Source organism: Pelobates fuscus, chromosome 6 (genome assembly GCF_036172605.1).
Source record: "Pelobates fuscus isolate aPelFus1 chromosome 6, aPelFus1.pri, whole genome shotgun sequence".
Taxonomy (NCBI): domain Eukaryota; kingdom Metazoa; phylum Chordata; class Amphibia; order Anura; family Pelobatidae; genus Pelobates; species Pelobates fuscus.
In genome coordinates, this window is record NC_086322.1 from 150077362 (window position 1) to 150221540 (window position 144179).

Below are 144179 nucleotides of genomic sequence, written 5' to 3' on the forward strand. Positions count from 1 at the left end.
GCTCAGGAACAAGTCATTAGTAAATCCACAGCAGAGTTTCCAGCAGGTAAAAAGGTTCAGCGAAATCCCCACAGCACTCCCAATAACTGGACGACACACAGTTTCAGGAGTAGAACTGACAATCGTTTATTCCAAGGTTTCTTATAAAGCCTGCTCCCATGCAAGGGAGGGAACTACAGTAATTATGACAGTAACCAATACCATTCTTGTTACCTCCCACACATCTCCTCCCCTCAGAGTGAGTCATAATCCCCTTAAGTTGTACAGTACTTTACCCCAAACTTGGATGTACCCCTAAACCATCACATATCCTTAATATCAGGGTACCGCTAGGTAGCCCTGATCTGGGTGAATATAATATCCAAAATTCACCCAGATCGGACCAGGGGTTCGGTAGTTACAGGCAGGGGAAGTTTGACCGACCGCACACGAGTTGGTATCCGAAAAGGGTTCCACGAGAATGGGCCCTGCGGTCGGTCTCCGTTCGGCAGTTAAAACAGGCATTTATAATTGCCATCCACATTTACATTCACCTAGATAGTGATTCCCTCATTCGGTACTTTATTACTACCGAATGGGGATTCGTTATGTTTCTCCGTTCGGCAGTTACGGAGCTCTGGAGGTCTCAGCGGTGTTTGGTTGTTTGAGTGTCCGATTGGAGTTCCAGGCACTCGACGACCAAACACCGCTGGGATTTTCATGCGTAAGATGGCCGCCGCCACGTGTACGCATGCCGAATGGCGGCCACCCAGATACAATGCTAATGAGCCGGTTAACTTGCGGTTGGAAGGAATGTGAACTTTAATAGCCGGCACACTTCTCTCTGGGGTGGTCCCTCCGTTCGGTAGTTTCCATAAGTATATAGTACGGATGGAAACTACCGAATACCATACAATTCACATAATACACACACGAATAGCAATTTCAACATAGGGAAAACATATACAAACATAGTCACACAGGCATTTTGCAGGACAGGCTCACTGCATTCCGCTACACTGCTCCCCCTTGCCCACAAGCCGGCATACACAGTCTGATCCCACACGGATCGGCTTGGGGATGACCGGGGTGCTCACGGATCATTTCTCCAGATCAGTTTGTCGCGACAACCCGTCGGTGTTTCCATTTTGCTTACCCGGGCGGTATTGAATGTTAAAGTCAAAAGGCTGCAGCGCCAAACTCCAGCGCAGCAGCCTGGCATTGTCCCCAGCCACCCGGTTCAGCCAGACTAACGGGTTGTGATCCGTGAGCAGCGAAAAAGCCTGTCCGTACAAGTAGGGTTGCAATTTCTTCAAGGCCCACACCACAGCCAGGCATTCCTTCTCGATGGCGGCGTAGCTTACTTCCCGGGGTAAAAGTTTGCGACTGATGTAAGCCACGGGATGTTCTCCGCCATCGGCCCCGACTTGGCTCAATACTGCCCCCAATCCAAACATAGAAGCGTCTGTGTGAACAAGAAAACGTTTAGTTGGATTGGGAGCGGCCAAGACAGGGGCATTAACAAGTGCATCTTTCAAGTGTTGGAATGCCTGCTCACACTCCGGGGTCCAGGTTACTTGGCGGGGAAGGTTTTTACGTGTCAGGTCCGTGAGGGGTTTGGCCAGGGCACTATAATTGGGGACAAATTTCCGGTAATACCCTTCTGTCCCTAGGAAGGCTAACACCTGGGTTTTAGTTGTCGGGGTAGGCCACTGTGATACTGCCTCTACTTTGGCGGGTTCCGGCTTCTGCTTACCACAGCCCACTCTGTGGCCCAGGTACTGTACCTCGGCCATCCCAATACTACATTTAGCTGGTTTTAGGGTCAAACCAGCCTCCCGGATCCTGTCTAGAACCGCTCCTATATGGGCCAAGTGTTCCTGCCAGGTATCGCTAAATATGGCAATATCATCGAGATATGCGCAGGTATAGTCTTGGAACCCATCTAGGAGGCGGTCCACCATCCGCTGGAAGGTAGCCGGCGCGTTTTTCATCCCAAACGGCATGACCTTAAATTGGTACAGGCCGAATGGGGTGACAAAGGCGGACTTAGGGATGGCTTCCGGGGCTAAGGGAATCTGCCAATACCCTTTGCACAGATCAATCGTGGTAAGGTATTGTCCCCTGGCCATCCGGTCTAGTAATTCATCGATCCTAGGCATCGGGTATGCGTCGGATACGGTCTTCTCATTCAGTCTCCTGTAGTCCACGCAAAAGCGGGTCGTGCCGTCCCGCTTTGGTACGAGGACCACTGGAGATGCCCAGGGACTATCTGAGGGCTCAATCACTCCTAACTGTATCATCTCCTCAATCTCTTTGCGCATATTCTCCCGGACCGCTTCAGGGATGCGGTATGGGGTCTGGCGCATGGGAAGTTGACCGGGGGTGTCTACTCGGTGGGTGGCCAGAGGGGTGTATCCAGGTACATTAGAAAAGGTCTCCTGCTTTTCCTGCAGGAGTTGTTGTACCTCGATACGCTCCTGTGGGCTCAACCGATCCCCCAATACAACTGCTCCTAAATCCCCAGCCAGCTGTCCATCTTCTAACAGATCGGGGAGGGGTAGGCTGTCGCTCTCTTCAGAGGTGGGGGCGCAGATAGCTGTCACCTCCTCTGAACGCTCCTGGTAAGGTTTCAGCATGTTCACATGGATCATGCGTCGCCCCCCATTCCCTGCGCAGTGGCCAATTATATACGTGGTGTCACATCGTTGTTCTACCACTTTATAAGGGCCTTGCCAGGCGGCCTGTAGCTTATCGTGTCGGACAGGTTTTAAAATTAAAACTTTCTGTCCGACCTGAAAGCTGCGGTCCCTGGCGCCCCTATCGTACCAGGTGCGCTGACGCGTCTGAGCTGCCTGTAGGTTTTCCTTTACCGTCTTGGTGAGTGCTTCCAGGCGATCTCGGAGGGCCAACACATATGGTACAATAGGGGTACCGTCCACGCTACGGTCTCCCTCCCAGTGCTCTCTAATCAAGTCTAGGGGTCCCCTTACCCTCCTCCCAAACAGCAGTTCAAAGGGGGAAAATCCTGTAGATTCCTGCGGCACCTCCCTGTAAGCAAACAGTAAGTGCGGCAGGAATTTTTCCCAGTCTCGGTGAGTCTCGGCGAAGGTTCGGAGCATCTGTTTTAAGGTGCCATTGAACCGTTCGCAGAGCCCATTAGTCTGGGGGTGGTACGGAGCACTAATTATAGGCTTAATTTTGCAGAACTTCCAGAGTTGTTGGGTAACCTCTGCCGTGAACTGAGTGCCCTGATCCGAGATGATCTCCCTGGGTAACCCCATCCGGGAGAAAATCTGCATCAGCGCCTCAGCCACCGTCTCTGCATGTATATTTGTTAAAGCTACCGCCTCGGGGTAGCGAGTGGCATAGTCCACTACGGTCAGGATGTACCGTTTGCCCGAGGGGCTAGGTTTCCGGAAGGGGCCTACAATATCTACGGCAACCCTATGAAAGGGTTCTTCAATTATGGGTAGGGGGTGCAGCCTCGCCTTACGCTTATCCCCCCTCTTTCCCACCCTCTGGCACGTGTCGCAGGTATTACAGTACCTGCGTACCTCCTGGCTAATCCCTGGCCAGAAGAAACTTTGGGTCAATCGATATCTGGTACGGCTGACCCCCAAATGTCCGGATAGCGGAATATCGTGCGCTATCCGGAGTAATTCGGTTCGGTACCTCTGAGGTACCACCAGCTGCCTTGTAGCAATGGGGTCTGACCCATCTATCTGTTTACTTGTTTCCCGGTACAATAGCTGTCTGTCCCATACAAATCTTTCCCCCTCTGCCCCCGGTTGGATAGAGGTGACCTTGTCTCGGTATACCTGTAAGGTAGGGTCAGTGATTACCTCGGCTACAAACTCGTCAGGAGGGGCCCAAGGGATACAGTCTAGGGAAGGGGAGGAATTTCTTACCTGGACCTCCGGCAGTGCGTTGTTTTGTTGGGTGCGGGCCTGTTGCCTGGTGACTACTGGGTGTGCTTCTTCAGTAGTTTGTGGTTCAAATGCGGAGGTGAGTTTGCCCAGATCATTCCCCAGGACCACCTCAGCAGGTAATTGCGGCATTAGTCCCACTTCCACATTCCCGAACCCCGCACCCCAATGCAAATGTACCCTGGCTGTGTCTAGCCGATACACGGCTCCCCCTGCAACCCTGACAGCCACAGTCTTATTCAGCTTGGCCTTGTCCGAAACCAAATGGCTTTGCACCAGGGTGATAGTGGCTCCCGAGTCTCGGAGCCCCTGCATAGGCTTCCCTTCCAGATATACGGTCTGCCTATGGTGCTGGCGGTTATCCGCATGTGCCTGTAAGGGGTTGGCCTCATGCAGCACTTCCCACTGTTCCACAGTCGTGACTGGAACGGCAGAGCTGTAGGGAAGTGGTACCTCGTCCTGGTAATGATGTGCTGCTGCTCTTGGTGGTGGTGGTGGAGGCCCTGGTCGGATCCAGGTGTTGCGTTCCCTGGACTGCGGACAATCTCGCTGGTAATGTCCCCACCTCTGGCATCGGTGGCATTGCACAGAAGCAGGTGTGCGGTATCTCTGCTGCGCTGCTGCTGGTGCTGGTGGAGGAAGGGGTCTTGGTGGGGGTTGAGGGTTAGGAGAAAATGAATTTACCCCTAGTGGCCGCATGGCCGGTTTGGTACCCACTGCCTTGGTTTGTCTGCGAGCATCCATAAAGTCATCTGCCTTTTTGGCAGCCTCGGTGAGGGTGGTGGGGTTACGATCCCTCACCCATTCCTGTAGTTCTGAGGATATACCCTCATAAAACTGCTCCAACAGCAGCATTTGTAACAAGTCCTCCATGGACCTCGCTTTACTCGACTGCATCCACCCAAGAGCTGCCCTTTCTAGTCGGCAAGCCCACTCTGCATGTGAATCTTTGTCCACCTTTTTCAATTCCCTGAAACGTCTCCGGTATGCCTCTGCTGTTATTGCATACCGGGCCAGGATAATCTCTTTCACCCGGTTATAGTTCCTAATTTCCACATCTGGTACAGTGCGGTAGGCTTCCGCTGCCCTTCCTGACAGCCGTCCTGCTAATATGGGTACCCACTCTTCCCTTGGTATGTTATGCAGTGTACACAGTCTCTCAAAGTCCTGGAGGAAGGCATCTATATCCTCCTCTGCTTCCACATACGTTTTAAAAGCTTGATAGGGAATTTTGGGCTTACCCTCTTGTGCCACAGCTCCTGCTGTACTTCTTTCTGGTGTTTGTGGTCTCCTATTTCTCTTCACAAACTCCTGCACCTCTGTCATGGTTTTAGAGATGATCTCTGTGGGTGGGTTTTCCCCATAAAAGGCCAGTCTGTATTGTAACTGCCTTTGGAACTCCTCCTGTTCTGTTTCAGGTCTTTGTTCCGTGGCCTGGACCTCCTCTGCTCTGTATTCTGCCATTACTTCGGTGATAAGCGTTGCTTTGGATTTGCTGCTGGCAGAAACACCTTTCGCTTCCAGAAGGTCTTTCAATGTGGTTCTTTTTAGCGTAGAAAGGTCAATCTCCATTAATCCTTGTTCCTCTGTGAGTCTGGATCCCAGCGCTGCCAACCAATGTAGCGGAGAGCTGATTTCTCGCAGCTATTCTCCACTTTAGATCCAAGGGAGGCTCAGGAACAAGTCATTAGTAAATCCACAGCAGAGTTTCCAGCAGGTAAAAAGGTTCAGCGAAATCCCCACAGCACTCCCAATAACTGGACGACACACAGTTTCAGGAGTAGAACTGACAATCGTTTATTCCAAGGTTTCTTATAAAGCCTGCTCCCATGCAAGGGAGGGAACTACAGTAATTATGACAGTAACCAATACCATTCTTGTTACCTCCCACACATCTCCTCCCCTCAGAGTGAGTCATAATCCCCTTAAGTTGTACAGTACTTTACCCCAAACTTGGATGTACCCCTAAACCATCACATATCCTTAATATCAGGGTACCGCTAGGTAGCCCTGATCTGGGTGAATATAATATCCAAAATTCACCCAGATCGGACCAGGGGTTCGGTAGTTACAGGCAGGGGAAGTTTGACCGACCGCACACGAGTTGGTATCCGAAAAGGGTTCCACGAGAATGGGCCCTGCGGTCGGTCTCCGTTCGGCAGTTAAAACAGGCATTTATAATTGCCATCCACATTTACATTCACCTAGATAGTGATTCCCTCATTCGGTACTTTATTACTACCGAATGGGGATTCGTTATGTTTCTCCGTTCGGCAGTTACGGAGCTCTGGAGGTCTCAGCGGTGTTTGGTTGTTTGAGTGTCCGATTGGAGTTCCAGGCACTCGACGACCAAACACCGCTGGGATTTTCATGCGTAAGATGGCCGCCGCCACGTGTACGCATGCCGAATGGCGGCCACCCAGATACAATGCTAATGAGCCGGTTAACTTGCGGTTGGAAGGAATGTGAACTTTAATAGCCGGCACACTTCTCTCTGGGGTGGTCCCTCCGTTCGGTAGTTTCCATAAGTATATAGTACGGATGGAAACTACCGAATACCATACAATTCACATAATACACACACGAATAGCAATTTCAACATAGGGAAAACATATACAAACATAGTCACACAGGCATTTTGCAGGACAGGCTCACTGCATTCCGCTACAGAGGGAGCCATGTTTCCACTGTATATAGTGTAACATGGCTCCCCTCTATATACAGAGTAACATGGCTCCCCTCTATATACAGTGTAAACATGGCTCCTCTCTATATACAGAGTAACATGGCTCCCCTCTATACAGGGGCGTACCTGGAGCATTTGGCACCCGGGGCGAATCCTTTATTTGGCACCCCCCTCCCCAACTTTGAAATGTAAAAAACAGCTGCAATTTTTTTTTAAATGTATGTTTATGCAGTGTGTGTATAGTGTGTAAAGTGTGTGTATATTGTGTGTATAGTGAGTGTGTATAGTGTGTACAGTGTGTGTATATTGTGTGTATATTGTGTGTATAGTGAGTGTGTATAGTGTGTGCAGTGTGTGTATAGAGTGTGTATAGTGTGTGTATGCAGTGTGTGTAGTGTGTGTGTATAGTGTGTGCATAGTGTATGCAGTGTGTGCATAGTGTGTACAGTGTGTGTGTATATTGTGTGTATAGTGTGTGTAGTGTGTGTATAATGTGTGCAGTGTGTGTATAGTTAGTGCAGTGTGTGTATAGTGTATGCAGTGTGTGCAGTGTGTATGCAGTGTGTGTAGAGTGTGTATAGTGTATGCAGTGTGTGTATAGTGTGTGTATAGAGTGTGCAGTGTGTGTATAGTGTGTGCAGTGTGTGTATAGTGTGTGCAGTGTGTATGCAGTGTGTGTAGTGTGTGTGTGTAGTGTATGCAGTGTGTGTATAGTGTGTGTATAGAGTGTGCAGTGTGTGTATAGTGTGTGCAGTGTGTGTATAGTGTGTGCAGTGTGTATGCAGTGTGTGTAGTGTGTGTGTGTAGTGTGTGTGTGCATAGTGTGTACAGTGTGTGTATATATTGTGTGTATAGTGTGTGTAGTGTGTGTATAGTGTGTGCAGTGTGTGTATAGTGTGTATGCAGTGTGTGTATAGTGTGTATGCAGTGTGTGTATAGTGTATGCAGTGTGTGTATAGTGAGTGCAGTGTGTGTATAGTTAGTGCAGTGTGTGTATAGTGTATGCAGTGTGTGCAGTGTGTATGCAGTGTGTGTAGAGTGTGTATAGTGTGTGCAGTGTGTGTATAGTGTGTGTATAGAGTGTGCAGTGTGTGTATAGTGTGTGCAGTGTGTATAGTGTGTGCAGTGTGTATAGTGTGTGCAGTGTGTATGCAGTGTGTGTAGTGTGTGTGTGCATAGTGTGTACAGTGTGTGTATAGTGTGTACAGTGTGTGTGTATATTGTGTGTATAGTGTGTGTATAGTGTGTATAGTGTGTGCAGTGTGTGTATAGTGTGTATGCAGTGTGTGCAGTGTGTATGCAGTGTGTGTAGAGTGTGTATAGTGTATGCAGTGTGTGTATAGTGTGTGTATAGAGTGTGCAGTGTGTGTATAGTGTGTGCAGTGTGTGTATAGTGTGTGCAGTGTGTATGCAGTGTGTGTAGTGTGTGTGTGTAGTGTGTGTGTGCATAGTGTGTACAGTGTGTGTATATATTGTGTGTATAGTGTGTGTAGTGTGTGTATAGTGTGTGCAGTGTGTGTATAGTGTGTATGCAGTGTGTGTATAGTGTGTATGCAGTGTGTGTATAGTGTATGCAGTGTGTGTATAGTGAGTGCAGTGTGTGTATAGTTAGTGCAGTGTGTGTATAGTGTATGCAGTGTGTGCAGTGTGTATGCAGTGTGTGTAGAGTGTGTATAGTGTGTGCAGTGTGTGTATAGTGTGTGTATAGAGTGTGCAGTGTGTGTATAGTGTGTGCAGTGTGTATAGTGTGTGCAGTGTGTATAGTGTGTGCAGTGTGTATGCAGTGTGTGTAGTGTGTGTGTGCATAGTGTGTACAGTGTGTGTATAGTGTGTACAGTGTGTGTGTATATTGTGTGTATAGTGTGTGTATAGTGTGTATAGTGTGTGCAGTGTGTGTATAGTGTGTATGCAGTGTGTGTGTAGTGTGTATGCAGTGTGTGTATAGTGTATGCAGTGTGTATAGTGTATGCAGTGTGTGTATAGTGTGTATGCAGTGTGTGTATAGTGTATGCAGTGTGTGTATAGTGTGTGCAGTGTGTGTATAGTGTGTGCAGTGTGTGTATAGTTAGTGCAGTGTGTGCATAGTGTATGCAGTGTGTGCAGTGTGTATGCAGTGTGTGCAGAGTGTGTATAGTGTATGCAGTGTGTGTATAGTGTGTGTATAGAGTGTGCAGTGTGTGTATAGTGTGTGCAGTGTGTATATTGTGTGCAGTGTGTATGCAGTGTGTGTAGTGTGTGTGCATAGTGTGTACAGTGTGTGTATAGTGTGTACAGTGTGTGTATAGTGTGTGTATATTGTGTGTAGTGTGTGTATAGTGTGTGCAGTGTGTGTATAGTGTGTATGCAGTGTGTGTCCCCAAGCCCCTAGTCACACAACCAAATAAAAAAGCCCCTACCTACCCCCCTCACCTTAAAAAAATAGTGAAGGGGGAATAAAATTACTACCCTGTAAAGTAAAATTCAACTTACTATTCAACGTCTTCTTCTTCTAAAATCTTCATTTTTTTAGCCCCAAAAAAGGCCAAATAAAAAGCCATCATACCCGTCGAACTTAAAAATAAAATAAAAAACCCGAGCACAAAAAAAAATTAATCCATCTTCACCCATGGAGGGCTCTGTGTCAGTGTTTATCAGGGATCCTTAGGATAGGTGTCAATCCATATCTGCCAAGTGACCCTATGTAGGGGGAACAGTCCCTATTCTGCTCTGTGTCAGTGTCTGGAGGGAGTATCTGCAGTAACACAGAGTGTCTGGGGGGAGTATCTGCAGTAACACAGGGTGTCTGGAAGGAGTATCTGCAGTAACACAGAGTGTCTGGGGGTAGTATCTACTTGTAACATTTATATGCACTAAAAAAAAAAAAAAATAATAAATTGAAAAAAAAATAATAAATTGAAAAAATAAATAAAAAATGGTTGCAGCTTCCGAATTAATCTAAAATGGATGCTGTCCAGTAGGTGGGAGGGTCTGCTAGGGAGGGTGTGCTGCTGATTGGCTGTAATGTGTCTGCTGACTGTGAGGTACAGGGTCAAAGTTTACTCAATGATGACGAATAGGGGGTGGACCGAACACCGCATGTGTTCACCCGCGGTGGCGGACGCGAACATGCTATGTTCGCCGGGAACTATTCGCCGGCGAACAGTTCGGTACATCACTATATATATATATCTATCTATATATAAAATACGAATAACCGCAAATATATATAATTACATAAATGATTACATAAATATACACGTAGAATTTAAATACATATATATGTATATATATATATTAAAATTCTACGTGTATATTTAAGTAATCTTTTAACATAATTATGTGATTGAATTAATTAAAATTTGATTGACGTGCCTGACAACACAGGCAGAAAGTGCAGAGAATTTAATTCGCAAGCACTATATTTAAACCTGTAACTTTCCAAGACAACATAAAACCTGTACATGGGGGTACTGTTTTACTCGGGAGACTTCGCTGAACACAAATATTATTGTTTCAAAATGATAAATTGTATTACAACGATGATATGTTCAGTAAAAGTGAAGTTTTTTGCATTTTTCACACACAAATGGCACTTTTACTGACGATATTATTGTTGTAATATGTTTTACTGTTTTCCCCCATGTACAGGTTTTATGGTGTTTTGGAAAGTTAGAGAGTCAAATATAAGGCTTGCATTTCATTTTTTTCACATTGAAATTTGCCAGTATGGTAATGTTGCCTTTGAGACTGTATGGTAGCCCAGGAATGAGAATTACCCCCATGATTGCATACCATTTGCAAAAGTAGACAACCCAAGGTATTGCAAATTGGGTATGTCCAGTCATTTTTAGTAGCCACTTAGTCACAAAAACTGGCCAAAAATTAGTTTTTTGCTATTTTCACACAAAAACAAATATGAACGCTAACTTTCGCCAGTATTTGTGACTAAGTGGCTACTAAAAAAGACTGGACATACCCCACTTGCAATACCTTGGGTTGTGTACTTTTGCTAATGGTATGCCATCATAAGGGTAATTCTCATTACTGGGCTACCACATGGTGTCAAAGGAAACATTACTAATCTGGCAAAATTTAAGTTAAAACAAATTAGCGTTTATATTTAGTTTTTTGTATTTTTCACACATAAACTGCCATTTCACAAATGATATTATCAGTATAATACATTTTACTGCTCTAAAACACTCTTATTTAATGTCTCACGAGTACAACAGTACCCCTCAAGTACAGGTTTTATGGTGATTTGGAAAGTTACAGGGTCAAACATAAGATTTGCCAATTTCTGTTTTTATAAATTGCTATGTTGCCCTTGAGACAGTATGGCAGCCCAGAAATGAAAATTAACCCCACCATGACATACCATTTGAAAAAGTAGACAACTCAGGGGGTATGTTCAGTCTTTTGTAGTACCTCTTAGTCATAAACGTTTGCCAAAGTTGGCATTCATATATGTTTTTTGCACTTCTTTACATAACAACTGCACGTTTCACTGGTGATTTCATTGTCGTGATAAGTTTTACTGTTTTAAACACTCATATTTGTGTTCAGTGAAGTCTCCCAAGTATAACAATACCCCCCATGTACAGGTTGTATGGTGTTTTGGAAAGTTACAGGGTCAATATATGGCAATATATGGCAGTATGGCAGCCCAGAAATGAAAATTAACCCCACCATGACATACCATTTGAAAAAGTAGACAGCCCAGGGGGTATGTTCAGTCTTTTGTAGTACCTCTTAGTCATAAACGTTTGCCAAAGTTAGCGTTCATATATGTTTTTTGCACTTCTTTACATAACAACTGCACGTTTCACGGGTGATTTCATTGTCGTGATAAGTTTTACTGTTTTAAACACTCATATTTGTGTTCAGCGAAGTCTCCCAAGTATAACAATACCCCCCATGTACAGGTTGTATGGTGTTTTGGAAAGTTACAGGGTCAATATAGGGCTTGCCCAATTCAGTTTGCCAGATTGGTTTGCTGGGTCTATGTTACATAGAAGCATAGAATGTGACAGCAGATAAGAATCATTTGGCCCATCTAGTTTGCCCGATTTTCTAAATACTTTCATTAGTCCCTGACTTTATCTTATAGTTAGGATAGCCTTATGCCTATCCCACGCATGCTTAAACTCCTTTACTGTGTTAACCTCCACCACTTTGGCTGGAAGGCTATTCCATGCATCCACTACCTTCTCAGTAAAGTAATACTTCCTGATCCTATTTTTTAAACCTTTTACCCTCTAATTTAAGACTATGTCCTCTTGTTGTGGTAGTTTTTCTTCTTTTAAATATAGTCTCATCCCTTACTGTGTTGATTCCCTTTATGTATTTAAATGTTTCTATCATATCCCCACTGTCTCGTCTTTCCTCCAAGCTAAACATGTTAAGTTCCTTCAACCTTCCTTTGCAAGTTTTATCCTGCAATCCATGAACCAGTTTAGTAGCCCTTCTCTGAACTCTCTCTAAATTATCAATATTCCAAGTGAGGTCTCCCCAATGTTCTGTACAATGGCATGAGCACTTCCTTCTTTCTACTGCTAATACCTCTCCCTATACAACAAAGCATTCTACTAGGCATTTCCTGCTGCTCTGTTATATTGTCTGCCTAAGTGTAAGTCATCAGAAATAATCACCCCTAAATCCCTTTCCTCAGATGTTGAGGTTAGGACTCTATCAAATATTCTGTACTCTGTCCTAGGGTTTTTACGTCCAAGATGCATTATCTTGCACTTATCCACATTAAATGTTAGTTGCCACAACTCTGACCATTTTTCTAGTTTACCTAAATCATTTGACATTTTGCCTTATCCCTCCTGGAACATCAACCCTGTTACATATCTTAGTATCATCAGCAAAAAGACATACCTTACCATCAAGACCTTCTGCAATATCACTGATAAAAATATTAAAGAGAATGGGTCGAAGTACAGATCCCTGAGGTACCCCACTGGTGACAAGCCCAAGCTTCAAATATACTCAATTGACTACAACCCTCTGTTGCCTGTCACTCAGCCACTGCCTTACCCATTCAATTATATTGGAATCCAAACTTAACGCCTTAAGGACCGGACTGTTTTTGCGATGTTGTACATTTGTGACGAGGCCTCTTTTTACACTTTTGTGGTGTTTGTATTTAGCTGTAATTTTCCACTCTCTCATTTACTGTTCCCATACAAATGATATATTGGGTTTTTTTCAGGACAACAATGGCTTTCTTTACATACCATTATTTATATAATCTCATGTAATTGTATTTAAAAAAAATAAAAAAATGATGAAAAATTTAAAAAAATACATGTTTTTTTACTTTTGCTTGAAAAATCTTTTACTCATCTACAAAAGCGAATGAAAAAAAACTGCTAAATAGATTCAAAATTTGAAATACCCAGTGTTTACCTGCTTTTTTTTGCAAGTTATAGGGCTATAGGATACTGCGGTTTCAAAACACATTTTTTTTTTTAAATTTACAAATAGTGACATTGTAACACTATTATCGGTCATTGCAGTTTATTGATAAGCCTTCTATGTGCAACAGTGTCAAAGGCCTTACTGAAATCTAGGTAACCAATGTCTACTGCACCACCCTGATCTATTATTTTAGTTACCCAATCAAAAAAATCAATAAGATTAGTTTGGCATGATCTCCCTGAAGTAAACCCATGTTGTCTCTGACCTTGAAATCCATGTGATTTTAGATGTTCAACAATCCTATGCTTTAACATACCGTATATACTCGTGTATAAGTCGATCTCATGTATAAGTCGAGTGCAGTTTTGTGACCAACAATTGTGAAATATGCTATGCCTCGTGGATAAGTCAAGGGTAAAACTTGGGGCTATGAAATTCTGTGATTTTTATAATTATATACACACACACACTCATACAAACACACACTCTGCATTATAAACACACACACACTCATACAAACACACACACACTCTGCATTATATAAACACTGTGTGTTTGTGTGAATGCAGAGTGTGTGTTTGTATGAGTGTGTGTGTGTGTATATAATGCAGAGTGTGTGTGTAGTGTGTGGGGAGGGCATTTTTATTATTTTTAATTCTTTTATTTAAATATTCGAATTTTTTATTTTAATATTATAATTATTTTTAATTTTAATATTTTTTTATTACATTTTTTTTTTATTATTCACATTTTTTTTTTGGTCCCTGGTGGTCCAGTGGTGTGTACTGTGCAGGAGGGGGGCTGGCAGGAAGCGTTTACTTATCTTTCCTGCAGCTCCTGTCAGCTCCCTTCTCCTGCGTTCTGGTCAGCTCCCCTGTAAGTCTCGCGGTCTGCGTGCCGCGTTGCCACGGTAACCCGTGGCAATGCTCTGACGCCGCGGCTCTTGCGAGATTTACAAGGGAGCTGACCAGAACGCAGGAGAAGGGAGCTGCAAGAAAGGTAAGTAAACGCTTCCTGCCAGCCCCCAACAGGACCGCCGGGCTTGTAATGAGCCCGGCGGTCCTGGTCTGTATTATGGCAATGTAAGTTGCCATAATACAGACATTGACTCAAGTATAAGTCGAGTGGGGGTTTTTCAGCACAAAAAATGTGCGGAAAAACTAGACTTATACTCGAGTATATATGGTAGTTTCCATTACTTTCCCAAAAACTGAGTTAAGGCTTACTGGCCTATAATTGCCCGACTCCTCCCTACTACCTTTCTTGTGAATGGGCACAACATTCGCTAACTTCCAATCTTCTGGGACTACGCCTGTTAACAATCATTAGTCAAATAAATTAATGTTTTTGCTAGTACACCACTAAGCTCTTTTAATAACTTGGGTGTATCCCATCAGGTCCCATTGACTTATTTGTCTTTACTTTTGAAATCATACAATGAAATCATATTTGTGCATTATATATGTATGATATATTTTAAAATGCTCTAATTATTTTATAATATATTATACATTTTTAATATATGTATAATATATTTATTATATATATTTATATATTTTTTTTTACTTTTTAGCAGCCTGGGGGACTGCCTGACAGCTCAGACAGTCCACCTGCTGGCAGCTCTATAGACTCCTAATGCGGCCATGTGATTATGGTGATCACATGGCCCTGGAGGGCCGGGGTGGCCGGAGCTGCTGCAGGGGGACTGCTGGGGTCTCCATCAGCTCCCCCCACCGTGAAATCCGCGTATCGCCAATCCACATAAGTCCAGGGCTCTTATTTGAAGCAAACGTGCTAGGTACGTCAGCGGTCCTGAACTACCGTTTTTTTGTCGGATGTACCTAGTACTTCCATAGTCATTTAGGGGATTTATGTATTTATAAAATCACTCTAAATGTAATTTGATTTAAATATATATGTATATTTAAACCGCTTTATATATACCGCTTTATATATATATGTAAATTTAAACCGCTTTATAATTTTTTTTAATTTAGTTTTAATTTTTTTATTTTCATTTATTTTTTTTCATTTTTTCAATTTATTTATTTATTTTATATATATATATATATATATATATATAATGCTAATTTTATATATATATATATATATATATATATATAAAATTAACGTAATTCTAAGTGTATTTTAATATTACTATATATATATAATTAATATTAAAATACACTTTTAATAATGGTGTATGTGTCATATGTATATATGTATATACGATCTAAGTACTTTTTATGTACTTTATAAACTTTTATTTAACTTTCACTAACTTTTTTAAAAAAAATTTCAGGCACTAGGGGGCCTTCCTGAAAGCCCAGGCAAGCCCCCTCCAGGCACTGCACAAGCCAGCTATTCCGGCCATGTGATCGCGAGGACCGGATCGGGCAGTGGGGGTTTGTCTGAGCTCCCAGGCAGACTCTGGGGTCGCCATCGCTGGCGGGGAATCACCAGTGATTAGGTATGTGGCTATTTACTAAATGAAGTACCAGGTACGTCCGTGGTCGTTATCAACCGTTTTTGGCAGACGTACCTGGTACGTCATTGGTCGTGAAGGCTTTAAATCTGAAATTCACTTTGAATTTTCAGTGAATTCTTACTTTAGTATATAACCATGTTAATCCTGTAGAATTTTCAAATAGAATTTTTTTTTTTTTTTTAAATTGCAGTATTGTTAAATCAGTAAACGACTATGAATAAAACTTTAAATGCAAGGAGATCTGTAAATCAAAACATCTATTTAATAGACTAAACTAGTATCACATATGGTAAATGCAAAACTAAAGTGGGTGAGTTCATCATTTATACTTAAAAGTGCAATTACCCCATGTTTAACTCATTTATCATACTCAGAATCATAATAAGGCATATATAGCTTATCATTCATACTCAAAACCCCAAACAAGGTGTGTATAGCACAGATGATTATTGTGAGATAGTTTTTTTGGAATCAAATGCATCAATACTTCACTATTATGGAAATTGCTATAAGTGAAGAGATTACACGTATAATAGATATAGTTATAGCTTTTTGTATTAGCCAGAACCAAGCATCAAACACCTCTTAATTAAACACAAAGACAGCAGGGTAAAGTACCGAACACATCCCAAGTAGAAAGAGAATATGGGAATCATTGAATCCTCCAAATAGATTGCAGACTGTACATAACAACTAAGCATTACACATAGTTCAACTAACCCATGAGCGGCAGGTGGGGCCCCTAAATTACAGTAAGGGGGGGGACCTATTTCCTCTCCCACAGCCCCCATCCATGAGTGGCAGGTGGGGGTCCTAAATTACAATAAGGGGGGGACCTATTGTCCTCCCTCCCGGCCCCCACCCATGAGCGGCGGGTGGGGGTCCTAAATGAAAATGGGGGGGTAGTGGACCTATTGTCCTCCCCACCCATGGGTGGCGACTGGGGGCTAACTGTAACCGCCCCAGATGACTAGGGGTCCCCAAGAGCCTAGTCACCCACCCCACCAAAAAAAAAAATCCTACCTACCCCCCTCACTTTAAAAATAGTGAGCGGGGAACAATAAAACTAAATACCTGTGAATAAAGCAAACTTACCGTTGCGGCTCCCGGCCCGCCACATGGCACAGCCATGCCCGACCGGCATGGCCTCGCCGACATTGCGAGCTTACCTGCTCGTTGGCGAGCCAGGAGCCACTCCTCTGCGTCTTCTGGGCGTCGCGCCCAAATCAAAGAAGGCGCTGACCACGTGGTCGCTTCCATCTCAAGCTCTGCCCCTCAAATTTATACAGATGTGCGCATGATCAACGCACGCGCACGTTCTGAGGTCAGAGGTCCCCCTCTGACCAATCAGAGCCCAGAGAGGGATATTTAAATCCCGAATTCAATCCAGTTCCTTGCCCTGTTGTGGTTTCTGGTTCCTGGTTCCCTAGAGTGCGTTTATTCTTGTGAATCTGATTTCCTGGTTTACTGACCTTTGGATAAACTGTACGTTTCACCACCATTAAGGAAAAAGGTACTTGGTTTATTCCATGATAATTTGACAGCAGGTCATCCTGGAGTCAATAAAACTCTCTCTGCTATCTCCAGGAGGTTCTGGTGGCCTACACTTAGGAACGACATCAAAGATTATGTAGGGGCATGTCAAATATGTGCCGTTTCTAAAGCCTCCCACAAATCACCTCCTGGGTTGTTACAACCACTGCCTATACCTAATGCTCCATGGACCCATTTAGCCATGGATTTCATGGTGGATCTGCCCAGCTCAAACGGATTTAACACAACCCTTATGGTCATAGATAGATTCTCAAAAATGGCACATTTTGTACCTCTTAAAAAATTACCATCTGCTCAAGATCTTGTACAAATATTCTTGAAAGAGATCTTTCGGTTACATGGAGTGCCTAAAAACATAGTATGTGACAGAGGTACCCAATTTATTTCTAGGTTCTTGCATGCCTTTTGTAAGCAATTGGGTATAGAACTTTCATTTTCCTCAGCATATCACCCTCAGACTAATAGCGCAGCAGAGAGGGCCATTCAGTCTTTGGCATCGATTAAACAACGTAAATAAGATTCTAATCAGTCTAACTGGTATGAACTCTTACCCATGGATGAGTTTGCCAGAAATAATGCGACTCATGAATCCTCTAATCGTAGTCCATTTTTTGTAAATCAGGGTTATCACCCCACTGTTTTCCCTTCTGAATTTTCAGACACGGATATTCCTGCCTTGAACACTCGTTTGGATTCTATTCATGACACTTGGGATTCCGTTCATACAGCACTACAGAAGGCATCAAAACGTGCTAAAATCCAAGCTGACAAGAGACGGGGTGCCAATCCTGTCTATCAACCAGGAGACAAGGTGTGGTTAGCCACACGTCATATCAAACTTAAGGTTCCTTCCATGAAATTTGCCCCTCGGTACATAGGTCCTTTTCGGGTCCTCCGCCGTATCAATCCTGTGACTTATTCCTCGGCACTTCTTGCTCACATGAGAATTGCCAATTCATTTCATGTATCCTTGCTCATGATGCAATCGATACACTAGAGTGGCTGCTCCTCCTCCGCCCTTGGTAGAGGGTGATCAGGAGGAGTACGAAGTTAGTTCAATATTGGACTCCAAAATCTCCAGGGGTATTTTGTCTTATCTAGTTGACTGGAAAGAATATGGTCCAGAGGAACGTTGTTGGGTTCCTGCTGACTGGGTTCATGCGCCCCGTCTTGTCCGGTCGTTTCACAACCGCTTCCCTCATAAGCCGGCTCCTTCCCGCCCGGTGAGCGGTATTCGAGTGGGGGGTACTATTGCGGCTCCCGGGCCGCCGCATGGTGCAGCCGTGCCCGACCGGCACGGCCTCGCCGACATTGCGAGCTTACCTGCTCGTTGGCGAGCCGGGAACCGCTCCTCTGCGTCTCCTTTCGGGGCGTCGCGCCCAAATCAAAGATAGCGCTGACCACGTGGTCGCGTCCATCACAAGCTCCGCCCCTCAAATTTATACGGACGTGCGCGTGACGTCACGACGTCAACGCACGCACACGTTCTGACCAATCAGAGCCCAGAGAGGGATATTTAAATCCCTAATTCACTCCAGTTCCTTGCACTGTTGTGGTTTCCTGTTCCTGGTTCCCTAGAGTGCGTTTATCCTTGTGAATCTGATTTCCTGGTATACTGATCTTGGCTTTTCCCTGGTTATTCCGAATTCTGGTTCCCCTGACTTGGCTTGTTTAAATGGTATTGGTGTATTTCTGGCTTCCTTGACCTCGGCTTTCCCTTTGACCATTCTCTGTCTCTAGCGTTTTAGTCCGGCCATTCTAAGGTCCGGTTTATGCTCTGTCCTTTTATTTCCTTTCTTTTTATATGTATATGTTTACATAGTTTCTGCGTGTTGGACCACACTAGCAGTCATGACACTTACCATTTGATGTCTTCTTTTTTCTAAAAGAAAAGGCCCAGAAAAGGCCAAATCAAAATCCATAATACCCATTGAACTTTGAAAATAAAATAAAAACCAGAGCGCCAAAAAAAAATCCAGACGGTAAAAAAGTCATCCATCTTCACCCATGGAGGGCACAGCGCAGACTGAGCTCTGCAGGGTGGGGAAAGGCTTTCTTCCCACGCCCTGCAGTTAGTCTCAAAGCGCTCTGATTGGTTGGTTTCAGCCATTAGAAACTGTTCTCATTCTGTTAGGACGAAATTCTATAGTTTCGACGGTGTGAAAGGACGTTCGGGAATACTGACAGGAAGCATCGCAAGATCACGGAGGAAAGGTAAAAATTGTGGGAAAATTTCTCTGACAACAGGAAATATACACACTTTGCTCCTCCGCTGGTCAGAGATGGTCAGGCGTAGGAAACCTCCATAAGACAAAAAAGTACCTAGAGCAGATAGGAAGAAATGAAGAACAGATCCTGACAGAGGGAGAGAAGAGGAATCCATTGGGGAACGGTAAGTTCGGCATGACAGTGCTGCTTTAATGAAAGCTCTGAAAGAGGCTGGCATTGACACTGTATTAGCTGTAGATTGTGCTGTGTTTGTGTGTCATGCACTTAAATAGTCATGAAATCATGCATTTCAGTACACTAATGTTTGACATTCTTTCTCATATAACATATATATAGTCAGAGCCTGTACAGATACGAATTTACTTTATATTTAAAAGAGCACTATAACATTAATAGAAACCTTTATAACTAATACTGTAGTTCCCAGTCCCTAGTTAAAGGTACCCCAGTGTCTGTGCAATAAAAATGAAAACATTTAAAGTTTTACTGACCTTTTTCCAGGCTCTCTCAGCACTGCTCACATTTCTGCTTCCTCCAACATCATCAAGGAGGCATGGTCTCCACCAGTGATGGCCCAATCCAATGCTCCTAATTCAGAACCCTCCTTGGTGACCTGATGGGAAAGCATTGCATTCAGTGTTTGCCTATAAGCTTCTGCGTCACGTGACCGAGTTTTACTTGGTCAGTGCTGAGAAAGCCCTTCTAATTGCTGTCAGGAAGACAGCCGATGGAGGTGGATTTAACCCTGCAATATAAACATGGCAGTTTTCTTTACATTGCAGGATAAAGGACAGGGACCCTGTACCCAAACCACTTAATTGAGATGAAGAGGTATGGATGACTTTAGTGGCCCTTTAATAACACAACCAAATAATAGCATACATAAATGGGTTCCAACTTCGTGTTTCCAAAAATATGAAAGCAATGCCTTTACTACTGTGTTATCTGCCTGTTGCTGGTTTAAGGCTTGCAGTCAGAATGACAAGAAAAAAAAAAACACATATAATTTAATTTCAAGAAAAGCAATACTTCCCAAACAGTTATAATATTGTGGTAAGAGATGTGGTCATGCAGTCTCCACAAAATGCTAAAATAACTCAACAAGCTTCACGCCAGTCCACATTTATCTTGAGTAACACAGTGCAATCCTAAACTTTAGACCGTGAGCATAGCTATTATTCAGTATACAGGGATACACATCATGAGTTAACATGCTAACATGGTATACATTAGTACTTGCATTTCAAATACATTTTCTGTCTATACAGATGCCTTCAATTCAAATATACAGTGTGATAACATTTATTTTCTTGCCAATAAGTAGCAAATAAAATATTCTGTATCATACAATGATCTAATAATTGTGGCATGGGTGATAACACATATGTAAAGTGGCGTGAAAAACACCATAACCACTAAAGATCATTGTAGTAGTTATGGTGGAAAAAGCCTTTGGCTGCCATTCCTTTTGGTTTGTGTCCATAAAAATGTGCTTAATGGCATTTACTGTCCTGACAGGAAAAGTTGTGCTGAGCAACATTACTGTCCTGACAGGAAAAGTTGTGCCGAGCAACATTACTGTCCTGACAGGAAAAGTTGTGCCGAGCAACATTACTGTCCTTACAGGAAAAGTTGTGCCGGGCAACATTACTGTCCTGGCAGGAAAAGTTGTGCCGAGCAGCAATCAAATCTACAGGAGGGTTTGTGCTGAGCAGCAATTATGCAAATGGTAACCTGGTAATTGACTAAGGGATCAAAAGCCGGTTACAGCCAATTGGATCCACAAGAGGGGTATTTACGCACAGTTTTCCTCTTGCTCAGTGCCCTGTCGTGGTTTCATGCCTATGGTTATCAGAGAGTGCTTTCCTGATCTTTGTTTTGACTTCCCTGATATCTGGTATCCTTGAATTTTGGCTTTCCCTCATCTTTGTGTCTGATTCTGTGTCCCTGACCTCGGCAAGTATTTTGACTATTCTTGGAGACGTTAAGTCCGGCCATTCTGAGGTCCGGTTATACGTTATCCTTAGTCCTAGGTGTGACACAGTACTGCATGCTGGATCAACTTGTAATCCTGACAGTGTAGAATAGAATAGGATGGTCCATGGATTTTGAAAAACTATCTATCATTAGGTGTGACGAGCCACACGACCCACAGCCAAAAAAAAAAATGCTCTCCCCGGTGCTACCCACGTGGAGATAGCCACCGGAGAGAGACATGAGCCCCCTGGAGCTATGAGTCGGCTTCACCCCGTGCCGGCCAATAGAAGAAGGGCTACCATTCCAACTGGTTTTGCGCCCTTTCTCCCGTTTGGCCAGCGAGACACCTCCCCTACCCGAGCGCTGATTGGTGCATCTCGATTGGGAGCCGGAGCACACCAGGTGGATGTAGGCATTATGAAAGATCTGCCTGCTGAAGTCCTGCTAGGAAATGATCTTAGACCCCAGACGTCCGCCTTTGCCAGACAAGCACCCGCAGAGGCCCACCCTGTTACTACCAGACTCTAGGCACGGACGGCCAAGACTGATTCGCACATGCAGGCACCCTAGGTAAGATACTCAGACCCTATCCAGACTATAGCAGAACCTCCGTTAGCCTTGGACAACCCCGAGGAGTTTGGGAGGGAAGTAGTGACTGACCAGACCCTTGACAGGTACGGAGCCCAAACTGTGACTAGTCAGGGAGGCCTAGAGGGGTAGTAACCCATCCTGGAGAGGGTATACTCCAACATTAGGATTAGCAGTGTAAAATTTTGAAAATTCACGCCACATGAATGCCATAAAAGTTGCATAAACAATATATACAAATTGAAACACTCTGCATTTACTATACACAGACACTGCGTCTAATACACACACTACATCCACTACAGACACTGCATCCACTACACACAAACACTACATCACTGTACACATACTACATCCACTACTTAAACACACTCTGCGTTCACTATACACACTGCATCCGCTACACAAACACACACTCTGCATTCACTGCACAAACAGTATCTAATACACACAAACACTACATCCATTACCAGGGCCGCCATCAGGGGGTGACAACCATAACGGTTGTCCAGAGCCCGGCGGCCCTGGGGGGCCCGGCCGTCCGGGCCCCACGTGGAGCGGCAAAACTGCCGCAGGTGCATCTGCACCAGGGCCCATCAGGTGGCCCAAGCATTTAGGGCCACCCGATGGGCCCCATATCTTCAGGGGCCCGGTCAGCGCTGCAGCCGGGTAATTGCGCGACCGGGCCCCTTTAAAAAAAAATAAAAATGCGGCTACACCGCAAGGGCTGCTTGGAGGAAGTGACGGCCGGTCACTTCCTCCCAGCTTACTGCGCGCGGGAGGAGACCGGAGGGAGAGGAAAAAGGACAGGAGAGAGGAGAGGCATCCGCTCACTCCCATCATCCCCAGCCACCCTCCTGCAACTTAAAGGTAAGAGGAGGGTGGCTGATAAATGAGGTGTGTGTGTGTGTATGTGTCTGTGTCTGCATATATGTATGTATGTCTGTGTGTATGTAAGTATGTCTGTGTGTGTGTGTGTGTGTCTGTCTGTGTGTATGTATGTCTGTATGTGTGTGTATGTCTGTCAGTATGTATGTCTGTGTGTATGTCAGTATGTATCTGTGTGTGTATGTCAGTATGTGTGTGTATGTATGTCTGTGTGTATGTCAGTATGTATATCTGTGTGTATGTCAGTATGTATGTCTGTGTGTATTTCAGTATGTATATCTGTGTGTATGTCAGTATGAATATCTGTGTGTATGTCAGTATGTATGTCTGTGTGTATGTCAGTATGTGTGTGTATGTATGCCTGTGTGTATGTCTGTGTATGTATGTCTGTGTATGTATGTCTGTGTATGTATGTCTGTGTGTATGTATGTTTGTGTATGTATGTCTGTGTGTAAGTCTGTGTGTATGTGTGTCTGTATGTATGTATGTGTGTATGTGTATGTATGTCAGTGTGTGTGTCTGTGTGTATGTCAGTATGTCTGTGTGTATATGTATGTCTGTGTGTATGTGTATGTATGTCAGTGTGTATGTATGTCTGTGTGTATGTATGTATATATCTGTCAGTATGCATGTATGTCTGTGAGTGTGTATGTCAGTATGTCTGTATGTATCTGTGTATGTATATATCTATCTGTGTGTGTGTGTGTGTATGTCTATATGTATACATGTATATCAGTATGTATGTGTATGTATGCCATTATGTATGTATGTCTGTTTGTATATCTGTATGTCAGTTTGAATGTATGTCTGTTTGTCAGTATGTATTTATGTATGTATGTATGTATGTGTGTCTGTCAGTATGTGAGTATGTATGTACGTCAGTGTGTGTGTCTATATGTGTGTGTGTCTGTTAGTATGTGTGTATCTTTCTGTGTCTGTGTCCTTTTGTGTCTGTGTGTGTGTATTCCTGTGGGCGGGATTTGGAGGTGGGGCTTGGAGGCGGGCACACGGGGGCCCAGACCTTGAGCTGTGTTAGGGGCCCCACAATTTCTGATGGCAGCCCTGTCCATTACACATATTCTAATTCACTTCCACTATACACACCACATTCAGTCCTGCATCATTGTCAGCGAACTAGGTAGGGCGTGGGCAGGCCCGGCGGGGAGGGAAGAGGAGGGGGCCCAGACCTTGTGCTTTGTCAGGGGCCCCAAAATTTCTGATGGCGGCCCTGCCTCGGGGTGTCTACATTTCAAATATATACACTTTCATGGCAATAGATAAAACTGGGGTGCGTGATAAGCCTCAAGCTAAAGATAGGCTTATTGGAAGAAATAACATAAATTTTACTTACCGTAAATTTCTTTTTCCTGAAGATTAGAGGCAGTGCTTATACCACAGGGATTTCTAATCTGGAGGGAAAAAACAGGCAGGCAAATCTCCAAACATTTAAACCCTCCCCCAATTACCTCCTTTCCAATAAGTAGCAGCTCCTCCTGAACATACCCAGAAAATACATAAGCCAAATAGCTGCAAAATTACTGAGTTTATTAGAAAAAGGGGCGGGAATTGTAGCACTGCCTCTAATCTTCAGGAAAAAGAAATTTACGGTAAGTAAAATTTATGATTTTCCCTTCAGATTAGAGGCAGTGCTTATACCACAGGGATATAATAAAGCAGATCCTGAGGGCGGGTTTCATTTCACTACTGCTTGAAGCACCTTGCGCCCAAAAGCTGCATCCTCCGAGGCCAGTATGTCCAACTTGTAGTGTCTTGAGAACGTATGGAGAGAGGACCAAGTAGCTGCTGAACAAATCTGAGAAGGAGAAGCAGCTGCTCGCAGAGCCCAGGACGTAGAAACAGCTCTAGTAGAATGGGCCTTTATAGGGCCTGCAATTTCCGTGCCACTCTTGGAATAAGCCAACAGAATACAATCCTTCAGCCATCTAGCCAGTGAACTCTTCGAAACCTTCATACCTTTTCTTGTGCCCTTGAACAAGACAAAAAGACTGTTATCCTTCCGGAAGGATTCCGTAGCTTTTAGATATTGCAAAAGACATCTCTTTACGTCTAGGCAGTGAAATTTACTTTCCAAGGCATTAGACGGATTCTGACAAAAAGTTGGCAACACAACTTCTTGGTTGACATTCGAAACAGATAAAACTTTAGGGATGAATGAAGGATCGAGCTTTAGAACCACCTTGTCCTGATGAAAAACCAAAAAAGGAAAATTCGCCCGAAGAGCTTGGATCTCACACACTCTTTTAGCTGATGTAATAGCCACCAAAAAAACGTTTTTTAACGAAATAATCTTCAGGGAAGCTTCCTCCAATGGTTCAAAGGGTGGCTCACAAAGCGCGGAAAGGACCAAGTTTAGATCCCAGGGAGGACAGGTTTCCCTAACATAGGGCACCAAACGTGTCAGAGCTCTGAAGAACCTTGAAATCAGAATATCTGAGGCTAAGCATCTGAGGGAGAAGAAACTGATAGCAGAAACTTGTAATTTCAATGAAGCAGGTTTAAGACCTTTTGCAAATCCCATCTGAAGGAAACTTAGAATCTTCTGGATGGACGCGGAAACAGGGTTGACTTTAAACCTACAACACCACTGACAAAATATCTTCCAAATCCTAGCGTAGATCCTCGAAGTAGATTCCTTGTTAGTTGCCAACAAAATTTTTATAACTTCAGGATCCAGACCTTTACTCTCTAAAATCTGGAGTTCAGAAACCAGGCCGTCAATTGGAATCTCCGAAGGGTCGGAAGAGGCACCATGGCGTCCTCTAGTATTTCTTCCGATAGAGGAAAGTTCCAAAAGGTGGCCCCTGGAAAGTTCAGAAGAACCGAGAACCAACTTCTTCTTGGCCACCAGGGAAGGATTAGGATAATCCTTATATTTTCCAGCTTTTTTTTTTTTAAGTATTCTGGGAATAAGAACTACTGGCGGGAAGATATATGCCAGGTTGAACTTCCATGGTACTGACAGGGCATCTATGATATCTGGCTTGTCTGCTGGATTTAGGGATGCAAAACGTCTTGTCTTCCTGTTTATTCTGGAGGCCATCAGGTCTATCTCCGGAACACCGAAGCGGTCTGTAATGAGCTTGAAAATTCTGCATGACAGGGACCAATCTGTTTGTTTCAAATGATGCCGGCTCAGGGCATCTGCCACCACATTGAATTTTCCTAAAATGTGAACTGCTGAGATCGACATAAGGTGAACTTCTGACCACAGCATGATCTTTGAACAAAGACTTTCTAATTTTGTTGATCTTGTACCTCCCTGTTTGTTCAAATATGCCACTGTCGTTCGATTGTCCGAACGAATCTGAATATGTTGATCTTTGATGAGAAACTGAAATGCCAAGAGCGCCATCCATACGGCCTTTAATTCCCTGAAGTTTGAGGAATTTCTCATATCCTTCTCTTGCCAACACCCATGCTTCTTTATGTCTCCCAAATGGGCCCCCCAGCCTAGAGCAGAGGCGTCTGTTGTTATTATAGTGAAGGACTTCATCCGGAATGAAAGACCTGCGTGCAGGAATCGAGAAGAGGTCCACCAATGCAGACTTCTCCAAGTTAGATTGTTGAACCTCATAAGCCCCTCTAGGCCGAGTTCCTGTCGATTCCAGACTTTCAGAATGTTTCTCTGTAGAGGTCTCATTCTGGCTTTTGCCCAACCGACTGCCGGGATTGAGGCTGTAAACAGACCCAGTAAGCACATGGCTTCTCTGATCGAAAACACACCTTTTTCTCTGAGGTTCCGGATTAAACGCTTGATCTTTAGTTTCTTCTCTTCTGGCAGGAATAACTTCATAGCGATAGAATCCAAAATTAGACCCAAGAACTGAATCCTTTGAACTGGCACTAGTTCCGATTTGTTGAAATTTATTAGCCAGCCATGATTTTCCAGCGTTTTTATAGCTGTCCCCAGGTCTAACTGTAGCTGATCTTGAGACTCTGCAATCAACAGCCAGTCGTCCAAATAAGGAATGACAGAGATGCCCATACCTCTTAGAAAAGCTGAGACGACTACTAGAAGCTTTGTGAATACCCTGGGCTCTGATGACAGGCCGAAAGGCAGTGCTCTGAATTGGTAATGTCTGGTTACCGATTGGAAGCACACAGCAAACCTTAGAAGACTTTTGCTGGATTCTGCTATGGGTACATGAAGATAGGCATCTTTTAAATCCAGGGACGCAAACCAACTTTTTGGATGAATAAGCAGAGTAGCTGATTTTACTGTTTCCATGAGGAATTTCTTTTTGATAATCCACCTGTTTACGGCTTTTAGGTCTAAAATGGGTCTGAACGAGCCATCTGGTTTTGGCACCAAGAAAAGTCTTGAATAGGTGCCTTGATGTCTTTCCTTTAGAGGAACTTCTTCCACCATTCTTTTTTGTAACAGACTTGATACTTCTCGCATCAGAGAGAGTTCCATATCTAGAGAATGAACCTCGGAACATAGAAACATTTTCTTTGGGGTTTGTGATAATTCTAGAGCGTATCCATCCTTTATCACTGCGAGGACCCAGCGATCTGATGTTGTCTTTTTCCAGTGATCTAGGAAGTGACTCAACCTTCCTCCCACAGGCCTGGCGTCATAATTTTTTATTTCTCTTGTCTGTAAATCTTTCCTTCTTCCTATAATCAAAGGCTCTTTTATGTTGACCCCTGAAATAGGTTCTACGAAAGGAACTTCTAAATGAGGGAAGCGTCTCCGATTTCCGGCTTTGAAACTGCTTCCTATGTGACTCCGGTAAAGCTTTTCTTCCTTCCTTCATCTGTTTTAACAGCTCATCCAATTTCGAGCCGAACAGCCTTCCTGGTTCAAAAGCTAGTTCACACAGTGAATTTTTAGATGCCGCATCTGCTGACCAATTTCTAAGCCAAAGCGCTCTTCTGGCGACTGTTGAAATACCCATATTCTTGGCCGATAATTTCAGGCTTTCTGCAGAGGCATCTACTAAAAAATCAGCTGCCATCTTGATATTTTTTAATAGTTTTACCGGATCTTCCTTTGCTTCTCCCGTATAGACCTTTTCTAGCTCTTCCAACCAAAGTTTTTGGGCCTTGGCAACGGATGCCCCCGCAATCAAAGCTTTAGCTTGGGCTGCTGAAGAGATAAACAACTTTTTTAAGGAGGAGTCCATGCGTTTTTCCATGACATCCTTCAGCCCGCTTGAGTCCCCAATCGGTAATGTAGTCTTCTTTCCTATTTGAGCAATAGGAACGTCCACTACAGGGACTGTATCCAGCTTACAGTCTTGTTCCGCTTCTATGGAAAAGAGAGTTTTAAAATGTTTAGAAATAAACGGCTTGTGACTCGGGAATTTCCATTCTTTTAAAATCAACTCCTTAACCTGTGGGTGAAAAGGAAACATTTTGGACTTTTTCCCTGTTTCCTCAATTTCAAAAATGCACTGCACTTCTTTAATCAATTTCCCAATGGCTTCTTCTGGGAATGCAAATTCCTCATCTGATGAGTCACTACCGGAATTTTCGCCATAATCAGAACCACTAGTTCCTGAACTAGTATCGGAAACTTCCCAAGATCTCAGTCTTTTCTTAGCATGTTTTACAATCTGTGAATCCTGGGCAACCGAAGCCTGGACTGACTGCAATGCTGCCGACTGCATATCCACAAATGTTTGCTGCATACTCTGTTGCAACCAGCTGAGAAATGTGGACATTTCTGTTCTTTTTGCTTCCTCTGAAGCTTCTTTTGAACACAATGAGCAAAGTTTCTTTTTACAACCATCTGGCATAGGTTGGCCACACACAGAGCACATTAAATGCTTGGCTTTAGATGTACATTTCCCCTTCTCAGCAACTTTATCCAGATTTTCAGGATTAGACATACTGGGAACAGAAAACAAGAAAGGGAAAATAATCAAAATTTTCTCCTTAAAGATTCAGGCTAAAACCATTTAAAATAAAAACTTAATCAGTCTTACCTTAAATGGCCTGAGAGTGTGTTGGAGGGCAGGTGAGAAACACACTTTGCAACCGTTCTGAGAGCTCCTGGCAAACAGAGGTTGCTGCTGGTAATTGCTCCTTTTAAGTCCTGTAAGCCAAACCAAAACGCCAAGTTCAAATTTGGCGCCTGAATCAAGGTTCGCATTGCGCATGTGCATAGCGCTCTGCGACTCCCTGGTGGAACGCAACGCAACCTGTGCGTGCGTTCCACCGACAGGACCTCCCAGCCGACGCACGCCTGCGTCCTTCGTCAGACCGGCACCTGGCACGGCAAGAGACGGCATAAGAAAAAGGCAGGGACCACGCCGTCCGGCGTGTGAAACGCTACTTACCCGGACATAAAGGAAGCAGAGCCTCCCGAGCCTCAGCCCTTCTCACCTGCTTCCTGGAGAACCTCCTGTCTAACCTCCCCTGCCGAAGGCAGGCAAAGAACTGGGTATGTTCAGGAGGAGCTGCTACTTATTGGAAAGGAGGTAATTAGGGGAGGGTTTAAATGTTTGGAGATTTGCCTGCCTGTTTTTTCCCTCCAGATTAGAAATCCCTGTGGTATAAGCACTGCCTCTAATCTGAAGGGAAAACTCTCAATTTCAATTCAAATGACAAGTCATACAATTGTAACTGAACCTTCCCAAAATTCTGGCAAACCTATGCATGGGGGGCATGGGTGTACTAAGGAGGCCTTGCAGAAAACAACCTGGAGTGTTTTCTTACAGTAACCAACAACAGGCTCTCCTAAATCACAGTCAAAAAGCAATGTGTGTACAAAGTAGCTTGTAACATACTGATAACTCACTGCAGCACTCTCAGCTAGCAACCTGGACAGCCCTGCCCAGCTATGACACGCATACCCACCTGAGCATACCTGACTTAGGTCCCACGCTACATCCAAACCTAGTGGTGCCTTAGTTCCCACTGTGGGTCATACCCCGACACCAAGCATACAGGCACTTAAAGCTATACAGATGCAACCTCCCTTACCATATCAGTGTCAAAGCGCTATAGAAGGGGCGAGAGAGGGCTAACTAGGCCCCAAAAATTTAAAACCGGGTAGTCCTCACCCACGAGTAACAACTGTTATTGAGCGTAATGGTTTATGTCTTGAAATGCGAGTATAACACGTGATATTGTTTTATTGTGCTGTACCCACAAAAAGAATATAAAAAAAAGCAATGTGTGTAAAAATGAAAATTTAAAAATTACCACCACACATTTTCCCCATTTTTTTGACTTAAACGATTGCATCAAAACACTCCATATATAATACCGTGGGGTGTCAACTTTTCAAATATATGCACACTCATGGCAAGAAAATAAATTGGGATATGTAAAAGGGCCCCCAAAAAGAAGATAGCCAAGCAAGATATGTCAAATTTGAAAAACACATGTCAGAAGTTTGGCACCCACCAAACAACCCAACAAACCTACGCATAGGTGGTATCACTGTACTCAGGAGATGTTGCTGAACACATATTGGGGTGTTTTTTGGCAGTAACACCTAACAGGAGCTGAGAATCCATGCCTAAAGTAGAATGGTGGTAGAATTAGTGAATGGAAAGTGTTAAAATACCACCATTTGAAATACCCTAGGGTGTGTCTACTTTTTCAAAAATATATGGTTTGATGGGGTAAATTACATTGGCCAGCTTAAATAAATGTCCCAAATGGGACATGGGTGCATGATGACCAGCTGTGAAAATTTCAAGTTGGAAAACTGGAATGCGCACCCTCCAAATAAGGTCTTTTAGCCTCCAGAGAACCCGTTACACCTGTACATGGCTGGTATCACTGTACACAGGATATGTTGCTGAACACATAGTGAGCTGTTCTTTGGCAGTAACCCTTAAAGTTCTCAGTACATGTGTTCTTAATTTGCTATGTGTGTCAAAAAAATCACCAATTATTATTTTTGTTTACATTTGGCATAGATTGGTGGTAAAATGGTTCCCTGAAAAGAGTCAAAATATCCCAAGTTTAATACCTTAGGTTGTCTTCTTGTAAAAAATACATACATGTAAAGGGGTATTCAGGGATTCCTGACATATCACTGTTACAATGTAACGTGTTAATTTAAAAAAAAAAAAAAAAAGCAAAGTGCTTCTTGTACTTATAGCCCTATAACTTCCAAAAAAAAGTTAAGAACATGTTAACATTGGGTATTTCGAAAATTTGGAAACTTTTAAATTAATCATGGGTATTTTTTTGGCAGTTGTAGACGCGCAACAGATTTTGGGGGTCAAAGTTAGAAAAAGTGTTTTAAAAAAAAAAATAAATAAATAAATCATATTTTATAATTTTTTTTAATAGTAAATTATACCGTATATGATGAAAATAATGGTATCTTTAGAAAGACCATTTAATGGAGAGAAAAACAGTATATGTGTGGGTACAGTAAATGAGTAATAATTTCCTTCAGTAAACACTTTTTTCTCTGAGAAAGAGCAGTGTTTACATTACAGCCCAGGGACACCTCCACTGGCCACTTCTCAGATGGCTACTTATTATTTTGTGTTAACATTCACATTAGGTGGTGGATTCAAGGATACTTCGTGCTGGTCTCCATGTGTGACTTTTACATGCTACAATTAAGTTATTAGGACTGAATTGTATATTAATTCCAAACTCTCCGTGACTGCAGAATAGCACTCTGGAGTAGCATGAGTAAAAGCCCAGCAGCTTCATTAAATTTGTTTTTTCAACCAGAAAAAATTCCTAATTGTGGGTGTGAAAACTGAAAATGTGCACATATTCTGCCTTGTCCTAAAATATAGAGGTCTGACTATAGAGGATTATGTTTTTTGTGGTTCTGGAGTAGAAGCTGCTTTTCAGGTCGTTGGGCCTAATAACTTGATATATTAGGCCTGAAGAAGGGACTAAGTGGACTTGAAAGTCAGTAAAAGTATCACACTTACTACTATTAACATATATTTCCTTGTCTAAAACGGCTTCGCTATTAACCAGAAGAAAAATACCTCCTATAAGTAGATGTTCGTCATTAAACACACTGTGCATGTTATTCTAATATATTACTAAAGGGTTTTTGAAAATGAAGAAAAATGAGATCAAATGAAAAGCAAATATATTTATTATGCACTTTCATATACATGAGTTCTTTGCTGAATATAATACAAGGAATAAAATAAAAAATTTACAATGTGTAATTCAATTTACATTGTCTATTTACAATCAAAAAACAAAATAAAAAAAAATGGTTATAAATGAAATATTTCCATTGAGGATGTTATGTTTTCAGCAAAATTTATTTGCATAGCAGAGTAAATGATTTAAACAGGAAAAGGTTACAAATAAACGAGACATCTTAAATACTGTAGTGTGGATCAATATTAAGAACAGTCAATAAGGAGAAACTGCAATGATTACCAATCATGCATTAGTGATACAGCATTTTCAGAGCTGCTATATCAACCGTTTCTTCCTGCATAGACATCTTCCTTAGCATTTTTTGGAGAGGCTAGTGGTTTTACCAAAGACAAATTGCATTTAGGGAGAAACACTCAAACTTTTTTTCCCCAGTTAAAGAAAAAAAAAAAATATATATATATATATATAACTCACTTAGTGACATGCAGAGGAACGGTTTAGAAACAAAAAAAAATAAATATATTTTTATAATTGTTTTCCAATCCAAATATATTTGTATTACCAGTAAGCGAAGACATTTGAAAAAAAAAAATTAAATTAAAAATTACAATTTGCGGTCCTTTGTGATATCGGAAAGGCATTGTATCCAAAAGACACAAGGTGCATAAAGCAGAAATTAAAAAAAAATATTTAAAAACAAATATACTCCCATAAAAACAAAAGGATCAGCCAAAAATAAAAGCTTTTAGGGAATTAAAGGAAAAAAAAATATATAGTGACAATATCATACAGCAAAATATACCGTACTCATTGTGTAACATTAGGACTGAAGCCATTCGCATTCTTAAGGCTTTTGTTTAAGAACTTGTTATATGTATCCCACAGGGACAAGGAACGCAAAACGTTTTGCTAACTTTATACATTTCCTCTGCAGAGGCTGCATCATTACTACTCTAGTGCTTCGCATGGAAAATAAATATATGCTATTAACATTGCTACAACAAAACTTAGGAACCACAGTCATTTAATTTGTAAGTCATACACATGTACATGTCCACTTTTGACACAACAGGCAGACTATACACTTTTTCCTCTAACTTGACAAAAGACAACAGATTACAAAACTTTATTTAAATAAGCAGTGAGAACGTTAACACCAAATACATAACACTGAGCTTTTCAGTGAGGGATAAATATGATTTGTAAAATTGTTTTTTGCAAAGTTGAGCATAATACATTTAACTCTACAGCAAAAAATGAAAAGTATAATAAGAAAATAAACTGCTGATCTGAGTGTGTACTGTGCAGATAAAGGCATTGCAAATAAGACTTCAATAGTATAATATATGTAAATACTGGGGGGGGGGGGGGGGCATGGGATTTTTTTGTGTCACTTATATTGATGATATATGACACTGCTGTAATTTTTAAAATACTGTCAAGGTTGAACAGATTACAAAAGTTGTGAACATTTTAGCCACTTGGTCATTAAAGGGAAACTGTGGTATATTTGGCATTTATTTTGTTTGTTTAGTATGCATATAATATATAAAGAAATATACTTGCTGCTATATATTTCTCTTTTGCAGGTTTTTCCATGGATATGAGCAAATTTATCTGATTTTCACAAAAGCCACGAACTGGAATCTTTCACCCAATCCATGATCTGCTATAGCATTCTATGGGAAAACAGTTCATGTCCTTTAGTTATTTTTTTCCCCCCAAATGAAAGATTCCACTTGTTGCTGTATAAGTGGCAGTAACATTTTATCTAGGTAAGATTTACAGCAGGGATGTCAAACATCAAATCAAGATGTCTCACTGACTGGGGTTATAGACCAGGTCAGAGGTTCTTAACCATTTTTGACAGTAAACCAAAATGTGTACAAGGCACTAGCCTTGCAACGCAATCTTCAACTGCAATTAGCTCATAGACATTGACTACAAAGAAATGTTTTTGGGTCTACTTTGGGTACAGTAAACCATGCTATGTAGGTCAAGTGCCAGGGGCCCAGGGAATACAATGTGCCCGTTAAAACCGTTGGGAGCCCATCAAAAGGCATGAGGACCACGTTTTGATCTGACCCAGGAATTAAAAAACAATGCACCACAGATTAGATCTATGATGTATTTTTAAGGCAAAACAACTAAACATTGCAGAAGCAACAGGTACATTATTAACCAATAACTTTACTATTAAAAGCATCCCTAGTGCCTGGATTTTTACATAAACCGATAGAAATAAGAAAAGGAAAATATGTCAAATTCACTGCAAAGGCATTTATATGCGTGATTCTGAGTCGGAGTTAAATCTGAGTGTAGAACTAGTGTTTCTGGAGGGGGAGGGGGGGGGGGGGGGGGGGGGGGCTGCCTGCAGTCACAAAGTGCATTTCTGTGCACAGTACATTTTAAGCACACATGTTTAACAAAGTAGCCTACAACTAGGCACATTAAAGCAATTTTCAAGTCAGTTTTCCTTTAGAAGTTTCCAAATACATGTTTTCTTTGAAGATCTAAATTATTTATGCTTTTGCGATGATGGATGACATTTTTCAGTATATTATATTTTTGTGCTTCTTAAACCTGTAGAGTTTAAAAGGAAAACAAAACAAAAAACTTGTATTAGCAGCAAGTACTTGTTTCACATATAAGTATACTTACTATAATAAACAAATACATTATTTTCATCTTGCCAAATTGCTTTATTTTAGTCCTACTCAGTACATATTTTTAACTGTTTCACTTTGCTAAGAAAGTATGTTCTTGGGAGGGACAGTCCATACTTTTGACACAAATCTCTCGGTCCCTCTTTCCTAGTAAGCTCCATAGTCTTGGTGTGTCCGAGTGTATAATAAATGTGTTTAGAAATGTGTAAGCAAGATACATTGTTCTTATTCTAAATTACATTCTAATTGCAGAAATTGTTATTAGTAAGTAACCTAACATTTTGCAGAACAGCCCCGCCACATCCCTACCCACATCCCAAAAATTAAAGTGACCCTTTTTGTCTGTTTGAAATGTTGGGAGGTATGCCAATATGTTAATTCAGGAACACATTTTCCCCCACAAGACAACGGATTGTAGAGAATTGAGAAATTAATTGAAAACAGAGTAATTGAGAAATTCATTGAAAACAGAGTAATTGAGAAATATTTCACATTTTGATATTCTGGTCTTCATTTTGGAATTTAGTTTTCAACTCACCACAATTCACTGTTAAGTGAATAATCTGAATTGTGTGTATCAGACTCAAACTACTGTTTAAAAAAAAATCAAAAAAAAAAATCTGAAAAATGTGCCATAAATACACACTTTCCTGTACTTTATCTTCATAATTAGCAAACAAGAACAAAAACATAAAAAGTAGTTTATACTATAGATACTGAAAACAAGTGTTCAGGCAAATTAAATGTATCACTATTAATTCAAACTGTGCTTTGGCTGCCCTAAACTGAGGCGTGGAGGGTGCCTCGATTGTTCTCAATATCCACCCCAATTCATTATTTTGTGTATTTATTTATTTATTTTTAGACTCTCAGCACTTGGATTTTACTCAAACAAGTTTTAACTTCTCATGTTTGTCCATTTCTTCTAAATTGCAAATCATGCTATGATTTTATGTTTCATAGTTTATAGTTCCATTCCAAACCGTTTAGCATTAATTACCTTCATCACAATAAGCAAAACCCAAATTCTGTAACCGGAGCATAACAAAACTATCAAGTTTCCAAAAAGCTGCAGTACCGTTTGATAGTAAAATATACTACTATACAGTGTTAGGAAAATAAAGATTCAATAAAATACTTACCAGTTATAGTGGGGTTTCCTTTTTGTAGTTAAAGCTAGGGTCAGATCCTTCAATTTGAAGTTTCAATGACTGTTTAAGGCCTAACTCTGTTTCTGTTGAAGGGTAGCCTTCCAAGACATCCTGATGTCCGCGGCCTTGCACTGCACGTGGCACAGAAACTCTACCAAGAAAAACTTGGTTTCCTTGAAGGTGATAATTAGGATTTGTCATTATGCCATTTCTTTTCTTCTGTTCGGCACTTTGTTGTTGAATCAGAAATTGTTGTTGAGAGCGGCCAACCTCTTGTTGCACAGATGGGATTTGTATTTTAGATGCAGTGTCAACTGGGACCTGTTTTAGTGGTACATTCACCCCAGTTACAGGACTTGGCACATGTACTCTTTTGTCAAACTGAGTCATTTCATACTCCAATACTTTAGGCTGAGAACAACTATTCGGTTTTGTTTTCTTTCCTACAGAGCCTGATTTGTTTGAGGTTTCTCCTTTACCTCCTTTATTTGACTTTGTGGATTTTAAACTAGGTTTAACTTGGCTCCATTCAAATTCACTTGTTGGTGAATTATTTTGTCCCAAAGAATGTGTTGTAGAAGTAGGAGAAACTACAGACTGTCTGCTTCTACTACGTGGTAACGAGTGCTGCTGAATTTGTTCGGTAAAAGAAAGGCAATGGAAACTATCGATAGGCACGGTTTGAGCTGTTGCTGTAGAAGACGTTGTGCGAAGTGAAGAATTTTTTGAACTCTTCAAGGAATTATTTGATAGTGATGACTTGTGTCGATCCACTGTCGAATCTGGAGATTCTGAAGGAGAGCTAAAAGCATGTGAAGGTCCATTACACATGCCACGCATTGTAGGATGCACATCACCACCACCTGTACTAGATGAACTGTTAGATTTAATTGTTAAAGACTGTACTTTTGTCGAGGATGGATTTAAGGCCTTTTGCTCCATGGTATGAACAGGGGATGGATTGCATCCATTTAGTGTTGTGGCTCCATATTTGTCAAGGAGTTTGATTATTTGAGTGTGTCCATTTTTTGCTGCTACTCTCATAGCGGTTCGTCCAAATTGATCAGCATGATTTGGATCTGCTCCATGCTCCAACAAAACTTGGACAACATCTGTGTGACCTTCCTGTGCTGCAATACACAGTGCAGTAGCACCTTGGTTACAAGTATGGTCAACAAGTGCTCCTTGGTCGATTAACAGTTGTACCACTTTTACATGACCTTGCCAAGCAGCGGACTGTAAGGCAGATCGCTTCTCATTGTCTGATGCATTGACATCGGCTCGATATGATATAAGAGATTGAACCATCTCCAAATGTCCCTGCCAGCAGGAAACATGGAGAGCAGTTCTTCCTTCGGTATCACTAGCTTCTACGTTTGCACCATTTTCTAAAAAATATTCAGCCATTGTGAGCTGGTTTTCCAGTGACAATATATAAAGGGTTGGTCGTCCATCAGCATCCTTAGCATTAATGTCTGCACCATTAGTAAAAAGCAATTCAACTATGTCTCTGTGTCCTTCCAAAGATGCAACACGAACAGCATTTCGACCATCATAACCCTTTTGATCAACTACAGATTTATTCTCCAACAATATTTGTACACAATCATAGTGTCCTTCTTGTGCAGCCAGTATTAAAGGTATACGTCCATCATTATCAATTTCATTTGTTCTAGCACCTTGTTCAATTAATGCTGCACATATTAATCGGTGTCCCTCAAAAGAGGCCATGTGCAGAGGAGTCCATCCAGCATCATCCCGGTGATTTTCATCTAAGCCTCTGTCAAGAAGGGTTCGCACAACTTCAACATTCCCTTGGGCTGAGGCTATACTAAGAACTGTTCTGCCTTCACTATCAATGCTATCAACAGCTGCACCCCAAAAAAGAAGTGTATTTACAACTGATGCATGTCCCATAGATGCTGCAGCAAGCAGAGGGGTACGTCCATTATTATCAGTATGATCCACATCAGCACCACCTTCTAAAAGCAGATCGACTACATCTACATGTCCTTCATATGCAGCAACAAGTAGAGGAGTCATTACATCCTTATCACAGTGATCTACTTCCGCACCCCTTTCAATGAGAAGGCTAACTACAGATGCGTGTCCCTTGCTTGCAGGTACACAAAGTGCTGCAACTGATAAAGCTGTTCTTCCATCCACATCTTCATGGTTAACTTCAGCACCATGACATAAAAGATGCTCTACAATTTCTCTATGCCCCATGTATGCAGCTGCAATCAAAGCAGTTCTTCCTTCATTGTCAGCTTTATTGACTTCTGCTCCATGTTGTAGCAAATTCAGCACTATATCTTCATGCCCTCCCCATGCTGCAGCTCTTAGAGCTGTTCGACTATCTGCATCTGCACAATCCACTTTCGCACCCGCATACAAAAGAGCAGATACTACTTCAGTGTGCCCACCCCACGCTGCAGATCTTAAGGCTGTCCACCCATCATGATCACAATGATTTATATTTGTACCACACCCAATTAAGCAATTCACCACCTTTACGTGTCCTTGGCGAGCAGCTAGAGTAAGTGCAGTCTGTCCATTGGTATCTTCTATTTCAAGATCAGACCCTCTTGACACAAGCAAATTGGTAACATCAAGATTGCCACTGTAAGCGGCATTTGCCAATAAAGTTCTTCCATTGGAATCACATTGATTAACTGATGCTCCATTATCCAGCAATGTGCGAATTGAATCTTCCCTTTCTAAAGCTTGTCGTACAATGCAACATGTTCTATCATCTTCACTATCGACATGAGCACCCGCTTTTACTAGCAGTTGTAGCACCTCTTGCTCCTTTGGTATTACAGTACACAATGAGTCTTTGACACATGTTCCATTCCAGATCATCCACAAGGCTAGTTCCGAATTTGTTAGTTGCAAATTTGAATGTATTAAATGTAAAGCAAACTCCTGTACTTCAACTGGGGTCAGCTCCTTTGCCCGACAGGTATGACTCATTGCAAGCATTCGATGGCCCTCAGCTGCATTACATAGATATTTTTGAGTGCAATGTTTCACATCAAGCAACCATTCAGCAAAACTATAATGGAATAACATTTTTGTATTCCCAGACCCTTCAACTAGGACTTTTGATAGGACATCCAATTTCCGCTGGAAATCTTCCATTGTTAATGACATATTTTTTGTCCAAACTGCATGGAAAAGTTCAATGGTTGTTAGAGGCCTACAAGCGGCAAGAATAACATTTAATATTGGCTGGACTTTTGCAAACTGCTTTCTAACAAAAAGTCTTTGACAAAGCCAGAGGTATAAGCCATTTAAAGTTCCAGGAATATCACGGATCTCTCGAAGCATGATGAAGTTTTCCACGACTCCATCTAAAACACGCTCCAAGTAGAGAAAGCACCCACTGCTTTTGATGTGGAGTTGGTTTAACATCTCTGCAGTCTCCTTTGTCAAGTGTTGTCTCAACGCTTCTTCTTGGTCCAAGCGATGAAGAATATATTGCTGCACATCTTTTACTATGTAAGCCTTGCGTAGATCATCCAAACTTATTTTTCGAAAACCTGTAAATGAAAGAATAAAATTATAACTATTTGTGCACATAAATAATATATTGCATGGCAATTAAATACATTAGAGTGTTATCTTTTTCAGATACTGCATTGAAATACGAAGACTCAATATCCACACTTCACATCTTTTTTTAAACAAAGGAAACAAATTTTGACAGCAGATAAAATCCAATCTACTTCAGGTTTTGTCCTCCAGAAAATGTCATTTGTACTTTGGTAAACCATTCAGATATTTGTAAGTTTTTATCATGTCACCTTTCTCTGCTCTAAGCAATTCATATTTTGTTTTTTTCTTCAGTTTACAGATTTGTTAATACAGACAGTGCGCTATTCTAGTAACCCTTTTCTTAACTTTTTTTGTATGACAAGTTCTTTAGAATTGGACACCAATATTACAGGTGACCTTATATAAGATGTAGGCATATAGTATTCTGCTTCAAGCCATTTAGCACCAATTTAATATTTTATTGAAAACCCAACTAGAGTGAGGTTTTACAAGTTATATATAATATACTTCTCAACATAGAAGGGGTGTGAATGTAGGACTGGGACAGGTCAGAAACACCATGGGTATAATTGGTGATGTCATAGCTGAAGGGACAGACTGAAGAACAGATTGGTTCTGTTCAATAAAGGGTTCACTCAATGCTGCTCATGTGCATGGATCTGTTGAAGATCTTTGTCATTGGTTAGGTGCCCTGAACGTAGTGTGCACAGAGTGAGTGCATCATATGAGGCTTTTATGCTGCACTTTCGTGGAATTAGCCTCCAGTGTTCCAAGAAGTGGCACACCAGAGACTACAGAAAATGCCCCTGAAATTGGGACTGCCCCGCCAAATGCGGTTGGGAGGTATGTTATGAGGTGGTATCTGTACTTCTATTGCTTTGTAGATTCCTCTCCATATACTCAAGTGTCAATGTTTCACTTCTTTTCTAATACAATGTGTGGTCTGCATATGCCTGGACTAAGAGGCATTGTGATGTCATTTGCTATATTTTAATATCCATAAAAAATTATTTCTAACAGTTTAATTTCCAGATAAATGTAGGTTTCCCTTTGAATCAACTTTTGTATGAAAATTAAAAGTTGAGTGTTGAAAACATACATTTAAACACCACCTGCACCACTACAAATGTTGATACATAACCCTCTCTTCATTCAGACAAAGGCATTTCAACTTCAGCCTTGTTAAAGGTCTACTTTTCATGTGTGATGAGATCACGTTCTGATGGTAATTATGCACCTGGCATGAAAGGAATGCTATAGGTATGCATCATTGCTATTTATTTAACAGTCACTTTTACGCTGGACAATAAAGAAAAGCAGCATGCACCTGTTGATTATAGAAGAGCACTGTCTAATCATGGCCTTCAGCTGTTGGACTACATTCCCCATAATTCCCTGCCAAATACTGAGTATTATAATCTTATAAGAGGTGGAGGGCCAATAACTAGTGGAGAGCTATTCAAATTACGCTGACAAAACTTTAAAATATAAAATGATAAATGCTTATGTATTAGACTCAGGGTTTAAATTTTCATGTACTAGTCGGGCTTAAGACGGTATTTGCTACACATACATACAGAACTAAGCATTTAATTTAATGCAAAGCATGACTGCAGCATTTTACTGGGTGTAAACACAGGTGTTTATTTGAATGGAGGGTCTGTATGTATAAATACAGGTGCGTGTTTGTGTGCAAAGGCATATTTGTAGGAAGGATCATGGTGCGTGAGAATGTGTGCTTCAGTGTGAGAATCCTGGGATATATTTGTTACCTTCCCATATCCAGGCATACCTTCGGCACTCCAAATGTTTTGGACTACACCTCCAATGATGCTTTGCCAGCATTATGGGTGTAAGAGCATTATGGGGGGAATGAAGTCCAAAACATCTGGAGCGTCGAAGGTTGCCTATCCCTGCTTGACTAGTCTATCCATCTCTATCTCAATTACGGTTCACATCTTGGAATGTCATACACCTCTCAACCCACATATGTCAATAGCCCATTATGATTGTTCTACAGACAAAGGCTCTAGTCCTTGAGCATCCCTAAACAAGAAAGCCTTCATTGGCATCCTTTCCAACTGATAGAAGCATAATATAAGCAGGTGCAGGTACAATTTAAGCCAACTTGCAGGAACTCACTTCCCAATTACCCATGGCAAGTGGGCTGGTGAAAATGGATACAAACAGTGCAGACAAACTGATTTAAAATTGCATTAAAGGCCTAAGTGCCAGTACAATTTTTTGCCATGATTATTTAGAATTTATTATTTATCTCTAACACTATCCTTACAACAAACACAATACACTCACTCGTTCACAGAAAAAGCTCCCAGAATGTAATAGCTTTTCTAAAAACACCTAACCTAGGCAAAAATAATGGGTATTTAGTTACAATATATGATCATACATTGCATAAGCCTGCCACAACGTCAATGTACCCCATTTAATACGGTTCCTCACAATAGGTTAGTCTTCAAACTAAAAGAAATTGGTCTAAATGAATATTCTTGTTCTTGGGTAGAACATTGGCTTAAGGATAGAGTACGAGTTGTCATTAATGGTACATTTTCAGGCTGGACAAAAGTGGTAAGTGGTGTCCCTCAGGGTTCTGTTTTGAGACCGCTTCTATTTAACATATTTATAAATGATCTTGAAATAGGCATTGAAAGCCATGTATAAGTATTTGCAGATGACACAAAGCTTTGTAAAGTAATAAAATGTGAGCAGGATATTGCTTTGCTGCAGATGGATTTGGATAGATTGGGGGACTGGGCACTAAAATGGCAGATTAAATTTAATGCAGAGAAATGCAAAGTTATGCACTTTGGGGTAAAGAATGCACAAGCAACTTACACCCTAAATGGTAGTGAACTAGGGATAACCACACACGAGAAGGATTTGGGAATTGTTATAGACAATAAATTAGGCAGCAGTATGCACTGTCAATCTGCAGTTGCTAAGGCCATTAAGGTGTTGTCATGTATAAATAGGGGCATAAATTCTCCGGATGAAAATATAATTTTGCCTCTTTATAAATCGCTGGTAAGACCACACCTTGAATATGCTGTGCAATTTTGGGCACCTGTTCTAAAGAAAGATGATATGGCACTAGAAAAAGTGCAGAGACAAGCTACAAAATAGATAAAAGTTATGGAGCATTTTAGTTACGAAAGGTTAAAAAAAATTAAATCTCTTTAGTAGTTTGGCAAAACGGCGCCTGAGAGGGTATATGATAACATTATACAAATATATTCGGGGCCAGTACAAACCTTTATCCGGAAATCTATTCATAAATAGGGTTATACATAGGACACGAGGTCACACAATTAGGCTGGAAGAAAGGAGATTTTATCTAAGGCAAAGAAAAGGTTTTTCTTACTGTAAGAGCAATAAGGTTATGGAATTCTCTGCCTGAAGAGGTGGTTTTGTCCATACAGATGTTTAAACTACAATTGGATAAATACTTGCAAAAAAAATAACAGAGGGATATAATTTCTAATTAGTGGGGTAATAGCTGCTTGATCCAAGGAGACATCTGACTGCTATGTTGGGGTCAAGAAGGAATTTTTTCCTAGATTGTTGCAAAATTGGAAGCACTACAGACTATTTTTTTTTTTGCCTTCTTTTGGATCAACAGCAAAAACATATGTGAGGAAGGCTGAACTTGATGGACGCAAGTCTCTTTTCAGCTATGTAACTTTGTAACACAGCACCCCTGCCCTCCCCTCCCCCCCCCCACACACACAGCACCAACTCCACACCCTCACTCTCAAACACATACACTGCACCCGTCAATCCAGTACACGTGTGTGTATTCAGCAGTCTGTATGTGTGTGTATTCAGCAGTCTGTATGTTTGTGTGTATGTATTTAGCGGTCTGTGTGTATGTATTGCATTTGTTGGAGATACTAATAAATATAAGCTTAATTTTATCTATCTATATCATTATTTAAAATTTGTATCATTGAACGCTCTGTTGTGTTCTTATAAAACAAAAGATGTTAAAGGGAATGTCCAGTGCCAGGAAAACAATCAGTTTTCCTGGCACTGCAGGATTCATCTCCCTCCCACCCCCCAATCCCCAGTTGCTGAAGGGGTGAAAACCCCTTCAGTGACTTACCTGAAGCAGCGACATGTCCCACGTCGCTGCCTGCTCCTCCCCCGCCGCTCCACCTTCTACCTACGTCGGCCGGTGGGCGAGACTGATCCCGCCCACCGGCCGAGGAGACCTAATGCGCATGCGCGGCAATGCCGCACATTAGCGCACCCCATAGGAAAGCATTGAAAACGATTTTCAATGTTTTCCTATGGGGAATTGAGCGACGCTTTAGGTCCTCACACAATGAACCTGTGCTATAGAGCAGGAAGTTCCCTCTAGTAGCTGTCTAGTAGACAGCCACTAGGGGAGGACTTAACCCTGCAAGGTAATTATTGCAGTTTATAAAAAACTGCAATAATTACACTTGCAGGGTTAAGGGTAGTGGGAGTTGGCACCCAGACCACTCCAATGGGCAGAAGTGGTCTGGGTGCCTACAGTGTCCCTTTAATAACTTTGGACAACTGTACGAGTTGTTTTTTCTAAACTTAAACTAATTGCCGTGTTGGCACTTTAAGGAAAAAAAAAAAAAAAAAAAAAGGTTCGCCATCACTGTCCTAGGACTATCTGCAGAGCAAGGTCAAATAGGGCCCTTGAATGAGGCACCTGTATACTATACTTATGTGTAATATTAAGCAACAAAAGGGGCCCCCATACTGCACCATGTTGACACTATGCATCATTGTTTTTAGTGCAGTGTGGCATCACTCACCGCCCATGACAAGATTTCAAAAGAGGATATGCGCATCGGCATTCTCACACCAAACCAACTTGAAAATAGTGCAAATTGTGTAATTTCACGTCAAATATACAAATGCAGGTTGCTTCATGTTTTGAATTTCTGAAAACCAAGTAGTGATATTTCTCTAAGCATAATATGGCTGCACAAGGTGTCTTTGGAAAGCAGTTTACCTGGCCTTTATCCAGTATATTTGAAGTTCTCTGATCTTTCTCGATATGTCTAAAGTTGTGTAAATCTGACTAAACTAACCTTTCCTTTTTTTTCAATTTTAAAAACTTTACTTATTCACTCCAAGAGGTACAAGTGCTGTAGGGCTGAGAATATGGTGAAATTGGAATCAATGTAAATTATTATTCAATATAATTTAGTTAATATAAGTATTAAATCTAATATTTTAGTAATGCCAAGAACTTGTTTAAGTTAACGATTTTGCAGGTGAAACATGTTCTGACTAATTTCTGCAGTGATACTGTTCATTCACCCTGTAGCAGTTATGAGCTCCAATGGTAAGTACTGAAGATGATCTCTTGATTCCTGCAAACAATGTCCTTTGTTGACAGCTTGAGTGAAGTTTATGGGCTGTCAGGGTATTTATATCGGCAGACATTTTGTGCTATGATAGAAATACAAAGTGTATATTCTGAAGTCATTGCTAAACAGACCAGACTCCATTTTGTATCTCAAGTTAACAAAGAGACACAAAAATTTCTATCCTTTCTCTTTGACTGACTGCTTTGCCCAAGCTGAATGGAATGTGTATATAAGCAACAAAGAGATAAGACATTGAGAACGGGGAATGGACAGACTGTATAAATTCTATTCCCAGACTTAGGTGACAGAGGATTAAATAATTAAATTTTACTTTCCATACCAACAGATTCTCATTGTATTTTGAGTTCATCTATAGTGTTATAAGCTGTCATATTAGGAATTATAGCAGAATTTGCAGACGCATAGTCTGGACAAAACTGAGAAAAACTGTGTGATCTGACAAGTGAATATAAAATTATGGCTACATAAAGATAACGTAAATGACATCAAAAATAGCCACCAGGAAAAGTTAACTCTTTCCTGGATAGGTATGTCTAGTGGAACAATACTGCCATCTAGAGTCTGAATATTAAATTGGTTACCTAGAAGGGAACCACACCCCACATTTGTGATTGGCTATCACCTAAGGAATTTTTCCCTTTAAAAAGTTAAGACAAGGGAAGAGAGAGAGTCAAAAAAAATTCAAAGATTGAAGAGAGACACATTACGACACTCTGGGGATTCAGAGAGATCCAGGCAGAATCGGGCGACCAGAGTAACCAAGAAACTCTCACACTCCATGCAGAGAAAGAGATCTATGACATTTAGCTACCTGAGGATATCTGATGAGAAAATATCTACATAACTGGTAAATATACAGGCATTTAATTAATTAATTTAAATTAATAGCATGATATATGACTGGATAAATCATGTTTGATTTCATATTTAGAAATCTTAATTATTAAAGAATATATATATGGTTATAGCATCCTATCTGCAGCTAGGATCAATATAATCATTAATGTATTTGTGGGATTAATATCACGTTAGCATATCATGACCATTTATCCAGCTGTATTGATTGGCTCTAAAATAAGATAAAATATCTATTTAGGCAAATTAATTAAAATATCAGCTTATGTAACATGTAGATTTCTCATTGGATGGATCAAGGAGTGATTACTGACTATTTAAATATTATTTTTATTTAATATTACATAGGAGTAAATCTTAACTACTTAGGAGGTCTAACCAGCATTGAAAGGGTTACTTCTGCCAGAAAGTTTTACTGCAGCTCTAAGGAATGCTCTGTCTCCTTAAAACTTTGTTTCCTTAGCTGTAAAGAAAGGGTCGTAAATCAGTCTTGACAGCTAATGGAGTCTATGCTGTACTAACCAGGAAGTAAATTGCCTATTGTATTGCATATTGTTTTTATACTGCATATTAATTATTATTGCCATATTGTATTACATATTCATGTTATACTCGAATTCCATTGATTATTATCATGCATGTTACTCATCATTATTATTTAAATTGTTAAGAAATAAATATCTATTTTTATAACAATTTGTGATTTTTAATTACCGGTATATGGTTATACATTTCATTTAACACGATAACGATTAAGGATCTGAGAATTGAAATCGTGGGCAATTCTCTCTGTTTACAAACTATTATCCCATAAATATCCCCACAGGGCTATTTAGGTGGAAGAATTTTCTGACACTTTTAGCTCAACACAACAACTTCAAATTATGAGGCCACCATTTGTTGGCTATACACAACACGTCATTGTTTAACTTTGGTAGAACAGGTGACAGGTGGTGACAGGTGGTGACAGGTGGTGAGCACTATTTTGAAATATTTGAATTGGAACTTTTGACAATCTTGAAGACTAGGAACATGTATGTGAAACATAAGAGATTGAAGGATTTGAAATCAACAAAGTAAAATATAAACAATAGTTATCAACCTTGCTTAACCCCTTAATGACCAAACTTCTGGAATAAAATGGAATCATGACATGTCACACATGTCATGTGTCCTTAAGGGGTTAAAGAATTCATGGAGACATTGTTAGAAACTCTTAAGGACCAAAAACTTCATCATGACATCAAAAAACAATTCACCATTCCACATCTGGTGAGACTGCAAGGACATGTGCCCTTTATGGACTTGGGTTCATGGTCTGGTTTTCATCCACTATGTGGAACCAGAGCAACAAATCCCAAGCATTCTAGCCGTTTAATTTATCTAGATTTATAACCGCATATAAGCCTAATGCGGTGGTTCCCAATGAATTATTCCATGGAACGCTTTGACATAGTATACCAACCATCATGGAACACCCGAAAAATGTTTTGCGCTGTAGCACAAACCTTTTAATGAGCAGAGTGTAATGTTTTTCTTTTTTGGCATTTTTTTCTTATACCTTGTGTAATTGTTGACATTTGTAGTCGTATGTCTGCAGTTGAATCAAGTTAGCATTTTATTGCAGAGTTAAGGGAGAATCCAGTTTCACACAAGTATGTGATGGTGAATGGCAACACAACTTTGATAGCCAGCTGCAACAACTCCAGGTATTGTTTGCTTAAATTGCCCCAAAAAGCAATAAGAAATTTTTTTTTGAAATTTTTGGGTTAGTTGACGGTCAGATGTTATATTGCTCAGATTCTCAAAATCTACATTGCAAAACTGTCTGGTTTGTCTTGTATGAATGCATTTCAAAGTCAGCGATTTAAAAGACGTGTAAATTGCAAAGATGACCTACAATTTCATTGTGAATTTCATTTTCAAGTTGAATTTCTGTTTCTTCAAGAAAATCCTTAAGTGTTGGAAAAGAGTTCAAATTACTGTGCTCCACATCTGAGGTCCAAAGCTGCAACTTACAAGACAGTGAAAATATTTTATCCCTCGTATTAAAAATATTACTTTTTTTTCCCCTGGAGTGATATACATAATTCATTTAATTTGTGTAATATGTCTGCAACATATGCTATTATGAATAACTACAAAATGCTTGTTAATCGATCGGATAATCCAAATGTATGTTCCTGGAAACATGCAAATAACTCTTGACGCAATTCAGCATTCTAACAGGAACTTTCCCTAGTGATAGACTACACTCCTCGAACTGCAAAAGCAGAGAAGCGTGGTGACTACCGATGTAATTTGAAATAATCGCGACTGTAAAGAATTCCTTTTTATGAAATTAATAATCTGGACTGCTTCATCTAGCTTGGTGCGGGTTTATTTTTGCTACATTTTTGGTTTGTGTCACAGTGCCTGCCACTTTTCCAACCATTGCTTTGGCACCATCACTGCCCACATCTAATATGTCCCAATTGATACTGTGTTCATAACTTTCTGGATACAGTTAAAAAGATGTTCTCACCAGTGGTATGCATTTGTAAAGTTTCACAAAGAAGCAAGTCTTCTTCAATCTGTTTGTCAAAATTATATCTTACAAAAACTAGAAACATTAAAAGCCCTGGAACATTTGTAAACTTGTCCAATTGCAGTGAGTACCCATTACACTGATGAAGCTGAGAAATGTGTTCTGTCTGGAAGTCATCAGCAAGATTACAAATATGACGCAAAACAGTGTTGCCGGAAAGTGTCAAAGCTTTAATTTTTGCACACAATTTCTCCCTAAAATACATGATCTGATTTTATTAGTGTACTGTATATGCTTCTCTGGCAAGTGCCATGCAATAACTTACTCTGTAATAAGTCGCTGTGGCTTAATTTGTAAAAAAAAGTTTTGTTCATAACTTGTTTAGTCTTCAGATATTCCTGAAGCAGTAAAATAAGCATTAACATAAACAGTATATTTAACTTTGCACTCTGCATGTTTTTGTCCAAAATAACTAATTTAGCAGGTGCTAACAAACTGTTTGGCAATATTTTCTTCCAAAGTAAGCATTGAGCTTCAGGACAATCTTCAATTCTGGCATTTGTGAATTCGAATGACAAGTAGCTGTCATCATATTTTCGTCTTCTAAGAAGATTGGATAGCATTGTGTGCTTTTCTTTTTTTCTTCGACTTGTCACTTGTCTCTGCTATTTGAGAAACAGTAGATTCAACTATTTTGTACCTGTGTTCTTGATTTCTTGAATCTTCTTTCACAGTTTCTATAACTGCGATACAATTAGAAGTAGTAACAATATTTATCTTGTAAGTTTATACCTTTAACCAGCTGTCCAAATTCACGGTTGTTCGTTGGTAAAAAAAAACAACAAAAAAAAAAACCACTTTTCTAACTTAGAAAAATACAAATTTCACTAACCAACTACAGAGTAAGTCTGAAATAGTAGATGGCGGGTGAGAATAAGAATGCTCTCGCTCTGTGTTTTTCAATTTCTGGGAACAGGGAGGACCGGTGGTTAGGCTGGATGTGGCAAAATAGGGTTTCCTCAGGTTTCCTCAGGTAACCTCAGGTTTCTGCGGCACACTAACAGAGAATATTGCGTATTACCCGCTAGACCAGCGTTTCCCATACTAGAATAATTCTGGAATTAAAATATTCAGTTTATTCCATGCCATAAACAATATAAACTACATTGTTCATGACTACCCTGCCATTCATATATATGCATGAGTATTATTTATTTATTTTATATTTACATCTTGCTTGAAGGGTACAATTTCACTCTGTGTTTTTTACACTTTGTGGTTGGTGTTATTTCATGGACAGCACTATGTTCTCATTTAAGCCATATTAGGATACAGTATTTAAATGATGTATCCAATATGCCTCGCAACAGTGTTTTAGATCTGTTTCCTCCACGGGGTAAAGGGGGGGACATTATCAATGGCAATGAATTGTAATGATGGGAGACTATGTCCCATCATCAGAAAGTGCTTGGCGACTGGTTTGTCAGTCATTTCATCGCGGTATGCAGTGTTGATGGTAGAACAATGTCCTCGAATACGGTTTCCAAGCGTCAAGTCGGTCTTGCCAACATATGCTAATCCACATGGGCAGGTAATTAAATAGATAACATGATCTGTTGTGCAGGTTTTATGTTGCTTAGTAGGATACCTCTTGCCACTATGTGGGTGCACAAAGGTATTCCCCCCAATCATATGGCTGCATATATATATATTTCATATGGAATGACCCAGTTATACTACTGGGCAGCAGCTGCTTCCGTTAATTCAGTCTGTTCTCCTGATATACAGATAAGCCAGGAGAGAGGGAGTATTTTTTTTTCCAGCATCTCTCCTGGAATATCCCTAAAGGGATAGAGGCTGAATTAAGGACTGTAACTGCAAATAAGCAGCTGCTGCCTCGGACTGCAACCTCTAAAATCTCAGGCAGATCCGGACATGTATCTCTTTGGCAGTCCTAAGGAAACCTAGCCCTCCCCCCCCCCCCCCCCCCCAAAAAAAAAAAAAACATATAAAAGAAACATCAAGAACACAAATAAAATCGTAAAACCTATGGAAAATTCAGACCTCATCATATTTCCAAAATGCCAAGAGGAAGTTTTCTCATAAAAACCACTTGGTTTTGGGGCTTAAAATTTGGTTCATTTAAAAAAGGATGGTAATGGAGGACCTATATCAGGTTGTTGCAATAGGAGGAGGTAATTCAAATATTTAATACATTAGTCTTGCAAGGTCTATAATTGCTCAGGTTTTTGGATAATTATCAATTTGTGGTTTGATAGATCTAGTTTGAGAAACAACTGATCATGTTTATTGATCACGGCATCACTTGAGAAACTTATGGCAAACAGAGGGTTAATGTAAATCACTAACACCTATTATAACTCATGTTTGCCCTAGTCATAATCTCATAATCATGTCTGTCACTGGAGCACAGAAGACAGGTGATTGCTAATTCAATAACTTGGAAGTTAGTTAGAGATAAGATGTTACATCAGGGCTTGACAAAGGGTTTAAAGGGACACTATAGTCACCAGATCAACTACAGCTTAATGCAGTTGTTCTGGTGAGTAGAATAGCTCCCTTCAGGCATTTTCATGTAAACACTGCCTTTTCAAAGAAAAGGCAGTGTTTACATTACCCCTAGGGACACCTCCAAGTGGCCACTCCTCAGATGGCCACTGGAGGGACTTCCTGGCTCAGAGCTGCACAGTAGGCAGCCCTGCTGTTCAGCGTCCCCACGCTCTGCATGGGGACGCTGAATTTTACTCAAAGCGATGCACTGATTCAATGCATCTCTATGAGGATGTCCTGAATGGCCAAAACGGCCTATGGGAAAGCATTGGATTGGCTCAAAATTGGCCATTTTGATGATGTCACAAAGGGGGCAGAGGGGGGTGGCAAGCCACCTAAATGGTGGGTTAAACACTATAGGGTCAAGAATACATGTTTGTGTTCCTGACCCTACAGTGATCCTTTAATCTAGGAGCAAGCTAAAAAAGTTAGGAGACAGTTAAAAAAATACACACAAAAAAATATAACAAAACTATTTTCGGACAAAAATAATATTTTTAAAGGACACTATGGTCATCGGAACCACTACAGCTTAATGTAGTGGTTCCTAGCATGTCCCTGCAGGCTTTTCAATGTAAACACTGCTTTTCAGTATTTACATTGCTGCCTAGTATCGCCTCTAGAGACAGTTACTCAGATGACCACTAGAGGTGCTTCCTAATCCAGTGCTGCGCAGTATGCAGCACCTGCGTTTAGCGTCTCCACACTATGCATGAATGTTCCCCATAGAGATGCATTGATCCAATGTATCTCTACAGGGAGATGCATATTTACTCAGCACGGCTTTTTGTCGTGGATGCACAATAGCCTCACAAAGTTTTCCTATGGGAAAGCATTTAATTGGCTGAGATCATCAAGATTGATTATCTCAGCCATTGAGGCGGAGCGAGTTGCGTTAAGACTGGCACGGCGTGAGAAAAAAAGTGAGTAAAAATACCTTGCCTAAGCGATCGAAGGGGGGCAGTTAATCAAAACAGACACGGATACTGACACAATTACATATATTTTCTCATACACTCACAAATTATTATTTTAATTTTTTTTTTTATTTAAGTCCACTCAGTTTCCCTACCTTTAGGAGAGCTAGAGTGGATCCTTTCCCTGGGGCCCAGTGTGGGTGCTATCATCTTCAAACTCTTCTTGCTTTGCTCCCTCGTGCCCTGTTCAGTGATGCCGGGGCTGGAGAAATGTCATATTCCGGATCCCAGCATCACAGCAGGGCATGCAAGGGAGCAAAGCAAGACTATTACAGCTCCCTCACCATCCAGTGAATCCAAGAAAACTGCATATCAGAAATCAAATAAAAAAAATATGGGGGAACTGTTAGCCTATAATAGCCAGTCTGTGTAACTCTTAGTTATTTTATTGCCTACCAGTAGGCGGTGTACATCATATTTTACTCTTTCTTGTTTCAGTGCAAGATAGGTGTGTAGTAACCACTGTTTCCATATCCCACACAATTGTGCTTTGAGTTTTTCCAGAAATGGCTGATGTATTCAACCAGAAAACAAGTTCTATAAAAGTAGTCTATTTGAGGACACATGTCTACATGGATATACTAATCAGGAAACTCTGCAGCCAGTTCCCTCAACTTATAAAAACAAAACCATCCTGTGTTTGAAGCAGATAGATAATGTAGTCAAACAATTTCACAGGTACAGCTCTACTAAGTAGGAGTTGGTCCGGGTAACTAGGAAAAATACTTTGTGGAAATAGTTTTGTGATTAATAGCCAGACGTTCGTGGTAATCTAAAATTCAGTTGTAATACCTGGGCATGTCGTAAAACGGAAGTTTTAATCTTCAGCTCATTGAATAAAAACGTCAGGAAACGTAGAATGAATAAGTGGATACACGTAAAAACATTCAAAGTAAGAATGCCTAACACCTGTACTACATGGGTATTATCTTATCAGGGACTACAATTAGGTCTTTAACATTTGCGTTGTTACTGTACTTTGTCTTACTTTCTCTTAACACGTCTTTTTGGAGACCTTGCACCTTTAAGAGTTATCTAATGCCAAGTTAACAGCTGTTTCTTATTAGTATAGAGTCCTTTGTCTAAGCTTTCTTGGAATAAGCAGGACATTAATCATTAGGAGCATTCCATTTAAACTAACCCTTTCCTCTTTCATTTCACTTAAAGAATAAACTAAAGCTCATCTCAAACAAAGGAAACCACTGCGAAGGAATAAAGAGGCACTACTCAGAAACCACATCTGGGGCAATACCAGGGACAAATATGACTATTTTGTTAAAGTAGCAAAATTCTCCAAAATACTTCTAGTATAAGTAGCTTATATGGACTCATCATTTAGCATAATAAAAAAAATAAAATAAAAACATTGACAATAGACACTTTCAGATAAATGTATACCTGATCTGTACTTTGCACCAGCAAAACCTCCAAATGTAAACATTATATGTACCTGGATATTGTTCTTTAAAAAAAAAAAAAAAAAAAAAAAAAAAGAAATCCTGTATGAAATTGTTGCATAACAGACTGGTTAACATGCTGCAGACATTCACACTAATTTCTAGAGGTAATATTTCTTCTTTGCAGACGTGTGGCACAGTAGTACCACAAACCTACCCAACTTGTAAAGGAAGTACATTGCTGCGACAATGGACAAGTCAATGGTGCTCCCCTCGTCATAAGATTAATGCCAGTGACATTACTAGCAGTTTGGCAATGCACGCAATATCGCAGCCAACCAGGTACACAGACACATACATATGTTATTATTTATATAGCGCCAACAAATTCTGCAGCGCTCTACAGTGAGTGGACGAACAAACCTGTAGTTGTAACCAGACAAGTTGGACACACAGGAACAGAGAGGTTGAGGGCCCTGCTCAATGAGCTTACATGCTAGAAGGAGTGGGGTAAAGTGACACAAAAGGTAAGGATAGTATTAGACTAATGACAGTTGCAAGAAAGAAATCATAATAAGAGACAGGTGCTAGGGAGAATAGATAAACTTAACTTTTATTATTACTAGTAAACTACTTATATACACACACACAAATTAGCATACAATAATAAACTCTTTCACAAAATTTGAAACATAAAAAGACCCTTTTGCTTTTCTAATTCACATGCATATGCATAGAAGGAAAAATGCTTGCCTGTACATTTGTAAGATTTCCACTGGTCCCCCTAAGAATCAGGGCATCAGAGGAATAACTAGGAGCAGGATATAGGGCTTCCACGTGAGTTCCAAATGCATGTTAAACACAGTGAATGTAAGAAAATCATTGATCTATTCACCTGCCAGCCATTTGCATAAAACAAACTAATAAGAAAATATATAGCAGTGATTATTAAACTGGACTATCACCAAGTTCAGTTCACAACGGCAAACTGACTTGAAAAATTATCACATATATCAATACCTTTGGAGTTTGTATAAATATACACCACAATGCATCAAAAAGAAAACGGACAGTCCCTCTCTAAATAACGCTGCAGTAGTTGTCTAACTCAGACACATGAATCTTCCACTTTACTAAAAGCTGAAGTCAATAGCCAGTGTGGCAGGATCCTAACATAGAACTGTCAGGAGAGGTCAAAGACTTTAGCATATAAATAACGAAGGGATCATTTACAATTAAAAATAAAAAAATAAAAACAGGGAGAAAAAAAAAAATAGAACACAAAAGGAATATTGTGAAATAATAAAAATGTAATTAAAATAATGGGGACAAATTTGACTTTTATGATATAAAATATATGATACACTGCATTTATCAACGTTTATTTATAAAGCTTCATATTAACAGACATATGTACAGATTACCGTATTTTTCGCTCCATAAAACGCACTTTTTTTCCCCTCAAAAGTGAGGGGAAATGTCTGTGCGTCTTATGGAGCGAATATGAAGTTTTACTTACCTGTCTTGTAGCGTTTCTCGGCAGCACAGGGAGCACCGCGGTACTGGAACTTGAATTTCATGTTCCGGTTTCCGGCGGGACTGAAAGGAAGTGCGCACACTGAGCTGAGTGCGCACTTCCTTTCAGTCCCGCCGGAAACCGGAACATGAAATTCAAGTTCCAGTACCGCGGTGCGCCCTGTGCTGCCGAGAAACGCTACAAGACAGGTAAGGAATTATGGGACAAGGGGAGGGGGACAGTATGGGAGAGAAGAGAAGACTATGGGGAGGGGAGGGGAGGGGAGGGGGGATGAAGACTATGGGGAGGGGAGGGGAGGGGAGGGGGGATGAAGACTATGGGGAGGGGAGGGGAGTGGGGATGAAGACTATGGGGAGGGGAGGGGGGATGAAGACTATGGGGAGGGGAGGGGGGATGAAGACTATGGGGAGGGGAGGGGGGATGAAGACTATGGGGAGGGGAGGGGGGATGAAGACTATGGGGAGGGGAGGGGGGATGAAGACTATGGGGAGGGGAGGGGGGATGAAGACTATGGGGAGGGGAGGGGGGATGAAGACTATGGGGAGGGGAGGGGGGATGAAGACTATGGGGAGGGGAGGGGGATGAAGACTATGGGGAGGGGAGGGGGATGAAGACTATGGGGAGGGGAGGGGGATGAAGACTATGGGGAGGGGGTGGGAGAAGACTATGGGAGGGGGGACACTATGGGACAGGGGAGAAAAAAAATATTCTGAACAAACTGTCCCATAGTAAGAAACACTATGGGACAGTTTGTTCAGAATATATTGTTTTCTGGGTTTCTTCCTCTAAAAACTAGGTGCGTCTTATGGTGAGGTGCGTCTTATGGAGCGAAAAATACGGTATATTAAAATAGTAAATATCTGTACATGCTATAAAAGGTTATTAAAAAAAAAGTACAAGGTCTATCCTAACTACTAAGGGTAATTCACTAAAATCCAGATTTTGAAAATGAATTTCAAATAGGAAAGCAAAGGTTAATATAGATAATCTGGAAAAATTCTCCAAATCGCCTATTGTCACAGATTTGACTATTTTGCTTGTGTTTTGACATTCATGAAAATATTTCTTCTGAGAGTACTTCAGACATCTTGGAAAATATTTTAACATAGGATATGATGCAAAGTATTGCTCATCAGAGATTTGCTAGAGCTTTAAAATGAACATTGTATGTTAAATTACTGAAAGCTTGTTTGAAGCAGTTCTCGCTCAATATGATCATTTATATTGAGTCATGGTTGGATTTGTACAGATCACGATCATCTGAACATACCAAACATTCTTTTTCTAGCAAGTAACCTGAGAACTATTTTAGCAAGTTAGAAGTAGGCATGAGTCTTTGATAATGTTGTTGGAGTGTTTAAAATGTAAAAATAGAAATATGTATAACATAAGCTCCACCCAAATCCTATATCATCTAACAGGCATCATTACATAATCTGCAAGGAATTCTCTTTGAATTTAGTGATATAATAGACTATCAGGAAGAAAGAGTGAGAATTTACTAAATTGTGAATCATATATTATGGGTAAATAATGTCACTGCAGCGTTCTGGATACCAACTAGATCAAAGGTCCAATGGTTTATGAACACCTCCAAAAGCTCCAGGAACAAAAAATAAACTCTTAAAATTGTACAATATAATGTATAGGTTAGTGTGAGTATTAGGGCTACTTTAATTGCAGTACAGTACAACACAAAGATATACGTGTCCGGTTTGACCAAACCTTATATGAATGAAACTTCCAGGCAATAGCTTGCTATACATTCACACATACAGTGTTATACCTGGTAGCGTTACTTACTTACACACAACTTACAGGATAGCCAGCTCATAGAGAAGCATTTGATTGAACCATTTCACCGGCCCAGAAAGCAAGGGCAAGCTCTGAGCTGGTAAGGGGATTTTTATACAGAATTGACATTAGGCAGCCAGGAAAAAAGTTTAGGCCTGCATAAGTCATGTGTGCTGGGGGTGGAACTAGCCCCACACGCAAAAGTGGTGAAAGAACCGCCTAAACAACATGATCAGTTCAGGAAGTAAATTGGTCTGGGTGCCTAATGGTGTCGTTTTAAGAGTATAATAAATGCTGCCCATGTTTATGGACTACGAATTTGTTTACTGTAATCATGCACTCTCATGCATCTCAAATAAATCATATCTGAGCTACAGTAAATGTTTAACACGGTTATGTATGCCTGTTTAAAAGCATGTCACAGATTACTATGCCCAATACATTCAACACATACACGGTTATTCATTGAAGAGAGCATCCAAAGTGAATTTTAAATTTCAGGCCAGAGTAGCCAAACAAAGCATAGCTGGCATAGTGGATTTTTCCAGTTCTGCTATTGTGACCTTAAATTTGAATTCTCACTTTTATGAATAACCCTAATAGAAGTGACAGGTGTGCTTAAACGTAATGAGCACCTATCAGCTTACAGTAAAAACAGACCTATTAATGATATAAAGATGATGGTGTTAAAAAAAGAGAGAAAAAAAAAAAACAACAATAATCTGTGGTAAAAAAAATTCTAGACTGGCAGTCAATCCCACAGTGCCACAAACATAGCTGCCAAGCATTAGGACAGCTGTGCCCAAACAGGATCAAAGGTTACTAGAGCAAAACGAAATGACACATGTGACACAGTACATATGGAAAAGCAAAGTGGTTGTTTTTTCTGCAATATGACTCAAATTGACTCCTTATGTTACCGGTTGTTTGTTTATCCTAAATATATTAAAAACACAAAATGTAAATACACTTGCAGATCTGCTTTAAATATGTAAATTAATAGTATTGTAAAAATTGTATATCATATGCACCAAAGAATCTGAACATATTAACACTGAAAGCTACTATTGCTATACTAATCTAAAAAAATATGCCTAACCGCTACTGACTTAAGAATAGTTTCTGTATACATATAACAAGTCCGTGTCCAATGATTTGGGGCTTCTGTTTCCAGTTTAGTCTGTCTGGAAACATCCAGATTTTCCAATTACAAAATGGTAACCCTAGCAATGGAACATCCATCCACATGACTAAAACTGAACTAATGTGAGGTTTGATGCTTTTTAAGATCCAGAATTATTTATCAGTAGAGAAACTTAAGGAACTCTTGAGCTAAACACGTTTTCAACAGTCAGAAATGGGAACTCGAAAGCCTGTTCTGGGAAAACACAAATGTATACGAGTTCTGAAATTAGACCAGGATTCCACTTCTGGTCTTTTAAGAGGTCTAAGGGACATCCTTACGAGCAGAACATTTTACAAGGTTGAATCCTTCAATATTATCCACTTTAAAGGGTCTGTTATGCAAGCTGTAAAAGGGTACCCAGAAAATCAATCAGAAGTTAAGAGTAGTTGATTGTTTCCTCTGAAATGTAAGATAGTCAAAGTAAATCTTTACAGAAGTTTCACAAAATAACAACTGAATATTTCCCACCATTAATATCTTTATCTCTTTCTAAAGTTAATGGTGCACATATAAACTCTCCTACTCATCCTAGCACTTTCATTCTCTCACATAATCAGCATTGTGACCTTTGGCCACTGAAGAGAGTAACCAGCAAAGACAGCCCCAGGCTCTTTACAAAACAGCAAAAAGGATCTTTCATTGCAATCTGGTAACGCTTTGTTAAAGAACATACTTGACATAGCTCTGCAGAACCTATAAATTATCTGCTTTATTTCCAACGGACCATTTCACACTTTGCATAATATCCATAAATGAATAATGTTCCTGGAATACAAAATACAACCTTCCTAAAATGCACATTGAAGGTTTTTTTCCCCTTTCCTTTCTTTTAAAAAAAAAAGCCTGATTCAGTAGAGGCGTGTAAGTTACTGCAAACGGTCAGATCGTATACAATGGACAAGCTTTTAAAGGAAATTTAAAAAAACTGAAATCAATTTAAATACATGGATATGGTCTAGGATTCTCTAACTCAACCATTACATCTAAACTACTGGGGTTCTTCTGCTTTTTCAAGCAGTATTTCAATACTATTTTTTTTTTTATTTTTTTTGCATTTAGCAGAAATGTATTCCTATTAGGAGTACTTTACTGGAGATTATTTCACTTGATTTCTTTCCGTTAATGCATTTTTACTCAACTTCCCTATCCCTTTAACTTCATTCTAGGGATCGACCGATATTGATTTTTTAGAGCCGATACCGATACCGATAATCTGTGAACTTTCACACCGATAGCCGATAACTTGCCGATATTCTGTACATTTACCATTTTGAAAAAATAAACTATTTCTAACGGTAAATGCACAAAATATACATGCCACATGTAGTGGATGAAGTGTATTTAGACAGGGGAGCTGTGTGTGTAGTGGATGCAGTGTGTATTTGTGTAGTGTGTATATATAGTGAATGCAGAGTGTGTGTTTGTGAAGTGTGTATAGTGAATGCAGAGTGTGTGTTTGTGAAGTGTGTATAGTGAATGCAGAGTGTGTGTTTGTGTAGTGTGTATAGTGAATGCAGTGTGTGTGTAGTGTGGGTAAAGTGAATGCAGTGTGTGTGTGTGTTTGTGTAGTGTGTGTATGTAATGCAGTGTGTGTTTGTGTAGTGTATGTAATGCAGTGTGTGTGTGTTTGTGTAGTGTGTATGTATGTAATGCAGTGTGTGTGTGTGTGTGTGTTTGTGTAGTGTTTATGTATGTAATGCAGTGTGTGTGTGTGTTTGTGTAGTGTGTATGTATGTAATGCAGTGTGTGTAGTGTGTTTGTGTAGTGTGTATGTATGTAATGCAGTGTGTGTAGTGTGTGTTTGTGTAGTGTGTGTGCATGTATGTAATTCAGTGTGTGTAGTGTGTGTTTGTGTAGTGTGTGTGTGTAGTGTGTATGTATGTAATGTGTGTTTGTGTAGTGATGTAATTTGTGTAAAATGGGGGGGGGTGTTTATGTTAATTATTTTTTTTATTTTATATTTAAATTGTTTTCTTTTTTGTTTCTTTTAGTCCCCCCTCCCTGCTTCTTACCAGGGAGGGGGTTATAGTATTCCCTGGTGGTCCGGTGGTTTGTTAAGTCCTGGGGGGGCTGGCAGCAAGCGCTGACTTACCTCCCAACAGCTTCTCCAGCTCCCCAGTGTAAATCTCGCGGCCCTTAGTGCCGCGCGGAGCGTTGCCATGGAAACCCGTGGCAACGCTCTGCCGCCGCGGGTCTCGCGAGATTTAGACATGGAGCTGCAGAAGCTGCTGGGAGGTAAGTCAGCGCTTGCTGCCGGCCCCCCCAGGACCGCCAGGCTTGTAATGAGCCTGGCGGTCCTAGGAGGTATTATCGGCAATATCGGTAGCTATATTGGCCGATACCAATATTGCCGAAAATACCGAATATCGGCCGATAATATCGGTAAAACCGATAATCGGTCGATCCCTACTTCATTCCTTACTATTTTCGTCACAAACTCAAAAAGCTGCAAAAAAACAAACACTGTACCAGTGGTAAGTTGGCTCCTGGTGGTAACACTACTGTGTACAGACGTGATAAATGGACACAATATTTTCTACAGCAGAAAGCAAGACTTCGACCTCTTTACGTACCTGTAAACATTTTAGTGACCGTTCGACTTTGTTTGCGAGCTGAACAGATGAGGAGTAGCCATGGAGGAAAAAACTCATGATGACTTGCCAAAAGGTCAGCTATTGTCCCCGATAGGCCAGAGGGCCGGTGTTCCCCTTCAGCAACATTGCAGCCTTCATCCACTGAATCAACAACCAAGAGGAGACTTTGGGAAGGTGACTTCATAGCCAAAAGAGGAAGAAGAACACACCTATTAGAAGGAAAAAAGGGATACCTATAAACACCCCAAAGCAAGTGTTACTGTATGCAGAACATCACATCCTAATTTTTTTTATATATAGAAGCACCTGGGCAAGGGAACTTGTTGAAATTAATGTTTTAATAAATAATGGCTACTTTTGAATTCCATAACACATTCAGACAAACAAGGAAAGCACGAATATAGAAACAAGGCTGCAAAAAACATACAGTCAGCAGCCGGCTAAATTCACTAGATTGCATAGATGCCTCTAGCTTTACACAGTGAAAGAGGCAGGTAATGGCAGTTTGGCTTTTCTGATGATGCACTGCACTTAAAATACTCAAGATCAGCAGGAAATGTTTTATTCTATTAAAAATTGTCAAATTGATTTTCAAAAAAATAAAATAAAATAAAAAAAGAAACGCCACAATGGCAATGTTAATACAGTCACTTTACCAGTAGTTGCTAGTGTTTGGCATTATCCGATCAAATGTTTCTCAAAGAGAAGCATTAAGGACAAATCTCCAGTCCAAATACAGGTATATACATAGTAAAAAATAAATAAATGATATATACATTCTCTGAAACATTTTTAAAACAAAAGGCTGCAAGGACACTGTGTTAGCACCATAATATCTTTAGCAATATGAAGTGATCCTTCAAATGGACACCATAATCACCAGAACCACTACAGACATCTATAGCCTGTTCCTGTGTAAGTACTGTGCAGCACCCTGCATGGAGGCGCTGACCGTTCCACATATACATTGATTCAATGCATCTCTATTAGGAGATGCTGGCTATTTGCCACACATGCACAATAGCATCACAAGGCTTTCCAATAGCAAAGCATTGGATCAGCTGAGAACATCAAGATTGATGATCCCAGCCACAGACGCAGGGCCTAGTGTGGCCAACCATAGCGAGACAGGTGCACTGTCCACTTATGTTTCCCACTGTCTCTGTCCCTTCAAACATCATGAACTGAACAAAATCAGATACAGACTGTGCATTTACAAATTAGAATTGACCTCAGAAAAAACATTTAAAGCAACACTGTCACCGCCTTTACAAAATCAATATTTTATAAAAAGATATAATCTTATACTCATATTGACTGCGTTGCAATTTGACACCGAGTGGAGCGGCCGCCGTCAAGCTTGTAATTCTCCCGGCTGCAGGGAAATCAAGCTCTTTCTGTGTAGGATCCCATGGTCTTGCTGGATCCTCCACATAACTCAAAGCTGTATTCTCGCGTATGCACGAGAGTAAAGCACTGAAGCGCCAGATGCTGAAGGAGAGCAGATGGCATACCCTCTTTAAAAAACCCTCTCTACACCCTATGACATACCCTCTTTAAAAAAAAAAACTCCATAGAAATTACTAAATCAAACCACAATCTTGCACTAAGTTTTTGTTTAGCTGCATTTGTAATTGTTTGACAAACAACCTAATCAATTATTGTCTTACCTTTATATTAAAATGACCACTATAGGCACCCAGACCACTTCAGCTTAATGGTCCATCTAGGTCTCATTGACAGCCGCTAGAGGCGCTTCCGCACTTCTCACTGTGATTTTCACAGTGCAGGGGTGGGGGCCAGGGGGGAGGACAGTAGGTCCCCCCCCTTTGTTTTATTAGGGCCCCCACCCACCGCACAGGGGTGGGGGCCGGGGGGGAGGACAATAGGTCCCCCCCCTTATTGTTTTATTAGGGCCCCCACCCACCGCTCAGGGGTGGGGGCCAGTAGCCCCCCCCCATCTTTAACCCCCGCGCGGGGGGGGGGGTGTATTAGGTTTTTTTTTTTTTTTTAGTGAGCAGCCTGCTCACTGCTTACTAGACATGCCCCTACTCGCGGTATAGCGAGTAGGGGCATATTATTTACTAATACTAAGTAATCTTTACTTAGTATTAGTAAAGTTGGCTGAAAGACCAGTTTAGGTCTTTCAGCCTTTTAGTAGATAGCTCCCTGATACCGTGGGAATTAGGGAGTTATCTACTAAGCTGCTGCAAAATGCAGCCGTGGCAATGAATAGGATCGGAGTTTCATTCATTAGAATGAAATTCCGATACAAACAAAGTACCGAATTGCATCCTAACATGAATGGAGAAACAGTGCTCATTCTGTTAAGATGCAATTCGGCAGTTTTGCCGGCGTTCTGTCTAAGTGACAGGACGATCGGCAATACTGACAGGAAGCATTGTGGGAACAGGGAGTAAAGCTAGGGATCATGGGAAAATTGTTCTGACCAGCGGAAATGAAGCACACTTTGCTCCTCCGCTGGTCTGAGCTGGTCAAGCGGAGGAATCCTCCATAAGACAAAGAGTCCCTACTTTGTCTTATGATTTTAAAGAAAACTAAAGAAGACAGGAAGAAAAGAAGAACAGATCCTGAGAGAGGGGGAGAAGAGGAAGAGATTGAGGAAAGGTAAGTTCGGCATGACAGTGCCGCTTTAATGTAAATTACATCTGATTGAAAGTGAAACTAGTTTTTTTTTTTTCATGCAGGCTTTCTCAGAGTAAGGGGAGGTGTGGCAAGGGCTGCATAAACATAAACAGAAACAAAGTGATTTAACTCCTAAATGGCAGTGAATTGAGCAGTGAGACTGCAGGGGAATGATCTATACACTAAAACTGCTTCATTAAACTAAAGTTGTTTAGGTGACTATAGTGTTCTTTTAAAGTCAGGAGCGGCTGTTCTGTCAAGTCAGGGATTTGAGAAATGTCTTATTTATTAGACCAGGGGTAGGCAACCTTTCAGTAGCACTGTGCCGAAATAAGATTGTGAAGTCCCATAGCATGCTGGTCCTATTTTTTTTTTTAAATTAAGGCGTGTATGTTGCCGTATTCTGCTTGTGTTACTTATACTGATGTTGCTTTTTATCATTGTATTTGTGAGTATATGAGCTATTATAATTTAAATTAAATTAAACAACTAAATCAAAATGGATGTCTACACTCCTTAGGTCAGGGGTAGACAACCTTCAGCACTCCAAATGCATGTACAGCAGCTCCCATAATGTGCCTTTAGTGCTAAAAAGCTGGCAAAGCATCAGGGAAGATGTAATCCACAACATTGGGATTTTAATATTTTCTGAACCCTTTAGTTTTTGTGACTAAATGGCCCTGTTCTGTTGAGCGTTACAAAGCAATCATTAATGGTTGCATATTGACTTGCCCCTCCCCAGTAAAGTCAAGAGATGAACTATTGTGTAATAAGGTGCAATCGATTTGTTTAAAACAAATCCAGCAATAGGTGTTAGCTAGTTGCCTTTGGTATATTAAAAAGATACAAGATGAATCAGTAAAAATTTGGAGTGTAATATGTATACTCATAATGTTTTTTTTTACAAAAAAAGTATTAGTTATCACAATTATTTACTAAATTGAATTCAAAGTTAATTTCAAATGTTAAGCCAAAACTGATAAATTATAAAAATGTTATTCTGGTGTGCAAAAAAAGTATACCTGGAGTAAATACACACAAGTACTCGTAATGGGTGGCCAATGATCGGTTGAGCAAATCAGCTATGCATATCACCAGCTTCCAAGACAAACCTTCCTGATATGGACCATTAGAGGAAGAAATAGAGGGGGCAAAGACGACAAACCTTGGCAGATTATCTTCAGAGTTAAAATATAAAAAAAAACTGTTTAACCACCTAAAGATAAAATGTTATTGGGGGAGTGTTGCTATAAGTACGGTGCAATATTCTGCTACAAAATTTCAGGACTGCTTTAATTAACAGTGTGACGGACCGCCTGCCACCTCGACCGGGGGCCTCCGTCAATCGTTGCTACTAGTGCTCACCGAGGACTCCAAGCACTCCACCAGACACCATCAGCACTGTAGCTCCCTGGCCGCCGTAGTTTGGCTGGGGGTCTCGCCATCCCTTCCCACCCTGGACTAAACTCCTGGATCTAGCTCCCAGTGGGAAGGACTCTCCTTCAAGAGAGTAGCTGTGAAGTTCTTATAAGAGCTAGTAATATAGCATGTATAGCAGGTCCCTACAAACACGAGACAAGGCTCTATGTTGAGAGTAACGCAGGACTCCATTTTAATGGTGCCACACTGGCCTTTTTTATGACAGTCCCCATGCAAGGGGTACGCACACATGGACCTTGTTGGGTAGAGGGACACAAACTTACAAACCAATAACAGAGTTACAATGCATGACACTCCCACATACAATAAGCCTTTCCCTTTACTTAGAAGATAATTGAGTCAAGCACTATACTAAACTCAATAATCTCCAAACACAAAAAAACACACATTTTTACAAACCCCCCCCAAAATACCTTAAAACACATAAAATCCCCATAAACATTACATCCCCTGATAGCCCTGTTCTGGGTGACCAACATATCCAAAAATCACCCAGATCAGTTCAAGGGTTCTGAAATCTTATGGACGTCATAGGTTTTACCGACCGCAGGCATGGTCCCATAGCTGAAAATAGTTCCATAGAATTGTGGCTAAGTGCCGCTGGAGGACCAACTGGGAACCGCAAAGTTTTCATACCGAAAATAGTTCCAGGGCATTCGTGGCTAAGTCCCCCTGAAGTCTATTCGCAGTTTTGGTCCATGTGAACAAGGTGGCCACCACCACGTCTTCGAATTACATTTTGAATGACTTCAGGAGTTCGAAGTGCTGCTTCGAAAGTTTGAATTGTTCCTGTTACAAGTCCCAACAGGCACAAATAGCATTTTCAAATAGGGTTTAACACAGGGGCCATAGTCACAGGGTAAGAGGCTGGCAAGTATGCCCCTCCAAGAACCCGTGATGAGGTCCAGTTCGTCACAAACAGCACTAAGCACATTCAGATTATTGCAAAGTGTGTTCAACATTCTGAAAAGTACACCATTCCTCCATGAGGAAACTTTTTTTTTTCTCTCAATGGGTAATGATAGAACAAGTCAATCTAAGCACCAAAAGAACTTTAGCTTAATGAAGCAGAATTTGGTATATAGATCATGCTTCTGTCCTCTTATTGCTTACTTCTCTGCCATTTAAAGGCTAAATCACTTTGTTTATGCAGCTCCTGTGTGTGATTAAAGTTCAATTAACAAAGCAGGAGATAAAAATGTTTCTAAAGTAAACACCATGTGTGGTGAAAATTAAACCTTTTTTAATGGATACTGCATGAGTCACAGCCAGGGCAGGTGTTGCTAGCATTGCAATAACAGTAATTGAACTCCTAAAAGGCAAAACAAATTAGCAGTATGACTACCAGGGAATAATCTCTACACCAAAATGGCTTTAGGACGTCCTGAAAAGTTAAGAATCCAAGTAAGAGGTAAACATCTAGGACCAAACAACCACTCAACCACCAAGTGGCTTGGCATACAAGCTCACAGAATTATCTGCTACTTCTGGAAGCAATATTAGCACAAAAACGATTTGTTGGCATATTCAAGAAACTGATTTCAAAGACAATACAGCTTTATGAAGCTTAAAACCTGGACCAGCAGAAAATGTTCTCCTGGGTGATGAATCACTATATGGATGATCAACAGATGGTATATGAGTAATAAAAGGTCTTTGCGATTTTCACAGAGAGGTATCAATGATACCTCACAAAGTGAAAAGATTCCAACTTCATGCTAATAGATTAGAGACGGCCCTTTCATGTTATGGTATGACAATGTTTCTTCCTGGACTGATGCCCATACTGAAATTGCAGGGAAATGGTATAGAGGAATCTGACCCAAACCCAGCCCGCTCTGAACTGGAACACTGTACCTGGCCTTGTTGCCATATCAAAACCTGACATTACTAATGTTCAGAGTTGAAAGGAAGCCAATCCAGCATTGTTCCAACATTTAGTGGAAGGTCTTGATGATGAATGGAGGTTGATAGGTAAGTAACAAAAACAACTTCATTTTAACAGCCTTGAGAATGGAATGGGATTCTTGACAAGCAGGCTCCAACATAAACAAATGAAGGAATCAATTTATTTATCAATCGACTTGGGCTGTTGATTACTTCTCCACATTAAGAGAAGAGTATATTTAAAGTCGAACACAGCCCGAGAGTACAACATTGACGTGGACTCCTGACAGATGATGAGCCAGGAGCTGAAGAGGATCCACAATTTGAAGACAGTGGTGGCCATAACGGACAGCTTAAAGTAAATGAAACTTACCTGCTCCTGCCCTGCCAGGCCACTGCACTGCAAATGGCAATGTCACCATTGAGGTTATTTGCTAAATATCCTCAACCACATACAGTGACAAAGCCTATTTAAGAACATGGCTATTAAGGCAAGCAAAACTTTGGAGCCAGACTCCTCCAGTTCTAACTGGTCCTGAATAACCTCCAGCAAGATTTGCATTATCTTTATTTGGTCTGGAACTGCAGGCACCAAATAAAACAGGACATTATTAGATAAAACATGTATCTAACTCGTAGAAATGTATGTCTTTCAAGGCCACCCATCTATTAAGAGCCCTTAACTCTTCTTTCAATCCAGTTTTAGACACAAGACAAGGAATTTTTATTCTAGTTTAATACCAGACTTGCTAAAAGTTGAAACATTGATAAGAAAAGCTACACCAGTTTTACTTTAAAACAAAGCAATTTGCAGTGATGGTTACTGCAACTTTGATATTGGTATTGGTGAACGCAGAACAATATAATCTAAAGCAATGGTCAGCGACCATTTGCACATGAGGGCCAAATGCAATATCTGTAAATGTATGAAGTGCCACATTCATCTACATAGTTAATAATTAAGTGAACACTAGATCGCTCTATAGCTTGGTTTACTTGTGAATAATTGCCATGTTTAGGGATGCCAAATTAGAGAGCTATCTACTAAACAACTGAACAATCAAAATGTAAAAAGGTGCTTTCCTAATTCTGATCTTTCAGATTTTTTTGAAGAAAGCATCTTATTAATTTGGCATCCTCATTATTATTATTATTATATTATTTATAGAGCGCCGTCAAATTCCTCAGCGCTTTACAATGGGTGGACGAACAGACACGTAGTTGTAACCAGACAAGTTGGACACACAGGAACAGAGGGCCCTGCTCAATGAGCTTACATGCTAGAGGGAGTGGGGTAAAATGACACAAAAGGTAAGGATAGTATTAGACTAGTGACAGTTGCAGAAGAGGAATCAGTTGGGAGCTCATGTGGGATTGCCATATTAAAAGATACCAAATAAGGGAGCTATATACGAAACACTTACACATTATCACACGTTTTACTTTTAGGAGATCCACACTGCCTCCCTACCTGTGCCTGTTAGAGCTGGAGTGAATCCTCTCCCTATGTCCACTGTGCATTTACTGCACAGCTCACGGCTGCATTATGTAGTGATGTCGATGCAATATCATTACCCTGCTGCCAGCAAATTACAGGGCATGAGAGGGAGCTGTGCAGGATGAGCAAAGTAAGTGCATAGCTCCCTTGTCGCCCATTCACCTCCCACAAGTGTATTTGAGAGGAGTAGGTACCGGTCATGCAGGTAGGCAGGTGCTGCATTAGGCTTGAGCTTATTTTTTTCATGTGAATTTGCGGGCCTTATATAGGTTGCAGACAGTTGATCTAAATAACGTGCAATGGCTTTCAGTTATATATTGCAACACATTTGTGAAAACATTTTTTTAAGTATCCTTTGGAATATTAGAAGGACAGTCGATAGACAAGATTTCATCAGAATTTTTTTTTTTTCCCCAATCATAGAGTCCATACAACTGCATCAGTAGTAAGCTCTGCCACCTTTTCTTTTCAACAGCAGTGAGTGAAAGCAGATTTCAAACCTAATCCATTAAGTTGATCCTTTTTCACATCTGCTGCAGTGTTCAGAAACAAGATGTGAGTCTCTAATAGCCGGGTGTGTAAAAGAACAAATAAAAAGTGACAGCGTGAGAAGCTGTCGCCGACCACTGACATTACAGCTATACATATGCATTTTACACGCACTACATATATGCATCCATTGGACAACCCCTACAATCCTGTGTATGGTTTACAGTACTCAAGGCAGATACACTTGTATTTTATTATCCCTACTTGTCTGTATTAAGCCACTGTAAAACAGGTGTGGATTTCTAATGCCCCTATTTCCCAGGAACAATTTGTATTGGAATCATTTATCGCTTTAAATTTTTTAAAAATTTTTTTTAAATAAATGAAAAGTTTAAACAGGAATGACTGAGTTACAGACTCTATGAAAACCAAATTTGCTTTGGAATTAACCCCTTAAGGACCAAACTTCTAGAAAAAAAAAGGGAATCATGACATGTCACACATAGCATGTGTCCTTAAGGGAACAAATGAAGAACAAGGAGCACTGCCTGTAGTGTATATATGGATATATATCGTTATATAAAATAAGAAATGAAAATAAAAAATATATTTATTGGTGAACAAGATACAAGGTGATTACTTCATACATCTACTCCTAAGCCTTCTGTATAGATGCATACAGGGGCCTACAGAGATACTATGCAGAAATAAAAGGTTTAAAAAGGACAGTTGACAGCACCTAGATCACAGCTGTTCTCAGATTTTACACTATCTCCGCCGTTACAGTTAAAAGTACTCTTGGCAGTTAGTCCTACTGCACAATTTGTAACTGTAAACAGGGTATAGGAGACTGGAAACGTCTGAGTTTGGCTCAGATCTTACACTGTCTCCACCGTTATAGTAAGTGGTACACTTGGCGGTCTGTCCTGCTGCACAACATCTGTAACCACAAACTAGGTGCAAGAGACTTAAGTCGTCTGAGTGGGGTCTCTATCATTGAGGCAAATAGTATCTTGATATAGTTTTCAAAGAAAAAAGGTATCAACTGTAATCGAAATTACCCCGGGAGACCCGTGCTGTCTGAATGCTGTCTTAGAGTTAAAAACTGCAAGCTGTAGTAATAGTGCGTTCGATTCCTGCAATAGACTCTACTTCAGGTGCTAGATAGTTAATTACCCCAAATAAAATGTAGAGAAAAGACAGAGAAAAAGAAGATATATCTCTGTGCCTTCAAGGGCACCTATCAGATAGGAGAGCTAACTGCAGGAAAAGGAGAGGTACAGAAGGAGAGAGGTATTTAAATAAATCACGGTAGATGAATAGTAAATACTAACTGTGCCTTCAAGGGCACCTTCCTTTCAAGTCACTAGCTAGCTTGCGTTAGAATAACTAGAATCTCCACACATTAAAGTATATGTGTAGAATGGTAGTGTATAGCCACAATAGGTGTCAGTGGCTATAACCTAGGTGTCCCTCCCGATACACCTAAATGAATATCGTCGAAGATCGTAATAATCTAAAGTATTGATTGCTGGTGCAGAGGGTATAATTCTTAGGAGAGACCAGAAAAAACCCCGACGCGCGTTTCGCCGGTAAGGCGGCTTTTCAAGGGGGACGAGATCGTGTACCAGTGGGCTATTAAATAGGGCGCCCAAACCTATTAATTGACATCACGAGAACGTCGACGTCATCAATCAGGTCTGACGGGAGACGGTGGCCTGGAAGGGTCAAATCCCTCCGTCCAAATTGTGTTTACGTTGTATTTCACAGAGAGTGAAAAATATACTGTATCTGATTCACAGATACATAATGATGAAGAGCAGGTAAAAACCTATTGCATGTATAATGCTCGATCGGTAGATTTTGCTCCCTTGCATGATAGGGTAATATTAAATCACCTGTAGGATTCTATATATTTCGTAAAGGATGGGACGTAAGGGACTTAAAACTAATCCTCATTTTTTATTATTCACAAGTTGTGATGATAGCCAGATATACGGCTGTTGTATCGGTAATTTGGCTAGACCCCACCTATATGTAGTGGTAGATAGTATCCCGTTTGGGCACATCATATAGGATCCATGTATGCATGTACCTATACTAGGGGGTCATTTGTACTGTGAGAAGGGGCTTGATTCATACCTTCATTTAATACAGTATTTACAAGTGACGATGTCTCCAAGCCGATGCCTTTTTGCATCGGTAAATAGCTAGTTGCCATCTATGAGTGGTAATAGAGAGTATCTCGTTTGAACACATAATATATCAACTACTTGTATCATATACGATCCGTGTGTGCACATGAGTGTGTTGGAAGATCATTCATCATAGAAAATCCAATACTGATGATACAGTCAACAGCCCGTTAAGACGTTTTCCATCTTCTCAAGGGGTCGGGAAGATGTCAGGTGTTGTTGTACTGATCAATACCATATTTACATGTGGAGAGTACCATGTGCATATTACCATTATTTAAAGCTCACATATAGGAGAATTAGTGGCATACAAGCTGTATATTAATGCATAATTCGACGTTCTCGGTTGGTAGTCATTTCTGCAAAAGTCTTGCAATTATAGGAAATTGTGATGTTCACAGGATCATGAAGATAATTGGTAAGATACTAAATTTATATTTAGATATAGCTGGATAATCAATTAGTAATGATCTAAAGAGGTGCCAGTCATAATGGCTGAGAGAGTTATATGAATTGTGATATAGCTCTGAAGGTATGGAAATTAGAGAATGATTAATGTATGAAAGGTGTATAGTTGAACTCCTCGTTAAGTCCCTGAGGGGCGAGGGTTCTAAAGGAGTATATCCATTTAGATTCTTTCTGGAGTAATTGTTGGTTAAAATTCCCTTTCCTAGGGTTAGGGATCAGTTTTTCAATGGCCTGGAATTTCAGATTGTCAGTATTCCTAGTATAGGTACATGCATACATGGATCCTATATGATGTGCCCAAACGGGATACTATCTACCACTACATATAGGTGGGGTCTAGCCAAATTACCGATACAACAGCCGTATATCTGGCTATCATCACAACTTGTGAATAATAAAAAATGAGGATTAGTTTTAAGTCCCTTACGTCCCATCCTTTACGAAATATATAGAATCCTACAGGTGATTTAATATTACCCTATCATGCAAGGGAGCAAAATCTACCGATCGAGCATTATACATGCAATAGGTTTTTACCTGCTCTTCATCATTATGTATCTGTGAATCAGATACAGTATATTTTTCACTCTCTGTGAAATACAACGTAAACACAATTTGGACGGAGGGATTTGACCCTTCCAGGCCACCGTCTCCCGTCAGACCTGATTGATGACGTCGACGTTCTCGTGATGTCAATTAATAGGTTTGGGCGCCCTATTTAATAGCCCACTGGTACACGATCTCGTCCCCCTTGAAAAGCCGCCTTACCGGCGAAACGCGCGTCGGGGTTTTTTCTGGTCTCTCCTAAGAATTATACCCTCTGCACCAGCAATCAATACTTTAGATTATTACGATCTTCGACGATATTCATTTAGGTGTATCGGGAGGGACACCTAGGTTATAGCCACTGACACCTATTGTGGCTATACACTACCATTCTACACATATACTTTAATGTGTGGAGATTCTAGTTATTCTAACGCAAGCTAGCTAGTGACTTGAAAGGAAGGTGCCCTTGAAGGCACAGTTAGTATTTACTATTCATCTACCGTGATTTATTTAAATACCTCTCTCCTTCTGTACCTCTCCTTTTCCTGCAGTTAGCTCTCCTATCTGATAGGTGCCCTTGAAGGCACAGAGATATATCTTCTTTTTCTCTGTCTTTTCTCTACATTTTATTTGGGGTAATTAACTATCTAGCACCTGAAGTAGAGTCTATTGCAGGAATCGAACGCACTATTACTACAGCTTGCAGTTTTTAACTCTAAGACAGCATTCAGACAGCACGGGTCTCCCGGGGTAATTTCGATTACAGTTGATACCTTTTTTCTTTGAAAACTATATCAAGATACTATTTGCCTCAATGATAGAGACCCCACTCAGACGACTTAAGTCTCTTGCACCTAGTTTGTGGTTACAGATGTTGTGCAGCAGGACAGACCGCCAAGTGTACCACTTACTATAACGGTGGAGACAGTGTAAGATCTGAGCCAAACTCAGACGTTTCCAGTCTCCTATACCCTGTTTACAGTTACAAATTGTGCAGTAGGACTAACTGCCAAGAGTACTTTTAACTGTAACGGCGGAGATAGTGTAAAATCTGAGAACAGCTGTGATCTAGGTGCTGTCAACTGTCCTTTTTAAACCTTTTATTTCTGCATAGTATCTCTGTAGGCCCCTGTATGCATCTATACAGAAGGCTTAGGAGTAGATGTATGAAGTAATCACCTTGTATCTTGTTCACCAATAAATATATTTTTTATTTTCATTTCTTATTTTATATAACGATATATATCCATATATACACTACAGGCAGTGCTCCTTGTTCTTCATTTGTTCACTAACTTTCACGTAGGGTTAACCCCTTCACTGCCTCGATACCTTTACACCAGGCTTTCATTTCATGTAAACTTCTCAACCCCAGGTTTCAATACCTAGTTAATAGCCACCACTAAAGTGCCTGTTTTCAATGACTGACCTCCTGGACAAATTGTCAGATCCTGTCATAAATCTAGATGAGATTCAGAACGTTTTCTCAATAAATCCCCTGACGAATTGTGTTAACAACACTGACATTAATAATGCCTTTTTCGAAATACAGAAGCTATACCAACAACATATTAGGAGCTTCTGGGAATTGACGAGTCTTAATCAATATATCCAACAAAAGCTGGTCCCCAGGGGCCTCCGACCTGACATTCTCCTCCCAGATAAAATTCAAACTGAAGAGCAACAAAACGAATGGAATTCCATACTATTGGATTGCTCTGCTAGATTAATGACCTTTTTGGTCAAACTAGAAACGATACACTTAGAGGAAACAAAGACAAATCTGCAAAATGAGATTGTACAAATTAAAAAGTTTAAAACGGATAATCTCTTTGCCCCAATGGAAACAAAGCTCCAAAAGAATATAGAACATTTCAGACAAAACTTGAGGATAAAGAAACACACTAAATTCCAAAGAGACTATAACGATTTTAAACAAGGTGAAATATTCCGAAAAAAACGTAAAACAAGGAGAAATAACAACAGCCAGGGAGGGTCTACATCCGGAGATACAGATTGGTCAGACTCTGACACAAGCTCCTCTAGGTCCCGACTAAAACCATATAGTAAAAGTGCACGTAACAACGACCCAGTCCCAAGTCACTCACCAAACAGGGGTATCCTCAAGGGCACTGACAAATCAGTGGCCTTTCTTGATGCCCCCATCTCTTCGGATAGCACTAACTCTACCGTCACTAAGACTTTTTTAGGTCAGGATCCCCCTCGGGAACAGAGGGGACGCCTAAGGGACAGGGACCGTTGGGCCTACAAGCGACAGGGACGGGGTCAGAGATTCTGAGAGGCAACAGGATCATTAATCTCTCTGATTTCCCGTTAAAACCCAATCATATTTCGCTTCTAAGCAAAGGTCTTACTTTTGTACCAACTCCAGGTTACAATAGCTTTGAATGGTCAAAGGATATTAATCTATTTGGCAGAAAATTAGCATTAAACTTGATGCATTCCAAAAAAGATGCACTAATGGCGAATGATCTGGGCCTTACTTTGGAGGATTTTGAACTTTCAAAGATACTGACAGACTTACTAGAGGAACAGAATCCATCCAGATCCCTGACGAATTTAAAACCACAGAGCTGGTTTACCCCTAATTTGAAAGAGACCCCGCATATAGATCTATTTGTAGAAATGACTACTAGCGAGATGCAAAAAGTACAATTCGGACGCCCACTGGACAATAATCTATCTACCTCCGAACGAAAAGCCCTGAAAGAATTGACAATGTCGAATAACATTGTCATAAAACCTGCAGATAAAGGGGGGAACATTGTCCTACTCAATCGTGACATGTACATTGACATGTGCATGACACATCTGAATAATGAACTGAACTATAGCGTTCTCCCTGAGGATCCCACTGAAAGGTACATTAAAGACTTGGACTCCTTACTCAAAAAAGCGTTGGACAATAAAGTTATTAATACAGACGAATACAAGTACCTATTACCACACAAGCACCCAACGGTAGCAACTCTATACTGCTTACCTAAAGTGCATAAGGACATTACGACACCCCCAGGGAGACCGATCATATCAGGCAATAATTGTCTGACTGAACGAGCCAGCAAATATGTTGACAAAATCCTGCACCCATTTGTTATAGACCTACCATCCTATATACAAGACACCAAGTCCACATTATTGATTTTGGAAGGACTGCAGGTACCTCCGTATACCCTATTAGCAAGTTTGGACGTGGTATCCCTATACAGCAATATCCCACACATAATAGGTATACAAGCATGCCGTTCATATCTTGAATCAGCAGCATACGACGAAGCACAGATCTCCTTTGTCATGTCATTACTAGAATTTATCCTGACGCATAATTACATATTATTCAATGGCAAATAATATTTGCAAGAGACCGGGACTGCGATGGGTACTACTTGTGCCCCCACCTACGCGAACCTTTTTTTAGGGTGGTGGGAGGACAAAATATGGAATGACCCACGATATAATCTGTACCACAAATACATTCTCAAGTGGTACAGATATATCGACGATGTGTTTATATTATGGACAGGTTCAATTAAGACATTTGAAGACTTTGTCAAAATTCTAAATGACAATACTATCAACCTATCACTCACACATGTCATAGATGAAAAAGAACTGGTCTTCCTCGACCTAAAGATCCTTCTGATGGAGGACGGTACTATTCAAACTGAGCTTTTTAGGAAGCTAACATCAACCAACAGCCTCCTACATTGGGAGAGCCACCATCCGTATAGGTTAAAAGCTTCAATCCCATACGGACAATATTTGAGGGCAAGGAGAAATTGCTCTGAGGACTCAGCATACTACCAAGAATGCCAATCACTAAAACTCCGCTTCAAGGCTTTGGGGTATCCAAACAGGGTTTTAAAAAAGGCATACCAACGGGCAAGTGGTACAAATAGAGTGGAAAGTTTGAAGACCACACGCTTAAAAACCAACTCTTTAACCCCGAGATGCATCGCCACCTTTGATGGCGGCTGGGGAAAGATGACACAAACTCTGTCTAACCACTGGCCGATCCTTACACATAACCCTGTGTTAAAGAAAGCATTACCAAGCTACCCAGCGATCACAGCCCGGAGATCAAAAAATCTGAAAGATTACTTAGTTCACAGCTTCCTGGCTCCCATTCCAACTGAACCCAACTGGCTCACCAATACTAAGGGTACGTATAGGTGCGGCCACTGCAAAGCCTGCCCATTCATTACCCCCTCTAAGTCAACTATGTCAACGCAATCTAAAATTATTGTTAAGACCAATGCACTAGTCAACTGCAGTACCACTCGTCTGGTATATCTGATCACATGCACATGCAATATCCAATACATTGGCAAAACCATTCAACCTTTCCGTCGAAGGATCCTCCAGCATATCAATTCTGTAAAGAACACCATCACACCTACCCCTGTGGCAAGGCATGTCATAAATTTTCACCAGGGGAATACTGACAATCTGAAATTCCAGGCCATTGAAAAACTGATCCCTAACCCTAGGAAAGGGAATTTTAACCAACAATTACTCCAGAAAGAATCTAAATGGATATACTCCTTTAGAACCCTCGCCCCTCAGGGACTTAACGAGGAGTTCAACTATACACCTTTCATACATTAATCATTCTCTAATTTCCATACCTTCAGAGCTATATCACAATTCATATAACTCTCTCAGCCATTATGACTGGCACCTCTTTAGATCATTACTAATTGATTATCCAGCTATATCTAAATATAAATTTAGTATCTTACCAATTATCTTCATGATCCTGTGAACATCACAATTTCCTATAATTGCAAGACTTTTGCAGAAATGACTACCAACCGAGAACGTCGAATTATGCATTAATATACAGCTTGTATGCCACTAATTCTCCTATATGTGAGCTTTAAATAATGGTAATATGCACATGGTACTCTCCACATGTAAATATGGTATTGATCAGTACAACAACACCTGACATCTTCCCGACCCCTTGAGAAGATGGAAAACGTCTTAACGGGCTGTTGACTGTATCATCAGTATTGGATTTTCTATGATGAATGATCTTCCAACACACTCATGTGCACACACGGATCGTATATGATACAAGTAGTTGATATATTATGTGTTCAAACGAGATACTCTCTATTACCACTCATAGATGGCAACTAGCTATTTACCGATGCAAAAAGGCATCGGCTTGGAGACATCGTCACTTGTAAATACTGTATTAAATGAAGGTATGAATCAAGCCCCTTCTCACAGTACAAATGACCCCCTAGTATAGGTACATGCATACATGGATCCTATATGATGTGCCCAAACGGGATACTATCTACCACTACATATAGGTGGGGTCTAGCCAAATTACCGATACAACAGCCGTATATCTGGCTATCATCACAACTTGTGAATAATAAAAAATGAGGATTAGTTTTAAGTCCCTTACGTCCCATCCTTTACGAAATATATAGAATCCTACAGGTGATTTAATATTACCCTATCATGCAAGGGAGCAAAATCTACCGATCGAGCATTATACATGCAATAGGTTTTTACCTGCTCTTCATCATTATGTATCTGTGAATCAGATACAGTATATTTTTCACTCTCTGTGAAATACAACGTAAACACAATTTGGACGGAGGGATTTGACCCTTCCAGGCCACCGTCTCCCGTCAGACCTGATTGATGACGTCGACGTTCTCGTGATGTCAATTAATAGGTTTGGGCGCCCTATTTAATAGCCCACTGGTACACGATCTCGTCCCCCTTGAAAAGCCGCCTTACCGGCGAAACGCGCGTCGGGGTTTTTTCTGGTCTCTCCTAAGAATTATACCCTCTGCACCAGCAATCAATACTTTAGATTATTACGATCTTCGACGATATTCATTTAGGTGTATCGGGAGGGACACCTAGGTTATAGCCACTGACACCTATTGTGGCTATACACTACCATTCTACACATATACTTTAATGTGTGGAGATTCTAGTTATTCTAACGCAAGCTAGCTAGTGACTTGAAAGGAAGGTGCCCTTGAAGGCACAGTTAGTATTTACTATTCATCTACCGTGATTTATTTAAATACCTCTCTCCTTCTGTACCTCTCCTTTTCCTGCAGTTAGCTCTCCTATCTGATAGGTGCCCTTGAAGGCACAGAGATATATCTTCTTTTTCTCTGTCTTTTCTCTACATTTTATTTGGGGTAATTAACTATCTAGCACCTGAAGTAGAGTCTATTGCAGGAATCGAACGCACTATTACTACAGCTTGCAGTTTTTAACTCTAAGACAGCATTCAGACAGCACGGGTCTCCCGGGGTAATTTCGATTACAGTTGATACCTTTTTTCTTTGAAAACTATATCAAGATACTATTTGCCTCAATGATAGAGACCCCACTCAGACGACTTAAGTCTCTTGCACCTAGTTTGTGGTTACAGATGTTGTGCAGCAGGACAGACCGCCAAGTGTACCACTTACTATAACGGTGGAGACAGTGTAAGATCTGAGCCAAACTCAGACGTTTCCAGTCTCCTATACCCTGTTTACAGTTACAAATTGTGCAGTAGGACTAACTGCCAAGAGTACTTTTAACTGTAACGGCGGAGATAGTGTAAAATCTGAGAACAGCTGTGATCTAGGTGCTGTCAACTGTCCTTTTTAAACCTTTTATTTCTGCATAGTATCTCTGTAGGCCCCTGTATGCATCTATACAGAAGGCTTAGGAGTAGATGTATGAAGTAATCACCTTGTATCTTGTTCACCAATAAATATATTTTTTATTTTCATTTCTTATTTTATATAACGATATATATCCATATATACACTACAGGCAGTGCTCCTTGTTCTTCATTTGTTCACTAACTTTCACGTAGGGTTAACCCCTTCACTGCCTCGATACCTTTACACCAGGCTTTCATTTCATGTGTCCTTAAGGGGTTAAAGGAAGTATAGCAAGAGAAAGAACAAGGTAGGCAATAGATTTTTCCAGCCCTGCAAAGCATTTAGACAGATGTCATCCACTCTGCTTGAAGAAAGGTGTATCTGGTGCGCATACACTACTGGTTATTTGTAAGCGCTTAAAGGGACTATAGTGCCAGGAACACAAAGCTGTATTCCTGGCACCATCACTCCCCCTGCCTCTCCCCCCCCCACCCCCCTTTTACTTACTTACCTTAGCCCAACGATGATGTCCCTCAGCGCTGAGACAAAGCTCCTCCTCCGTCCCACGACATGCAGGCTCTAACGCGGATGCGTGGAAAATGCTGCGCGTGCATTAGATGTCCTCATAGAAAAGCACTGAATCAATGCTTTCCTATAGGGAAAAAAATTATGCTGGAGGTGCTCATGCAGAGCGTGAGAATGTCCAGCATCAGATACCAGACCAAAGGTCAGTTTCAAGCCAGGAAGCCATCTAGTGGCTGTAAACATTGCAGTTTATCTGGAATTGTAATGTTTAACATTGCAGCACAAAGGGCAATAGAGACACTGTACCCAGACCACTTCAATGAGCTGAAGTGGTCTGGGTGCCTACAATGTCCCATTAATTGATACCTGTACTTTTTTGTATATATTTTAAACACTGATCACTACTGTATTTTTAGTGTGTATATTGTATAAAACATATCTTTTTGCTTAATTCTACGCCAACATATCAATACTGTGGGATATTATATTGAGGATATTGATTATATTATTAGGACTGTTTACACTTTTTCTTTTATGATATTTAGATTAGGGCACAATATTTTGACAGATTTATGGACAGATATTTAGTAGGTAAGGTTTAGCTATTTCAGTATTTGCATATACTGTATAGCTGGTAGCACAATTTAAGATTCTTGCGGTAAAATGCCAGCTATATTTGATTTAAATGGACACTATAGACATCAAACAACTTTAGCATAACTAAGCAGTTTTTGTGTATAGATTGTGCCCCTGCATTCTCACTGTTTAATTCTTTGGCATTTAAGAATTAAATCACCTTTGTTTGTTTGTTCAGCCCTAGCCACACCTCTCCTTGCTGTGACTCAGAGTCTGCATGGAAAAAAATGGTTTCATTTTCAATCTGATTTTAACTTGCTTTTGTCACTTTTATCTCCTACTCTGTATAAATATAATGTTAATCATCCTGCAGGGTCTAGAAGGCTATTAACAGAGCAGGACATAGAATGTGCAATAATGGACATTTAAACATTTGATCTTACTTTACAGGAAGTTGACACATGCACTAGGGCTGCATAAACAAAGTGAATGAACTACTAAATGGCAGAGAATTGAGCAGTGAGGCTGCAGGGGCATGATCTGTACACCAAAACTATTTCATTAAAATAAAGTTGTTTTGGTGACTATAGTGTCCCTTTAATGTATACACTTCAATTAATAAAGGTGGTAAAAAGATACTCTATGTATCATAACCATCGGTCAAATGGTTTGACAAAAGAGGAGAAGAACCGCACCTCTGTTACCTACTGCAATAAGATATAGATGCTTTTGCTAAGCTTGTGTAATGCAGGCAAGCAGTGATTATGAATGAAATATAAGTATCACTGGATTCAAGACTGTCTAGGAAAACTGTGCCTGGTCTGTCATTCTTCCACCGTGTAAAGAACAGATTTGTGGATCTTGATATAGGCGAGGGAGTAAGAAAATGTGTCCCTGTATGCACATGTTAGCAGTCACTGTTTCCAGATGAAAGCAATGCAATACTGCAACTAAAATATTGTAACTTTGCTAAAATAGCAGACAGCCTTGTACCTTTGTATTGCACATAGATTGGTTTAAGTAGCAAACAAGGTAATGGGTTAGTGCAAGAAAGTGGTATTTAAAGCTTTGACAACTCCTACAAATATCCAGAATTTTAGAGAAGGCTTCCCTTCAAGTTCCCAACAGTTTAAACATGAGAATGCATGACATTTTAAGACTTATAGTTATGCACCCATTGTACAGCACTGCGGAATTTGTTGACACTTTATTAATAATATTGATAATAATAATAGGTCCGTTTCTGGTAGGGATGCCCAGAAATGAATATTCTGGGCCGAAACATCAGGATGCCATTGGCCGAAAATCGAAAATGACTTTTTTCCCCCAATTGATTTTAAAAAGTTTTTTTCCTATAATTTTATTAATATTAGACTTTTTAATGAATTTAATTAATCTAATATGAAAAACTTACCTTCTCTTTTAGGGGTCCCCCCCTTAATGTTCCTATCCCCTCCCTCTATTTTTCTTCCCCCTGTCCCATAGTGTTCTTTTCTCCCCCCGTCCCTTGTCCCATATAGTGTTCTTTTCTCCCCCCGTCCCTTGTCCCATATAGTGTTCTTTTCTCCCCCCGTCCCTTGTCCCATATAGTGTTCTTTTCTCCCCCCGTCCCTTGTCCCATATAGTGTTCTTTTCTCCCCCCGTCCCTTGTCCCATATAGTGTTCTTTTCTCCCCCCGTCCCTTGTCCCATATAGTGTTCTTTTCTCCCCCCCGTCCCTTGTCCCATATAGTGTTCTTTTCTCCCCCCCGTCCCTTGTCCCATATAGTGTTCTTTTCTCCCCCCCGTCCCTTGTCCCATATAGTGTTCTTTTCTCCCCCCCGTCCCTTGTCCCATATAGTGTTCTTTTCTCCCCCCCGTCCCTTGTCCCATATAGTGTTCTTTTCTCCCCCCCGTCCCTTGTCCCATATAGTGTTCTTTTCTCCCCCCGTCCCCTGTCCCATATAGTGTTCTTTTCTCCCCCCGTCCCCTGTCCCATAGTGTTCTTTTCTCCCCCCGTCCCCTGTCCCATAGTGTTCTTTTCTCCCCCCGTCCCCTGTCCCATAGTGTTCTTTTCTCCCCCCGTCCCCTGTCCCATAGTGTTCTTTTCTCCCCCCGTCCCCTGTCCCATAGTGTTCTTTTCTCCCCCTGTCCCATAGTGTTCTTTTCTCCCCCCGTCCCCTGTCCCATAGTGTTCTTTTCTCCCCCCGTCCCCTGTCCCATAGTGTTCTTTTCTCCCCCCGTCCCCTGTCCCATAGTGTTCTTTTCTCCCCCCGTCCCCTGTCCCATAGTGTTCTTTTCTCCCCCCGTCCCCTGTCCCATAGTGTTCTTTTCTCCCCCCGTCCCCTGTCCCATAGTGTTCTTTTCTCCCCCCGTCTCATAGTGTTCTTTTCTCCCCCCGTCCCATAGTGTTCTTTTCTCCCCCCGTCCCATAGTGTTCTTTTCTCCCCCCGTCCCATAGTGTTCTTTTCTCCCCCCGTCCCATAGTGTTCTTTTCTCCCCCCGTCCCATAGTGTTCTATTCTCCCCCCGTCCCCTGTCCCATAGTGTTCTTTTCTCCCCCGTCCCCTGTCCCCTAGTGTTCTTTTCTCCCCCCGTCCCCTAGTGTTCTTTTCTCCCCCCGTCCCCTAGTGTTCTTTTCTCCCCCCGTCCCCTAGTGTTCTTTTCTCCCCCCGTCCCCTAGTGTTCTTTTCTCCCCCCGTCCCCTAGTGTTCTTTTCTCCCCCCGTCCCCTAGTGTTCTTTTCTCCCCCCCGTCCCCTAGTGTTCTTTTCTCCCCCCGTCCCCTAGTGTTCTTTTCTCCCCCCGTCCCCTGTCCCATAGTGTTCTTTTCTCCCCCCGTCCCCTGTCCCATAGTGTTCTTTTCTCCCCCCGTCCCCTGTCCCATAGTGTTCTTTTCTCCCCCCGTCCCCTGTCCCATAGTGTTCTTTTCTCCCCCCGTCCCCTGTCCCGTAGTGTTCTTTTCTCCCCCCGTCCCCTGTCCCATAGTGTTCTTTTCTCCCCCCGTCCCCTGTCCCATAGTGTTCTTTTCTCCCCCCGTCCCGTCCCATAGTGTTCTTTTCTCCCCCGTCACCTGTCCCTTAGTGTTCTTTTCTCCCCCCGTCACCTGTCCCTTAGTGTTCTTTTCTCCCTCGTCACCTGTCGCTTAGTGTTCTTTTCTCCCCCCGTCACCTGTCCCACAGTGTTCTCCCCCCACCCCTCCCTCCCAAGTGCAGTGTTCTTGACTTTTCGTGTTACTATCTTCATTGTGATATATAACCATCTGAATTGATAATGCAAGCATGTCTGTTAAACTATGCAATGCAAAAATAAAAAATATAATCCCCCCAATTTCGCCATATTTGACCCGTTTTCGGATGAAACGGGATAGGCCCATTTTCAGCCGAACATTTCGGCAGCTAAAATTTCAGTGCATCCCTAGTTTCTGGAAGGGGGTGGGGGGGGGGGTGGTGGGTAGAAAACAAAAAAACAAAAACAAATACTGTACCTTTTAAAGGCTTCTGATGGATTACGTTCACATTCCCCAGACTGTAGAAAACTCTGCACAGAAGGATCACTCAATTTCTCCTCATAGCCTGGCATCAGTCCACTCCGACTAATCTGATCAATTAATGACCTGATAAAGCTTCCAACGCAAAGGGTGTCCGTGTCTTGGGCCTTGCAAAAATGAAACGCCAGAACCTGCCGATGTAGACCTCTTTGCAAACCTGCAGGGGAACTAGGCCACAGCAACTCTGTACAAAGAGCCGTCTTTCCGCTACCTGGGCCGCCAACAAACAATAAACCCCAAGCTGACCCTTTTCCTGTGTTGCCGCCATTGCTCCCAGAATTTGCCACAAGAACAAGTTTGTTTGCAGAAGAGGTGCTGCAGTTTGCTTTTTCCTGCATACAATGCTGAAGCTTGTGGAAAATCCATTCCCTGCAGTAGAAAGGTTTTCCTTGAAGCAAACTGGTCTGAGCCATTGTGGCTACTCCTCTTGAAATTGAGAGCTCACCAAATATTTTGATTCTTGCTTTGCATTTGAAGCCAAATAATGCTTGGGGCCAAACAGGGACCTAAATTCCAGTAGTGACATATCCTAAACATGAAACAGCAGTGGAATGCAGTGTGCATTCAATGATTCCAGTAAAACATCACTTTTTAAGGTATTCCTCATGTAAAAATTCTACACGGTTCCCCTGGATTTCACGAAGAGGTACTTAAGAGATCGAAGTCTTTAGCTGTAACGGCAATATTTTGCCTACATCTAAGAGAAATGCTTTTCAGAAGGCTGAGAAAGCCAAGCACTCATCTCTGCATCTGGATTTCATCGAATTGTGCATTCTTTTTAGAACAAGCAGGAGACAATACATCTGGAAAAATGAAATGAGAAGCCAACCGTTAGTATGTGCAAGCATGATTCGTTCCATCAGATCATCACATGCAAATATTCAAATTCAAACTACATTTACATTCATTTCAATTTCCATATGGTACACAATGTATGCACTTTGAGGAACTACACAAATACCATTATCCTTTCTACTCCAGCCATGTGATTTTAAAGGGACACTATAGTCACATGAACAACTTTAGCTCAATCCTCTGCCATTTAGGAGTTAAATCCTTTGTTTATGAAACCTAGTCACACCTCCCTGCATGTGACTTGCACAGCCTTCCATAAACACTTCCTGTAAAGAGAGCCCTATTTAGGCCTTCTTTATTGCAAGTTCTGTTTAATTAAGATTTTCTTATCCCCTGCTATGTTAATAGCTTGCTAGACCATGCAAGAGCCTCCTGTATGTGATTAAAGTTCAATTTAGAGATTGAGATACAATTATTTAAGGTAAATTACATCTGTTTGAAAGTGAAACCAGTCTTATTTTTCATGCAGGCTCTGTCAATCATTGCCAGGGGAGGTGTGGCTAGGGCTGCATAAACAGAAACAAAGTGATTTAACTCCTAAATGACAGTGAAATTGCAGGGAAATGATCTATACACTAAAACTACTTTATTTAGCTAGTGTAATTTAGGTGACTATAGTGTTCCTTTAAGTCACTTCGTTTACCTTCTTATAATTACATTTTATAGCAAGTTTATTAACCATTTGAACGCCAAAACTGCATATTACATGATATTCGCCACTTGACCTTAAATGTTTTCTAGCCACAAAGCTTTAAATAGTGTGTACAGTGAACAATAGCATGTATATCAATGGTCCTTAACCGTATTTTGAGATATCTGACAGTAGCCTGGTAACTGAACCTTTATCGCAGAATTATCCCAGTGTCAATGCAGCCTTTGCCTCATCATACAAAGTGTCATTGCTACAGTAAACCTTTTGCTGTGAGTAGTTGCCTTGGGCCTGAAGAACTAATACTGCCTTGTGCAACCAATAGGAAGCCACTAAATAGTGAATGGCACCAAGCTTAACAAACTTGTGGTGACACATAAAAGGGACAGGCACAGAGAATCTAAGTCACAGCCGGTCAAAAGATTTTGTGATCGGACTTCATGATCTGCAAGAGAATTTGCTGTCTAAGTGTTTTTAAGCAGCAAAAGCAGCCTCAGGGATCCATAACAATTCAATGCAGCAGTCTAACTCACAGCTCAGAAGGAAATAATATTGTCATATCCTCCCAGCATTGCAAACCAAGAAAGAGGCTACACAAGAGGAACAAAAATGGGATCTCTACTACTCGCGAAAGCAGCAGGTTCCCCACTAGACTCTATTGAGAGAATATTTCATCCACCAACGTCACCCACTTTCTCAATAGTGTAACAGAGAATGCATTAAATTGTATGTTTGTGAAGGTGTGCAGCTAATCAATTTGTCATTTCTTATGCGCATGGGAGAGTGACTGATATGATAAAACTAGGTCTGTGGTTATTACTAAGCACCAAATCGTGCTAAACAGGAAAAATTGAAGTTAAAAGGCTGATTTGGAAAAATTCTCCCACCCAGCTACATTCACAGCTTGGCTAACTTAGCGTCGTTTTTGACATTCGTATTTTGGCTGGACACAATTTGATGCTTCGTAATTAACCCTGTGTATCTCTGTGTCACCACTGAGAATGTTGCCTGCATCCAAACGTTTGGCCTTTGCTCTTGAATTCTAGGTGAATCTGTCAAGGGACAGGATTGTTAGCTAATATCTGGTATAAATAATACAATGTTAATATTTATTGTAAAGTATTTGTCAACAATAACTGAGCACAAAACAGGTATAACAACACAAGAACTATTACATGTACTTATTTATATTAAGCTAAAAGGCCATGGATTTGAGGATACTAACACATCATGTAGCCACACAGGACAGTCATGTGTGCTCTCACTTTAACCTTAAGTATTTCAGATCTGTCTCAAAAGCATTTTGAGTTGGATTAGAAGATGCAATCTGTGGCCGTGCCATGCATGGGACTTCACTTGGGCAATACTGGAGGCCAGCCAGTAACTGCATGTGGGATTTTAATTTTAGTTATTATATATAGCCACCATTCAACTAGCACAATGTTTAGAACAAAAAATAGGGGTAGGAGATGTAAATGAGAAAGTCACATTACGCGTGAAAGCCAGAGACCCTTTAAAAAAACAACATGCAAAAACAAATGCATTTCCCAGGCTTGTGAATATAGCTGAAGGAAAAATTTAGCTCCAGTTCAAATTCCTGACCTTGAGCAAAAGAAAAACAAGGAGCATGTGGTCTATGCATTTAAAATTCTGCCTATAGTAGGTCAGAGTTTCAATGAACTAATCATTCTACTCTAAATCAGTGGTAACGAACAAGAACTTCACAGTTAAAGTAGCACTACAACTCACATGACGCTCAGCCTGCCACAAACGTATTTTTCTTTAATGAGAACTGTTGAGAATCAGCAAACCTGCAGTTTCATCACAACTAGCTACCGTAGGACTAGCTCCTGCTTAACCCAGCATTAATCTAAATGTTCAGCATAAGCAGCTCTCAATTTTCATTAACATGTATCTTTACATCACATTCACACACTTGGGATAAAAGAGAAAAAGAAAACAATTCACAAATTCATTTTTTTTTTTTTTTGGTTCAATGCTTAAGCAACTTAAGTTTTATTTATTCTTCTAATTGTGAAATGAATCTAGTATACAAGAGGATCATAGTATCTCTAATCACCCACACACAAAAAAAATGAAGATGACCTATGCTGTATAATAAGCTAGTATGGAAGCCACTGATGATGCCATAACCCTTGGTGTGTTTATTACCATAATAGCCTGTTTATTCTAGCAATCAATGACAGATCTAAATACAGTGTGTGTGTGTGTGTATGTGTGTGATATATATATATATATATATATATATATATATATTAGAAAGTGATAACATTTATACTAAGATATTATATAGGACAATGCAATCAAGACAACATTAGGAAATACACTGCATTTGGAGTGAAACGGTCGTGAATGCTTAACCCCTTTAGGACCAAACTTCTGGAATAAAAGGGAATCATGACCCGTCATGTGTCCTTAAGAGGTTAAAGGTTCTATAACTAACTGCATATAGTAATTATGACTTTTTAGATACTCACAGGGCTAATCTATAAAGCGTACATTAAACAAAAAAAAAAAAAAAAAACAGTATAGGCAATATAAGCAATCTAAAAAAAATACATTCACATGCAGCTGTCAGCAAATCAATATACCAGTCCCCCATTTGGAATTCTCAGAAAAATTACACAGAAGTTATTATGCACTGCAAAACACAGTGTGAGTTATGGGCTTGATTTGTCTAGAATCCAATTTCTATTAGCACAGGAGCCATGGTCTGTTGCAGGTTTTCCATGCCAATATATGGGAACTGTCTACTTCGAACAATGTCTGCTGAGCTTATCAACTTGCTGGAATTGTTTGCATTAATGGGAGCATGAATTTTTAATAAAAAAAAAAAGCTAGAGCAAATAGCCCTTAGACCTTAATGATCAAGATACTTTACAGTTGCCAACAAAAATCTCAGCAACTGAGACAGATCACTTACTGAGCCACAAGCATTCCACATGTACACATTTTATTTGCACCTAGACAGATTTGGCCCAATATTATGGAAACACAGGTTGAGAGGCCATGAGCTCTTGCATTGCAATGCTATATATAACTTACAGTAAAACTGTATGCCTTCTTGTATAAAGTAACCTACTAAATCTGAAATTAATACATACATACATACATACATACATACCAAGGAACACCAAAAAACAGACTGTCACATTTCACTCACCAGTTAGCAGAGCACACCTATCAATTTCCAAACTATAGGGCCTGACAGCAGTCAGCTATGACTTAACCCTTCACATACCCTACTTGTAACATGAGCACAGCTGTGGCCTGTAATATACCACTTTATTTGCATGGGGTTGTGGTGATTTCTCAATCTGGATTTTTATGCGCATTGCTGTGTATTTATTACCCTCTTCCTCCTCCCCTGCATAGCCCTTGCTCTTTGTGCTACTGAAGCCCCTCTCAGTCCCCCTTTTTTTATTTTGTGTGCAGAGACAGGTCAGCTCCAGCCATTGGTGCCTGACCATGAACACGTACACAGGGGGGCTGAGAGCACACATACAATAAGATAGTAAAGTGACATGCAGAGCAAGGCCAGAGACCCCACCCCGGGGAAAAGGGGGGGGCGGGCGCCGGATCTCTTGCAGCTGGGACTGCAGCGGAGGAGGTGACTGGCAGCAGTGTACAAACCAGACCTGTGTGCACATGTGTGCAAGGCAGCCCTCCTCCATCACACACAGGAGGGGGAGGAGGCAGGGTGCCCCCAGCTGTGGCAGAACAGCTGGGGATCTAGCTCTGTCTCCATGTGTACCTGCTGGTCAGGGGATCCCACGTCTCTGACTGCCTCACTTTAACAAGACCCCTAGATTGGGAAGTGCCAACTCTGCCCATTAAACACACCATGTAGCCAGCCCTGACAGCAGTGTGCACAGCCTTCCCTGGACCCTGCACACATGCACTGCAGACCAGGGCTGGTCACTGGAGAACTCCAGCTGCTGCAGAACTACAACTCCAATGATGCTTTGCCAGTTTTATAGCTGGTGAATGAAGTTGGGAGTTGTAGTTCACTATAGATACCCCAGTATGTAAGTGGCATGGTGTTTGTATGACATGCAGTCGCCGTCCCGTCCCTCCCCGGTACATACTGTGTGTGCATGTGTCATGTATGCAGGGAAATCAGTGTCTACTTCACTGTATACAAACAGCCCTGTCCCATACACCGCCCCCTCCTACCTCCATCCGGTCCGGGGGTGCTGTCTACCCCAGGGTGGGGTATTTGCCTGCAGCTCGGGTGGAGGGGGCAGACACCCCGGATCCTGCCTCCACCCTATCCAGGGGCTCTCTGTCTCCGAGTCCTTCTCTTTGTTTCTGCTCTCTCTCTCGGTGCTCAGTCTGGCTGTGCAGGGCTGCTCCTCCCCGAGCCGCCGGATCTCCGCCTACAAACAGCAGGAGGGGACAGCGGCCAGGCAGCGGGATGGAAGATCGATGCTTTGGTCTCTGGCCACTCCTTGCTCCTGGCATCAGCCACATTCCGCTCCCAGGGCCTGCGCCGCGCTGCATCACGGGAGATGTAGTTTTCGAGGATCTGCGGTGGACTCGGTCACGTGACCAAGCGTCCTGGTGTAACCCTCCCAGGGCTCAGCACACTGACTGCTGGTTGCGAATGGGGTGTCTCTCACTGACTGCTGGGAATTGGGTGTCTCTCACTGACTGCTAAACATGGGGTGTCTCTCACTGACTGCTAATTGTAACAAAAAGAGAATGCACACTAGAATCACTATAAAAAGTTATGCAAATGCTTTAATAAGACCAATAAACGGTACAGCAAATAAAAAGCAAAAATACAAAGTGACAATATAAGGTAAAAGAAAGCATACAGGAATAATTACCACGATTCTCACAAGCCTATTATGGCCGAAACACAAGCCCCTAATATCGCCCAACGTTTTGGCACCTCCTGGCTGCCTTTATCAAGGGTGTTTATATATCACTGACTGCTAAACATGGAGTGTCTCTCACTGACTGCTAAAAATGGGGTGTCTCTCACTGACAGCTAAACATGGAGTGCTTCTCACTGACTGTTGTGAATGGGGTGTCTCTTACTGACTGCTGGAAATGGGATGTCTCTCACTGACTGCTAAACATGGAGTCTCTCTCACTAAACCTGGGGTGCCTCTCACTGACTGCTGGGCATGGGGTGTCTCTCACTGACTGCTAAACATGGAGTCTCTCTCACTAAACATGGGGTTCCTTCCACTGACTGCTGTACATAGGGTACCTGTATATGGGTAACTCTCAATGACTACAGGGCATGGGGTAACTTTATAGGGGTAATTCTCAGTGACTGCTAAATATGGGGTGCCTGTATATGGGTAGCTCTTATTGCTGGGAATGGTTATTGTTTATCTACATTGAGCTTGTAGAAGCTGTCGTGGCAATGCAAGCCTGTATGTTAATACTATGTTGCACACCAAAATAAAGAATTAAAAAAAAAAAAGGAATGGTTTTAAGAATAATTCAGTTTCATAATATTGATTGTTTTTGCAGAGATGTCAGGTGTTTGAATTGTCCGCGAAAATAGTTACTTCGTCTTCATATCGCATAGTACAATGTATCTAGACTTCACGTTGCTATTTTTTCCATTTGTTTTGTAGTGTTTTTTTGTTTACAAAGTCCAGCTAACCTTGAGAACGGTGCACAAAGAGCATTACCAGAGAGGCCAAACACCTGCAAGAGGAATGCTGGGAGCTATTCTGCAAATTAAAGAATTTGCCTACTTAATATATGCTGTGCACAGCCCTGTTTTCCCACTAAGAGATTTATTATTTGTGAGGCAGCCGGTTTTTACTAAAGTGAGAATTCAAAGAGTGTCAAATTTACAATTATGACAATACAGCCCTAATATCATCCATGGGTACTTCCATTAACTTGCACAGCTGATCACTATACTTAGTGCTATGACCTGGGCTTGGAATCTCTTTATCTACCAGCATTCACATTAAAGCAGATCTTGGATAGTTACAGCAAGGAAAGAGACAACCAGCTTTGTTCTTGGTACAAACAGCAAACTGCCTTTATTTTCACTTCACATGAGGATATACAAACTATATTTCCCTTCCCCATCTGCAAGTCCGCCTCGACAAAAGCATACCTAAATTGGCCAGGCAGATATCTCATAATGGGGGGAGGCTCTGCATCTTGTGCCATGTGACACATTAAAGTCTCTTTTTTGTCACATTTCTCCTCCCCCAAAGAAAGTCCTGCTGCTAGGCTGGGCTCCTACTGCCCGGGCCACAGGCTGCAGGAGGACAGGGCTACCCCTCTATTCTCCTAGACAGTCCATCAGCATTGCCATGCGACTGGTCTTTGCAATATCGGATGGTAAAATTGTACTGCTGAAGTGCAAAGCTCCACCTCAGCAGTCACCCATTGTCACCTGCCACTCGGTTTAGCCAGTGAGGGCCTCCATCCTCTTCCTGGCTCAAATACATAGGGGACTACTAGTACTTCATAGTGTATGTAATCCCTCTCCCAAAATTCTCTTAACAGGCCCAGGGGCCTTCGCACTAGCCGACCAAACAGGAGCTCAAATGGAGAGAACCCTGTGGACTCTTGAAGAACCTTGCGGTAGGCGAACAATAACAAAGTGAGTAACTTCTCCCAATTTGGTTCGCTGTCTGCGATGCTCCGGAGCATGACTTTAAAGTACCATTGAATCGCTCACAGAGTCCATTGGTCTACGGGTGGTAAGTAGCAGACCTGTGCTGATTGAAACCACAGTGTTGCCAGAGCTGATGCACCAGCTCCGACATAAATTGCGTGTGTACGAGTAAATGATAAAAATGGGATGCTGCTTGTACTGTCAAACTTTATCCACTGCTACTAGAAAGGAATATCTCTATGTAGAGAATAGTCTAAACAAATAGGCAGCAGTAAAATCCAAAGTGATGGTGAAGCGCTATATAATAATACTAATGGAAATGGGGGTATTCGGTGTAATAGTGGGATAAAACAATGTATAGGTGTATACCTTTAATATATCTCTAATCTCCAAATCCTAATAGGTGGTGTATAGTTCCTTAAAAACATAAACACAAAAAACATATCATAGTGTAAAACTGTAAAATACAGAGTTAAAAAAGGTACAAGAGATTATTCCCACTCAAAATATATAGAGCCAAAAGATTTTATCTCAGTTCTTGCCAGGGCCGGACTGGGAACTAAAAGCAGCCCTGGAAAAAAATTCTATACCAGCCCAATAATGCGTCGCGCCAGCATAGTGTGCTGATATAGAGGGTGAAAAAATAACCTAAAATTGAAAACTATTACTCCAGCGAAAGAACGCATATAGGGCTTCAAAATAAACAAAAGAGCGCCTTTATTTTAAGCAGACATTCATTTGCATGTAATCAATGTTTCTGTGCAACTAATTTGGCCTATTAAGGACATTTTAGTACTGGGATTGAAATGGTGAATGTATGCGGTTGCACAACTGAAAAGAAAAATTAAAGGGAAACTCCAGTGCCAGGAAAACGATCCGTTTTCCTGGCACTGGAGGGTCTCTCTCCCTCCCACCCCCCAATCCCCAGTTACTGAAGGGGTGAAAACCCCTTCAGTGACTTACCTGAGGCAGCAGCGATGTCCCTCGTCGCTGTCTCCTACTCCGCGACGCTCCTCCTGTCCATTGCGTCGGCCGGTGGGCGAGACTGATCCCGCCCACCGGCCGAGGAGACCTAATGCGCATGCACGGCATGCGCATGCGCATTACGTCTCCCCATAGGAAAGCATTGAAAAATCATTTCAATGCTTTCCTATGGGGTTTTGAGCGACGCTGGAGGTCCTCACACAGCGTGAGGACGTCCAGCGACGCTCTAGCACAGTAGACAGCCACTAGAGGTGGAGTTAATCCTGCAAGGTAATTATTGCAGTTTATGAAAAACTGCAATAATTACACTTGCAGGGTTAAGAGTAGTGGGAGTTGGCACCCAGACCACTCCAATGAGCAGAAGTGGTCTGGGAGCCTGGAGTGTCCCTTTAAGTTATCTTGCTCATTTTGAAGTCCTATGGGTACACTCTTCACTTTGAATATGTTATTGTGCATGAGTATGCAACTAGCAACAAGACTGGGCCAATACGTGCTCATTACAAATATGTATATATTAATGACATTTATGTGTGTATTATGCATATATAAATGTATATTAATATATTATAGGCATAATTATATATGTTGCTAATACACACATCAATATACATGCATATATATATATATATATATATATATATATATATATATATATATATATATATGTGTGTGTGTATTACTGTCAGGATCACATCAATTACGTCTATTACGTTTACCTCGTTTAGTGTATCGTCTCCAATTGTCTCCTTTTTGTCTCTTACAGTGACCCTTGTGTTTCTTTTACTTCATCCCAGTCCCTGTGTGTTTCTTTTTACCCTTCTCCAGCCTCTGTATGTCTCTTTCCCCCAGCCCCTTTGTCTCTTTCTCCCTTTCCAAATCACATCTGTGTGTCTCTTTCTAACTCCAGACTCTGTGTGCCTCTTTCTCTTCTCCCAGCCACTCTGTGTCCCTTTTTTCCCCAGCCCAGTGTTTCCTCCCACAAATCTTGTGTTACTTTGTTCCCCTTCCCTTCTGTATGTCTTTGTTCCCCCCAACAAACCTTCTGTGTCTCTTTCTCCCCTCTCCTCCATGTGTCTGTCTTCCCCCTCTCCTCCCTGTGTCTCTCTCCCCCCTCTCCACCCGTGTCTCTCTCTCTTACCCCTCTGTCTCTTTGTCCCTCCATCCCCTGTGTCTCTATTACCCCTCTGTCTCTTTTTACCCCCTTCCCTGGTGTCTCTCTATTACCCCTCTGTCTCTGTGTCCCCCCTTCCCCTGTGTCTCTCTATTACTCTTTGTCCCCCCATCTCATGTGTCTCTCTTTTACCCCTCTCTTTGCCCCCCCATATCCTGTGTCTCTCTATTACCCCTCTCTTTGTCCCCCATTCCTCTGTGTCTCTCCATTACCCCTCTCTTTGTCCCCCCATCCCGTGTCTCACCATTACCCCTCTCTTTGTCCCCCCATCCCCTGTGTCTCTCCATTACCCCTCTCTTTGTCCCCCTTCCCCTGTCTCTCCATTACCCCTCTCTTTGTCCCCCTTCCCCTGTGTCTCTCCATTACCCCTCTCTTTGTACCCCTTCCCCTGTCTCTCCATTACCCCTCTCTTTGTCCCCCTTCCCCTGTCTCTCCATTACCCCTCTCTTTGTCCCCCTTCCCCTGTGTCTCTCCATTACCCCTCTCTTTGTCCCCCTTCCCCTGTGTAATGCTCAATTGTTGACAAGATGGAAACAACTGCAGATTTCTGAACTTGATATTGTTTATTGCTTTTAAATAAAAAAGATAATCAATTTGAACTGTCTCTTTAATTCCTGGCAGGTTATAAACAGCAGCGGAGTTGAAGTTGTTTTAAGATAAGGCAAATTTTAACACAACCAGCGAGAAGTTCCAAATTAGGATGCAGATGATTAATTAGTAGGTGTTGAGAACAAGGTTAGGAGTTTAGGTGGAGCAGATAGCGAACCACTTAGAATTAGGATGGTTATATATCAAGCTTGAGCCAATCTGGTTTACTTAACTTATGAAGGAGCGATAATCCAAATTGGTGATAGAGATTCCACAGAGAATCGAGGTTGCAGCAGGCAAGAGTATATCCAAAAACAGTCCGAGGTCGTAGGAGAGGAGAAGGAGGGTAAACGATTAAACAGTCCGGGTCCGATACACAGTAGAAGTAGTAAATATTCAGTTTGAAGTTCGCGGGAGCTTTCGAGTTGATCCAGCACTGTGGTGTTGACGCGGTCTCTCTATGAATCCTGGGAACGACCGCGTCATAGGAGGGGGAGTGGCCGCGCTCCGAGAACCCGGAAGTCCACGGTTAGCGAATGCCGGAAGGTCTGACAGAACCCCCCTCATAAGAAGCAGCCACCGGATGCTGTCAACGAGGTCTGGATGGGTAGCGAGCATGGTACGCATTGATAAGTCGACGAGCATGCACCGCGGAGGACGACACCCATGAATCTTCGTCAACTCCGTAGCCCTTCCACCGGACAAGATATTGTAAGGAACCACGATGGATTCGTGAATCGAGAATCCTCTGGACCTCGTATTCCTCTACACCTTGTACCAGAATGGGATCAGGAGTGGTAAGAACATCCCTCATGAAAGGGTCGGAGTGGTGTGGTTTAAGCAATGACACATGGAAGACTGGATGTAGTTTCATGGTAGGTGGAAGTTTCAATCTAACCACGTTTTCGTTGATAAGCGACAATATACGAAAAGGGCCAAGGAAGAGTGAACTCAGTTTCTTTGAGGGACGGTTGGTGACAATGTTTTTTGAAGAGAGCCATACTAGATCACCAACCTTGTAAGTAGGGGAAGGTCGTCTACCAGTATCGAAAAACTTTTTCTGAGCAGATGATGCATTTTTAAGGTTATCACGTAACCTGAGGAAGAGGGCAGACATGAACGAGTTATGGTTGGAGACGTATGGATTAGAAGAAGGAAGTCCTTGATCAGGGAATGAAGAAGGATGGAATCCAAAATTTGAGAAGAAGGGAGTCATTTTGCTACTAGCGTGTACCGAGTTGTTGTATGAGAACTCTGCCATTGGTAACCACGTGATCCAATCATCTTGTAAGTGAGAGCAATAACACCGCAAGTATTGTTCAACACATTGATTAACTCTCTCTGTTTGTCCGTTGGTTTGGGGATGATAGGCTGAAGATAATTTACGTTGAATGTTGAGGGAGGAACACATCTCATTCCAGAATTTGGAGGTGAACTGTGTTCCTCTGTCTGATATGATTTCTTCAGGAAGACCATGGAGTTTTACGATGTTGTTGATGAATATTTTTGTAAGTTCAGATGAAGAGGGTAATTTCTTCAAAGGAATAAAATGGGACATCTTGGTGAAACGGTCTACCACTACCAGAATGGTGGTATGATGTTGCGAAGGAGGGAGTTCTACCAAGAAGTCCATTGAGATGGACTGCCAAGGTCTTTCTGGAACAGGTAGGCTCAGTAATTGACCGAATGGTGGATGATGGTCAGATTTTGATCTCAGACAGGTTGGGCAGTTTTTGACATAAGATTCTATGGTTCTGTCCTGGCGAGGCCACCAGTAATATCTTTTAGACAGCTCCAGTGTTTTCCTTGTACCAGGATGACCAGCCAGAGGGGAATCATGAATCAAAGAGAGTATTTTATTCCTAAGCAAGGGAGGAATGTATAACCTGTCTTTGAAGTAGTAGATACCGTCCTTTTTTGATAGATTGCTTTGTTTGGGAAGTTCAAGATCTTCTTCTTTAAGATGTTTAATATCATCTATTAATGACGAAATAATACCTATGATTTTAGGTGGTTGAGTTTCGTTTACAGGAAGATCTTGGTGAATTCTGGACAGGGCATCTGCCTTTTTGTTTCTGGATCCAGGTCTGTAGATGATTTGAAAATTGAAACGGGAAAAGAAAAGATTCCAGCGTACTTGTCTGGCAGAGAGTGTTTTGTTGGAATGAAGATATTCAAGGTTCCTGTGGTCTGTATAAACAATTACAGGAGTGCGTGTGTCTTCAAGTATGTGACGCCAGTTTTCGAATGCAGCTTTAATACTTAATAATTCTTTTTCTCCTACAGGATAATTTCGTTCAGCAGGAGACAAAGATCGTGAAAAAAAAGCTACTGGATGGAGAGGCTCTTGAGGCGTTTGGTGTTGAGAGAGGACAGCCCCGATAGCTGTGTCAGAAGCATCCGTTTCCATGACGTAGAGAAAAGCAGGATTAGGTAGTTGAAGAATGGGAGCACTTGTGAATCTCCGTTTTAATTCATCAAAGGCTGCTTGAGCCTTATCGTTCCAAGCAAAGGACCGTTTACTGCTATTGAGCAGGTTGAGGGGATGAGCAACCTTGGAGTAATTTTTAATGAACTTCCTATAGAAGTTGGCAAATCCCAGAAAACGTTGTAAGTCTTTAGTATTAGTAGGAGTAGACCAGTTGACAATGCAATCTATTTTGGAGGTATCCATACTTATTGAATGAGGGGAGATAACGTATCCCAAAAAAGTGATTTCATTGACTTCAAATATACATTTTTCTGGTTTTGCGTATAATTTGTGTGTTCTTAATCTGGATAATACCCATCTCACGTGTTTTCTGTGTTCTTCAAGGTTGTTGGAGTAGATGAGAATATCATCTAAGTAAATGATGACACAAACGTCTAGGAGATCTCGGAAGATATCGTTAATGAAATGCTGAAAGGTTGCAGGGGCGTTACATAGCCCGAAGGGCATGACAAGATATTCGTAAAGACCATATCGGGTCCTGAACGCCGTTTTCCATTCATCATTGGCCTTGATTCTAACAAGGTTATATGCCCCACGAAGGTCAAGTTTAGTGTAGATGGTAGCTGTTCTTAATCTTTCAATCAACTCATTGATCAGGGGAAGAGGGTAACGATTCTTGATAGTTATTTTATTTAAAGACCTGTAATCGATGATTGGCCGTATAGTCTGGTCCTTGTTTCTTACAAAAAACATGCTGGAAGCGGCTGGTGAACAGGAAGGTCTAATGAACCCCTTACGGAGGTTTTCATCCAGGTATTCCTTGAGGGTTTTTAACTCTGATTCAGAGAGAGGATAAATATGTCCAAAAGGGATAGGAGCACCAGGAACAAGGTCAATCGGACAATCATAGGGTCGATGAGGAGGAAGTGTCTCTGCTTCCTTTTTACTGAACACATCAGCGAACTCTGAATAGCAGGAAGGTATAGTGGATTCCCCAGTAACATGCAAAATGGGGATGTGTTGTAGACATGTTCCCTGGCAATATGCAGAGTTAAACGTGAGAGAGAAAGGAGCCCATGTAATAAGTGGGTTGTGAGTCCGTGACCAGTCTATCCCTAATATTATTGGATAAAGAGGAGAATTTATGACATCAAAAACAAGAAATTCAGAATGGATATAATTAGTAGTAGTCCTTAAAGGGACAGTTTCAAGGCGAATGGGCCCCGAGGAGATTAAGGAGCCATCAATAACTCTGACAGAGACGGAATTACGTTTTTGAACACAAGGAATTTTATTTTTTGTAACAAAGGATGAGTCCAGGAACACCCCATTAGCACCGGAATCAATAATGGCCTTAGTCGTAATTCTTTCTTTGTCCCACTGTAATATGAGAGAAACAGAGGAGAAATGAGAGATTGGTTTAGAGGGAAGCACACTCATAACAATTGTGGTGGAACCATGCTTACCACCTCGGGGACGTTTCAATAGGGGACAGTCTGGGACCACATGTTCTTGCGAAGCACAGTACATGCAGAGGTTCATTTGTCTTCTTCTGGTTCTCTCTTCTGGAGTAAGAGGACTTCTCACAACCCCTATTTCCATAGGTTCAGCGGGAGTTATAGGTTTCTCCGGTGCCTTTGAAGAGGTGAAGGGTTTTTTCCATAGAGAGCTAGTGAGTGATTTCTCAGCTTTTCTTTCCCTAAGTCTTCTGTCGATACTGATTGACAGTTGGATAAGTGCATTTAGTGTAGTAGGTAGTTCAGTTCTGGAGAGCTCATCCTTGACAGCTTCAGATAACCCAATACGGAACTGGTTACGTAGAGTTATGTCATTCCACTGAGTTTCTGGTGCCCATCGTTTGAATTCAGCAATGTAATCTTCGACAGGCCTGTTTCTTTGCTGCAGTGTTCTAATGGTTAAATCTGCAGTCGCTTGTTTGTTTGGGTCTTCGTAAAGAAGAGACATGGCTTCAAAGAATTCATCCAGAGAATCCAATATGGGATCATCATTCTCAAGAAAGGAATGAGCCCAGGCCATGGGTTCACCTCTCAAAAATTAAATAACAGAACCAACTTTAGATCTTTCAGTGGGATATGATCGGGGTTTTAATGCAATCAACAACTTGCAAGAATTGATAAACTCTCGGTATTGGGACCTGTCTCCAGAGAATTTTTCGGGGTTGGAGACAGCAGGGTCACTAGCCGAGTGTGTAACTGTGTGAGGAGTATGTGTTTGCAAGTCCCTTACATAAGTAAGGATTCTTTCATTGGTGATCTGTAGATCTTGCATGCCTTGAGTAAGCGTATCCACTCTTTGGTTTAATCTGGTGATTTCAGAAGTGAGATCTGCTGTATCCATTAATTAGGCTGGATCAATCTGTAATGCTCAATTGTTGACAAGATGGAAACAACTGCAGATTTCTGAACTTGATATTGTTTATTGCTTTTAAATAAAAAAGATAATCAATTTGAACTGTCTCTTTAATTCCTGGCAGGTTATAAACAGCAGCGGAGTTGAAGTTGTTTTAAGATAAGGCAAATTTTAACACAACCAGCGAGAAGTTCCAAATTAGGATGCAGATGATTAATTAGTAGGTGTTGAGAACAAGGTTAGGAGTTTAGGTGGAGCAGATAGCGAACCACTTAGAATTAGGATGGTTATATATCAAGCTTGAGCCAATCTGGTTTACTTAACTTATGAAGGAGCGATAATCCAAATTGGTGATAGAGATTCCACAGAGAATCGAGGTTGCAGCAGGCAAGAGTATATCCAAAAACAGTCCGAGGTCGTAGGAGAGGAGAAGGAGGGTAAACGATTAAACAGTCCGGGTCCGATACACAGTAGAAGTAGTAAATATTCAGTTTGAAGTTCGCGGGAGCTTTCGAGTTGATCCAGCACTGTGGTGTTGACGCGGTCTCTCTATGAATCCTGGGAACGACCGCGTCATAGGAGGGGGAGTGGCCGCGCTCCGAGAACCCGGAAGTCCACGGTTAGCGAATGCCGGAAGGTCTGACACCCTGTCTCTCCATTACCCCTCTCTTTGTCCCCCTTCCCCTGTCTCTCCATTACCCCTCTCTTTGTCCCCCTTCCCCTGTCTCTCCATTACCCCTCTCTTTGTCCCCCTTCCCATGTCTCTCCATTACCCCTCTCTTTGTCCCCCTTCCCCTGTGTCTCTCCATTACCCCTCTCTTTGTCCCCCTTCCCCTGTCTCTCCATTACCCCTCTCTTTGTCCCCCTTCCCCCGTCTCTCCATTACCCCTCTCTTTGTCCCCCTTCCCATGTCTCTCCATTACCCCTCTTTGTCCCCCTTCCCCTGTCTCTCCATTACCCCTCTCTTTGTCCCCCTTCCCCTGTCTCTCCATTACCCCTCTCTTTGTCCCCCTTCCCATGTCTCTCCATTACCCCTCTTTGTCCCCCTTCCCCTGTTTCTCCATTACCCCTCTCTTTGTCCCCCTTCCCCTGTCTCTCCATTACCCCTCTCTTTGTCCCCCTTCCCCTGTCTCTCCATTACCCCTCTCTTTGTCTCCATTACCCTGTCTCTCCATTACCCCTCTCTTTGTCCCCCTTCCCATGTCTCTCCATTACCCCTCTTTGTCCCCCTTCCCCTGTCTCTCCATTACCCCTCTCTTTGTCCCCCTTCCCATGTCTCTCCATTACCCCTCTCTTTGTCCCCCTTCCCCTGTCTCTCCATTACCCCTCTCTTTGTCCCCCTTCCCATGTCTCTCCATTACCCCTCTCTTTGTCCCCCTTACCATGTCTCTCCATTACCCCTCTCTTTGTCCCCCTTCCCCTGTCTCTCCATTACCCCTCTTTGTCCCCCTTCCCCTGTCTCTCCATTACCCCTCTCTTTGTCCCCCTTCCCCTGTCTCTCCATTACCCCTCTTTGTCCCCCTTACCATGTCTCTCCATTACCCCTCTCTTTGTCCCCCTTCCCCTGTCTCTCCATTACCCCTCTTTGTCCCCCTTCCCCTGTCTCTCCATTACCCCTCTCTTTGTCCCCCTTCCCCTGTCTCTCCATTACCCCTCTCTTTGTCCCCCTTCCCCTGTCTCTCCATTACCCCTCTCTTTGTCCCCCTTCCCCTGTCTCTCCATTACCCCTCTTTGTCCCCCTTCCCCTGTCTCTCCATTACCCCTCTCTTTGTCCCCCTTCCCCTGTCTCTCCATTACCCCTATCTTTGTCCCCCTTCCCCTGTCTCTTCATTACCCCTCTCTGTGTCCCCCTTTCCCTGAGTTTTTACTTCTCTGTTTGTGTCCCTGCTGTCTGCCCCTTGTCACAGGAGGACTGAGGGAGGGGGCGGAGCTAACTACCAAGCTCCCTCGCGGTTCCCATAATTCCCAGCACAGCCACATCATAGAGTAATCCCTACTCTATGATGTGTAGATACTAGGAATTATGGGAACCGCGAGGGAGCTTGGTAGTTAGCTCCGCCCCCTCCCTCAGTCCTCCTGTGCTGACAGCTATGATGCTGTCAGTATCAGTGAGTGTGCTGCTGGATCGCTTAGGCGGCCGCCCGGCACACTCACTGATACTGACAGCAGCATAGCTGTCAGCACAGGAGATGGGGCCGCCGGCCGCAAGGTGAGTAATCACCTCAGAGTGTACACAAACAGCTGCCGGTCAGCAGGTATACCAAACCCGCAGTGTTGCAGTTGAAGAAGTGTTAAATTTTAAAAGTATGTTGTCCCTCACTGTCCATGACATTTTTTGATTCTCTTACAATGTATTTACATACAACCCATCTGCCACAACCATAAGTACCACAGGGAGGATTTCCCAACCAGGTGCCTAGTGAGCGTGGCGTGGGTGAGAAATGGCTTGGAACTAGGATATCTCTCATGTTACGGCCTCTTCTTGTTGTGATATCAGTATGTGGACCAAGTACCTCCTTTAGGTGTACATCATTAAGTAGGATTGGCCAAAATCTATGCATAGATTTTTTGACCTCATGCCAACCTGAATCGTACGTAGCTATCATTCGGATGTTTTTTTGTGTATCTTGCCTCATTCAACGATCCGACAGAAGGTCTCTTCTATCGACCTCCAAAGCACTCTGATAGGGTCTTTTCAGGCATCTGTTTGGATATCCTTTTTCTTTGAAGTGCTCTCTGAGTGTTTGAGCTTTGGTCTTAAAATCAGAGATATTGCTGCAATTTCTGCATAGTCTTAAATATTGTCCAACAGGTATACCTTTTTTCAAGGTTCTTGAGTGGAAGCTTTCCCATTGCAGCAAAGCATTGGAGGGCGAATGTTTCTTAAAGAGGGTGGTTTGGAGTACATCATCGTCTGAAATGGAGATTGTCAGATCCAGGAAATTCAGGGAGGGACCTCCGAATTCTTATGTAAACCTGAGATTTTCACTGTTTATATTCAAAGCTGAGACAAGATCACTAAATTAATCTGGGGTACCCTGCCACACAACTAAGATATCATCTATATATCGATGCCAATATGTATCTTGGGTAGATATTGTGCCAGAGTATCCAATGTCTTAATCTGTTGCTCCCACCATCCAAGGTGGAGGTTAGCGTATGAGGGGTCACAAGCCGTCCCCATCGTAGTTCCTCTCACCTGGTGGTAGAACTTGTTATAAAACAGAAAGTAGTTGTGTGACAGGCTGAACCCCAATGCGAATGTTGTGTGTGAATCATGTTCTGGACCCCTTTGATCTAAAAAGAACTTTACATGTTCAATGCCTCTGTCATGAGGAATGGATGAATGTAAAGATTCTACATCCAAACTACATCGGTAAGCTGTTTTGGGAATTTTCAGATTGGTAAGAAAGTTGAGTGCCTGCTTAGTATCCCTAGTGTAAGAGGAAAGATGTTCTACAAAAGGTCTCAGGATTTTATCAATATATAGACTACCATTATGGGTAAGATCCTCCCCCTCTCCTGGGGTTCCGTGTTTTATATTGTGTTCTTTGACTTAGAAACTCTTCCTGATGGCCTAATGCTAAAAAATTAACCCCTTTTTTGAGAATTCCCTTTGGATTGGTACTTGCTCTGGAGTTTGGAGTCTGTGGCAGGGGCTCAGAGGAGTTGAAGGTACTTCCAGAGTCAGTGTCTGATGAATCATAATCAGAGGTCATGTTATTTTCAGAGTTAAGTCTAGTTCGTCTATTGTAAAATTTGTAAACCTTCCCCGTCTGATAGTCCTTTGAGTCTCCTATACATTTTTGATGTTTTCTAAACTTAACAGACTCTTGATATATATCTAGATTTTGTTTCAATTTGGATTCAAGGTAACTAAAATTAGGGTCATCTGAAAGCTGTCTAATTTTACTAATATCGTCTTCCAGACTTACATTGGTCTGATTAAGTTTGTCTTGTTCAAACTTGCGAATTATTTCCATGAACATCTTTGAGCATGTCCCAGCCGCAGACTCCCATTCTTTGGTAAAATCTGCATTTTCGGAGTAAGAGGAAGGGATGTTATGCACCCTAAGTCCCCTGGGAATCATTTCTTTTTTAATATAGTTTTCCAGAGAAGAGATTTCCCAGCAAGTTCTAATTTGTTGTTTGTAAAGATTAAGTTTGTGAAAGGATTGATTAATATCAGGTAGACATGTATTTCTATTCAGAGTCTCATTTGAAAAGACACTATCAGCGTCCCTACACCAGACATTACTGTCCAGTTTATTAGACACAAAAAAAAACGCCATTATGTGAAAAAGAGGATACTGCTCAGTAACCCAGGTATTGAAACCTAAAATTAACTATAACAGAACAGAAAATTACCTAAGGATAAGAAAAACCCATCCTCAGGGAATGAAAAGGGTTACAGAAGTAAGAGAGGGCATAACCCTTGAAACTAAATAATATAAATAACTAATGAGGATGGTTAGCTTCAGACTAAGAAACAGGTGCACAGTTGCACTTAATATGAAACAGGTGAATTGCGGCCGAACACATATATAGCACAAATTCCAGGTTTTGTATATATTTTGTTTATATTTTTTTATATTTTGTGTTGAGAAAGCACAGGGGAGTGCGAAACGCATCCAAGGTACTCACCTCCAGGGCCGGCTTTAGGCACCCTGTGCGAAAAATCTTCACAGCCCCCGTCATCCATGTATAGTGTGTGTATAGGAGTATAGTGATTGTATAGCAGATTTATTAAATTAATAATGATTTAAAAACAAATATTCATTCCTCCTTTTCTGTTGTTACCTAGTTGGGAGAGGGGCATGATGATCTGAATCTGGCCTGCCCCTCCACAGGGTACAGACCATGCAAAACTGTCTCGCAAATCTGGGACTTGCAGCATCCTGTGGTAATCTGCAGCAGTGCTCTGATTATCCCGAGCTAGGAAGACAACGGATGTGCGGGCCAGAAGTGCCAGACTGCCTCCCCTACATCACAGAGGAGCAGACTAAGTATGTCACATAATACTGTGAGTGGTTTTGCTTTGGAGCTCTGGATTATACTTATTTACCTTGACCTCTTTGGAATAAAAATTTGTAGTAATTCGCTACTTCTCCATTTATCACAGAGCTCCACAACAATAAAACTCCCAGTAATGTGGAGCTCTGTGACAAGATCATACACTACAACTCTAAGTAATGTGTCTATTAGTGTATCACTGAGCTCCCTAACTATAACACAGAGTAATGTGTATTTTATATACCAGAGCTCCACTGTAATACATCTCACTATAATATGATGTAATATGATGTAATGTTTGTGTTGTCTGTGTTGTCTGTGTATGTGATAGGTGTAAGGACTGTATGTGATATGTATGCGTGTGTTGGCAGTGTGTGATATTTGTAATGGGTGTATTAACTGTGTGTTGTACAGTTGCAAGAAAAAGTATGTGAACCTTTTGGAATGATATGGATTTCTGCACAAATTGGTCATAAAATGTGATCTGATCATCATCTAAGTCACAACAATAGACACAATCTGTTTAAACTAATAACACACAAAGAATTAAATGTTGCCATGTTTTAATTGAACACACCATGTAAACATTCACAGTGCAGGTGGAAAAAGTATGTGAACCCCTAGACCAGTGATGGCGAACCTATGGCACGCGTGCCACAGGTGGCACGCCGAGCCCTCTCTGTGGGCACGCGGCCACAGGTCCGCCATCACTGCAGAATAGGCGCCTGCCTGCCCGAAACGGCAGGCGCCTATTCTGCTTCCGGGTCGGGAGGCAGGGGGAGGGATCTGTGTAGCAGCTCCCCCTTTCCTCCCGCGCGATGCTGTGTGGAGCGTCGCCGAGCGTTACCATGGCAACGCTCCACACAGCATTGCGCGGGAGGACAGGGGGAGCTGCTACACAGATCCCTCCCCCTGCAGTGCTTACCACCACCGGACCACCAGGGATGGCTGTGTGTCCCCCCCCCCACACTTCATTGAAGGTAAGAAGGAGGGGGGAGGGATACTAACACACCACCCCTACCCCCCCAGAAGTACCCTTACCCCCCCAGCACCACCCCTACCCACCACAGCACCACCCCTACCCCCCCAGAAGTACCCTTACCCCCCCTGCAGCACCCCACCACAGCACCACCCCTACCCACCACAGCACCACCCCTACCCACCACAGCACCACCCCTACCCACCACAGCACCCTACCCACCACAGCACCACCCCTACCCCCCAGCAGCAGCACCCTACCCCCCCAGCACCACCCCTACCCACCACAGCACCACCCCTACCCACCACAGCACCACCCTTACCCCCCCTGCAGCACCCTTACCCCCCTGCAGCACCCCTCCCCCAGCACCACCCCTACCCACCACAGCACCACCCTACCCCCCACCCCACCCCCCCAGCAGCACCCTACCCCCCAGCACCACCCCTACCCACCACAGCACCCTACCCACCACAGCACCACCCCTACCCCCCAGCAGCACCACCCCACAGCAGCACCCTACCCACCACAGCACCACCCCTACCCACCACAGCACCACCCCTACCCACCACAGAAACACCCCACCCCCCCAGCAGCACCCCTACCCACCAGAGCACCCCCCCCACCCCCCAGCAGCACCCCCACCCCCAGAAGTACCCCTACCCCCCAGCAGTACCCCTACTCCCCCACAAACAGTACCCCTACTCCCCCACAAACAGTACCCCTACCCCCCCCCACACAGTACCCCTTACCCCCCACAGCACAGCACCCCTCTCACACACATACAGCACCCCCCCACACACACACACACCCAGCACCCCCCCACACACGCACCCCCCCACACACAGCACCCCCCCCACACCACCCCCACACACACACACCCAGCACCCCCCCACACACCACCCCCACACACACACACCCAGCACCCCCCCACACACACACACAGCACCCCCCCACACACACACACACACAGCACCCCCCCCCCACACACACACACACAGCACCCCCACACACACACACAGCACCCCCCCACACACACACAGCACCCACACACACACACACACACACAGCACCCCCCCCCCCACACAGCACCCCCCCCACACAGCACCCCCCCCCACACACACAGCACCCCCCCCCCACACACACACAGCACCCCCCTCATACACACACACAGCACCCCCCTCATACACACACACACAGCACCCCCCTCATACACACACACACAGCACCCCCCTCATACACACACACACAGCACCCCCTCATACACACACACACAGCACCCCCTCATACACACACACACAGCACCCCCTCATACACACACACACAGCACCCCCTCATACACACACACACAGCACCCCCTCATACACACACACAGCACCCCTCATACACACACACACAGCACCCCTCATACACACACACACAGCACCCCTCATACACACACACACAGCACCCCTCATACACACACACACACAGCACCCCTCATACACACACACACAGCACCCCTCATTTACACATACAACACGCACCCTCCCCCCCACACACACACGCAATTGCCGTGTTGGCACTTTAAGGAAAAAAAAGTTGGCATGTATTGCGGTTTGGGCACTCGGGCTCAAAAAGGTTCGCCATCACTGCCCTAGACTAATGACATCTCCAAGAGCTAATTGGAGTGAGATGTCAGCCAACTGGAGTCCAATAAATGAGATGAGATAGGAGGTGTTGGTTACAGCTGCCCTGCCCTATAAAAAACACACACCAGTTCTGGGTTTGCTTTTCACAAGAAGCATTGCCTGATGTGAATGATGCCTCGCACAAAAGAGCTCTCAGAAGACCTACGATTAAGAATTGTTGACTTGCATAAAGCTGAAAAACCTTGCTGTTCATCAGTCCAGGGTAAGACAAATTGTCTATAAATGGAGAAAGTTCAGCACTGCTGCTACTCTCCCTAGGAGTGGCCGTCCTGTAAAGATGACTGCAAGAGCACAGCGCAGACTGCTCAATGAGGTGAAGAAGAATCCTAGAGTGTCAGCTAAAGACTTAAAAAAGTCACTAGCAAATGCTAACATCCCTGTTAGCGAATCTACAATACGTAAAACACTAAACAAGAATGGATTTCATGGGAGGATACCACAGAGGAAGCCACTGCTGTCCAAACAAAACATTGCTGCACGTTTACAGTTTGCACAAGAGCACCTGGATGTTCCACAGCAGTAATGGCAAAATATTCTGTGGACAGATGAAACCAAAGTTGAGTTGTTTGGAAGAAACACACAACACTATGTGTGGCGAAAAAGAGGCACAGCACACCAACATCAAAACCTCATCCCAACTGTGAAGTATGATGGTGGGGGCATCATGGTTTGGGGCTGCTTTGCTGCGTCAGGGCCTGGACGGATTGCTATCATTGAAGGAAAAATGAATTCCCAAGTTTATCAAGACATTTTGCAGGAGAACTTAAGGCCAGCTGTCTACCAGCTGAAGCTCTACAGAAGATGGGTGTTGCAACAGGACAATGACCCAAAGCATAGAAGTAAATCAACAACAGAATGCCTTAAACAGAAGAAAATATGCCTTCTGAAGTGGCCCAGTCAGAGTCCTGACCTCAACCCGATTGAGATGCTGTGGCATGACCTCAAGAAAGCGATTCACACTAGACATCCCAAGAATATTTCTGAACTGAAACAGTTCTGTAAAGAGGAATGGTCAAGAATTACTCCTGACCGTTGTGCACGTCTAATCTGCAACTAAAGGAAATGTTTGGTTGAAGTTATTGCTGCCAAAGGAGGTTCAACCAGTTATAGAATCCAAGGGTTCACATACTTTTTCCACCTGCACTGTGAATGTTTACATGGTGTGTTCAATAAAAACATGGCAACATTTCATTCTTTGTGTGTTTAAGCAGACTGTGATTGTCTATTGTTGTGACTTAGATGATGATCAGATCACATCTTATGACCAATTTGTGCAGAAATCCATATCATTCCAAAGGGTTCACATACTTTTTCTTGCAACTGTATGCGTGTATTGGTTGTATGTGATATTTGTGCTGGGTTTATTGGCTGTGTGTGATGGGTATTTAATTCAGATAAAAAATATGCATTTAGTCCTATGTGTTAATGTAGGTGTATATATTTGTGCACACAGTCCCACAGTCAGATGCACACATTTGTACATATACACTGTCAAATTCACCACATGCACACAGTCGCAGGCAAATAGTCATACACAGGTACAGGCAGAAACACACATACACAGTTACAGGCAGACAGCCACACATACAGTCTTACACACATACACACAGGCAGACAGCCATACACATAGAGGCAAGCAGCCACACACACACACACACACACAGGCAGGCAGACACACACACACACACACCGTCACACAGGCAGACAGTCAAACACAAAGACAGACAGCCACACACACACAGTCAGACAATCACACAGTAACCTCTGTTCATTATGGTGGAGTGGAGGCAGTGCAGCTCCTGGAGACTGGTTGTTGGGGAAGCACGGACTCCTTCCTGCTTCCCCTGCAGCAGTTATCCAGCACTTTTAGCTCGACCCTGACGTCAGTTTAGCTCCGCCTCTGCCACATGGGAAGCTCCACCAGCGCCGCTATATTGTTGTTTTTTTTTCCCGGCCGGCCGGCCCTATGTGAGCTGTGTTGGCTGTATGGCGCCCCTGCTCCTATTGCGCCCTGTGCGGCCGCACAGCTAGCACATCCCTAAGGCCAGGATTTGCTCACCTCATCTTTTTTTGAGTAGCGGTGTGGGTGGTCTCTCTCTCATCTGGCAGCAGCAGGTATTGCTATCATTTTGACACTTTTTCATCTTATCCAATTTTTTTTTAAATCTGTTTAATTTTTGCCTGGATACTTGGAGTATGATTAACATTTCAATTCATTGCATGCTGTTTGCATAATACCATGCCTGCATTGATATTCATCATGTATAAGGACAGCCATGATAAATTTTCTGCCATATTTCGTTTTTTGCACTAATTATCAATAAATGTGACATTTTTGCAACATATTCATTCCGTCATATATTCGCATAGAAATCTATTTTTTTCTGTGGATTACAGGGGTTTATGTCACGTATTCATCCGCTTATAAAAATTTGGTTAATGACATTTACTGTCCACACATGAAAAGTTGTGCCGAGCAGCAACCAAATCCACAGAAGGGTTAATGCTGAGCAGCAATTATGCAAATGGACCTGGTAACTGCCTTTGGGGTCAAAGGCCGGTTACAGCCTATCAGATCTAGAGGAGGGGTATTTAGGCCCAGTTCTCATCCTGCTCAGTGCCTTGTCGTGGTTTCCTTTGTGGTTGTCCAAGAGCGCGTTATTGACTTTGGTTATTCTGGTTATTTGACTTTGGCATTGTTTTTGACTTCCCTGTTTTCTGGCATCCCTGACTCCTGGCTTTTCCTTATCATTGTGTCTCTTTCTGTATCCCTTGACCTCGGCTATTCCTAACTATTCTTTGGTACATAAGTCAGGCCATTCTAAGGTCCGGTATACGTTACCTATCAGTCCTCTGTGTTACACAATTCTACATGCTGGATCATTCTGTAATCCTGACATTACGACAGGGCTATAGATCCTGTAGAATTGTGTAAGCACATAGCTGCTTGTGAAAGGAAACTGGAGGATAATGATCACCGCATGGATCAATTTGCCCAGGCCGTCAGTATGCTTCTTACCTGAACAGCGCATCTGCAACCTGCGGTCTCACCTCCACCTTGTGTACCTCCAGTTATAGTACACACGGCACCTACTATCTCCCTATCTCCTCCCCTGCATTTTGATGGTAATATTCAAGAATGCCGGGGATTTATTAACCAAATGGAGTATAATTTTGAGGCCTCACCGGGATCTTTTCCCACATACAGAGCTAAAATTGGTTACCTAATGAATCAATTAAAAGGTAAAGCTTTAGCTTGGGCCAATTCATTATGGGAGAGAAATAGGAGTGTGGCACACAATTACTAGGAGTTCCTTATGGAATTCAAACTTACGTTTGAACCTTTAGGCAAAGAGGATGACGCCTCTGTAACGGAACCGCTGGCACCCCGACCGGGTACCCTCCGCTGACGGATGCTCCTAGTGCTTTCCGAGGTCTCCAAGCACTCCACCAGACACCATAACCACTGTAGACTCCCACGAACCGCCGCAGCTTGGTTGGGGTCTCGCCACGCTACCCACTCTGGACCCAAGACCAGGGTCTAGCTTCCAGTAGATGAACCTCTCCGAATTCTAGAGAGCAGGCACAGGAACAACTCTTAGCAGAGCTCAGCGATAATACCCTGGGCAGTATAGTGATTATAGCAATCCCCAGAGTGTAGTTCTCCAATCCCCCAAACATGAGCCGAAACTTCATGAAGGTACAAGATGATCTGAGGTGCTAGCACACCCAGTCTGCTTTTATTTCCATCTTACACATATAAGACCGCCCACAGGGAGGGACAAAACAACCAATAGCATAACGGTTACAACGCCCAGGTTCCCTCCCCTCAGATAACCAGTTAACATAATTATTACAGGCAGGGAAAATACAGTTTTTATACATGTGCTATAACTTTAAAACCCTACGTCCAATCTTCATAACAATTACATATTTGAACTCAGCACACTTCAAACATAAACCATTCCAAAAATCAGACAAATCCCTCCAGTGGATCAAAAGTTAGGTGGAAGTCCTTTATGACCGACCGCAAGCACATTTTCCTGCCCAAAACAGTTCCATAGATTTGGGCTGTGCGGTCGGTCAATTTCATGCCGAAAAACGACTAAGTCCCATTTCGAACGGGGACGGCAAGTTCAGTATGGAAGAAGGTAAGGGTCAGCGGTGTTCGGTAAAATGTGTAGCCGATTTCAGTTCCACAGAATCTTTAGCATACACCGCTGACCGCATTCGAATGAACAAAGATGGCCGCCTCCACGTGCAATTAACCGGCAGTAACCTCACAGCCTGGGAGGTAAATTGCCTGCACACTTTAACTTCTGGGTGGTCCGCCTGTGTGGTACTTGGTTCAGTAAGCCCTATTTACTGAACCAAGTGGGAGAAAGCCAGGAACAAGTTATTTTACAGGTCTGGGGACATAGTCTTAAAGGGGCCTTGTTCAGCAAAGTCACAATATGTCCCCAGACGGTTCTTAAAGGGCCACACACACACACACACACACAATAAAAGTTCATACTTTTCAGGGGCCATAGTCTTAAAGGGTATTGTTACCCAAAGTCTCAATATGTCCCCAGACAGTTCTTAAAGGGCCAGCAGCAGTACAATAAAATACCATTCACTGTGCTTAAAGGGCCAGCAGTCGCACAATAAAATACAATATGCCCAAATATAGTTCTCTAAACGTACCAATTTTCAAGGGGCCATAGTCAGCAGGTAGGAGGCGGGCAAACAGGCTTCTCCAATGCCCAGTGGCGAGGTTGGTTTTGTCACAGCCTCTACTGCCCTGATGCACATCAGACAAGGGAACTGGTCTATCTCGGAATATGCCATAGAATTTCGTACCCTAGCTTCCGAGGTAGACTGGACTAGAAGTGGGTTAATCTCTGCATTTAAAAAGGGGTTATCTGAAACTATGCAACCTGGGCCTCACCTCCACCTTGTGTACCTCCAGTTATAGTACACACAGCAACTACTATCTCCCTATCTCCTACCCTGCATTTTGATGATAATATTCAAGAATGCCAGGGATTTATTAACCAAATGGAGTATCATTTTGAGGCCTCACCAGGGTCTTTTCCCACAGACAGAGCTAAAATTGGTTACCTAATGAATCAATTAAAAGGTAAATCTTTAGCTTGGGCCAATCCATTATGGGAGAGTAATAGGAGTGTGGCCAGGGCCGGACTGGCCCACCGGGATACCGGGAAATTTCCCGGTGGGCCGCGGCACCTGGGGGGCTGGAGGGAGAGAGGGAGCCCTGCTCCCTATATTTTAATAATATTGCGGCCGCCGGCCGCATTGTCGGTGCCGCCGGGTGGCCGGTCCGGCAGCACACTCTGAGGATTTATACTTACCTTGCAGCCGGCGGCCCCATCTCCTGTGCTGACAGCTATGCTGCTATCAGTATCAGTGAGTGTGCCGGGCGGCCGCCTAAGCGATCCGGCGGCACACTCACTGATACTGACAGCAGCATAGCTGTCAGCACAGGAGGACTGAGGGAGGGGGCGGAGCTAACGACCATGCTCCCTCGCGGTTCCCATAATTCCCAGCTCAGCCACATCATAGAGTAATCACTACTCTATGATGTGTAGATGCTAGGAATTATGGGAACCGCGAGGGAGCATGGTCGTTAGCTCTGCCCCCTCCCTCAGTCCTGTGACAAGTTAAGCAGGCACACAGAAGGGGAAGGGGGGGGGAATAGAGGGGAAGTGGGGGCAAATAGAGGGGAAGGGGGGGCAAATAGAGGAGAAGGGTGAGACAAATAGAGGGGAAGGGGGTAAATAGAGGAGAAGGGGGAGACAAATAGAGGGGAAGGGGGGTAGACAAATAGAGGGGAAGGGGGGTAGACAAATAGAGGGGAAGGGGGAGACAAATAGAGGGGAAGGGGAGAGACAAATAGAGGGGAAGGGGAGAGGCAAATAGAGGGGAAGGGGAGAGGACAATAGAGGAGATGGGGGTAGGCAAATAGAGGGGAAGGGGGGGAGACAAATAGAGGAATAATAGAAACACAGGGAGAGGGGGGACACAGAGACTGAGGGGTAATAGAAAGACACCAGGTTGGGGGGGGGCAAAGAGACAGAGGGGTAATAGAGAGACATAGGGCAAGGGGGGACAAAGAGACAGAGGGGTAATAGAGAAACATGGGATGGGGGGACAAATAGAGGGGTAATAGAGAGACACAGGAGAAGGGGGGACACAGAGACAGATGGGGTAATAGAGAGACACAGGGGATGGGGGTACAAAGAGACAGAGGGGTAAGAGAGAGACACAGGGAGGATATGGGGAAGAGAGACACACAGAAGGTTTGTTGGGGTGACAAAGAGACATACAGTAGGGAAGGGGGTCAAAGTGACACAAGATTTGTGGGAGGCAACGCTGGGCTGGGGAAAAAGAGACAGAAAGTGGCTGGGAGAAGAGAAAGAGGCACACAGAGTCTGGAGTTAGAAAGAGACACACATATGAGATTTGGAAGGGGAGAAAGAGACAAAGTGTCTGGGGCTAAGAACAACACAAAAGGGGCTGGGGGAAAGAGAAATACAGAGGCTGGAGAAGGGTAAAAAGAAACACACATGGACTGGGATGAAATAAAAGATGCACAAGGGTCGCTGTAAGAGAAAAAAAAGGAGACAATTGGAGACAAGATACACTAAACGAGGTAAAGGTAATAGACGTAAATTGATGTGATCCTGACAGTAATACACACATAAATATGCATGTATATTAATGTGTGTATTAGTAACATATAACTGCCTTTAATATTTACACATATAGTAATATACATTTATATATGCATTGTCACGTCTAAACATTTGTTATGAAGGAACACAACTGCAGATTTCTTATAGTTTGAATATTTATTATAAAAAGTAAAAGGTATTGACGTTAAGTCCAATTTACAGGTACTGTAGCTTTAATTAGTAAACGATAACTGAAGTCCACAATTACAGGCACTGTAGCTTTAAGTAGTAAACGATAACTGAAGTCCACAATTACAGGCACTGTAGCTTTAAGTAGTAAACGATAACTGAAGTCCACAATTACAGGCACTGTAGCTTTAAGTAGTAAACGATAACTGAAGTCCACAATTACAGGCACTGTAGCTTTAAGTAGTAAACGATAACTGAAGTCCACAATTACAGGCACTGTAGCTTAAGTAGTAAACGATAACTGAAGTCCACAATTACAGGCACTGTAGCTTAAGTAGTAAACGATAACTGAAGTCCACAATTACAGGCACTGTAGCTTTAAGTAGTAAACGGTAGTAATTAGCAGACACTGAATCAGAAAGAGTCTTTTAGTAGTATTAATGAATTAGGTGATAAGAAGTTACAATAGCTGTTCCATAGCATTTAACTGAAGCAAGACAGATGCAGCATATAGAGTATGAGTTGAAGTTAGCTGTAACTGGTTTGTTTTATCGAAGGACCTTGGAGACAGGAAATAACGGCTTTGAGATGTAACGCTTATCACAGAGGTTTTACTTAGCTTCCGGCACATAGAACACTGGTTCCCGAGATCTCCTCAGAGGCGGTTATCATAAGTGAAGAGAGTTCAGCTTTAGTCGTGGATGAGGAGAGGTGAAGGGAACTTGAAGTCTTCCAGTCCGGTCCGATAACAGAGGGCTTTCACAACGAAGTTGTAGCCGGTTCGTGAGTACGGAACGTAGTTCAATAATCCAGCGTCGATCAGCTGGTGCGGTCGGATTAAATAAGGAGACCGTGTCATAAAGGGGTGTGGCTAGGCTCCGTGGAACCAGGAAGTAAGAGGATACCATAGTTAAGGCATGACAGTACCCTCTCCTTAATGAGCAACCTCTGGGTGCTATTGACTTGGTTTAGAAGGGTAACGCTTGTGAAATTTGGAAATCAATTTGTCAGCATGAACGACAGAGGAGTTTTCCCATGTATCTTCATCACTTCCATATCCTTTCCATCTGATGAGGTATTGTAAAGAGCCACGATGGATCCTTGAATCCAGTATACTTTGAATTTCGTATTCTTCTTCACCCTGGACCAATATGGGATCAGGAGAAGTAGTGACATTTCTTTGGAAAGGGTCAGGATGATGAGGTTTTAGCAAGGACACATGAAAAACAGGATGTAGTTTCAAAGTAGGTGGAAGTTTCAATTTAACAACATTACGGTTGATAACCGATATTATTGGAAAAGGACCAAGAAAAAGGGAACTTAACTTCTTTGATGGACGGTTTGTAGAGATGTTCTTTGAGGAAAGCCAGACAAGATCACCGATTTCATAAGAGGGTGAAGGTTGTCTTTTTGTATCAAAAAACTTCTTTTGATTGGAGGAGGCCAATTCTAGATTTTCATGCAATTTCTTGAATAAAGAGGACATATGAGAGATTTGATTCGAATCGGAGAGGTTAGATGAAGAAACTGTCTGAGCAGGAAATGAGGAGGGATGAAATCCATAATTGGATAAAAATGGAGTCATTTTGCTGCTGGTATGAAAAGAGTTATTGTATGCGAATTCTGCCATGGGTAACCATGTTATCCAATCGTCTTGTAAGTGAGAACAATAACATCGTAGATATTGCTCTAAGCATTGGTTGACTCTTTCAGTTTGTCCATCTGTTTGAGGATGATATGCAGATGATAGTTTACGTTGGATATGAAGAGTAGCACATAATGCGTTCCAGAATTTGGAGGCAAACTGAGTTCCTCGGTCTGAAATGATTTCGTCTGGCAGTCCATGAAGTTTAACTATGTTGTCAAGGAATATTTTTGAAAGTTCAGAGGATGAGGGTAACTTCTTTAAAGGAATAAAATGAGACATTTTCGTGAAGCGGTCTACTACCACTAAAATGGTGGTATGATGGTGAGAAGGAGGTAGTTCCACCAAGAAGTCCATAGAAATGGATTGCCAAGGTCGTTCAGGAATTGGTAAATTCAACAATTGACCGAATGGTTGATGATGGACATGTTTGGATCTTTGACATATAGAACAAGATTTGACATAAGATTCAATAGTTTGGTCTTGACGAGGCCACCAATAGTATCTCAATTCAAGGGTCTTTTTTATACCTGGATGACCTGCCAGAGGAGAATCATGAATAAATTCAAGTACTTTAATTCTGAAAGAGGGAGGTACATAAATCCGGTCTTTAAAATAGTAGAGACCATTTTTCTTGGATAATTTAATTGATTTAGGAAGTTCAAGAGCATCTTCACTGAGATCTTTAATGTCGTCAATAAGAGAAGATAAGATTCCAATGACTGTAGGCGGAGGAGGTTCAATTATAGTGTCTTTATGGATCCTGGAAAGGGCATCAGCCTTTTTGTTTCTAGACCCAGGTCTAAAGACGATTTGGAAATTGAACCGGGAAAAAAAAAGATTCCATCTTACTTGTCGAGCAGACAGTGTTTTATTGGAGTGAAGATATTCGAGATTTTTATGGTCAGTATATACGATTAAAGGGGTCTGAGCACCTTCAAGAAGGTGTCTCCAGGTTTCTAAAGCCACTTTGATACTTAATAATTCTTTTTCCCCTATAGGATAATTATTTTCGGCAGGAGATAATGATCGTGAGAAGAAGGCGACTGGATGAAGAGGTTCCTGAGGAGTTTTATGTTGAGAAAGGACAGCTCCAATTGCAATTTCCGAAGCATCCGTTTCAAGGACATAAAGATATGAAGGATTTGGAAGTTGAAGAACAGGAGCTGTTATAAACTTTCTCTTTAATTCATTGAAGGCAGTTTGAGCCTTCTCGTTCCAATTGAAGGGATGTTTTTTTCTGTTAAGTTGATTGAGTGGGTGAGCTATCTCAGAGTAGTTTTTAATAAATTTTCTGTAGAAGTTGGCAAACCCTAGAAATCGCTGCAATTCTTTTACTGTAGAGGGAACAGGCCAGTTGATGATACAATCGACTTTTGAATTATCCATACTTATTGAATGAGGGGAAATAACATAACCTAAGAAGGTTATTTCATTGACGTGAAAAATACATTTTTCGGGTTTAGCGAATAGTTTGTGAGTTCTGAGTCTGGATAACACCCATCTGACATGTTTTCTATGTTCATCAGGAGTGTTGGAGTATATGAGAATATCATCTAAATAAATATCACACAGACGTCCAATAGGTCTCTAAAGATATCATTTATGAAATGTTGAAATGTTGCAGGGGCGTTGCAGAGTCCAAAAGGCATCACCAGATATTCGAAGAGGCCATATCTTGTTCGGAAAGCAGTTTTCCATTCATCATTAGCCTTTATCCTGATGAGATTATATGCCCCGCGAAGGTCAAGCTTAGTGTAGATGGTAGCAGTTTTTAATCGTTCAACCAGTTCATTGATGAGGGGAAGAGGATAACGATTTTTAACTGTTATTTTGTTTAAAGCTCTGTAATCAATGATAGGACGTATAGTCTGGTCTTTGTTTCTCACAAAAAACATACTTGAGGCAGCAGGTGGACTAGAGGGTCTAATGAACCCTTTCCGTAGGTTTTCATCCAGATATTCTTTGAGAATTTGCAATTCAGCCTCAGAGAGAGGGTAGATGTGCCCAAAAGGTACTGGGGCACCAGGTATGAGGTCTATAGGACAATCGTAGGAACGATGAGGTGGGAGCGTTTCAGCTTCCTTTTTACTGAATACGTCTGAAAAGTCTGAATAACAAGAAGGTATAGTTGGTTCTTTGGAGATCTGAAGAATGGGAATTTGTTGTAAACATGTTTCTTTACAATAATGGGAGTTAAAGGTGAGAGAGAAAGGAGACCAAGAAATTTGAGGGTTGTGGTTCCTTAACCAGTTGATCCCTATTATAACGGGATAGAGAGGTGATGGAATAACATCAAATACTAGAAATTCAGTATGAATATGATTGGTGGTTACCTTTAGAGGGATGGTTTCATGAAGAATCGGTCCCGAGGAGATAAGGGAGCCGTCAATCACTCTAATCGGAACAGAAGTGTTTTTTCGAACACAAGGAATTTTATTCTTTGTTACAAAGGTTGAATCGATGAATACTCCATTTGCACCAGAATCGATGATAGCTTCAGTCATAATTCTCACCTTATCCCACTGTAGTATGAGAGATATAGGAGTGAACTGAGTGGTTGGTGTAGAAGGGAGTGCACTTAAGATAGCAGAGGCATAGGCTTGCCTACCGGCCTTTGTCCGTTTCAATAAGGGACAATCAGGAACCAAATGATCTTGAGAAGCACAATACATGCATAGGTTTAATTGACGTCTTCGGTTCTTCTCTTCAGGAGTGAGAGGACTTCTTATTACCCCTATTTCCATAGGTTCGCTTGGTAAGGAAGTCTTTTCAGGAGCTTTTGAGGGAGTGAAAGGTTTTCGGTCTTTAGAATGTAAGAGGGCTTTTTCGGCCTTTCTTTCTCTTAATCTTCTGTCAATGCTGATTGATAGGTGAATTAGAGCGTTCAAAGTAGTAGGGAGTTCTGTTCTAGATAGTTCATCTTTTACAGCTTCAGATAAACCAATTCGAAATTGGTTGCGCAATGTGATGTCATTCCATTGCGTTTCTACTGCCCATCTTTTAAATTCAGCAATGTAATCTTCAACGGGTCTATGTCTTTGCTGTAGAGTTCTGATTGTTAAATCAGCTGTTGCTTGTTTGTTAGGATCTTCATAGAGAAGAGACATGGCTTCAAAAAATTCATCCAGTGAGTCTAAGATGGGGTCATCGTTTTCCAGAAAGGAATGGGCCCATGACATAGGTTCACCTCTTAAAAAGGAAATAACCGAACAAACCTTAGTTCTTTCTGTAGGATAAGATCTAGGTTTCAAAGCAATTAATAGTTTGCAAGAGTTAAGGAACTCCCTGTATTTAGAACGATCTCCAGAGAACTTTTCAGGGTTACATACAGCAGGATCACTAGCCGAGTGCAGAATAGTATGAGGAGTATGAGTTTGTAAATCTCTGACATAAGTGAGAATTCTTTCGTTAGTAACTTGCAGGTCTTGCACACCTTGGGCTAGTGTATCAACTCTTTGATTCAGCGTAGTTATCGTAGAATCGAAATCTGCTGGATCCATTACAAGGGCTGGATTATTCTGTCACGTCTAAACATTTGTTATGAAGGAACACAACTGCAGATTTCTTATAGTTTGAATATTTATTATGAAAAGTAAAAGGTATTGACGTTAAGTCCAATTTACAGGTACTGTAGCTTTAATTAGTAAACGATAACTGAAGTCCACAATTACAGGCACTGTAGCTTTAAGTAGTAAACGATAACTGAAGTCCACAATTACAGGCACTGTAGCTTTAAGTAGTAAACGATAACTGAAGTCCACAATTACAGGCACTGTAGCTTTAAGTAGTAAACGATAACTGAAGTCCACAATTACAGGCACTGTAGCTTTAAGTAGTAAACGATAACTGAAGTCCACAATTACAGGCACTGTAGCTTAAGTAGTAAACGATAACTGAAGTCCACAATTACAGGCACTGTAGCTTAAGTAGTAAACGATAACTGAAGTCCACAATTACAGGCACTGTAGCTTTAAGTAGTAAACGGTAGTAATTAGCAGACACTGAATCAGAAAGAGTCTTTTAGTAGTATTAATGAATTAGGTGATAAGAAGTTACAATAGCTGTTCCATAGCATTTAACTGAAGCAAGACAGATGCAGCTAACTTATATAGAGTATGAGTTGAAGTTAGCTGTAACTGGTTTGTTTTATCGAAGGACCTTGGAGACAGGAAATAACGGCTTTGAGATGTAACGCTTATCACAGAGGTTTTACTTAGCTTCCGGCACATAGAACACTGGTTCCCGAGATCTCCTCAGAGGCGGTTATCATGAGTGAAGAGAGTTCAGCTTTAGTCGTGGATGAGGAGAGGTGAAGGGAACTTGAAGTCTTCCAGTCCGGTCCGATAACAGAGGGCTTTCACAACGAAGTTGTAGCCGGTTCGTGAGTACGGAACGTAGTTCAATAATCCAGCGTCGATCAGCTGGTGCGGTCGGATTAAATAAGGAGACCGTGTCATAAAGGGGTGTGGCTAGGCTCCGTGGAACCAGGAAGTAAGAGGATACCATAGTTAAGGCATGACATGCATAATACACATATAAATGTCATTAATATGTGTGTGTGTGTGTGTAATGAGCGCGTATTGGCCCAGTCTTGTTGCTAGTTGCATACTCATGCACAATAACATATTCAAAGTGAAGAGCGCACCCATAGAACTTCAAAATTAACCAGATCACTTCATTTTTTTAGTTGTGCAACTGCAGACATTCAGCATTTCAGTACCATTACTAAAATGTCCTTAATAGGCCAAAGTAGTTGTACTGAAACATTGATTACATGCAAATGTACGTCTACTTAAAAAAAAGGCGCTCTTTTGTTTATTTTGAAGCCCTATATGCGTTCCTTTGTTGGAGTAAGAGTTTTCAATTTCAAGTTATTTTTTCACCCTCTATATCTGCACACTATGCTGTCGCGACGCATTATTGGGCTGGTATAGAATTTTTTGCCAGGGCTGATTTTAGTTCCCAGTCCGGCCCTGAGTGTGGCACACAATTACCAGGAGTTCCTTACGGAATTCAAACTTACGTTTGAACCTTTAGGCAGAGAGGATGACGCCTCTACTGCCCTGATGCACATCAGACAAGGGAACCGTTCTATCTCGGAATATGCCATAGAATTTCGTACCCTAGCTTCCGAGGTAGACTGGACTAATAGTGGGTTAATCTCTGCATTTAAAAAGGGATTATCTGAAACTATGCTAGATGAGATTGCCGCCAAATACTTACCCAAAAAGCTTAATTAATTTATCACTTTTGTCATGCAGATTGATAATAGATTAAAGGGAAACTCCAGTGCCAGGAAAACAATCCGTTTTTCCGGCACTGGAGGGTCCCTCTCCCTCCCACCCCCCAATCCCCAGTTGCTGAAGGGGTGAAAACCCCTTCAGTCACTTACCGCAGGCAGCGACATGTCCCACGTTGCTGCCTGCTCCTCCCCCGCCGCTCCTCCTTCTTCCTCCGTCGGCCGGTGGGCGAGACTGATCCCGCCCACCGGCCGAGGAGTCCCAATGCGCATGCGCGGCAATGCCGCGCATGCGCATTGGCGCACCCCATAGGAAAGCATTGAAAATGAATTTCAATGCTTCCCTATGGGGAATAGAGCGACGCTGGAGGTCCTCACACAGCGTGAGGACGTCCAGCGACGCTCTAGCACAGATAATCTGTGCTAGGGACCAGGAAGTTCCCTCTAGTGGCTGTCTAGTAGACAGACACTAGGGGAGGACTTAACCCTGCAAGGTAATTATTGCAGTTTATAAAAAACTGCAATAATTACACTTGCAGGGTTAAGGGTAGTGGGAGTTCGCACCCAGACCACTCCAATGAGCAGAAGTGGTCTGGGTGCCTGGACCAAAGAAGCTACTAGAAACAAGACCAGACGCATGAGTATGCATTTAGCACCCCGTTTCTCCAGACCTATTGTCCCTGAAATTCTTGTACAGTCCGAACCCGAACCCATGCAGTTGGGACTGTCAGAAGCAGAAAGACAATATAGGAGAAAAGAAGGCCTATGTCTATACTGCGGTAGGAAGGGACATATGAGAAACAATTGTCCCATATGTCCGGACAAACTACCTCACCTAAGCACCTTAAGGGGACAGGTCTTAGGTGTAATGGAAACGTCCTCTGAAAAGAATAAAAATAGGTTTCTCCTTGACATTTCTATCGCCTTTGACAAAAATAACTTTTCCTGCAAAGCCCTGATGGATTCAGGTGCTGCTGGAAACTTCATCGACGTTTAATTTGTCAAAGGTAACACTATACCTATCAAAGAGAGACTATAACCCCTAGCTGTTGAAGCTATTGATGGGAGACCACTCTCACAACCATTGATAACACATGAAACCTTACCCATTAATATTTCCATTGGTGCATTACAGAAACAAGAGATTACATTTCAGGTGATTGCATCTCCTTCTTGTCCTATTATATTAGGATTCCCATGGCTTAGCAAGCATAACCCTCATATTGACTGGGCTAATGGGGAAATATTATAATGGGGTAAGGATTGTAATGAAAGATGCATATTGCATGTCACCAAAAGAGTGGGCACTATTGAATTACCCACTAGTACACCTCAAAATCCCGAGATCCCTATACAATACCAAGACATTAAAGAAGTATTCAGCAAGACTCAGTCTAATACTCTACCTCCTCACCATATGACTGTTCCATTAACTTACTACCAGGTGCTATGCCACCTAAGGGAGCAGTCTATGCTCTATCTCCTCAGGAGAGTAGTGTAATGGAGGAATATATTAAAGATTCATTGAATAAAGGCCATATACGAAAATCATCCTCGCCTGCTGGTGCAGGATTCTTTTTTGTATCTAAAAAGGATGGTGAGTTGCGCCCATGTATCGAATACAGGTCATTGAACAATATCACCATTAAGAACGCCTACCTCATTCCTCTTATTGCTGAATTATTTGACAGACTCCAGGGCGCTAAAGTGTTTACTAAGCTTGACCTTAGAAGCGCTTACAATTTGGTGAGAATCAAGGAAAACCACGAGTGGAAGACTGCATTTAATACCAGAAGTGGACACTATGAATATCTAGTGATGCCATTCGGGTTGTGCAATGCTCCAGCGGTTTTCCAAGATTTAATTAACGATGTACTCAGGGATTACATTTACTTGTTTGTCTTGGTCTATCTGGATGATATCCTTATTTATTCTCCTGACCTCCAGTCTCACCACGATCACATTAAACAAGTTCTGCAAACCTTAAAAAACAACTTTATTGTAAATTGGAAAAATGTATCTTTGACCAGTCTGAAGTACAGTTTTTAGGATATAATATTTTCTGCCTTGGGGTTTCAGATGGATCCTAAAAAACTAGAGTCTGTTCTACAGTGGCCTTTACCCACTGGGTTGAAAGCCATTCAAAGGTTTATTGGTTTCGCCAATTATTAGAGAAGATTTATAAAGGGATTTTCTTCAGTAATAGCCCCCATCACCAATATGACACGCAAGGGGGCTAGTTGTACGATATGGTCTAAGGAGGCAATTGAAGCCTTTGAAACTCTCAAATAGCGGTTTGCCTCCGCTGACATATTGATACATCCTGACACCAGTAAGCCTTTCATACTGGAGGTTGATGCTTCAGAGACAGGGGTAGGGGCAGTTCTCTCCCAGAGGGAGAGCCAGGAAACTCCGTTACATCCTTGTGGTTACTTTTCTAGAAAGTTGTCTCCTGCTGAGCGCAATTATGATATTGGCAATAGAGAATTGTTAGCCATTATTCTAGCTCTCAAGGAGTGGCGACATCTTCTAGAGGGTTCCAAGGACCCCCTTTTGATCATTACTGATCACAAAAACCTGGCTTACATAGGGTTAATATCATGAAGGTGTTTCACGACAATGTGACTGCTGGTCACCCAGGTATTAATAAATCCTCTTCTGCTATCATGAGGTCATTCTGGTGGGATTCCCTCAGGAAGGATGTTAAGGAATATGTGCAGGCTTGTTCTGTTTGTGCGATTTGCAAAGTGCCTCATAAACTCTCTTGAGGCTTGTTACAACCTCTTCCTATTCCTGAGGTCCCATGGTCCCACTTGTCCATGGACTTCAGTGTTGAACTTCCTAGTTCTAACGGTTATACCACCATTCTCATGATACCCAATGGGATGTGAATCTTAGATGTGGTGGCCTTCCTATTGTAAAGAGAATATACCCCTACACGCAGGATCCAGCTAAACAGAAGACAGCACAGAGGAGAGATACGTCTACTGGACCTTAGAATGGCCGGACTCGACGTATATAGGAGAAGTACAGAGTCAGGAACGATCCGAGGTCAAGGGCACAAAGAGACAGCGTAAACGAGGACTAGCCGGGGTCTGGTACACAGGAAACAGCAAGCCGGCAAACAGAACAGACAAGGATAAAGCGAAAACGAAGTCAGAATACAAAGCCAAGGTCAAATACGGAGGAACACAACTGAACACAACAAGCGCTAAAGGGAACTGAAACAGAAACCACGATAGGGCAAGGAACTAAGGGAAAAGGGTAAGTATAAGTAGCTTCCAAACTAATGTGATTGGCTCCTGTCACTTGCACACCCCCAAAAGGTAAGTGTATGGGGTGAGTGGCATGACAGGGGCCAATGGGAGCCTTTTTGCAATTTAGGCTCCCACTGTCTCTTTAAGACTCGCGGCGCGCTCTTAGCTTCAGGCGGGACACGTGACCGCATCTCGCGGTCACTGCCCGCCTTCCTATTAGGAGAGTCGGATGAGCTGCGCGCGGCTTGAAGAGAGGACCGCAGCCGGCCCCCGGATAAGGTAAGTAATGCTACACCTATAGCCTTAACCATAGCTATAATAACGTTTAGTGAATTCATATTGAGCAGGACGTATATGTAACTGATATTGCAAGCTCTCACGTTCATTGTTATTTATTTCTATACCTTATCCATGTTGGATGTGTTATCTGTTGTTTGCTGATACCCAAGCTGCATCCATGTAATTGATATTAATATTGTATTACACATTGTTTTTCAGTACCCTCATTGTTCTGCACAAAAATCTCTTTTTCCATAAATAAAGAATTCTAAAAAAATAAAATTAAAAAAATGCATGTTCTTCCTTTTTCTGTGTATAATTGTAAAAGAGTTGGCATGCCTTCTGTGAGACACCTGATGTGGTGTTTTTTTTTTCTTTCTAGCCTACTAGGTTCCACAACTGCAGAACTGCCTGCCACAATTAGGCAGTGCATATAGTAATAAATCAGTAGCTGTCAGGTTAGAGGCTCATTCGACCATTGTATTCATGAGCTTAGCTGCTGTATAGCACAATCCTCCCTCAGGGAGGTCAATGTGATCTCTGTGAACTTGTAATTGTTAGTGGAAAGGTTAAAAAACATGACCCAACCAGTATCTATGACTTCTAGTGATACCGGAGAAACTGACGGAAGCCAAGCACAGAGAGATGGACACAGGTTTCTTCAGGAAGGAAGAGATTCTTTATTGGATCACCGATCGGGACTCAGAGGGACTAGCGTCACCAAAATACAGCAAAGTCTGAGTACTGAATACATAGAGTACATTCCTTATATAGCACTGTAGCTCCTCCCACAATTAACTACACCCACACATACCCTTAACCTATTTAATAAATAGAGTCTAAACTCATCCATCCGGTCTAACCACGTGGCTCATCTGATACAAAGGAGAGGGACGCGTAATTCCAGTTCTTACATTCCTGCACCTGGTCAGTACAGTGATAACAGTATCTTAGCTACGTGTAATTAACTAACTGATACTACAAACACATATACATACATATGCCTTGTGGCAATCTTAGCCTGCTAAACTTGTATTTTACTGGAATTACATCACATTCCCCCCTTTGATGCCTCTGATATTTCACAATTACTTGAGGCATCACTTAACCTTGGTTTGCATATACCTCAGGTTACCATGAACCAGACCAGACTTATCTTATGATGTGAATCTTTTAACACTCATCTTCCTGCATTGGTTCTCCTTGATCTAGAGCCTTATACTTATATATCGCCATTATCTGTGCAGCAGCCTTCCTCTCTGCTATACTTCCTATCAGGCTTTGCACAGACCTAACTACTAAGGGTATAAGACACGGTAGGAGTAGACACAACAGTAAAATCAGTAGGACTCCACCTACCACTGCCTTAAGCCCTCCAAACCACTCATACCAGCTACCAAACCAACTACTTGGATTGTACCCTTTCCATACCTGAGTAGGCACATGCACTAGTTTAACCATATGGCTAGTAAGCTCAGCTATTGCTTGCCCTTCGTCATCTATTTGAAGACAGCAATTGCTCAGGTTAAACTTCCCACATACACCTCCCTCTACTGCCAAAAGGTAATCCAAGGCTAATCTATTTTGGTACACTGCTGTCCTCATCCTGGTATTATGCTTCGCTAGAAGATTGAGTGCTTGTGAGGTCTCATTAGTAATAATCTCAACCACCGCCTGTAATCTTATAATACGGTTGAGCATATAAATTGGGGTTCTATAACCAAAGGTACCATCTTCTGCCCACGTGGCTGGCCCATAATAATCTATGATACGCTGGGGAGGCCATTCATTATCTTCCCAGGTGCCTATCTCTAAGGGTCCCCTTTTCTTCCTATGATTCACATCATACACTTTAACACCTAAAGTCTCACCTGTTTCAATCGGTAACAAGAAGAAGGATGGTTTGAGCATACCCAACACACATGCCCCTTCCCAGTCCTGTGGCAACTCCGAATAGGCTTTCTTACCACAGATCCAGTACAAATTTGCTGGGGCTCTCCAGGTAGATGTGATGGATAAATCAAACCACACATCCTTTAAACTGGCATATCTAGCAAACGGGTTAGATGGTTCTGAGACATTTGAAGCCGACCACCAAGTTGTATTTTTAGTATCATCATCATAAGCTTTTTGCCCTAGACAAGTTAATTCTCCTACAGAAGTATTATACATTATTCCTTTCCTTGCTATGCAAACATAACCTATGATGGAGGTCTTTAATCTCCACTCAGATTTACCTCTAACACTCAAATGATAATCGGCTTGTGTAGATATTAGTTGGTCAACTGCCTCAGAACCGGACATTACCTCCTTTGCTTCCCAAGGCCATTGGTCTCCCATGTTAGTACCTCCACACACATAGCAGTTGGTAACATTAAGACTACCGGCAATACTTTCAGCTAGGTCAATGAACAGGTTTTTAGCGTTATGGGGGATCTTATTATCTATACTCATCTCTTCATAAAAGGAATGGTATACTTGATGAGTCTGGGAGGATACCGTATCAGTCTCTATTCCTATAAACAATAATGTCCCAGGATCTAAACCCGTCCCGTATATCTGAAACCCAAATAAATTTCCATACTTATCTAGGAACTTGTCGGGGTTATTAATAAGTATATGGACTGGGTTGCATTCCATAGACTTACAATAAGGGCTAGTCGGCAACTTAGTCACTATCATGTCTTTATCTACTGTCTGTCCCCAAGTCGCCCACCCCACACAAGACCAATATGGACAAAAGTTATAGTCTTTATTTGGGCATCTAGGACTCACATATTTATTTTTACTACTGGGACAAATATATTTATCATTAGACCCATACGTCCTCTCCCATCTAAGATCCCCACATACATTCCACGGTTTTCTACCACTTGATATCGCCTTACATGCATCAAATAGCAGAACACCCGAAGAATGTACGGATTCTAACACCGTCTTATTAATTAGGGTCCCCTGAGGATCTCCATTCCTGAGAGTCAACCAAATTGTACGAGGTTGATACTCTGGACTGAAGCACTTAGGTTCTCCTACTCCTAAATGGCACACACTATAGTCTATATTTAGGTATCTACATCTTGATACCTCTCCTTTACATTCGTATTGTGAATGCCAAATTAGGGTTTGGGAAATATGGTTACCTGTTCTCGTAGTCTTAATGCATACCTCACAGCTAGGAGTGTCGGTACCTCTACCTTCCTGAATATAAAAACACATATAAATAAACACAATCAAAAGCACATCTTTCGCCGTCATCCTCAGTCTTCGTCCGTGCGATGGAACCTCAGCTTCCAGGATGTGAGGGCTGCAGGGAATGGAGTTCTGCTCGTCTTCACAGGTGTCCCTTCGAGACTTTCCTGGCTTATACACTATGTGTTGGTAAGCGGACAGGCTTTATTATGGCCTTCTCACTCACACCTGTAACAATAAAATTTGTAATCCACAATAATTCCTCGTTACTCCGACTGAGTAGTGCGTTTCAACCGGATCTTGCAGGGATTCTCTGGATCTGCTGTAATTTGCCAAGAATCGACTGCTGCTGGTTTAACCCTGGAGTGATGTATCCACGGAGTTACTTCGGCTACTTTTATCGCTGTAGGGGTAGACAAAAGAACAACATAAGGACCTCTCCACTTGGGCCCTAACGGTACATTATTCCACTCTTTAATCCACACTTGGTCTCCTGGATGATAACTATGAACAGGGGGATAAATATTCACAGGTAATCTATCTTGTACCCATTTCTGTACCTCCTCCATAGTCTTACCCAACTCTACAACCTGCTGCCGGGTAATTCCTTCTCCCAACTGACTCAAGTCCCCCCTTAAGTTACCAAGTACGGGAGGTGGTCGCCCATACATGATTTCAAAAGGAGAGAGGCCCATCCTTCTGGTAGGGGTACTGCGGATTCGCAATAAAGCTATGGGTAAGAGAACGTTCCACTTAAGTTGGGTTTCCTGACACATTTTAGCCAACTGGTTCTTTATAGTTCTATTCATTCTCTCTACCTTACCAGAACTCTGGGGTCTATATGCAGTATGAAGCCTCCACTTTATACCAAGCATATGAGTCAGTTGTTGTAGGCACTGATGAACAAAAGCTGGACCATTGTCCGATCCTATAGAACAGGGTAGTCCATATCGGGGTATTATTTCTCGTAGCAGGAATCTTACAACTTCTCCTGCTTTCTCTGTACGAGTAGGACATGCTTCTACCCAGCCTGAATAGGTGCACACAATTACCAACAGGTAACGATGTCCACCCGATTTAGGCATTACTGTAAAGTCTATTTGTAGATCGGACATGGGGAGTCCCCCCATAAACTGGACTCCTGGTGGCTTTACTGGTCCTTGTCTTGCATTATTCTTAGCACACGTTACACATCTGCGTACAATGGCCTGAGTCAAGTTGGACAATCTTGGTATGTAGAAATGTTTCCTGAGAGATTCTTCAGTACTGTCTCTCCCAGAATGTGTCCCGTTGTGATAATTTTGGACAATTTCTACCGCTAGTGATGCTGGTATGACTATTCTTCCATCTTCTAGCTGATACCACTTGTTCTCCAAATACTTTCCCGGTTCAGTCTTTAACCACTCCTCTTCTTGAGCTGTATAAACTGGAGTCCATTGGGACAGTGGAGTTGGTATAAGAGCAGCTATATGCCCCACATACTCCTGTCTTCCTGATTCAGCAGCACGCTTAGCTGCACTATCTGCCATCCGATTTCCCTTGGTTACATCACCATCTCCTCTCAGATGCGCTCGACAATGTATGATACCGACTTCTTTCGGCTCCCACACTGCTTCCAATAGTTGTAGGATTTCAGCTGCGTACTTGATTTCTTTGCCTTCTGAATTCAGTAGTCCTCTTTCTTTATACAAAGCTCCGTGGGCATGAGTGGTTAAAAACGCATACTTAGAGTCCGTATAGATATTTACTCTTAAACCTTCAGCCAATTGTAACGCTCGTGTTAGTGCTATTAATTCTGCCTTTTGTGCTGATGTTCCTTTCGCCAGTGGCCGAGCTTCTATCACCTTGTCTATTGTTGTCACTGCATATCCTGCATAGCGGATCCCTTCTTTCACATAACTACTGCCGTCGGTGTAATATTGAACATCGGGGTTCTGGATGGGAAAATCACGAAGATCTGGTCTACTTGAAAATACTTCATCCATTACTTCCAAACAATCATGTTGACTTTCAGTAGGTTGCGGCAAAAGGGTAGCTGGATTTAAGGTGTTTACAGTCTCTAAATGCACTCTTGGGTTTTCACACAACATTGCTTGATACTTGGTCATACGGCTGTTACTAAACCAATGATTTCCTTTGTAATCCAACAACGTCTGTACTGCATGTGGGACTCGTACATAAAGTTCTTGACCCAGAGTGAGTTTATCGGCTTCAGCTACTAGCAGGGCGGCTGCAGCTACGGCTCTTAGACAAGGTGGAAGTCCGCTGGCCACTGCATCCAGTTGCTTAGACATGTAGGCAACAGGTCTTTGCCATGATCCCAAGTACTGTGTCAATACTCCCACAGCCATTCTTCTTTGCTCGTGTACATATAAGTAGAATGGTCGTGTGTGATCAGGTAGACCTAATGCTGGGGCACTCATCAAAGCCTTCTTCACATCTTCAAATGCCGTTTGCTGTTCTTGGGTCCATAAGAAGGGGTCGTGCTCTGTACCTTTGATGGCTGCGTACAGAGGTTTTGCCAGTATCGCATAGCTGGGAATCCATATCCTACAGAAGCCTGCTGCCCCCAAGAATTCTCGCACTTGTCTTCTATTCTTGGGTATTGGTATTTGGCAGACAGCTTCTTTTCTCTCTGGCCCCATAATCCTTTGACCTTCAGAGATATGGAATCCCAGATACTTGACAGTTGGCAAACACAACTGAGCCTTCTTCCTGGACACCTTGTATCCTGCCTTCCAGAGAATATGTAGTAGATCGTGCGTTGCTTGCTGACATTTTTCTTTTGTAACTGCTGCTATCAACAAGTCATCTACATATTGTAACAATACACATTCTCCTGGGATAGACTCGAAATCCAGTAGATCTTGACTTAGAGCTGAACCAAATAGGGTAGGTGAATTTTTAAACCCTTGGGGAAGTCTTGTCCAAGTCATTTGGCGTTTTGAGCCCGTTACAGCGTTCTCCCATTGGAAAGCGAAAATACATTGGCTTTCTGCGGCAATTCGGAGGCAAAAGAAGGCATCTTTGAGATCTAAGACTGTGAAGTAAGTAGCCCCGCCCGGAATTAAAGCAAGCAGGTTATATGGATTGGGTACAACTGGATGTATGCTAACAACCGCATCATTGACTGCTCTTAAGTCCTGTACAGGTCGATACTCATCTGTACCGGGCTTTTGAACAGGCAGCAATGGGGTGTTCCAGGGGGAAGTACAGAATTTTAGGATACCATACCGTATGAACTTATCCAGATAGGATTGGATGTTCTTCTTAGCCTTCTGCGGAATGTGATATTGTCTTAGGCTCACTGGATAAACCCCATGTTTCAGTTCAATTTTTATTGGTGGAATATTGCGGGCCAGTCCTGGTGGGTTGTTCTCTGCCCAAACTCCTGGTATGTTAAACAATGTCTCATCACTCCTAGGGTTTTGGCTAGTCAACACTGTATAAAGTCGCCACTCTTCTTCCTTTGGTACGGATAAAGTCATAATACCTGAAGGTCCATTAAACTTTAAGGATGTTGTTCCATTTGGTAGGAACGTAATCTGCGCTTGTAATTTTGATAGCATATCACGTCCCAGCAATTGGACTGGACATTCAGGCATATAAAGGAATTGGTGTTTTACTACGTGGCCTCCCAATGTACAGAGTCGACTTTTAAGAACCGGTTTTTCAGCACTTCTTCCAGTTGCTCCTATCACAGTAATAGTCCTTCCAGATGGAGGAGCAACTAGATTAGTCACCACTGAATGTTCAGCACCAGTGTCGATCATGAACGCACTCCTTTTCCCCCCTATTGATACATCGACCATAGGCTCCGCTCGACCAAGGGGGATGGAGCCCGGTCGGTATCAATAGTCCTCCATGACAGTGTCAGCCAATCCTACAAAGTCCCTACCTTCTCTATCGCGGGACCTTTGCGCTGCTGGAATATACCTGTCTTCCCTAACACTTCCTCTGTTCCCATTACTCCCTCTATAACCATTACTCCCTCCGGGGCCTCCTCTACCTCTCGCTCTACCTCTAAAGTTTCCGTAGCCTGCCCTGGGTTGGTCTCTCTCGTACTGCTCTCTTTGCGGACATTCGTTCCTCCAATGCCCTTCTTCCTTGCAATACGCGCATTGATCCCTACTCAAAGGCTCCCTACTCCATCTATTATTGCCTCTATCTGGGCCCCGTTTATCTACGCCTGCGATCGCTACCGCTAGCATATCAGCCTTTTTACGCATCTTGCGCTCTTCCTCTTTCTTACTTTCTGTATCCCTGTTCATATAGACCTTATTTGCTACCTCCATTAGTTGGGTGATGGACATACCTGCAAACCCTTCTAACTTTTGTAGCTTGCGCTTAATATCTCCGTATGCTTGGCTGACAAAGGCGGAGTTAACCATTCGGGAATTGTCTGCGTCTTCCGGATTAAAGGGGGTATACAAGCGGTATGCCTCCAATAATCGGTCATAAAAGACACTGGGCGCTTCATCGCTTTTCTGGATCACCTCAACTGTCTTCGACATGTTAATGGCTTTCTTTCCTCCGGCTTTCATGCCAGCAATTATAGCGTCTCTATAGGCTCTGAGTTGAACCATATCAGCACCATTTACGTTCCAATCGGGATCGGTGTTGGGATAGTGTGTCGCGGCCCATGCTGCTGGATTGGCTTGGTTCAAAGCACGGGCTCTATCCTCTAATGCTTTAATGGCTGCTTGATTTATTCTTGTCCTTTCCTCATTGTTAAATAAAGTCATTAGTAACTGCTGGCAATCAGCCCATGTCGGATTATGCGTCTGTACTATTGAGGTGAACAGATCAGTCATAGCTTGTGGTTTCTCAGTATACGAGGAATTATGGGTCTTCCAGTTTAAAAGATCGGTTGTGGTAAATGGGACATATACGAAGACTGGGTCAGCGTGTGCCATTTGACCTGCGGCATCGATATAAGCTGACCCGGGATTCAGACGAAGAGGCATCTGATAGTGCTTTAATTGTTGGGCACCAGTCAACTGTCGGGTTTGGATGGGGCTACGTAGAGAGGCGTCAGTCATGGGTTCCGGTCGGGGAGAGATAGGGTATGGGGATGTGGGAGGTCGGTTTTGGGAAAAGGTCGTAAATAAAACACTTCGAGCCGAGCTAGATGAAGCTTGACCGGAAGTCTGAAGTGGCGCCAAATCAGGATATTCGTTTCTAATGGGGGTGGATTCTGGTTCCGGAAGGGGAGATTTAGTACGAGGGGGGGTGGATCCTGTACTGGAGGAGGAAGCGGAAGTGGATGAGGGTAATGAGGGGAGGGGTGCAGGACTTCCTGCGTTTGCGTCACTTCTTCTTAACGGAAAGTAAGGGGGCGGCAAAGGGATCTCGGACTCAGGGGGCGTGTCCAAAATGGGCCTAACACCAGTCCTAGTGGACGAGCAAGTCCTAGCTACCATGAGGCGACACTGCTCCTCGTGGCATGTCTGGAGCCATTTTGGCGAGTCATTTACGGCCTGTCTCCAACAGTCAATATAAGGAAACTGGCCGTAAAGTTCAGGCCTACCCGATACAGCCACGTGTAAGCGCTGTACCAGAGTTGGATCCAAACTGCCACGTGGCGGCCATGCCGCAACCAAAGTAGGCCACTCCCTAGTACACAAAGTGACCAAACGTACAGGAGACATCTTTACCCCAAAATCACAAACTTTGAATCCCTTTTTAAAATTCTTAACCATACATCCTAAGGGATCCGGAATCGTTGACTGCGACGCACCCATACTTAACAATGGAACGTCGTCGACAACGAATACTATACACGCGTACTATTCAACAGTCACACCCGTTTCCTCTGGCAACAGCACCACGTGGTACGGTTACCAAGTGAAACGTACACAATAACAATAAACACTCAGGGAATTCCCGTACACACACAGCTGTTACACCAGTCACTATATAATCAATATTATGCCCTTTGGCGTAACTATACAGTCACCCACGCTATAATTCTCTATATACGAATTACCCGTCTATAACACACCCCAGTAACATCGTCTTTTACAAATAGCGGTTACAGTACGGTTAGCATAGGTCAAAGCACAAGTTAAGGTCACAATACAATTATTAGTGGTTATGGTGTTAAACATGCAATGGACGACAATGATTAGTACTTATTATATAATGTCAGTAAATATACAGGGTTATGGTACCGTGCACTATAATACAGCAACACACTATTAACACTCTCGCTAGACGGCTGAGCTCGCGCTATCTAACAAGATATACACTTTACTAAAACAATCGTTAACACATTTACAATTCCCAACTAAACTATTGGCCAGTACCTTGAATGGACTACCTAAAACTATATACACCCGTTTTGGTTAGCCACACTGCCCAATCACCACATATATAGCGAGCTAGAGAACCGAATCTACACAGGCGCCTCTTAGTCGCACTATCAAAAGTCTAGTGGGTTCCAAATTTACACGCCTTCCCACTTAGCCCAGATAGGATGAGAACTAGCGAACCGAATTTACACAGGCGCCGCTTAGTCTCCCGGTCCCTCCGACCTAGCGAACGTAATATACACCCTAGAACGCTAGTCTAGACAAGACACCGGTGTCCGGCTAGGGCTATTTACACCAGGACCCCGCCTGACTAACCAAATCAAACGGTCTGACTAAAGAGCGTTCGATCGAGCGGTGCGCCTTCGCTCCTTCCCTCCGACAGAGGGGGCAGATACACAGATTCAAAACCCCTTTGGGCCTACCGCACAATCGGTATACCCCTAGTGGGTCCTGCCGTCTAAAACAGCAGTTGTCTTACCTCCTCGTTCCTGAACCTGAGTTCACACTCATCGACGGGGACACCCCAGCACTTCTCACGTAGAGGCCGATGATCTCCTGGACAACAGACCAGTGGCGCCGAGACGAAGGGAGGTCCACGCAGAAGTTCAGGGGTGCAGCCGTAGAGAACGTGGGCAAAGATAGACCGTCTCACGCCTCTGCCTCTCAGCTACCGTTGAACGATGAGCTTCCCGGCCAATGCACCAAATGATACCGGAGAAACTGACGGAAGCCAAGCACAGAGAGATGGACACAGGTTTCTTCAGGAAGGAAGAGATTCTTTATTGGATCACCGATCGGGACTCAGAGGGACTAGCGTCACCAAAATACAGCAAAGTCTGAGTACTGAATACATAGAGTACATTCCTTATATAGCACTGTAGCTCCTCCCACAATTAACTACACCCACACATACCCTTAACCTATTTAATAAATAGAGTCTAAACTCATCCATCCGGTCTAACCACGTGGCTCATCTGATACAAAGGAGAGGGACGCGTAATTCCAGTTCTTACATTCCTGCACCTGGTCAGTACAGTGATAACAGTATCTTAGCTACGTGTAATTAACTAACTGATACTACAAACACATATACATACATATGCCTTGTGGCAATCTTAGCCTGCTAAACTTGTATTTTACTGGAATTACATCACACTAGGTCTGGCTGATTGCAGAAAAAAAGGTCAAATAAAAGCTTATTCAGTTTTTTTTATAGTTTTGCAACCAAAAGCAACCCTCTTGCTCTAAAATAATAAAAATGAATGGACAGCATGGCTTAAAAACATACATCTTATTTATGCCCTGCCTAGCTAAAGTGTTTCTGTTATTTTACATTCACAAATATATAGCCTCAGAGAACTTCTGTAGAGATATGACCCAATTGCTCTTCTGAGCCCATTGCTCTGTTTTGTGTCTGAAAGTCACACGCATGCACACGAGGTCAATGGCACAGATTGATTTGTTATTTCTGAGTGGAACGTTCATTTTCTTCGGCAGTTTGAAGCATTACACTGAAGAGAAACTAAAGTGAGGAAAATCTGAATGTGAGGGAAAATTGTCTCCTGTGGGAGTCAAAGGATTTGATACACCAGCACAGCAAATGTGAGTAAATACAGCCATGCTTAGTTATAACCAAGCTGGGTCCATCATCAATAAAGTGTATCTGTCACAGTACAGGACATTTTGTTCTGTCAAAAGCTGATGCAATGGTGTCACAGGTGATACTGATACTCTGGAGAGGAGGTGAGTCTTAATATAACTGATCGTAAATCGAAATTATATATATATATATATATATATATATATATATATATATAATACACAAGATCCAGCGCACTCTCCTATCTACTAAACAGCAACTTCAATGTTGACAGATTTTATTAGTTTTTAAAAGTTTTTTTAAAAACACCTAATCTAGGCAAAAAATAATAATGGGGATTTAGTTACATTATATGATCATACATTGCATAAGCCTGCCACAACGTCAATGTACCCCATCTTTGGCAGGTCCTACTCTCACAGTCTAATGTCTGCAATTATGAGATTAACCCACTTACTTGGGAAAAAATTCCATCTGTATATATACACACACAATTTATCTTATTGTATGTTTACTGTGTTGGGACTCTTTCATGACAGGTTTATTTTAAGTTTGTTGGATTCACACCCACTAATACGTTCTCATTGTCAAGGGTCTGCTCGAGAAGGGGTGCTGACAAGTGCAGCAACCTCTATAGGGTTGAATCCGGAATGCAAAGAAACCAATATAAACACAAATAAAGGCAAAAAAATAAATGTATTGATATTTACAGGGAAGACAGTTAAATAAAATACAAACAGATAACCATGTAGGAGAAGGACCCCTGGATACAGGGACCTCAGCAAAGGCCTCTCGATACAGGGAATGCATAAAAGGCCCCTGAATGTAGGGAATGCATAAAAATCCCATGGATACAGGGAATGCATAAAAGGCCCCTGGATACAGGGAACTCAGCAAAAGCTTGAGTTCCCTGTATCTGAAGGTGTAGCAAAATTAATGTTTCTTCCAGGTTGCGTGCCATTAATGGCACAGCTTCCGGATCCTGCGGCATTGCCCTGTGTGTCAGTACAACTACCAAGTGACCAAGTGACCACAGCAATGCCAATGAAAGAAATGTTGGGACGCACCATCAATGCTTCTTATAGAGAAGCCTAATAACTAATGATTCTTTTTGAGAAGCATTCACTAACACTTTGAACTACAGTCCAAAGTGAGTAAGATTGGAAACCCTCCCTGCTGTCTGCTTGACATCCAGGAAGTGCTAGTAAGAGAATTTATAAAAGTGCTGATTTAAAATGTTAACTTTTATTAAAAAAAAGCCCTCCAGAGGCATGCAGTTGGCAAGCTGAAGTTCTCTTGGGAGCTTGATTGTTTATTTAAGAAAGGAGACATACATGAAGACACATACATTGTACGAGAGGGTAAATCAAGAGTCACAGAGAAAGATCACAAATCCAGGCGTGTTCTTGGTTAACTATGATAAGTTTTAATTCATTTTAGCTCTCTTACTGTCCTACACACTGGAAGAAAAATACAGCACGACAGTAATGAAAAAAATATATAAAAAGTAGAAAAAAACTTAAGAGCTCTTGCAGGGAAGAAATGGATGACGTCAGCGGGGGAGGAATGTGGGCAGACCCTGAACCAGCGCCGAGGGACATCTGCGCTGGATACAGGTAAGTCACTGATGGGGTTTTAACCCCTTCAGCAACTTGGGATGGGGGGTGGAAGGGAGAGGGGACCTGCAGTGCCAGGAAAACGGTTTGTTTCCCTGGCACTGGAGAGTCCCTTTAACCCTTTAAGGACACAAGTTTTGTCCTTAAGGGGTTAAAACTATTTGCTATGAACTCAGTACCATTGTCTGATCTTATACATTTTATGACTCCATATAAGGCTGCCAGCAATAAACCTTTCAGTGACTAACACTGCATCACTCTTGTTTTTCAGAAAATATACAAATACTGCACCAGAGTAATCATCAGTGAATGTTATTGTATACCTGAAGCCCTCTTTAGCTTGTGGGTCTATAGGACCTGCCAAATCAGTGTGTACTAGCTCTAATCTAGCTGTGGCTCTGGTATCAGGTTCTTCTGAACAAATTTTCCATGAGTGCAAACTAAACTGTTTAGATTAGATTTAGCAATCTTACCCTTAATTTCCATTCCTTCTACCACATATTGTAGTTTTGCAATATCATCATAATTACAGTGACCTAGGATTTCATGTCACATTTGAATATCATAACATCCATGATGTCACGATTCGGGGAACCCAACACGCTAACACACACACAGACACACACACAGAAAGTGTGCAGTACCGGTCCTTAGAGTGGCCGGGCTAAGCACACACAGAATAGTCAGGAGACAAGCCGAGTAAGGGGAACCAGAAAACAGAATAACGAGAAACAAGCCGAGGTCAAAGGGTAGGAGAAAGTCACAAAGTCAGTATAACAAGCCAGAGAGTACATAACCAGAAAGCACACGTTCAGAATCAATACTATAAAGCAAAGACCACAACAGGGCAGGGAGGAACAGGAAAGGTAAGTATTTAAACCCTGTGGTTAATTCTGATTGGATAACTTCCAATCAGAATTAACAATCACACGTGGGAGATATCTATGTCTCCCACTGTGATTGTCATACTGTGTCTTTAACGCCGGGTCAGGTGGCTGACAGCGGCGTGTATAATTGTGGGCGGTCCCCCCAGCGTTCAGCGTCATGCATGCTGCCGCTGGGGGATGGAGAGGAGGACGCGGGCGGCATCCGAGACTGAGAGGATGCCGCCCAGCAAGCGTATGCCGGGAAAGGACCCGCGGAAGGCTGGAGGGTGAGTGCCGCGGGCGGACTGCAGCCTCCCCTCGCAGCCGCCCGCGGGATCCTGACACATGACAACTGTCATTATTTTCAACGAAAGTATTCAGATAGTAAAGTCTATTGTACTACTGAATTGTGAATTTGGTACCATTCTTATGTATGAGTTAATTCCTGCCTTGCTGGAAGCTGACTGATGCTCCACTGTTTTTTGCTTTATCTACAGAGAAGATTTTTTGAGGGTATGTAGGTATGTACAACGCATTCTTCAGTGTCATAATCACTCGGTTCCCCTCGCTGTCAAGTAGACAAACTTCTGCATTGCCTCTTCTCAACGCCACACCGGTTGTCTTTTTTCCATCTGCAAGCTCCATGGAATGTTTCTTTGGTTTAAAGGAGTCATCAAAGCTCTTAAACTTTACAATGGCAGTAATTATATGGGATGTTGCTCCTGTATCAACCATTAATCCTTTTGGTTTTAACCCATTTAGTTGGTCATCTCTAAGTTTAAACGTAAATGAGTGTCCGTCATCGGCATCATCTGTTGCTTGTCTGACACTATCTTTCTTTTTACGTCTGCAATTTGCATCTTTGTGTGTTGGGCTCTTGCAATACCTACACCACTGTGATTGACCTTTATTTTGAATGCTTAAACACACTCTGGCCCTGTGTCCTTTTTGGCCGCAATTGTAACAAATAATGTTAGAGTTGTCTCTCACTTTAAATCTTGGAGTCGTGTTACTCACTTTTAATACATCATTTGCACTAGTGGAGTATTTTTCAGTATCCTCAAAACGTCTCAGCGGTGTTTTAAACTGTGCAAAGGTTACTTTCCCATCTCCCTGTTTAATGTGGATGGCACACAGTTTAAATGATTCAGGCAAACCTTTCAAAATCATTGCAATCAACAGTCCATCACTTGTTGTTTCTCCATCATTTCTCAGTGATGTAATAGCTGTCTCTGCACGTATAATATAGTCTGTCACACTCTAATTTACAGACTTCTGAAGAGATGTTAGTTCAGTGTATAAACTAATTATGCATGGCTTTCCTTTACCTGCATAATAGTCTCTTAATAATTTAAGCGCTTTTCTTCCATCGTCAGCTGCGTTTCTCATAATCAGAGACAAACCTTTATCATCTAAAAATGGTATTAATTCGGCATATGCTTCCTCATTCTTACTGCGATCTTCATCCTTACCTTCAGCGTCTGCAGACACACTCAGGATGGTTTCTTTGAGTTTCAGCAACCTCAGATGTCCCAAGAATTTAGTCTCCCAAAGTTCATAATTCTTTTCATCTCCATCAAAGCAAAGTTTTCTTAATTGCAAATGATTATTATTATATTTTTTCCCTGCTGATTATATCTTAATAAACTCTGGTATGGTGTCTGAAGCTGTTTTATCATCAGCTGTTATGAACTATGCTGAAGAATTTGTTAATTGCAGTGCACAATTGTAGGTCATTTTTCATTGAGCGACTAACTACCATTTAAAGGGACAGATCACTTGCCATCACGTGCCAGAGGTTGACTTGTTCAACTGCCATTCGCTGCAACAGGCAATTTTCTATCGTGGTTGAAATCACTCTAATTCAGAACAGTAGGTCACGTACCATCATATGAGAGAGATCACTGTGTACTTTATTGTGGCAGACTGTTTACCAGTATGTGACAAATGCCACTGTAGTTGTATCATCAAATGCCACCTGTCACCAGCTGCAGGTCACTTATTATCACTATTTATCAGATGGCAGACAGCAGGACAACATCATTAAGACATAATCAATTGCAAACTGTCAGGATCTTTGCTGCAGTCCATGGCATTCAGAATAAAATAAGAATACAGTACTTTTAAAAAGGACATTATGAAACATTACACTAAAGCAAAGTTAGTATTAATATGCTCGTTTGCATTCCTTTAGCAAAATAATCTAACCCTGTAGATCTAGGGCTCACCTCTTAATTAACACGTTGGCATATTTTCAGTTTGTTATAACATATATGAACATATGCTATGCAACATTGTAATGGCCATAGCATTTTAATTTAAACGTGCAAGAAGGCGTATTACCCAATTAAGTCTTTCTTGAACGCATCACTAAAATAGAAATGTTGGGAAAAAGATCACCAACCCTCATATGTTCCGTACATATCAATCTGCTTTCAGTGTTCCAATCATTAACACTGGCAAAATTATGTATGTAGAATACTCAAGAAAGTACACCCTATTTGAATTCTATGGTTTTACATATCAGGACATAATAACAATCATATGTTCCTTAGCAGGTCCTACACATTAGGTAAACACAACCTCAGATGAAAAACAACACATGACATATTACACCATGTCATAATTTATTTAACAAAAATAAAGCCTAAATAGAAACCATAGAATTCAAAGAGGGTGTATTTATTTTTCCCATGACTGTACATGAGTGCTCAGATTGTAGGCATAGTAGTTACCATTTCCAAAACATTGCTGTGACAAGACCAATCTCGCCACTGTGCATTGGAGGAGCCTGGTTGCCTGCCTGCTGCCTTTAGACTATGGCCCCATGTTGAAATGCTTGATTTTCCCCTGCAAAGACCCGAAAGCCGGGTCATTCGGTGCTTGCCCTGTTTGAGCGGTGATACCCCAGATAGCTATGCCATGGAGCCCATTTGTATAATGAAAGACTATGTGAAAGACTTTGGCTCCATGGCAATTGAACTGTACGTGTGTGATCTGAGTGCCATTCAGTAATAATCAGCGCTCAGATCTGAGCTATCTGGGGATATGTTGAATGTACCTGTTTTATGCAATGGCTGCACAGTTATATATTTTTATGTATTTTATTGTCTTTTGCTGCCATGTGTTCAATAGAGTTTTGCCTCTGTCCTTCGAGATAATTGGATTACTTCCCAATTATCTCCAGGATAGAAGACTCTATGGAACTGTTTTGGGCAGGAAAATGTGCCTGCGGTCGGTCACAAAGGACTTCCGACTAACATTTGAACTAATGGAAGGATTTGCATGATTTTTGAGTATGTTCATATTTCAAGTATGCTGATTAATAATATGTGGTTTTTATGAAGATGGAATGTATAGTTTTAAAGTTATAAAAATGCATAAATAAGTATAAGTTTTAGCTTGGAGATAATTGAGTAGATACAGTAAGAAACTCAATTATCTCCCAAGCAGAGGGGAGGGAATCTGTGGGATGTAACCGTTATCTGGTTGGTTAATGTATAATTGCCTGTGGGCATCTCCCTTGCAGGGGAGCACTGCATAAAAGCATAGTACTTGCCATTAAACATCAGTTCTTCTTCACTCTCAATCTAGGAGTTCTGGTGGCAGAGGGGGAGGTATGTTTGGCTTTGCGTAAAGCCTACCTGGGCGCCACACATGAAGCATCCACTGCCGGACGCGTGAGTAGGGCCTGTGAGATAGTTTGAGACAGGGCTGATGACATGAACCCCATGACCGCCATAATGGCCTCTGTAACTGAGCGCTGTAGTGCTGAGGCCTGCGCACCCTCGTCATGGCCAGACAGGTCCACCAACGGGGGCGGGTAGCTCGAGGTAGCAGGGGTCTTCCCCAGGGCTCGTGGGGTATCCATCTCCCAAGTGGTAGGCGAACAGGCAGGCACCCTAGGTTTAGGCATGACACAATGACCCACACTAAAGAGTCATAAATATATATTAACTGACATTCCAACAGATATAAAGTAATCAGGACAGTAAGAATTAATCACCCAAACTAAGAAAACCAGGGAAAAAATGTAAATAGGAGAGATCTCACCAGGGCCCAGACCAGCAGTAACTACACGAGGCAAGCAAGGTAAAGCGAAGGAGGGGGAGGAGAGACAAAACCGGAAGGAAAAACGGTCCAGTTACCCGCGACGAGTAAAAACAGCCGAATGTGCGGTTACAAGTCGGCGAACGCAATTTCGCGAAACAAGTGGCTGCGAAACAAGTGGTTCAGGCATTCGTTCGAGCAAACGGCTAAACGCCAGCCCTACACTGGTTGAACAGAGCCAAACAGGGGGGGCAAAAAGGGCGCCAAATGGTGCCAAAAATGGTCTGGGACTCCAGGGAGCCCCAGAAACAGAGGGAAAAACAGGAGCACCAAAAGAAAAACAGAGCAGGACAAGACAAAGGCAGAAAAAAAACTCAAGCAGCATGTACCGAAACAGAAAAAAACACAAGTATAGATGAAAGAAAAATAGGAAAGTGAGAAAGGATAGGGGTGCAACAAAAGACCCCCAAACAGGTAAAAATAGATCCTCCAGCTGGTCTGAGACACCGAATGTACCATAAACATAGTAAATACAAACTGAAAATACATGTAATATGAAAAGCAAATGCTAACAAATCACCAAATTAGCAAAAAACACAAAGAACAGGGAAAATTAGGTACTTATCTGACTGTGGAGCAGCAAAGGAAGAGGGAGATCTGAGGTGGTGGCTACTATTATACTGGGACTTGGCTGGGAGTGGCCTATGTTACTATGTGTGCATTATTTTTTCATTCTGTTTTGTAGTCTTTGCTGCTATTGGTGGACAGCAGGCCCGGACTGGCCATCGGGCACACCAGGCAAATGCCCGGTGGGCCGCGATGGCCGTGGGGCCGAGGCCGGCAGGGGAGATCACAGGATCTCCCCTGCCAGCCCCAGTAGGGCCGGCGCTATCCGAGCGCCGGCCCCGCTGTGTGCCTCCATGGGCCGGTGGGGAGATCAAAGATCTCCCTCGCCGGCCCACAGGCACTGGTACATGCGGCCGCCGGCTGTGGGGTGTGAGGGAGGGAGGAGAGGACCAGCGGAGCTCTATCCAGCAGCTCCGCCGGGTCCTCTCGCGAGGTCTGAGCTTTGCCGCGGTTACCACGGCAACGCTCAGATCTCGCGAGAGTGAACTCTAGCCTGCGGGCTAGAGTTCACTCTCACCACTGGACCACCAGGGAAGGATGGCACCCCACCCACAAGCAGAACGGATCTCCCCCCCCCCTCCCAGGATAAAGGTAAGAAGGGAGGGGGGGGATATAACTTTTTTTATTATTAATAAAAAAAAATACTTACATTTAAATACACATCTCCCCCTCACACACACATCACCCCCTCACACACACATCACCCCCAGACACACACATCACCCCCAGACACACACAGCACCCAGACACACACACACAGCACCCAGACACACACACACAGCACCCAGACACACACACACACACAGCACCCAGACACACACACAGCACCCAGACACACACACACAGCACCCCCAGACACACACAGCACCCCCAGACACACACACACAGCACCCAGACACACACACAGCACCCCCAGACACACACACAGCACCCCCAGACACACACAGCACCCCCAAACACACACAGCACCCCCAGACACACACACACAGCACCCAGACACACACACACACACAGCACCCAGACACACACACACAGCACCCCCAGACACACACACAGCACCCCCAGACACACACACACACACCACAACCCCCAGACACACACACAGCACCCCCAGACACACACACCACACCCCCAGACACACACACACAGCACCCCCAGACACACACACCACACCCCCAGACACACACAGCACCCCCAGACACACACAGCACCCCACACACACACAGCACTCCAGACACACACACAGCACCCCAGACACACACACACAGCACCCCCAGACACACACAGCACCCCCAGACACACACATCACCCAGAAACACACAGCACCCCCAGACACACACATCACCCAGAAACACACAGCACCCCCAGACACACACAGCACACACAGCACCCCCAGACACACACATCACCCCCAGACACACCCACACAGCACCCAGACACACACACACACAGCACCCAGACACACACACACCGCACCCCAGACACACACATCACCCCTAGACACACACAGCACCCCCGACACACACAGCACCCCCAGACACACACAGCACCCCCAGACACACATACAGCATCCCCAGACACACACACAGCACTCCCAGACACACACACAGCACCCCCAGACACACACAGCACCCCCAGACACACACATCACCCAGAAACACACAGCACCCCCAGACACACACATCACCCAGAAACACACAGCACCCCCAGACACACACAGCACCCCCAGACACACACACAGCACCCAGACACACACACACACAGCACCCAGACACACACACACACACAGCACCCAGAAACACACACACAGTACCCAGACACACACACCGCACCCCAGACACACACACATCACCCCTAGACACACACAGCACCCCCAGACACACACAGCACCCCCAGACACACACAGCACCCCCAGACACACACACAGCACCCCCAGACACACACACAGCACCCCCAGACACACACACAGCACCCCGACACCCCCCAGCACCCCCAGACACACACACAGCACCCCCAGACACACACACACATCACCCCCAGACACACACATCACCCCAGACACACACAGCACCCCCAGACACACACAGCACCCAGACACACACACACAGCACCCAGACACACACACACAGCACCTAGACACACACACGCACAGCACCTAGACACACACACACAGCACCCCAGACACACACACAGCACCCAGACACACACACAGCACCCAGACACACACAGCACCCCCAGACACACACATCACCCCCAAACACACACATTACCCCCAGACACACACATCACCCCCAGACACACACACACAGCACCCAGACACACACACACAGCACCCCAGACACACACACAGCACCCCAGACACACACACACAGCACCCCAGACACACACACAGCACCCCCAGACACACACAGCACCCCCAGACACACACATCACCCAGAAACACACATCACCCCCAGACACACACAGCACCCCCGACACACACAGCACCCCCAGACACACACATCACCCAGACACACACATCACCCCCAGACACAAACATCACCCCCAGACACACACACACACAGCACCCCCAAACACACACAGCACCCCCAGACACACACATCACCCCCAGACACACAAACACAGCACCCAGACACACGCACACACAGCACCCAGACACACACACATACAGCACCCAGACACACACACACCGCACCCCAGACACACACACATCACCCCTAGACACACACAGCACCCCCAGACACACACAGCACCCCCAGACACACACAGCACCCCCCAGACACACACAGCACCCCCAGACACACACATCAC

At 42.4% G+C, this 144179-nt stretch overlaps 1 protein-coding gene across 1 annotated transcript; it reads right to left on the minus strand.

Annotated features, from left to right (window-relative positions):
• Positions 1–33511: 33511 nt before the first annotated feature.
• On the minus strand, positions 33512–88352 carry ANKRD50 (ankyrin repeat domain containing 50). Its single transcript, XM_063458417.1, has 5 exons — positions 88166–88352; positions 82402–83267; positions 59987–60216; positions 35607–39160; positions 33512–34381 (listed from the first exon to the last, which is right to left on the minus strand). The coding sequence occupies exons 2-4, from the start codon at positions 82875–82877 to the stop codon at positions 35610–35612; spliced, it is 4257 nt and encodes a 1418-aa protein (XP_063314487.1). The 5' UTR covers positions 82878–83267; positions 88166–88352; the 3' UTR covers positions 33512–34381; positions 35607–35609.
• Between the last annotated feature and the right edge of the window lie 55827 nt (positions 88353–144179).

Bases quoted from the DNA above. Each gene is read 5' to 3' on its own strand.
- ANKRD50 (XM_063458417.1), bottom strand. From the start codon at position 82,877: ATGGCTCAGACCAGTTTGCTTCAAGGAAAACCTTTCTACTGCAGGGAA. The intron at 60,217-82,401 runs GTACAGTATTTG...TCCTTCTAATAG, and splicing joins CCATCAGAAGCCTTTAAAAG to GTGTGTTCTTCTTCCTCTTT. The intron at 39,161-59,986 runs GTACGTAAAGAG...TTTCATTTACAG, and splicing joins GGTCACTAAAATGTTTACAG to GTTTTCGAAAAATAAGTTTG.